This window comes from Pelophylax lessonae (assembly GCF_965119305.1).
Source record: "Pelophylax lessonae genome assembly, chromosome: 1".
Taxonomy (NCBI): domain Eukaryota; kingdom Metazoa; phylum Chordata; class Amphibia; order Anura; family Ranidae; genus Pelophylax; species Pelophylax lessonae.
Window position 1 is genome coordinate 739,017,609 of NC_138768.1, and position 144,179 is coordinate 739,161,787.

The following is a 144,179-nucleotide window of genomic DNA, read 5'->3' on the forward strand; positions in this document are numbered from 1 at the left end:
CAGTTAACTTTGGCAGCTCACGTCCCCTATCTAGTACTGTGATATGTCCTGTTCTCCGCTCTGCAGTGAGGAAAAGGGTGGGGGCAGTGGAGGCTAAGGGGGGAAGGACCTGCAATTCAGGGCGGTATTTCTGATCTATTTGTCAGCTGCCTGTGGTCAACTGGTAGAGCAGGATCGGCAGCTTGGTAACCGCCAATCTACTTGACCTAGTGCATGATTTGTCTGTGCCCCCAAAGTTTTTTCTACATTCTTCTGCATTGCTGATCATGAGATGCCTGGTCTTGTACATGCTCAAGCTGAGATTTGGCTACATGCCAGTTTTGCTGCTAGAGCAAAATATCACGGAATAATGGCTATGTGGAAATTCCTGCCTCCTAGGATATGTGATGTAGATATCCCAGGTCAGGAAAGAGGAAGTAGGAGAGAGCAATGCTAGAGAGTGGAAAAAATGTATATCTGAAAAAAAAAAATGAATGGTCATGACACAAACTTTAGTTGTGTTTGCTAGAAGATCTGCTTTAAATGTTTTTGCTGTTTTACCTTTAAATATATTCAGTTCCCTGCAGTTCTCACTGGTTTCTCCTGCTGATTTACATGTCACTACAGGAAACATTGGTGACCTGGAAGTCAATGATAGGAACTGGTAAGAGATGTGGGGGACCAAGCAGATCAACATTTCCAGAAGTATCAATTTCTCTGCAGAATTTTTTTTTTGTTTTCAAAAGATTTTTATTAGAAAGTCATGAAAACAGTACAGATCATTTACAACTTATTGTCAGAGAAACAAAAAAGAGTATTTTAGTGATATACAGTGGTTGCATCACATAATAAAGATATCACAGAACCGGAACTGCAAATCAGAGATAATCAAGAAAAATAAATATATTGGCAATGGCATCGAAAGAGATCAAACATTGGAGTCCCATGCAGACCATTTGGTTTGAAAAACTGTTGTCAAGTTATGTACAGAATGAAAAACCTTTTCTGACAGCCTAATATTCTCCATTCGGGATAAGACTTGAGTCCATATCAGAGTGTCTGATCTCCAGTTAAGCTATCATCCAGTGGATGGAGCACATTAGAGTGTGGATTAGTCTTCCTGTTTGGGTAGAAATCTCAGGGATTTTCATGAAAAGTAAACAGACTTTGGGTGAGAGGGAAATGTTGGATCCAACTATTTTTAAAATGAGCTTTTGAGCTTGATCCCAGATGGGACGGAGAACACAACAGTCCCAGAAGAGATGAAGCAGAGTCCCTTCTTCAGCGCAACCCCTAAAGCAAGAAGAAGGAACCGATTCATAGAAGAAGTGCATCAAAGAGGGGGTTAAATCTAGTAAAAAGTTTAAGGGGGGATTCCCTGCAGGTGCTAGAGCGGGAACACTTGCGTAGATTACTACACATGCTGTTCCATTCCAGAGGTGAAAAAACACAACTCAGATCTCTCTCCCATTTAATCATATACCCCTGTTTCTCAGGGAGAGAGACACCAACCAAATGTGAGTACAACGAGGATATAATACCCCTTCCTCTGGGAGAGGAGGAGCAAATATTCTCAAATACTGTAAATGGCGGGTTCAGTGTTATGGAGCCTTTTGAGCGAAAAAATTCAGTTATAGTTAAATAATGGTGCAGTTCGGAGCTGGGGATCTTGTGCAGTTGAGTGAGTTGGTCAAAAGAGCAAAGGGTATTACAAACTGAGATGGCTTTAAGAGAGACAAGATCTCTAGATATCCAAGGTTCCAGATCTGATTCGTCTAGTGGAAAAAAGGGAGAGCCCAAAAAGTTCATAAAGGAGGTTAGAGGTGAGGTTCGGGAAACCATGTCTAAGGGGGTTTTTAGCTTAAACCATAGTTGGAGTAAGTGGTTAATAATCTTGTTGGGAAAAGTTTTGTATCGAGGTGGTCTCGGGGTATCCCAAAGTATGGCCTCCAGCATGCATGGGGCAGCAGAAGCCCGTTCAAAGACCAACCGTGGCACACTATCATCCCTGGAACACCACTGTGCCATCTGTTGGAATCTGGCGGAGAGGTAATAAAGCCAAAGGTCGGGGAGACCCAGACCACCTTGAGATTGTGGGGCATGTAAAACCTGTTTATTATATCTAGATTTCTTTCCACATCAAACAAACTTAGAAATCTCTCTCTGAAATGACAAAATATGAGTCTTTGGAACATTAATAGGAAGGGCACGGAAAAGAAATAACAGCTTAGGGAGCACAATCATCTTTATCGCTAAAACTCTACCCAGAAGAGAGATATGGTACGAAGACCAGGTTTTTAATATTAATGTCAGTTTTTTGAACATATTAGGGAAATTCAGCAGGAACAAAGAGTCATAGTGTGGGGTAATATGCACTCCTAGGTATTTGAATGATCTCGGGCACCAAGCAAATGAAAATCGTTCTCTGATGGAAATCTGCATCCAGTTTGGGAGGTTGATTGGCATGAGAGAACATTTGGAGAGATTAACTCCCAAACCTGATAGTGAGCTAAATTGTTGTAGTTCCACTAGTAGTTGGGGAAGAGATATATGAGGGTGTGACAAAAAAAGAAGGACATCGTCAGCATAAAGGCTAAGTTTGAACTCCCTTCCCTCCTTGTAGTAGCCACTAATCTTGACATTGTTTCTAATAGAGATTGCTAAGGGCTCGATTGCCAGGGCAAACAAAAGAGGGGAAAGGGGGCACCCCTGTCTGGTGCCCCTTTTTAACGGAAAAAATTCGGAGTTGCATCCAGGAAAGCGTATCCTCGTCTGTGGGGATTCATACAGGGCCCTAAAGCCATGAACGAATCCATCTCCCAAGCCATATCTCGGGAGCAGATGATCTAGAAAGGCCCAACTGACGCTGTCAAACGCCTTATTGATATCTAGACTAACCAGGCAGGTAGGGGATTTGCTAATATTGGCATCATGAATTATATTAGAGACTAGCCTAATATTGTCTGTAAGTTGCCTACCCGGGATGAAGCCTGTTTGATCTGGGTTAATCAATTGGCAGATATACTTAGCCAATCTGTTAGCAAGTAGGCGACCAAACAATTTCAAGTCATTGTTAATGACCGAGATGGGCCTAAAGTTTTGTGGGAGAGAATGGTCTTTATCGGGTTTGGGGATGAGTGACATATTAGCGTAGAGCATTTCTTCTGGGAAATTCCCACCTTGTAAAATATAGTTAAATAATTTGGTTAATTTAGGAGATAAGATTGCGGCAAAACTTTTATAATACGAGGTGGAGAAACCATCTGGGCCCGGAGCTGTGGATGATTTCATGGATTTAATCAAGTGGAGGATCTCATCCACTGAACAGGGAGCTTCCAACTCCTCCCTCTGAGAGGCAGAGAGGGAGGGAATCTGTAATTTCCCCACCCACGAGTCAAACTCAGCTAGAGATACATCTGATGACACTGATAGCAGATTTTTATAAAAATTCGTAAAAATCTTCAAAACTTCGTCAGGATGAGAGACGATCTTACCATCCTGCCTTCTAAGCTTATAGATATGGGAGGGTTTGGAATCTTGCGTGAGTTTTTTAGCGAACATTGTAGACATGGTGTTGCTGTAAAGCATAAATTTTGCTTTGGACCACCTGAGGGCCTTTTCCGTATCACCAGATAAAATCTCGTCTAGGGCCCGTCTCTTAGTGGAGATCAAATCCATCAGGTTTGAGGAGGGGGACTGATTGTGTAAATTGTATAACCTATTTAGCTCCCTAGTAAGGGATTTTATGTCAGATAGTCTAGCTTTGTATTTGGCTGAAGCAAGGGCTATAATCCTACCCCTAATTACCGCTTTATGTGCTATCCAAACTGTTGATGTGGGGGTATCTTCATTTTCGTTTATACTAAAATATTCCTCCAAGGAGGATGCAATCTGAGAAGTAAAAGTGGGGTCATTCAGTAAAGAATCATTCAGTCTCCAATTAAATGTAGAGCTTTTTAAACCGACCCCAGAGGTCTCGAATGAGACAATTTTATGGTCCGACCAAGGGCAGATGTGTATCCTGGCATCTGAGGAGTTAGCCAGTAAAACTGGTGTGCAAAAAATATAGTCTAGTCTGGCCGCACTTTCATGGGGGTGGGAGTAAAAAGTAAACTCTTTAACCACTCTACAACCGCTCACAGTAATACTACTGCGGCAGAGTGGTTCGTTATCGTCCAGCCACGTAGTATTAACGTGACTGGACACTCCCCCTTCTGGGCGGCGCTTGCGCGCCGCCGGAGGCTCGCTCCCGCTGTTTTCATTCACAGCGGGAGTCGGGCCAGGGGAGGAGCAGCGGCGATCGCCGCTGCTCTTACCCGATCGTCGGGGATCGAGTCTGGAGATCCGCCCGCTGTGTGTAAACACAGCGGGCGGATCTCCATAGTGACAGGGAGTGACAGATCGGACTGTTCAGCATAGCTGGACATCCGATCTGTCCTTCTGTCACACAGTCACCTCCCCCCCCACACGTCAGTAAGCACCAGGCATACATTAACCCCTCCCTCTCCAATAAAATTAACCCCTTCCCTGCCAGTGTCATTTTTACAGTAACAGTGCATATTTATAGCACTGATTACTGCAGTAATGTCACTGGTACCCCCAAAAGTGTCAAAAATGTCAGTCAAGGGTCCGATCTGTCCGCCGCAATGTCGCAGTCCCGCAAAAAAAATCGCAGATCGCCGCCATTACGCGTTAAAAAAAAAACACCAAAAATGACAGAAATCTTTCCCTTTGTTAGTAAACGCAATAACTTTTGCGCAAACCAATCAAAATACGCTTATTGCGATTTTTTTTACCAAACATATGTAGCATAAAACAAATTGGCCAAAAATTTTTAAAAAAATTGGTTTTTACATCTTTTTTGGGGGGAATTTCATATAAAAAAATGTTAAAAATATTGTTATTTTTTCAAAATAAACGCTCTTTTTTTGTTTATAGCGCAAAAAGTAAAAATCGCACAGGTGATCAAATACCACCAAAAGAAAGCTCTGTTTGTGGGAAAAAAAGGACGTAAATTTCGTTTGGGTACGGCGTCGCACGACCGCGCAATTGTCAGTTGAAGTCGCACAGCGCCGAATCGCAAAAAGTGGCCTGGACGGAAGACAGCAAAATCCTCCGGTGGTAAAGTGGTTAATACCTACGTTATGTGCTCTCCAGGCATCAATCAATTGGAAGTCACAAAGAACCTTGGATAGTGTCTTGGGGAAGGCCTTGGAAGAGGGTGTCACTCTACTCCTATCAAGAGAAGGGTGAGCGGACAGGTTAAAGTCCCCTCCAACCACCATATGGGGTGATGTATATTTACCTAGAATCTCAAAGAAATGTTTAAAAAATGTGGCCTGAGCTTCATTGGGGACGTAAAGTGAGGCTACTGTCAATGATTTACCCGCTATATTACCTTTGAGGATCAAGAATCGACTGTCCGGATCGGTATATACAGAGGATACATCAAAAATAATGTTATTACGGATGAAAATAGCTACTCCTCTTGACTTGGTTTGAAAAGTGGAATAGTGAAATTGCCTGAATGACTTGTCAAAATATTTAGGATGTTTGTCCGTGGCAAAGTGCGTTTCCTGCAAGAGAATTATATCAGCACCTATTCTTTTATAATGTCTAAATGCTTTATGTCTTTTATTTGGGGAATTAATGCCCTGAACATTGTGTGAAATTATTTTAAGACCCATCATCAAAGAGGAGGAAAAAGCTATATAACCTGATATTCAATAGGAACAATAGTGGAGATTGGGCCCAATCACTGAAACACAACGTCAAGTGAGGTTGCAGCCAATCAACAAGCGATATCTTAAATACAACATTTTGAGGATAGCATAGTAAAAACATTCCCGAGACCAGAAATGGTGCAACCTTCAAGTAATAAAACTCAAATTGGTCGGCTGACTGAGAAGTCAGTAACCAGATTGTAATGATCTGAATGGATGACTTTCTATTTTTCAAAAAATAACATTTTAGTGGTATCAAAAAAAGGCAAATACCAACATGAGTCCTAGGGACTCTAAGATGTGAAAAACATCTCAGGGAGACGGGCAACACGTGTAAACCCATCAAAAAAACATCAAAACATTAGACAATTAAGTCCAAACGCCATCCGTAGGGTCCAGCGCCCCGAGGCCAGAGGAACCAGTGGTGGGACACCGAATACCTCCCGCCGAGGGCGCAAGCACCCAGGAAAAGGCACATGGGGGACAAACCAGTGAGGGGGGGGAGAGAAAGGCACTTGTTAATTGTAAACATAGAAATCTAAAGATTTCAACCATCAGTATAATATAACAAAGCTTTAACGTGTTGAGGAGTATCATAGGCACAATGGAACCCATCATCAGATGATTGATCTTATGTCTGCAATAAGCACCTACAATAGACCTCAGAGGCACCACAAGATTTTCCATTAAATCATATACATGTATGAAAATGAGAAAAAAAAAAGTAAAAAGCCTCATATTTGGGGATTTAGATGATCAAAAGGGACCGTCCCTAAAGGGGTTTCGCCATCTGCGTTGATCCCTTCTGGTAGCCGGGCTGGACCACACCGGTGAGGGTCTTGGAGTGGTTTGCGGTCGGGCTTCAGGTGCAGCGTTCATCAGGCCCAATTTGATAAGCAGTTCTTTTCCTTGTGTTAGGTTGTAAACCACATACACAGTGCCATTGTGGGGCACTGAAAGCTTAAAGGGGAATCCCCATCTGTAACGAATCCTGGCCGTCTGCAAAATGGTGGTAACCTCTTTCATACCCCACCATTTCTCAAGGGTGGCCTGTGATATATCAGGAAAAATTTGAATCCTAGTGCCCTCCATCATAATATTTGGGGTGTTCCTGGATATGCGCAGAATGTCTTCTTTGACCAAGAAGTCCTTAAGGCATAATACCACATCCCTTGGGGGCTTGTCAGGGGGGGGGGGGTTTAGGGCGTAGGGCTCTGTGGATTCTGTCACAAACGAAGGCATCTGCAGGTTTATCTGGGAGCAGTTCACTGAAAAGTTTGGATACTGCAGGGATTAGCTCAATTACTGTCTCCGGAATACCTCTAAAGCGCAGGTTATTCCTACGATTTCTATTGTCCAAGTCTTCAACTTGGGATTGCAATAAATCGTAATTGTCAGACAGGAGCTCACAATCCTTCCTGAGATCATTGTGTGCAATGGCCAGTTCGTCATGTTTAGCCTCAAGCAAATCAGTACGGCCCCCTAAGGCAGCTATTTCTTGTGACAGTGTATTAGTCGATTTATCGATCTCTGTCTGGAATTTGTCTGCCAGTTTGTTGTACATCACTGTGAGGCTAGCATCCAGGTCAGCTTTAGATATGCTGTTGGGGTACTCACGATCTGCTGCAGGAGATGTAGCTGATGGAAGCGGTGTAGTGGTGTCTGCATGCTGCTGAGAGCAGGCCTGGGCGCCATCTTTGGTCATCTTAGTGGTTTCCTTAGTGCGGAGGAGATATGTTGTCAGGGAGCGTCTTTGAGGGCGACCCCGATTGTTTTTTTTAGCTGAAGGCATGCACAGGATGTTCCCACGGGGGTGCTAGTACTTTGTGCTGTAAAATTTTTCGATCTGGCCCCGGGAAAGCCGCCGTTCTCTCCCCTTTCCGACGGAGCTGTGCCGCTAGTGACCTTCCAGCTCCGCGCCGCGCATGCGCCCCCTTCTCTGCAGAATTTGGGAATCAGTATCTACAAAATGGAGCCATGTTCATCAGAAAAGGTAAGTATATACTGTCTGCTTTAAAGCATAACTCAACTTTTTTTTTCTCAAAATATGTCTTTATTAAAGTTTTAAAGATAACATACATTTAGCCGTTAAAATTACAGCCTTAGACACTTTTTCCGTCTAGATAATGGAACATCCAATAAACATCATCTTAACAAATGAGAGGATATGAAAATGATTGAAATATTGCTGGTGGTAACATTAGTGAGATCAAAGTGAGATCTAGATGAGTGAGGTGAAGGGGGGGGGGGGGGAGTAAAGAGGGGGAGGGGGGAAAGGAAGGAAAGGAGAAACAAACATCAGCAGGTATCTTATAGAAAAGCATATAAACAGATATGAACATTAGTTCAATATCAGCGAACATTGCATTTAGGGTGACATAACCAAAGTGACCATTTATCTTTGAATTTTTCTAGACGTAGATTATTCCTGGCCACTATCCTTTCCATTTCACATTGGAGGATAAGAGTGGCGATAGTATTTGAAATGGAGGGAGTGTCACAGGTTTTCTATAACCTGGTAATGTTAAGTTTAGCCAGCGTGCAATAAATGAATGACTATAGTTCTAGATGAAGTTGGGAACTTTTCTATGCCTATATGAAGTATGGCTAAGGTAGGATTTGGAGACAAGGATTTGCAGAACCAGAGGGTGTGGGCAATGGTGCCCACACTTCCACAGTTTCTCCAACATGTGCGTGGATGGCCTGGGAACATTTTTGATAATCGCTAATGTGTTAGGTACTATCTGTGTATGGTTTTCTGGTATTATTCTCAATGATTAGTGCAGTGCGATGCTCTAAAGGTTTCCTTAAATGCTCGTAGCCACTGATCCTGAGGAATCGCGGAATTTAATTCCTCACTCCATTTGTTTACAGTGCCTATTTGAGAACAAGGTCGGGTGTCGCTTAGGCAGTTATAGATCAAGGAGATCCCTTTTTTTGGGCAAGGCGAGGAGGAATAGTATTGAAAAATTGGTGTAGGAACAGTCACTGAGGTGGGTAGTCTGGAGGTGGTTAGGAAATGAGACTCTTGTATATGTAAAGTGTGATATCACTCAGGTTGGAAATACCAACAGAGTGCCAGTTAGAAAGGTTCAAATCAGGGATACATGCAGACAAGGCCCTTAATGGTATTTGAAGCGATCTAGTGGGTGAATCGGGGGGTAAGTGGTTATTAGCTTTTTCCAAGCCAAAAGAGAAGCAGTAAATGCGGGGAAAGTGATTTTTTGGGTTGGAGAGTATCTCGCTGCAACCAATAAAAGCAGGTTTTTGTGGAAGGTAGGTTGTGAGTATGAAGCTTCCATAGTAGACCAGATCTTCTCTGGGTTGGGATGCCACCAAAAGTATAGTTGGTCTAGTATTGAGGCATAATAGTAGTTACTAATAAGGGGTAGTCCTGCCCCGCCATCTCTGTGAGATCTGGATAATATGTATCTGGCACACCTAGGCGGTCTAGAGTTCCATTCAAATTTGTTCATTTGCTTCTGAATTTAAGTTAAAAGAGAGGTGGGGATGGGTATAATTAGTGTGCGGAATAAGTACAGGAGCTTGGGTAGAACTATCATTTTGACGGTGGCGATACATCCGAGTGTGGAGAGGCCTATGCAGCGAAGTGATTTTAAAAGAGAGGGCAGGTTTTTGGAGAAAGCCTGGTAGTTTAAGCTTACAAGTTGTTCTAAATTTGAAGAGATCTGAATTCCCAGATATGGAATTGATGTGCTTTTCCATGTGTAGGGGAGAGTCGCTCTCAGTTGGGCTGATAGTTGGGAAGAGAGATGTACAGGTAGGACTAATGACTTGGTGATATTTGTAATAGAACACCTCACTAAAGTGAAGAAGGATGTCGTATTGCCTGCAGGGACTGGGTGGGATTTGTTAGCATCAAGATCACATCGTCAGCATACAGACTAATTCTATGATCAACACCATTACAGGAGATGCCCAATATTCGGTGGCTGATCTAATTTTTGAGGCCAAGGGTTCCATCAGGAGGGCAAATATCAGTGGGGATAGGGGGCATCCCTGTCTCATCCTGTTCGAAATTCCAAATGGGACGTATAGGGTTCCTTCAGTAAGTACTCTAGCAGATGGATTGGAGTATAGGGATAAAATTGCATCCTAGAACCAACCTGAGATACCAAATTTGGTAAGCACTGCTCGAAGGTATGTCCAGTGGACTCTGTCGAACGCCTTCTCAACATCCAGAGACAGAAGCAGAGAAGGTGTCCAAACCCTTGCAGACTGATAAGTGAGGTTAAGAAGCAAAGAAGGTGTCCAAACCCTCGCAGACTGATAAGTGAGGTTAAGTACTCTTCTAGTTGCATTTGGAGCTTGTCTACCTTGGATAAATCCTACTTGGTCTGAATGTACCAAAGCAGGGAGGAGTGTCTTCAGTCTATTTGCAATACATTTTGCCAGTAACTTGACATCTGTGTTCAAGAGCGATATTGGCCTATAATTAGAAGCTTCTAGGGTATCTTTGTCAGGCTTAGGGATAGTAGCTATAACAGAGTGCAATAAGTCTGTAGGTAAGGAGCCGGAAGAACCAGCAGCGTTGAAGGGGTCCTTTAGTTTGGGGGTCAGAATATCAGAAATTTTTTTTATAGAAAGTGTTGGTAAAACCATCCTCTCCAGGGGACTTGTGAAGGCGGAGTTCCTTAATCGCAAAATTAATTTCCTCAGTTGTGAATGGTTTGGAGATAATTTCTAGCTGGGTCTCAATAATAGATGGTAGGTATATTGGGGCCAAAACATTTCTGATTTGCTCTTCAGTTGGTTGTGGTGTATGGGGGTCATTTTGAGGTTATATAAAGTGGCGTAAAAGTCGCTAAACGCATTGGCGATTTCCTGCGCGTTGGTTAAGAGTCGCTAAGTAGTCGGATGGTGTAGGGATATGATCTTGGCTTTTGTGTGTTGGGCCTTAACTTGTTTAACCAAGAGTGACCCAGCTCTATTACCTAGGGCATAGAAATTTGCTTTGGAAATTTTTAGGTTAGTTTCAAATTTATGTAGGAGGAGGGTGCGTAATTGTTGTCTAAGTTCTAGAAGTTTGAAAGTAAGCAATGCGGAAGGAGAGCATTTGTTTAGTGTTTCCAGTTGACTTATTTGGGTTAGGACCTCGTCTATCTCCTGGGTCCTCCGGCATTTCCTTCTCTTGCTACATTTTATGAAGATTCCTCTAAGGTTGACCATAGCGTAAACCTGTTTGTTTCAGGCAGTTCGTTCAATTCAAAGAAAGAGTGATGTTCCATCTCTATTTCTCTGTGCAGTTCGTGGTCCGCTAGCAGAGAAGAGTCTTATCTCCACCTATGCGGTGGACCGGAGTGTTGGTCACCAAGTGTGATGGAGATAGGAGGTCCATCCATGGTCTGACCACGAGATGACACCGATATCTGATTACAGAACATTTGTAGGTTCGATCTGTCTACTAGGAAAGAGTCAATAAGTGAGTAGGATAGATAGTGGATGGGAGAAGAAGGTGTAATCACGCTCTGTACTATGTTGTGCTCTCCAGACATCATAGACATCCACATCACGGAGCAGGGGATTCAGGGCTGATCGGTGTTGTTTAGTGGATGTATCCAGGAGTGGGTCACCCACTATGTTGAGGTCCCCGCCAATAACGACATTCACTTGTTTTAAGCCTTCGATTTTCTTAAAAAGTCTTTTAAAAAGCGGATTTGTCTGGAATTGGGGCCATATACGTTGACCAGAGTGTAGTTGGTTTGGGCGGTGGTACATTGGAGTATTAAATATCGACCTTGTGGATCTTCATATGCAGTATGAAGTTGGAATTGAAGAGTGTTACGGAGTGCAATCATTATGCCATTCTTCGTTTTTGGTCCTTAGGCGAGGTAAATGGTGTCATAGCCCTTTAGTTTGAATTTCAGGATTTTAGAGGATGCAAAGAGTGTCTCCTGTATGAAGACAACGTTCGCATTTTGCTTGGACAGTTCCCTTTGTATATAAGCTCGCTTATGTGGGCTATTCAGTCTTTTGACATTGAGGGAAGTCAATTTCATCGGCATGTTGAGGTTGGCTAGAAATTTGCACTACGTCGGGTTAAAAGACACCAGGTGTGTGGAAAAAAAAAAAAAAAGGTCACCTTTCCAAAGGTGGTCAATCAGAGAAATGTAGACTATTGTGCCCGTGGGGGCATATCTTTATCAAGAAAAGGCAATACGGTGATACCTATGATAGAAAAAAGGGTTTGAGGCTGATGTAGAACAGGGGAGTGTGTAAAAAAATGAGAACCCGTAAACAATGAGGGTTCAATGTGCAGAAATACTGCTTGGTTTTTTAACTAGGGTGATTCCTTCCAGTGACATCTGAGGTCAATGCCAGTGGAAGAGGAAATTTGGCTTGATGAAAATTATGATCCGCATCAACCCGGATCAATGGTATGATAGGAACTTAAGTGAGGACGGGTGTTGTCAGTCAGTTTGAAGAGACCAGTCCGTTTCCATTTGGGAACAAGGAGGTGTGGATGGACTAGAGGTTTCATTAGGGATAATGCGCCATTGTCTCAGCAGTTGAAGACCAGCAGGAAGAGTGCGCACAGCATGCGTCTTACCCTGAAATGTTATCAGGAGCTTAGTTGGGAACCTCCATTTATATAGTATGCGATGGTTCTGCAGTGCTTTCGTTATTGTGGCCAATTGTCGACGATTCTCCATGGTTGTTTTTGAGAGGTCTGTGTATAGGGCGATGCCACCAAAGGGTTCAGGGAGATTTTGGGTGCACTTGGCGGCATGCATCACCTTTTCCTTTGCATTATAGAAGTGAAAATGAGCAAGTACATCTCGTTGTTTCTCTGCCGGAAGGAAAGAGGGTTTAGGGAGTCTATGAGCTCTGTCAATTTCCAGATCTCTATCCGTCATATCAGGTACCAATGCACGCATCAGGGATTGTATGAATCCTACTAGCTCAGGTTGCTGAACAGATTATGGGATATTTCGGAATTTTATATTGTTCCGGCGGGAAGGGTCTTCCAGGTCTGCTAATTTGAGGTGGATTGATTGTAGTTCCTCCTTGTGTTCTGTGTATACATCAATTATCTCATTGTGAGCAGTAAAGAGGTCAGACATTTTGGTCTCTACATGATGCAGTCTCTGTTCTTGGTGTTGCACCACATTTGCTAGAGATGTCACTTCTGATGAAAGGTCAATGTACAGTGTCTGCTTAAGGGAGATCAGCATGCTTTTCATAGTCTGCTCCGAGATGGGCTGGTCCGTGGCAGGAAAGTTGTTTATGGCTGAAGGCTGCTGGATGTCAGACTGTGGTAAGGTAAAGGGTACACTGTGGGGATGTCCAGGCATGTCTTTCTCTCTCCTGGGTTTGTGAGAGGGATCCTGGGCGTTGTGGTCTGCCATCGTCTGTGTGTGAGAAGAGCTGGACTGCGTGCCTCTGAGGGCCGCTGGCGCCATCTTGGATATGGCCTGCCATCCACGGTGCCGGCAAGCCACGCCCCTAAGCAACTCCACTTTTGTTGAGAACAAAACATTCCCTTCTGGGTGATCTCTGTACATTGCAGGGATTGTAAAACAATCTTTGTTGCAGATTCCTACCTTTTGTTATTCTGAAGAAATCATTGTTTGTTCCTCTGTGCTGGGTAAGTCTAATGGGAGTGCTTTCATAATTATCTATCAGCCGTGGCAGGTGCAGGGTTGTAATGAGGAAAGCTGCTTGGCCTGCATCCCTTTAGACGTGTTCCGATTGGGAATATCTCACCAAAAATGACATTTTTGTTGCAGGGGATGCCAGAAATCTGACTTGTATCTTAGGCAGACCTCTGGGAAAGATGGTGAGTCAATCAAACAAGCAGGAAATTATGTTTCTGGGGTGTGGTCAGTACACATTCTGTGTACAGAACAGCTCCAGGTAGCCATATTGCATTGCATTTTCAGAAAATTACAACAGCTGCAGATTAAAAAGGAAAGGTAATTTTTAACAACATTCAATTTGCAATATGATTTGTGTCACAATTGTATACGTTATATTATTTTTTCTTTATTTGCTGATTTATTTCCCCACAAAAGTGGAGTTACTCTTTAACAGGTGTACCTTGCTTGAGTACATTTAGTTTACCAGCAAAGTTGCTTTAGGTTTCCACGTTCTGTGGAATACAGGTATTCATGCTACACACTTAGTCTAACTAAACCTCCTTCAATGTTTAAATTACGTTTTTGTAAACTATACTTTTTTTTAAAAGTTTTTAACCAAATAATTTTAAATATCTATTTGAATACAAGTTGAATTTTACAAAAACATAATTGTAAAGCTCAACAGTAATAATCTATATAATGTATGGCATGTGGATGGGCAGGCAGTAGCATTTCTGATTTTAGTCCAAGGAATATGTACTGCTAAAAATCAGTGATCATTGAGTTATTGGTCCCACAAAAGGAATTTTCATGTGCCTTCTTTGTTGATTTCTTAATATATCTTTGGAAAGCTTGTGCAAAGGGAATCTGTTGGCAGCTTAAAGGTTATGACAAAATTTTATTATATGTTTTGTGATAAAGAAAAAAATGACCTGAAGGAGAGTCTTTTCTGCTTTAGGCTGGATTCTGTATATGTGAATTAGTTCCTTTTTTAACCCCATCCAATTCCCATGGCATGACGTAAAAGAACATTGCTTTCTACTGCGCCTGTTCGCAAATATCCAGTGCAGCCAGAGTATGGATTCAGTGCAAAACGAGTCCTGTCAGTTTTCTGAGCAGTGTGGACCAGTGTGGTCCAAATTCAGACCCATAGACTCCTATGGGAACACTTCTGAATCGCACATGTCATTTAGTTGTGAACAGTATAATCATGACCTGATCCTGATGTAAACCTGACCTGATATTGATGAAAACCTGACTTGATCCTGATTAAACACTGACCTAAAATGCTGAAAAACTACTTTAATTAGCTGTGAAAACGGAGCTACAATTCATGTATGAACCCAGCCTTAGGCCCCATACACACGCAACGATTATCGGCCGACCGATCGTCTGTCTTTTGTCCAGAGTTGTGTTTTGTTGGTTGGAATGTGCCTAGACTGCACACAAATTTTCTCGCCCAACAAAATTCTACTTCAGAAGTGATGTCATGTGTTGGGTTGCTTTCTTTGTGTTCTTTCTTCACTGAGCATGCCCAGACTTGCTCATCAGATTTTTCCCTGTCGAAATCTGTACTGACTGCACGAAAATAGGCCGTTGTGTTGATGGCCAACAAAAATTTTAGTCTGCACACCAGATTTTTTTCGGCCGAATAGTCGGAGTTGGTTGTTGGAAGCATCATACTAACAAGCCGAAAATCGGCAGATCGGATGTTGGCCGAAAATTCCCTGCCAATTTTTGACGCATGTGTACGGGGCATTAGAATTCCCTGTTTAAAAAGGAAAACAGACATTGCAGTCTGGAGCAAAATCACAGGCATGCTTGGAAGACAATGATGATTCAAAGTGTTGTAGATCAAATCTAACCATTTTCGAGCAATGCAGTTCAATCCAATTACCGATCCTCCCAAATCCACACAAAGGCTGCATATCTGGGCTCCTCTGTGGAAAGTACCTTTTGGAATTTTTGGTTCTGGAACTTCTGGATTACAAAGAAATACCAGGTAGTAAATAAGCAGGCGTTAGGACTTTACTGGTAATGTTAACCAGACTGCAATTCTCCTTTAAGAAGAGAAAGAAACTGGCTTCAAATGTAAATTAGATCTTTCAAAAGGGGAACACAGACTTATTGTTGTTTTATAAAATCTTGAGCAAGATTTTTGTTTGACAATCAATGAACTTGTTACGCTGTTAGATGTTTGTAGAAAAAAAAAAATGAACTCAATTCCTGAAAACTGTCCAAAGTTAGATTTTATGAAAGGCCATAAACTCTTTTAAGTACTTCACTCTTTTTCTGACCTGACCTAGCTTTGACTGCCTGGCAGACGAAATCCTAAGCTCTGCAACATTTCACTGTGGAGAAACTTCATTGTTCTAATGCAGGACTTTGGTCTTCAACATAATGGTGAGAAAAATTCATTGATTTTTCTAAGTTGTTTAAAATAGGATTTTTTTACCTGCTGTGAAATCTTCTTCCTGAAACCTATTGAGCGATAGGGATTGTAAAAATTCTTAAAACAATTGAGTTACACTGCGGTCTTTAGAAAGTTGGTAAACTGCCAAACAAAACCTTTAAACCAAACTGTATAAATTTCTCTATAACTGTCATGTCTCAGTTTTTTTAAAGCTGAGTTCCACTCAAAAGTGGAACTTCGCTGATCTGCTTCCTCCCCCCCCTCCGGTGCCCCATTTGGCACCTTTCAGGGGGTGAAGGGGGGGGGGGGAGTACCTATTTTTGACAGGTACCCTTTCCCACTTCCTGGGAGACAGTGCCGCGGCACTGTCCCTCGGAAGTTCAGCCCCTCCTTTTTCCTCCGCCGCCAATTACAAAGCGCAGCGCGCTTTGCGCATGCGTAGTAGAGATCCAGCAGTGAAGCTGAAAGCCGACATCGCAGGCTCCCTGGACAGGTAAGTTCTACTATTTAAAAGTACATTTTTATTTTTTTTTCAAGGCGGGTGGAACTCTGCTTTAACAAGTAGTACAAGAGCCAATGACAGACCTGCATCCTTCAGTGGACTTCAAGAAGGAGATTATGAGGGACAAAGGAATTTTTAGGTCAGGATGCACAAAAGCAGTCCATATCAGGGGTAGGCAAAAGCCATCAATAAATCCATAAATAATGGAAATCAAAATATCTGAAATATAAGCCCTAAGAAGGCTAGATGGAAAAGGGCCAATCAACTTGAAAATTGCCAGAAGCAAAAGGAGGGCAGTGGTGATAAACCTGGTGCTCCAAACCAGGACAGATAAACACCTCTAAGGGGAAGAAAGTGCAACCAGAAGGAGTAATGGGTCTCAATTAGGGAAAAGACCAACCAACCATCTACCAAAAAATGAATTAACATTCATTTTGGCATCTGCATGGAAAGCTAATGCATACCTAACTCTTGATTTCAGGGAAAAGAGGCTTGGGCAGATGGCGCATGTCCAGGAAAAAGAGCAACCAGGTAACAGCCATAGGTTAAGTTGAATACTTTCAGACCCTTGTTTTCAGGTAGAGGAAGGTCCAAGAAAAGACAGGATAGGATGATACATGACAGACAATTATTCTTTTTAAGAGGATATCAATGGAAGAGAGAGTCCTCTACAATAAAATGCAAAAATAGAGAAGAGCAAGAACCTTTTACTGGAAAAAAAAAAAAACTGTAGGGTGCTAACCCTGAATTTTTCTTATAGAGACGGTAGGGTGATCAACAACACGTATATAAAAAGGTTGGAATGAGAATATATTGTAACTCAAACTGGCATACAAGAATCAATAGGATGAGAAGGAGTAATTCCAGCCAACACCCATAGGTGTTTTAGGGGTGTGGTAACTATGCTCCAAGCCTGCCCAACCTGTTAGAACTAATATGTTGTGCTGGGCTTCTGGTGTGTCCCAGTGCCTTTAGGAAGGAATGGGCTGCCTCCAAGTCTCCAGGCTTATCTGTCTTTAATTTATTGATTGCAATAAATGATCCAACTTGGAGGCTCTCATAGACTAGTGTAAGAACCACGCTGTACAGGGGGACCACGTGAACACTTGGGAACTGTCTGTTCTGGAGAACCAGACTCAAGAGTAGGCAAGAGGATACATCTGTTAGGTAAGTCCTTCCAGGAGGGACCAGTCAAGCAAATAGCTTCCGGAACAGCATGAAGTAACCAACTTGGTGTCATGGCCAAATTCCGGACTCTCTATTTGAGTTAGAACTGAATAGGACCGTGGGACTGCACAAGAAAGGGGCACTATGCTAGATGGGAATTCCCCAAAAATTCTACAAAGGTGTGTGAAAGAAAAAACTACTACACACTAGGAAAGGGTCAAAGGTCCAAAGTTGGTGAGTTTATTAGCAAGGATTTGAATTGATCAGCTTCCTCGAGGATGGACCACAATTTTCTTCAATTAACCACTTCAATACTGGGCACTTTTACCCCCTTCCTGCCCAGGCCAATTTTCAGCTTTTAGCGCGGTCACACTTTGAATGACAATTGTGCAGTCATGCAACACTGTACACAAATTTAATTTTTATCATTTTTTTTAACAAATAGAGATTTCTTTTGGCAGCATTTAATCACCACTGTTTGTTTTATTTTTTGCTACATAAATGAAAAACGATGTAAAATCTTGGAAAAAAACATGTTTTCTTTGTGTCTATTATAACATTTTGCAAATAACTGGATTTTTGACTTACTGTAAAATCCTTTTCTCTGAATTTCATTGACAGACGCAGCTCCACATTCTTCTTAACCATTGGGTTATGCTGCCCCTTAGGACACTAGGCAGGATAAAACTTTACCACGCCTATGGGGCAGTCCCTGAATGCATACCTCCACTCACTCTGCTAAAGGAATTCAGTTTTGTTGCAAGCAGTGTCAGAAGAAAAAAACGCCAACCCACTCATAAATAGAGGGGAGGGTGCTGCGTCTGTCAATGAACTTCAGAGAAAAGGATTTTACTGAGAGAGCCAAGTAGAAATATTTTGTAATATTTTCTGCAGTACTAATATTCCAAACCAGGTCAGGAGTAAAAACTGACTGAAAGGTTTGAATTAATCTCTTTTAAAAAAAAAATGACCTGCCTTCCAGCTTACTAAACTGTCCTTTTTTAATGCATATTCTCTGAGAGGCAGGACTTATACACGTGGAGTCTGTGGTGTTCCCCAATGGAGGATACAGATAACTTTATTTTTGTATACAGATTGTAATTATTTATATACATGGGGTCAGCTATATATTTTTTTACACCTCAAAGAAGGTCTTTGGCAGGTTCAGTATTTTGCTGTTTACCCTTGTTTCCTCTAGTCCTAATTCAGAACTATACAAAATATAAAAATGATGTGCCTTCAGAGTAATTGTGTGTGAATATGCTAGATTCTAACAGCTGCTATTAGAATCTGTGTTTATTGCTTCACATGGGAATGCACATCCATGAAGCTGACAAAAATATAGACCTCTAGTAAATCATCCTTATGGCAATAAATTCTATGAGTATATAACATTGATTTTATATGGAGTTCGCCATTTTATGGACAGATGGGGCACTTCTATCTAAAAATGACATCAAGCAAGGCTCAGAGTCTTCACATAGGTGTGTCAAATGCAATATAGTCATGTGCTACCTCTTTGCTCACCTTGCAGTGAATATATGAACATACAGCTCTTTAGAAATCATTCCTAATTAATGCAGAACAAAGGTGCTCAGCTATACATACCTTCCATGATTCCTCCCCATGTATGAATTTATAACAAAATCTGCACTGGTCAGATTATTTCCTCCTAACAGACAGCTATCTCATGTCTTTGGATAATGCTGAAGTCAAACTGTATGCATGGACAAACATGGACAACTTGAGCCAGTGTTAAGGCCCGTACACACGATAGGAAAATCTGTAGGGAAAATTCGACGACCGATCTGACGATTTTCGGATTGTTAGCATGGTGCTTTCGACAGCCAACTCCGACTTTTCCGCTGACAAAATCCTGATGTGCAGGCTATAAAATTTTTGTCGTCCGTAATACAACGTCCGGTTTTCGTCTCATTAGTACAGATTTTTACGGAAAAAAATCTTAAGAGCAAGACTAGGCATGCTCAGAGACGAAAGAACACATACAAAACAATCCAACACATGACATCACTTCTGAATTAGAATTCTGTCGTACGGGAAAATTTGTATGAAAATAACCTCTTCACTTTCCACATCAGATTAGCATGCCCCAAAAAACGGACGACAGATCCTTCGATAATCTGATCATGTGTACGGGGTTTAAGTCTGTTCGATAGGAACTGGCCAACTTTTGACCCGTTTGACCCGTCAGCTGTCTGTTCTATGGCCATGCTGGAAAACTAGCCAATGGCTGCCAGTGGTGATCAATGTGTTCTGGTGGGGGCTAGGTCCCTATCAGAACCCAAAGGCACAGTGAGGGACATTGCCGCACTAACATCGCTTGTGTTAGTAGTACGGTGATCTTTCAGGGTTTTTTTTTTTTTTTTTCGTCCAGAACACTGGGTTAAACAAAAAAAACAAACCTTATAGTGTGTACTCAGCTTTAGGCTTGTAACATACTGTATGTATCTCTATTTACAGCCTATGGAGCAAAGACTTTTGTTAACAGGCACTGTAGCTCAAGCTGCAATTTACATACATAAGTGGATAACTCACCAGCAATAATTCATCCCTGAACCTAGGGATCATTCTGAATGGAAGGATCAGTCAAACAAATGGAAACACACGCAAAAGGGAAAAACCAATGTAACATCCACGGACTGTTTATTATTAACAACGGCTCTTAATAACTAGGCAATATATCTCAAATATTTTGGAAACTTGCGACACTACTTACATCTATTTACATAAATACAAAAATACTTTGGATATTTGTTTGGGAAAAAAAGAGGGGCAAAATGAACTTGCTGCTACATTCTTATATGTACAGAAACAAAATAACAAAAAAAAAAGGAATGTCAACACCCAGTCACATTAAATGCAAAAACTACAACACAAAAAAGAAAAAAAAGTACAAAAATATAGCATCTTGAAACCATTAAAATAAAAGTGTCTGACTAAGTGCCCCCAAAGTACCTTATATTTAATGGTCTGATTGCAAGGAAATGTTGCTTTAATTTGCCCGAGCTCTTCTTTTTAAGCCTTGGTCAAACCACTCAGTCATCTAACAGCAAGAGGTCAAAGCAATTTTTTTTTTTTTTTACAATTTTCAGAAAAGGCCAACATTTCAAAGGTGCAAAAACAGCAAAGATAAATGCAGTGCAAACAGGGGATGGTGCCTTATGCACCTTTTTATAGGGAACTGTAGGCGTTCTAATAAAGGGTTAACAATAGAACTCATAAGACCATTTATTTTGTGCTTTTTCGTTTGTTTGATAAAGATCTTTATCTGTAATGATGTAAAATGTATGGGGATCTTTATCTAAGTACCGGCTCTCATCTTAAACAACTAAAAACAGTAAAGTTATTATTTTGTTAGTACACCACAATAGTGCATTTTATGCCACTGGTGATTAGTCCATGAGCTCACAGTTTAGCATAATAGAAACAGGGCCAGTGTATATGCAACTTAATTTCAGCTAGAACATTGGCATCACTTGGCATGGTATCCCACCAGTACTAAAGGAGGCAAATTACCCAAATAATTTAACTCTAATAACTAAAACATTTGCCAAATCTCTCATATAGGAATAAGTGCACAAAAATCCTTAATAAAAATATGCAAAAACGAATTTGTATGTAGCCGACTCAATAGGAAGAAATGTGATCGGTATTCAAACCGCTGGATTCCACGGGCGTATTAACAGACAGTTTAAACTGTTGTTAGCAGCAGTGCAATGGCCAGCCGACTAGTAACTGAGTAACTGCATTACAGCAGCATGGGCAATCCTGAATTGTGCCTCCTTACCAGCATTTGTAAAGTGTTAAGAATCTGATAGGAACACTTTAACTCTTCACAAAGATTTTCTGAAAAAGGCTGAAAGTGTGTGAAAGTATTCAGTAGGATTCTACTTTTGCATTATTTTTGCAATTGAAAGACATCAAGACATTGGCATGCTTTCCTATGTTACAAGCAATGTCACATTTTGCGGTCCCGAACAACGCTCAGATATTTATCATGAGTGAGTTTGAAGCATGGATCTTAGAGTTTACATCCGATACTGTCACAGGACATTATGAAAGGCTGACCTTTCATCTGATGTGTCCATAGAAAGCCATCTTCATAAAGGAACAACACATGAAAGTAAGTGATTATAGGCAGAGGTCACTGTGTCTTCAGATATCACATTTCCTGCAGGGGATGTTGCTGATATAGCTTGTCATTCTGTAACATGTTTGGGCCCCCCTGGCAGTGACTGTTCATTCTTTAGACTCAGCAGCTACATTGTTTCTCATCTTCTACCCTCTGTGTTGCACAGCAGGATCACTGTATATAAAAGAGTGTGTGATGATGGAACATAAGAGGTCCCCAAGCAGCTTGAGGTGACATGAGTTGTCATTTAGCAATCCCTGTGTGCTAGTAAAGGCTGAGTTGACGAGGTGCTGCTTCCTACGGAATTGATCCTCACTGAATGATCCACTGGAGTGTGATTCGGACACACAGGAGACGTGTTTGAATATGTTTGTTTCTGAGAAAAGAAGAGGAATTGCGATTATTTCCTAGCTCCGAGAATCATATTTAATGCATTCTCTATATTAAACTATGGATTCCAGTGTGTCCACTAGACATATTTCTTAATTAGACTTGATGGTGCATGAAGACAAATAACACTAAGAAGGCTTGTTTGACTATAACTTGTGTGGATGAATCCAGAAACTATTCATCTCACTAAAAGTATAACTAAAGGCAACATTTTTCTTTTTTTTTTTTAAGTTTTTAGTTTAGTTTTAAGTTTTGTAGTTTTTTAGTAGAAGGGGGAATAGATCACCTGGTAAGGTCCTTTTGCTGTCTATGTCTTCAGTAGGGAGCTTCATCAGCTCTATCTGACCTATTTACCATTATCACAGAGACTTAACCACTTGCCGACCAGTCACTGGGACTGTACTGCGGCAAAGTGTCTCGATTCCGTCCAGCGGCGTAGATCTACGTCGCTGGACTCCTCCCCCTCTAGGTGGCGCTCACGCGCCGCCGGAGGCGCGCTCCCGCTCTTTTCAGTCACAGCGGGAGTCAGGCCAGGGGAGGAGCGGTGGCGATCGCCGTCGCTCTTCCCCGATCGTCGGGGAATCAAGTTTGGAGATCCGCCCACTTGTGTAAACAGAGCGGGCGGATCTCCTAAGTGACAAGGAGTGACAGATTGCAGTGTTCAGCATAGCTGAACATGCGATCTGTCCATGTGTCACTCAGTCACCTCCCCCCACACACGTTAGTAAGCACCAGGCATACATTAACCCCTCCCTCTCCAATAAAGTTAACCCCTTCCCTGCCAGTGTCATTTTTACAGTAACAGTGCATATTTATAGCACTGATTACTTTAGAAATGTCACTGGTACCCCCAAAAGTGTCAAAAATGTCATTCAAGGGTCCGATCTGTCCACCGCAATGTCGCAGTACCGCAAAAAAAAAAAAAATTGCAGATCGTCGCCATTACGCGTTAAAAAAAAAAACACCAAAAATGACAGAAATCTTTCCCTTAGTTAGTAAACGCAATAACTTTTGCGCAAACCAATCAAAATACGCTTATTGTGATTTTTTTTACCAAACATAGGTAGCAGAAAACAAATTGGCCAAAAATTTAAAAAAATTTCATATAAAAAAAATGTTAAAAATATTGTTATTTTTTCAAAATAAACGCTCTTTTTTTGTTTATAGCGCCAAAAGTAAAAATCGCACAGGTGATAAAATACCACCAAAAGAAAGCTCTGTTTGTGGGAAAAAAAGGACTTAAATTTTGTTTGGGTATGGCGTCGCACGGCCGCGCAATTGTCAGTTAAAGTCGCACAGTGCCGAATCGCAAAAAGTGGTCTGGACGTAAGACAGCAAAATCCTCTGGTGGTAAAGTGGTTAAAGTGAAAGAAAACCCCACATTTTGGGTTGTCAACAGAACAGGAACAGAGGAGACTAACCAGGGACTCTTTGAGGGATTTCCTTTTTTGGCTATGGGACAGGAAGAGAAGGAAAACCTCCCCAATAAAAACGCAGATGTCCACCCAGAAAAATATGAAAACAGTGCTGCCTTTAGTTTTGCTTTAAATAATAATATAGCCAAGTTTAGGTGAACTAATTAAGGCAGTATAAACACAAAGGACGATGTGAAAGAAGCAGTAACTGATAACAGCCTAGTTTCACCTGTTTAGAACAGTCAAGACAATAAAAAAAAGGACTGCTGATTGTATGCTATGGGTTACTCCATATATTGCTGATAACTGGACGAAAATATGAAAATTTCCACTTGCTGCACTACTTATGTCATTTGTTGTTTTTCAGTTCGCCTTTGTGTCACTCTGGCAAAAATAAGTGCGGGGTGTGGGCCAAATTATGCGGACAATCCATATAATTATGAAAGATAAATATATATATATATATACCTGCTTATAAGTTACTATTACCTAAAGAGCTTCTAATTTACCTGCAAATTTTACAAATAAAGATAAAAGCCATTTACTTTGCAAAGAAAATCGGCCTTAGCTTAGTGAATGAGGTCAAGCCATTCAATTATGTTTTTATTTTCAACACAAAAATATAGAAAAGATGGGGCTTTGCGGGCTAATGGGAGGAGAAGGATCAACATTGTTTTATTATACATATTAAAACAATGCATAGGAATGGTTACCCATGTCTAACATAATTAAAAATGACAAACATATAGAATCGCATTGTAGAAATACTTCCCAACAAGGGAGTGCTGATAACTTGTATCAGGAGATGACGTTAGGGTCTCAGATGGAGCATGGTCTAAGGGTCCCCAGCAAGCCTTGTTGTTGTTGGGAAGTATTTCTACAATGCGATTCTATGTTTGTCATTTTTAATTATGTTAGACATGGGTAACCATTCCTATGCATTGTTTTAATATGTATAATAAAACTATATTATATTTCATTTTGTGTTGTTGTTGATCCTTCTCCTCCCATTAGCCCGCAAAGCCCCATCTTTTCTATATTTTTGTGTTGTATATTACTCAGGGGTATGGGCCCCTCTACATGGTAATTTTTTGTCTATGTTTTTATTTTCTTTGCATGTGATTGGGTATTTTTTTTTTGCAAAATAAATTTTCACCATATTCACTAAGCTAAGAGAAAATTCCCCTTGCAAAGTAAACATTCCTTTGCAAAGTGAACACGCCTATTTGCTTTTAGGAAATCAACCCCAAACTCCTGAAACTGGGGCAACTGTTCCTTGACAATTTATTTACTTATGCCTGATGCCTTTATTTTATGGGTTGTCACCAGAACAGGAAGAGAGAGGAAATCTTCCATTGGAGACACTCGTTCTGGTGACCCTGGGGGATGTTTGGCTTTATTAATAGGCCACTCAGGCAGCTAAACCAGCCAAATGGAATACAGTAGCACAAAAAGGAGCTTTATAAAGTGTTTAGCTTAAAAAATATAATTAAGGTACAGCTTTTAACTATTTAAAAATTAATTATTTAATTACAACAATTTTTCTATTATCCAATCTAAAGCAATTTTGAAGAATTTCCTGTAACACTAAGCCTTAAATATCTTCTAGGAGCACAGTGTCATTAAAAGGGAAATTGAACTTACATGTCCTTTGCTGTCTGACATCTGCTGTTCTACCATCTGTACAATCTGTTTAAAGGTTGGTCTCTTCACTGGGTCTGCATTCCAGCAACTCTTCATTATTTCATAGCTTGAAAAAAGAAAGATATTTTCACTCGACCATGCAACGAACCAATATTTAAATAAAGCACACTGAAAGATTCGAAGATCTCAGACAAATTCCCTAAATATGCCTCACTGATTCCACACAGCACTAAAAGATCAATTAATGCCCACTGCGGTATAAATACTGTAGAGTATAATTAGTAAACCTGAATTATTCTGTACAATGCCAGCTTTTCTTGCTATATACCCATCTCTGCATGTCATTGTAAACCCAAACAGATCTTTCACACTTAGGCTGGCCATACATGGATTGAAATTTGGCTGGTTCAGCAGGAACTGACCAAATTTCAATCTGTGTGTAGCCCTCTCTCATTAGACCGGCTTCTGTCAAATGGTCCTGCTGGAAAACCAGCACCGGATCAGCGCATGCAGACAATGGGGTGCGGCACTGATTAATATATTCTGATGTCGGTGGGAGTCCCGCTGTCAGAATACAAAGACCATCCACCTCGAATGTGGATTGGGAAATCGGCTCAGTTTTTCTTTCAGCCAGCTGACTGAATGAAAAAAACAATGAGCTATGTATGGCTAGCTTTATTCAATAAGACAGCACAGATATCAATGATGGTTTGCAGGAATGTGCTATAGCCTATTGCAGGAGCTTATTCTCACATAATTTCAAAAGCTCGTGGGAGGCACAGGGATGTCACCTTTATCATAGGCCATGATGAGTTTTTTTTTTATTTATTTTTGTACAATCTTCATTTTTTTAATAGCCTTTTTAAGCCATGTGTATTTTAGGTGTAGGGATTGTGAGTAAAACCGGCCTTTTATACATCCATAACAATTTTTAACTGACGAGTATGGGGCTTCTTTTTCCCTGCAGAAGATGTCCCTTTTGAAATTTGCGTGTCTTTGCCTGCAAAGCCGCAACATTTATTCATGGCGATCTATATGTAAATGCTCTACAGGTCCCGTATTCCACTACAGCAGACGAACTTGTAGTTCACAATGGACAGATAACTGGAGGAAGGAGCCTAACATTATACCCGCACTCCACTGATTGAGGTTGCATTGAGGCAGATTTGAAAAGTAATAAGAAATGCACATTTTTTGCTGTAAATATATGAACATTTATTATTTTTTGTAAAGGTGGACTTAGTCTTCAAGTTTTGTCTAAATTATGTTTTTTTTTTTTTTCCAAAAACAGTTACAAAGTTCACATTTCTTATTCACATGCTCTAGAAAATAAAATGTTTTCTGTGGTTACTTACAGCTCAGCTGGTGCACACTCTGGGCTTAACATGCGGTAACCATCCTTTATCATTTTGTAGAACTTGGAGTCCACCGGCATGTGAGGGTAAGGGCTGCTTCCTGTACATTAATCAAACAGTGAAATGTTACAACACGGGCAGAACAGAATGAAAGAAACCATTCACCTATCTGGACAGGAAATATATAAACATAACACTTTTCAGAGCCTTTACTTAAAAACTCATTATTAAAAACAATTGTAAAAACTTTACAAAACGTAGCATATTGAAGTAAAGTGAGTAATAAAGCTAACAAAATAAAAATAAGTAATTGAAGCAGAAAATGATTTTAATCATAAAATGTATAGTAGTAACTTAAAAATAAAGTATACAAAATCCCTATTTATAGAAAATGCCTAATATACTGTATATATAAAGTTAACACATAGGGAAAATGGCTAATTGGGCCCAGTTTGGACATTTTCACTTAGGGGTGTGCTCTCTTTTGTTGCCAGCGATTTAGACATTAATGGCTGTGTGCTGAGTTATTTTTGAGGGGACAGCAAATTTACACTGTTATTCAAGCTGTACACTCACTACTTTACATTGTAGCAAAGTGTCATTTCTTCAGCGTTGTCACTGAGAGCCGGTTCACACTACCACGACCAGAAAGTCGCCCCGTGACTTGAAGAGACTTGTTTAGAGACTTGGAAGAGACTTGGAAGAGACTTGTGCACTACTTTGAAGAGACAGGCGACTTTGTCTGTGGGGAATGCCTGGCTAATCTCTTTCTTCTTCCTGGAAAGTCTGATAACAAGTCGTGTCAATTAAGATAAGGAGGCAACTCCCATTGAAGTATATGGGACAGTCGGATCACAGGTCTCCTCAAAGTAGTACAGGACCCTTTTCTGAAGTCGGAGCGACTTCAGTAGTGCCAATTAAGACGGCACTGATTGATTAACATTGCTTTTGTTATGTCAAGCGACCTGGTGGCGACCTGGGGCAACACAAGTCGCCTCACAAGTCATGCTAGTGTGAATGGGCTCTGAAGGTGCCTTTAGCCAATCGTGGCTCAGGGGCTAAGTCCACACACCACACTATATAAGGCTGCTGCTTACACGGCAGCCGTGTATAGTGTATTACAATTGAGATTATGTAGTAAGTAGATAGTGATTTGAGTCAGTTTAGTGCAGTCAGTGTAATGTACAAGCATGCACCACTTTTAAAATGTATGGATATGTTGTAGTCTGGGGTCCCCTCTCGGCGCCCCCCAAGTATTGTGCCCCTGTCACTTATAGTTCCAGAGCAGTGCCATGCCAAGCTGACCAAGATTTTCCCTAGACACCAACGTTAGACAGTGAGCAGTGTCATGCCAAGCTGACCAAGATTTCCGATAGACGCCAATATTAAAGACAGGGATCGGTGCCATGTCAAGCTTACCAAGATTTCCCATAGATGCCAATGAGCACTGAAAGCTGAAAATTGGTCTCCGCACAGACCTCATCAGAGCAATATCCTCTGATGATGTCTGTGCGGACGATACGCGCCAGGAGCTCGCAGTAGAACTTCATTTTAATACATTGCCTGTTACCATGCGATTCTTGTAAGTGCGATTCCTTTTATTTCATTAAAAGTTTTTAGCAATATTAGGCTATCTGCACTCCTTTTTCTGGTTTTCAGGTCATCTGGTCTTGAGAGACTTCCATCCCTATGCCTACCACCTTATGAGCTGAAAACTACTTCCATGGTAATGATCGTAGGAGGAATCAGGATCACCTTGTAAAGCCTGAACAGCTCTGTTTGCTATATGGCAATTCAGACCCATTTGATCTGGTGAGAGCCCACTTTTACTGTTCACTTGGTGTTGGGATTCTTTTCATCATGTTTGGATATATATATATATATATATATATATACACACACCAACAAGATGGATCACTTCTTTGGGACTTTTATTTAAGCCCTATTTCAGTATTGGACTTTATTTCACAATATTATAGAGCCTCCTCCTCCTGCTGCAAAAAGTGGAGCTTCACTCCTCTTGCTTACTTTCCACAATATAAATGAATGAAAGATCCACCAATCGTGAGATCTCTAGTAATGGCCATGGCATGTGGGTGTATCTAGGACCTCATGATCAGAGATCCTAACACTGGAATGCCTGAATAACAAGCCAACGGGTAATTCAGCTTGCCTGCATAAAATGTCTGATAATTTTTTTCTGTAGTCACCTCTTTTCCCTGGATTTAATATACACTGCATAACATATATTAACTGTAATGTATTATTTACCTGATTGTTACTATTGCAAATAAAACATTAGCAACGTACCTAAAGAAAAGATCTCCCAAAGAAGTATTCCATAGGACCAGACGTCACTTTCGAAAGTATATACACAATGAAATATGCTTTCAGGAGCCATCCATTTGACTGGGAGCCGAGCCTGGGAAAATGGAATGGAGAGCTCTAGTTAATCAGTAGTGATGATGATAATGGCTTCATACTGAGATAAATGACAAAAGGAATGTTGCTTTAAGGTAGCTAGGTAAATATTTTCTGACCTAGAAAACCTCTTATACCACAGTTACACTAACCCAGATAAAGGAGAGGCCAGGCCACAATGGTTGCTCTCCTTATACAAATCACGTTATAACGGCACTTTCGAATTCTGAAATGTCTGTTGTGACAGATTGTTCTTCAGATACTCTGAGCAATTTACTTCAATATTTGCTGATATTACAAGTCAGATCAAACCACTTTGTTGTTCAAACATAAACATTTCTGTCAGTATTACAATTTTGGTTTCATCTGCTACATCTCTGCCTAACACAGACGGCGTTTAATGACATTTTTATACGGTCTCTGCCTGTATTGTGTTTTGCATCTTAACGCAATCTATTTCAGGAGATAAAACAGAAGAATTGTTCTGCTTTTTGTAAATAGACTTGTTCTGGGAAGAAAGAAACATTCAAACAGAATTAAACTAATATAAATCCGACTTTCTAAGACATGCTATAAAGTTTTCTTTTAGCAGTTAGGGAACCTTTTTCTACAAAATCCACCTACAGAACCTCCAAGTTGTTACACAATATAATGACATTTAACCTCACAATTTAGTAATATACAAATTAAGTTGGTTTTGTACATGACAATATCTAGTAAAGGTCAAGCTTTGCTTCCTGTCTGCACCAAAAAAATTAAAGCTCTTGTTGCATTTGGCAGGCAGTACCACGATAGACCCAGTATATTTAATGGGGCCGCACCTCAACTGCTCAGCAACTGTGTGCAACACGGTGCTTTGGCTTTTTTAGGATTAGAACAAGTGCTGAAGAGGCGACATACTGTATTGTCTCTCAGCCTACTGTCAACCACTCCTAAAAAGGATCCACCATAGATAGCGTTAGAGGGTTGCACATAAGAACAAGCCTTTATTGTGTCTAACAGTTCTGACAACAAATCTTACATTTTAAATAACTAAAATACTAAGGTCTCTATTCCTTAAAGCGGAGCTCCACCCAAAAGGGGAAGTTTCACTTTAAGCACTCCTCCCTCCCCTCCTATGCCACATTTGGCATGTAACTTTTTTTGGGGGGAGCGGGTACCTAATTTTGACAGGTACTTAATTCCACTTTCGCTCTGACCGCCTAGGCGATTCAAGCAGAAGTTCTCCCCCACCCCCCTCTCTCCCTGCAATCTTCTAGGACACATCATTCAGGAGGCACAGCGAGACTCTTGCATGCACACTGCACACCCAGCTGTAAAGCTGCAAGCTGTCACAGCTGGGCACCCACAGTTGTAATCCCAGCAAGAGGACAGGGAGAGAGTTGAGGGTTTGGGTGGCCACATCGCTGGATCCTGGGACAGGCGAGTGTATGTTTATTAAAAGTCAGCAGCTACACATTTTGTAGCTGATGACTTTTAACCTTCCTAGCGGTATTCCCGAGTGTGGCTCGGGGTTAAATTTCAATGCCAAAAGCGGTAACCCAGAGCCACACTCGGGGTACCGCTAGGAAGATCGCTGGATCCTGGTAGAGGGATTACTTACCTTGTCACCAGGATCCAGCGATGTATCCCGGTGGTGTGCGTCGGCGGCTCTTCCTCCTGATGCTCTGTGTGCCCCGGCTTCCGTCTCCTGCGATGTGGCGTTCGCAGGGGGGCGGAACCGGAGGCAAATTCAAAAGTAAAACACACTGATACATACATATATATATATATATACAGGGTTCAAAATTTCAAGTCCTGAGCTACTAGCCAGGCCTTAAGGGTTACTCGCCACTACTTGCCCCACCTAACCCCTACCCTGCCCCGCCCCTAAATGCGCCCTCAAAAAATTATTTTATAAAATTACACTGTTAAATGTTTTTGCATGACTGCAGAAGTTGCACAAATAAATATTAATAACAACAGTGTGATTGTATGTGCGTTTTACCTGGATTTTAGGTGCACTTCTATTGAATTCTATTACACAGTGCATTTTCTGAAGCCGCATCAAAGATGCAGCATGCAGGACTTTAAAGCGCTTTCATGAAAACGCACTTTGTAATAGAAATTCAATAGAAATGCACCTAAAATCCAAAATCCAGGTAAAACGCACATACAATCACACTGGCCAAACCCCAGTTCACCAGTTATTAGGGATAAGAGAGTGAATAGGGGGGTCTGGGGGGTCTGGGTTGTAATAATATATGTTAATGAAGAGCAGAGTGAAGGGCTGTAGAGAAAGTGCTAAGGCTGTATTTTGGGACAGGACAGGGTCAGCTAAATGGCTGCTTGGAATGCTCAGAGCTGGGACCAGAGGCTGCAGGACATTCAGTACAGATTTATGGAGAGGACAGCTGAAAGATAGAAGTATATGAAGGGTTAATGTGAACAGAGGAGTACAAGAATCGCTGCTGACTTACTATTGTGCAGGGAAGATAAAGACAAGTGCGAGGAGATGGACAAAGTGAAAGTAACCTGGCCGAGTAGAACAAACCAACAGAGGAGGGGAGCTTGGAAGGAGAGAAGTGATTAACGGCTGCAGGAGAGAAAAGTGGCTGGAACGGAGGAGTCCAGAAATCATTCATTGTGCTGCTGCAATAACAGGAGGGAGAATGACATTCACTCCTGTCAGGCAGGTGAAGGCAGAAGCTCCTAGTGCGCCCCCCCCCCCCCCCTCATCACAGATATGGACACTGCCCACCCCTGCACGTCCAGACAGCGTTCTGTTTCTTCCTCTCCTTGCTAGCATTCAATCATTTTTCACTCGCAAAATGCGAGCAGGCGAGTGAAAAATTTGAGGGCTGTATATATATATATATATATATATATATATATATATGTATATATATGTGTATAAAATACATACATACATACATACTTTAACTTATTTATAGTTATTTATTATTTTATAATTTATGATTTTGTGTTTCAAACTTTATCATTCCCGAGATGTTATAAAGAAGAACGCACAGTAAAAAAAAAAAATCATATGTAAATAGTTGGTTTGGGCTGCTCATTCTTAAGAATTACATTATAAAATATTGGTATCGCTTTCAGCACCTAAAATCCGAAAGAATCATACCGCCAGGGAGGTTAATAAAACACAAAAATGACTGGAGCCCCTCTTTAAAATTAATTTATTTCTAAAACTTTTAAACTGAAATTCATTATTTTTAAATTTTTAAACTGAAATTCCTAATTTACATTAACAGGCAAAAGCACTCCGTGAACCTGTCTTCAGTACTCCTTAGAGTTCATCGATGACAAATCAGATTACAGATGTTATCTGAAAATACTGATTCAGTTATTGACTTAAATTAGGGAGCTGTAGGCTCAAAAGTATCTGTGATTTCTATTTTCAATTTTTTACAACTGTGCTCATTTTACACAGCAAAGGATATTGATGCAAAGTTCATTAAAACTATCAAAGGATCACAGCGTTATAATACTTGCTTCCATCACACATCTACTACTGAATATTAGGGCTTTCTTTTATCAGTAAGGGATATCAAAGGAAACAACATTTTAAACAAAATATATGCTCACCTATATTGCTATCCTCCATAGCAATTGTACTACCTTTTCTGTCAACTGTAAATCAGTTTAAGACGATCAATAGATTTTATATTTTTCACTGAAAAGTACATTATGTACAATCCTTCCATTACGAACATCAAAAATGTGTCTCACAGGTCTACTAAAGTGTCATTTTTACATGAAATGCTAAATTATATCACTAAATCATTGCGCAGTCTTCAAGCGAGAGAGTGCCCTGATGTAATTTACTATCATCTCTGTGTTTTCTAAGTCAATTTGAGAATGCTGAGTGACGCTAACTGAATTACACCTGCTTTGACTTACATTTCCTTTAACCACATAATTTGAGTCATTCTTGATGTCTCGGGCAAGGCCAAAGTCACAGATTTTTGTTATTCGACCATGAGTGAGGAGAATATTTCTTGCTGCAAGATCTCGATGAATGCACTGTGAAATAATAAAAAAAAAAAGTTTTTAGAACACCCACTAGAAAATACCTACTTCATAGAAGAATAACAGATTTTAGAAGAGGAGGGAGTTAATTTACTAAAGTTCTTTACAAATATGCAGTAAGGTTCAGGGGAACTTTAGAAACAGAAATTTAATCTGAACTTGGCTGGGAATCTAAAGTGAAACCAGATCAGTATAAAATTCATCTTTACTAAATCGTCCTCTTATGTGGTCCTAATGCAACACCCAAAAAACACTTCTAAAAAGGGATAAAATACAAATTTTTAACCAATGGAATTGCTCAGGATCACAAACTGAAATGTTCCAGGTTGCTGGACAAAACCACTATGTAATGGGTTCATTGATTGCTTTATCTACAGCAAGAGGGTAAGAAAGTAACTGAATGAGCCAATACATAACACTGACCAAGTAACATCTCCTTGTCAAGAGATCGGCTAATCTATAACATCTGTATGGTCTATCTTTTTCTATACAACAATAAAAAAGCTAAGCTCCAGGCAGATTAAAAAAAATATATATTTAACTGAGTTATATATGCATGCCTTTATAACAGGCTATCTAAATTCAGCTGAAAATGTTGGTTATTGGTCGAAAATTCCTTTAATACATAGACAATTTATTTTCAAACCATGTAGAATTTGATGTAAGAATGTTAGGACTAAGGCACTTATGGGGTATATTTAGGGGTCAGTTGTCATAAATAATCCCCATAAGTTTTTTTAATATGTTTTTTATCTATAAATATCAGCTCCATCTAGAGCATGGGTGTCCAACCTTTAGGCTTCTCTGTATAAAATATAATACTATAGTTAAGGTATATACTGTAAGTAATAAAACAGCGCCACATCCTTCTCGCACAGCGCTCCCCCTCCCCTCCGAGGCAGCCTCTGCCTACAGTTAGTTGGAAGCCGATGTGGCAGTGCCCCCGACTCAACTTCCTTCCTCCCCAGCAAATAAATAAAAATTGTCAGGGGGCAGTGGGCCGCATTGCCTGCCGTTCCGGGCCACGTGCGGCCCTTGGGCCGCAGGTTGGACATGCCTGATCTAGAGGTTATAATGCATTTTTATCCTTACTTAACTTTTTCAGGAAAATACTGCATTATGGCCACTAGATGAAGCTGGCATTCATAGGAAATATGAATTGCAAAAATATGAACTGGCATGATTTGTAATAGCTGTGCACATGTTCAGACATTACCACAGCAAATTTCTAATAAACAGACCCCTAAATCTGGTGTAATAATTGGATCAAATGTATGCTTATATAAATACATATTAAAGGGATAGATAATAACCCGTGCCAGGAAACAAATAAATATATTAGGTATTATATACTAAAAATTAAAGGTGTTTTTTTTTTGGAGTGTGAATGAAAAATTGAATGAAACTAGTATTAAAATATTTAAATAAAAAATTCTATAAATAAATGACGTAAATATGAGCAGCTGGTGTGGCCCAGCCTGCTAAGGCCAATTAGTAAACAGAGAATGGGAGGGAAGTAACAACGCACCTTCTCCCGCAACACAGCGCTTGCTAAAGATGGAAAAAATAAGAGTGCTTAAACACAATGGTAGTGAGTGCAAAGTAAAACTCAAAGTAACCCCCAAAGTGAAGTAAAAATTACAGTAACTAGATTATAGATAATGTGTTGGGTGCACACATGAATAAATAAATAGATAAATAAAGTGCAAAGGCTATACTATAAATATTGCATAATACATATAAATTGATATATATACACCTTGATGAAATTAATGAATAACATAAAATTGCCAATAGGCAATATATAAGTAGGCTGTATTATAAATATTGCATAATACATATAAATTGATATATATATATATATATATATATATATATATATATATATATATATATATACACCTTGATGAAATTAATGAATAAAATAAAATTGCAAATAGGCAATATATAAATAGGCTGTACTATAAATATTGCATAATACATATAAGTAGATACATACACACCTTGATGAAAATTATTTAAAAAAAGAAATTGCCAACAGGGCCAAACAACAAGTGCAATAACAAATAGACACTTTCCAAAGGATTTAGGTGAAATAGGAAAACAATACTAAATAAAAATGTCCAATAACATATGGTAGTCCAAGACTTAGTGATTTCATAGGAAGGAAGGGGTGATGTTGGTCCAAGAAGAAATACTGGACACTATATCATGCAGGGAGTGAAAGCCAGGGTCACACGGGTGCACAGGGGACGTAGGAAAACTCACAAGATAAAATGGATCCTCTCTTGTTTGGCTGATCCCCTTGTCGTTATACACATTATCTATAATCTAGTTACTGTAATTTTTACCTCACTTTGGGGGTTACTTTGAGTTTAACCCTGCACTCACTACCATTGTGTTTAAGCACTCTTATTTTGTCCGTCTTTAGCAAGCGCTGTGTTGCGGGAGAAGGCGCGTTGTTACTTCCCTCCCATTCTCTGTTTATATAAATACATAGTAGAAAGGTAGCAATTCCTGACCTAGTTACTTGCCTTTCACACTGATCTCCTGCTCTAATACTTAATTGTCTCTTCTGGTCTCTTTTCTGAGGCCAACAAGCAGTAAGTGAGAGTCAGAGACAAGTTGAAACACCTGGTGTACATACTCGATACCAAGACAGTGAACAGAAAGTAGTGAAGCCAAAAGGATTAATATGATAGCCAGGGCATGAACGGTAGGGCCCATATTTCTATCAGTACCTGTAAAATTGCTCTAACAACCGCTTATTACCCCCCACAAAGTTTAAATACTCATTTTCAAGTGTGACAGTTTGTATAGAATTCAACATGGAGCAAAGCAACTGCATAAACGACTTTCTTTGTGCTAAGTGATACATTTAGTCCACAGAATGGATTTTAATGGAAATGTTTGAGAGATTCCCAGTAATAATTTCTCCAGAAGGGATTGACTGTCCTTAAACTATCTTGTATGAGGACCTTTACATGTCATTACAGAGGGTTTGCTGGTCCTAGTATTATGGTAATGATATCCCGACGACAAGTACAAATGTGGGCATTGTCTCAGTGTATTAACTCACATTTTTCGACGCCAGGAAGTTCATGCCCTGTGCAACTTGATATGAAAAGCTAATCAGATCATCTGTATCTAGAGCTAAATCATCTTCTTCAGGCATTGCAATATCTTGACCAACATAGGATCCTGTTCAAAATAAACCATAAAAACAGTTATATAAAAATTTCAAACAAACACGACTCTGATCTAAGCAATCATCACTTAATCTGTCCATACAAGCAAACAAGGACTTTGCTACTGAGATGTCTGCCTAGTTAAACTATGTGAAACATAAACCAAAAAATGTTCAGTCTGAATACATACTCATAAATGTAATTTTTTTAGCCTTCGTGTTGGAATAAATTGTGTTGCTTTCAAACAATATTATGTTTAAATGCCAGCCAAAGCTTACTTAAAAGGAAACTGACATTTATTTGGGTAGCAAAATAGCTAAGGGGTTAGCACATCCAGCTTGCCATTTTTAGTCCTTGGTTATTCTGCCCAAAGACACTATCTGCATTGAAAATATATGTTCTCCCAGTACTGAGAGGTCCTATTTACCCCATCATTCCATAAACATACTGACAATTTAACTTAAAGTATATGTAAATCCAATGGATGTATTTACAAAAGTATTGTAAATGCATTTAAATCTGTAGCTTTCGCTAAAATATTTGCTGATGACCTGTCATGAAGGTACAGACACTTCCAGTTATAGGGTGTCCCTGTTTCCCAATTATACTCCTACATTGTCACCCTGCCACATGGGCTTTCAGCTATAGACTATAAATGGCCATTTTAACACATATTACTCAGGCATGTCGTCAACATCACGAAACTCGCTCTGAGAAATACCATGAGGTCATCGCTGGAGTGCACGTAGGCAGGAAGTGGTTGGAAACAGGTTTGAGGAGACCAGCAGCACTGAGATTCATCATAAGATAAAAAAATATGATATGCAGTGTTTAAAAAAACGAAATGCAATTTAAGTAAGCTGGCCATAGATGCATCATTTTTTCTTTGATCAGCCAGCAGCAGTCTAGACAAAAAAAAGTGAACAGATCCCCCCCATCCACACAAAGGGACTCCTCTACTGTCAGAATATACTGATCAGAGCTGCAGCCAATTGGCTGCATAGGCTGATTGAGTGAAAGTTTTCCAGTATTCCCATTTGAGAAAAGCTCATCCACTTCCCTCCAGCAGGAACGGCTATAAAGTCCTTGCTGAAGAGGCTGATTTTTAATCTATCTAAGAGTCGGTTCACACTCATGCGGCTGCGGCGTTCGCATGTAATGTCGGAGCGCACTGCTCCTTCATTACATGCGATCGGTTGTGCGGTGCGAGTTTAGCCATACACTTTGTATGGCTAAATTCGCACCGCACCCGCAGCAAACATACACAGGACCCTTTTTTGCAGCCGCATCAGGATCGGATCGCACAGCGGTTCACACTTGTGCGATCCGATCCTGTGCGAACTGCACGATCGCACTGCGATATGCGATCAAACTGGGGGTGTCGTTAAGATTACATTGACACCCCCAGCGTATCGCATATGGCAGTGTGAACTGCCGGGGGTGCGTTTGCGATGCGGGAACAGGCTGCGAATTCGCAGCCTTCCCGCATCGCATAAGGGTGAACCGGGGCTCAGGCCAGCATTAGGGTTTACATGCGATTTAAATTTACACTAAACTGTTCCTACGATGGTAGGACTGAAATCGATTTCAGAGGCAGGGACAGATACCCTGTTTCCCCAAAAATAAGCCCTAGCCTAAAAATACGACCTAGCGTGATTTTTGGGAAAAAAATCCGAAAATAAGCCCAAGTTAAAATCCTTGTAAAAACATGTAATCTGTTTTGTAAAAAGATTATATAATGTGCAGTGTCTCCTTTTGTAACTTTATTGTGGAAAATACCTTATTTACAGCGCTGCTTACAAATGGAGACTCACTGGATTTTATATAATCTTTTTACAAAACAGATTATATACTTTTACAATGACTTTAATCAAGGTTTATTTTTGGGATTACAGAATGTCATAATGCTGACTCCGGAGCTGACAGGGGGAGAGGAGAAGAGAAGACAGGGGACACAAAAACTTTTAAAAAAAAATATTTTATTGTTTTATTTTTTTTTACCTGGAGAGAGGGGTAAATGAAACAGCACAAAGACTGTGCGGTCTATCATGCTTTAAAGGGTCAGGATATATATATATATATATATATATATATATATATATATATATATATATATACTTTAGGGTTACAACCACTTTAGGATCGTCCTTGTACATACCGTGAATAAATAAGACATCCCCTGAAAATAAGCCCTAGTGTGTTTTTTGTACCCAAAATTAATATAAGACCCGGTCTTATTTTCGGGGAAACATGGTATTTTAGTTACTTCAATAAAAAGGTAAATTGTTTGGAAATATTAATGAAAGGCTGATAATGAAGTGTGTTGGTGTACACATTAAGGAATGATGAACTATTTGTTGATAGATGTGTTTATTTTATATGATCCTTTGCTCAAAAACAAATCAATTTGGGGGGGGGGGGTTAACTGAGTTGTGGACCAAGTAAGAAGTTTGACTACACTCCTATACTTATCTAAACATAGTCTCCAAATGGTTTTATAGGCTTTTTGAGGATGGTAACTGTTGTGTTGCTAGAAATTCCATTTTCCACATGGACCGACTGCTCATTTTAATGAACATTACTTTTTACTGATCAAATGGTCCATTTAGTGTAACACTTTCCAGGCTTCATTCTTTTATCAAACCAGATATCAGTCTTTTTAGAGAATTAAAAAGATAAAAGTTGATTGGGTCCTATCATGATCTATAAAGGCCCGTACACACTTGACAGAAATCGTACGAAATATCCTCCGATTTTTCTTTCTCTTGCTCGGCGGTCATAACCGTTTTTAGTTGACAGTGCAAAAATGTTCACGAAATTTCTCATCCGATTTTTTTTTTTTTTTTTTTTGGGACATTTGTTCCCAGACTTCCGGGTCGTCAGCAACTGCAGATCATGCGCGGTCTTTCGTATCCAATTTTTCGCGGACGTACTGCATACACATTAAATGAAAATTAATTGTCTAGGGACGGACAATAAAAATTTTGGTGTTTGTCCCTCTGTTTTTTTTCGTTTGAAAATGTCGGCATCGGCTGCTGAAAGTTGTGTACACACTAGCCGAAAATCGGACGATTTCACATCGGGCGGGAATTTTCGGCAGATTTTCTACTAGTGTGTACCCCACTTAACTCTCACACATTCTTAACATTTTTGATACACACAGATTGCAAGTTGGAATAGGACTCACCTGACTTCCGCTTGTCGGTTTTAGTTGGCACTACGTAAGGTACTCCTGGCTTCATGTCCATGTATTCACTCATCCCATCACTGTAAAACAAGAGAAAGAATAGGAATGAAAACATTGTCCTTGTTTACAACTGCGTAAATGAATATTCTAAGAACAAAGACAAGGATATGTGCTGTTTGATTTGGCAGAAGAACAAGCATAACAAAAGCCTTCCATCCATATTCTTCAGCTCTAGCAGCACAGGATGAATGTCTAATTACTGATTGCCGAAGCTAACCGAGGCACCAGCGCTGCTATCAATAATAAGCCCATAAAAGCAGTTATTCTTTCATATGTGACGTCCTATCACACCTGCGCTTTCTACACTCTTATGTACCATATGGTATTTATATAATGTTGCCTTATAAAGTCTGCAGATGGCAGGAGCAGAAGTTTTAACAATTAGGTTGTATCAGGAGGAGAAGACAGCAAGTGATGAACAATAGATCAGTCCCTAGAGAAATGTTACACCAATGTGGCTGACACGAAACCTGACCCACTACAGAAGCCTTCATAGGTCAAAGAGAAGGCAATGCTTTCCTTTTATTCTTTAGACTGCTGATATGGCTCTAAGAGTACAACTATTACTGGATACTGTGCAAAGAGCAAGCGTGTACAGTATCCTGGACCACCTTTCTTTGCTGTGACCACATTAAACTCCTGAAATCAGACTTCAAAAAGGACACTGTTCTTCATAGTCTGCCGCCTTAAGAAAAGCAATAACGTAGAACTTTGGGCAAACTTTTTTTTTTTTTTGGATACAGTAAGGGAGAGTTATAACCCCTGTCAGATTTTTTTTCACCATCTGTGTCCCATTGCAGAGATCTGGTTCACTTCCTGCCCCATAGCTAAACAGGAAGTGAGAGGAAATCCCTGCAAATGAAAGGAATTATTAGGGGACCCTAGGTAACCAGAACTAGCGTCCCCATTGGAAGATTTCCCTTCTATTACCTTATGGGGACAACCCAAAATGTGGGGATTTTCTTTTACTTCCACTTTTAATGATAAGTGTAAACTGGAAAAATAGAGAGGGTAAATGTCCTTAGCGGGGGCACAGACAGCAATAAATACCTGACAAGTGTTTTAATCCCTCTCCACTCTATCCAAAACGTAAAAAAAAAAGTTTTGCCTTTAGTCCCGGTTCACATTTCTGTGATATGGGAACGCTGCGATTATACAGCGTGTTCCCGCATCGCATCCGCACCCCTGATAGTTTACACTGCCATATGCAATACGCTGGAGGTGTCAATTAAAAGTTAACGACATCCCCCAGATCAGATCGCATATCGCAGTGCGATCTGTAAGCTCGCACAGAATCGGATCGCACTGGTGTGAACCACCATGCGATCCGATTCTGCTGCGGACCAAAAAAAAGCGTCCTGTGCGCGTTTTAGTGCGATTGTGGTGCGAATTCAGCCGTACAAACTGTATGGCTGAATTTGCACCGCACAGAGATCGCATGTAATTTTAGGAGCATTGCGCTCTGAATTACAAACAATCTCTGTGATCGCACAAATGTGAACCGGCACTTAGTTATACTTTATGGTTTTTTGTTTTTTTTTCATCTAAGCAGGCCATATATTGTAAGATCAAAAGGTGACTGTGCGTGGCTTTCCCATGGTCCAAGCAGTCATTGGGATATGGAAAATTTGATAAAAGTACCACATTGTGTAGCCACTCACAGTCATGCATAGTTTATCATAGCAGACATTTTCATGTGTATGTATAGTCAAATGTTTTTGGATAGAGTAGGGAATTGTTAAAAACTCCTTGTCAGTTTTTATATTGTTGACAGTGTCTTTTTGGAAAGATTTCCCTTCTCTCCCTGTCCTAAAGATTCAACAGGAAGTAAGAAGAAAAAACTCAAGAGGAGAAACCCGCTCTTAGAGAGTTTCACTGCAGAAGGTGTCCTCATTTGGGAGATGTCTCCTCACTTTCTGTTCCATTGACCATTGTTACACCAGAGCATGTGTCCCTGGGGCATAAAACCTGACATAGGGTCTTATCTGTCCCCAACGTACAAATACAGTTTACATTTTTGTCTGTCTCTGTTTGAGAGATTTCCAGAAAAATCTCAAAGGACAAAAAAAATCTGAGGCACAGAGCTATAAAGACCCGACAAGTGTTCTAAGCCCTTCCTTCTCTATGTAAAAGGCAAAAAAAAAAAAAAAACTTTTTGGCTCGAGTAAGACTTTGATTTTAGCTAAAAATTGTAACGTTGAACTCCAGACACAAGAAAAATGCACCTTTTTATTGTTAATACTCTATTACATGCATTTAAAGGTACTTGAATTTGAGCTGATATCAGGCTAGTGAAGTCTTTAGCACAATAGGGTTCAAGCTGGAAGAAGGAAGCAGCACAAGGAGCCAGTAATTATGCTGCAGTGCTTATATGCTAAGGAACATGCTGATAGGAGGAGAGAGCAGAGTGAGAGAGGTGAGCTCATCTGTCTGCTGCTTCTCATTTTTATTCTCCATTTGCAGGCTGAGGGAGGGACAATACCTATAAGTGCTACTTAAATGGGTCTGAGGGAGAGTCAGGTCTCCTTTCCTGCTGTGTGGCAATCATGTGTAAACCTCAAAACTAGATGGATGGATATACAAATCCTATGTCAGGCAATACAGCTCCCATATATATGTGTCATCTGTGTATTTAGCTGTTTGTCAGGAGTTCAGCTTTCAATGCATGTTCTTGCTCACCAGACATTGATCCGTGAATTGAGAAGATTCTTATACAGTGCTGTTTCAGAATGATCCTCAAATTTCGGGCAAATGAAGGAATCACGCTTTCTTCTCAAGTAATTCAGAAGGTCTCCATAGCAGCAATATTCAGTGATGACAAGAGTTGGGCCTGGTGAATAAATAATGGTACACACTCTTAATAAATGTGAACAAACGATGCACACAGAAGTGTGACACTTCAGTACACTTCGAATATTGCCATATCAAATCTGGTAACAGAAACACAAATGGATTTTCACAGCTCAGACTCAATGCCCTTTAGAACAATGAGCAGGCAGGGGATAAACCATGAGAGGGTCACAAGATCCGTGTGGTATATGTTACATATAAAACTACAAGCCTAAGACGAATTAATATTCCCGCTGAATGCTCAGCTCATTTATGCTGGCCAATCTGCCTGAATTTCACACTTTTATAAATGGAAGTTCTATATGCCTAAATTATAAACATGCCTTTTATAATGATTTAGGATGAGTAATAAAGCAAAAACACAAAATGAATGGGCTTTCTTGGCTATGATGACATAACACTTCATATTTCATGTAGTTTGAAAGAAAGGTCAGTAGGAGCAGCCAATCAAATTCCAGCTCAGTTTTTCAATAGATGGTTTTACAGTTTCAAACTGGAAGCTAATATATGATTGGTTGTTAAAGAAATACTGGATGATTTACTAAGAGAGTTGAGACTCAATTCGTTGCAGCTGTATTCACTTTAATACACAATTGTGTGCAGATAAAAATAAATTTGAATCACATGATTGGATATCTGAAGGAATCTTCATTCATTTGCCCTTACTTTTACACACTGGTCACTAAAGCCGTGTAAGCACTAGTAGTTTCTTCTTTTTTTTTTTTTTTTTTGCTTTACCCAGTGGGCTGAACATAAAAATAAAAACGAAAGAACTCAGGAGGAGTCGTACTAACATTGGATTGTTAGTACAGCGGCTCCTCCTGAGCTCTTCAGTTTTTTTTCGCTCAGCCCGCTGGGTTGAACTGAAAAAAACGACTAGTGTGTACCAAGCTTAGGATCTCCCCTTCTGAGATATTGTATTTTGATAGGGGGACAGCCCCCCCAACAGAACACATGGGTCAGTGTTCTCAGCCATTGGCTGAGAGCACTGAATGGGTGCCAATCTGCAGACCTTTTTTGGTCATGCCCCATCAACAGAAGGCCAGCTGAATGGCTGCTGTACACATGGCCTGAATGTCGTCCAGTTTCTATTGAACTGGCCGATGCCACTAGATATTAAGCCCTTTAGTATACATTGTGAACCTTACAAGACTTACCGTATATACTCGAGTATAAGTCGACCCGAATATAAGCCGAGGCCCCTAATTTTACCACAAAAAAGTGGGAAAACTTATTGACTCAAGTATAAGCCTAGGGTGGGTAATGCAGCAGCTACTGGACCCAACTGGACCACCACGAGACACAAAACAGGGGCTGCGGGCATGGTACAGGAGATGGCACAGGTCATGGTATAGGTATGGCATTATTTCATGGTAAGGGCATGGCACAGGTCATGGTACAGGCATGGCCCAGGTCATGGTACAGGCATGGCCCAGGTCATGGTACAGGCATGGCACAGGTCATAGTACAGGAGATGGTATAGGCATAACACAGGTGATGGTATAGGCATGGCAAAGAAGGTACAGACATGGCACAGTATGTACAGGCATGGCACAGTAGGTATAGGCATGGCACAGTATGTACAGGCATGGCACAGGAGATGCAGTGCTGCGGGCATGGTACAGGAGAATGTCCTGCACCATGCCCGCAGCACTGCATGAGGATATGCAGGGGCTGCGGAGGAGTCTCACTTACCTTTCGGTGAGGCGCCTTCGATTTACAAATCGCACTGCCCGGCGCTAAAACGCCACCGCGAATGCGCTGCCGATGCTCGGGAAAGCCCGTACACGTTCGGCTATTCCTGGGCATGCGGCACATGCACGGTGACACGTCGGCGCCATTTTTAAAAAGACAGTGACTCGAGTATAAGTCGAGGGGGGAATTTTCAGCATGAAAAAACATGCTGAAAATCTAGGCTTATACTCGAGTATATACGGTACTTATTAATGAGCAAACAGCAATGAGCAAACAGTGATCCACAATTTAAATAATAATAAAATTTAACAATTTTCAACCAATTTTAGAATAATAAAGTCAGCCAAATAAGATATATCTGTTTTAGAGGTGCTGTTAAGGGTTACTGCAACTGCTATGACATTGATATGATATTCAAAGACTAAAAAGTCAGGGCAGAAAAAAATATTTGAATATATTATTTTGTAATACATTGTTTGGCTCCCTGACATTTAATCTGTTTCTTTATGGTTCACAAGCTGAACCAGCCATAGACTTTGAATACAAGTCATTGATGTTAAGTGGTTTGGGTCAGGAGAATCCAAGATAAAAAGGACACAGAAAGGTCAATAGATAGGATTCTTAGAAAAAACAATTCATACCAGAACGGCATAGGTACTACAGAGGAATGGAATGATTAAGGTGTAAAGAATGCCAATTACAGCGTGTTCTAGGCACTGCAGCCCAGCTGTAGGAGATGAGAACGTGTTCAAGCCGCATTACTAAAAAAGTGGCCATACAGATAAAGACGCTGACAGAACATTGTTACAGCATTACTTTACTAATTTTCCTGGTGTGCTAAAGCTACACAAGAATAGCGTGAGAATACGCGATCCATGGTTGCATACATGTTATCAAGTGGTTATAAAAAGAGGAAAGGGAAGTGGGGAATGGTTAGAACAGAACTCCACTCCGGTTTCTTTGCAGTCTTGGTTTACATTGGGGGAGATTACAAATTCATGTTCTGAGGAATCAGAGGGACAGGAAATGATGGGAAATCTCTCCAAAAAGGACAGACACACAAAAAATAAAAGGAAAATGTTAGAATTGTATGTTTTTCTGTCTGTGGCTCTTGTCCAGGTGACTTCCATTCCCTACATTTCTTACCTGCTGCCACTGAGACAAACACATGGAGAGGAAATCTCCCCAACAGTCACATACCACTAATAAAACCTGATAGAATGCCTAACCTGTCGCCATTCCATTTAAAAGTAAATAAAGCAAATCTAGCTGGACTTTATTATATAGAAAAACTCCGAACTTCCATATTTGCATATAATTAAATTATCACAGTTATGTTTAGCCCATAAAATGCTAGTATGATCATCAAAAATCTTTTCTTAAAAAAAAAAAAAAAAAAGTTAAATACCAAAAATTGATTGGTTATGGCTAAATGATCCTGGATAATGATTAACAAAAGCCTTTCAGCTATATTGAATGATAAAATGACAGGGTTTGAAAAAACATGGGACCCATAGATCAAATATCTCATGGAGAACACCTAGTGTCCTTTTGGCTCTACAACATCTTTGGTAGCGTGGTGTGGTTGCACAGTCACTTTTCCTTTTCTTTTTTCCTACTCTTTTTCTTCCTTTTCCTATCTGGAGATAAATGTTTTTGTTTACACTGAAATTTCTAAGGCCTTCTAGCCAAGGATTTGCACGAGATGACGTACTCTGAATTTCGTTTACGCAATCTGTTTTTTGTATTGTGTTTTGGAGGTACTTAACCACTTGCAAACCGCCGCAAGTATATATACTGCGGCGGCCGGCCCCGTGAAGGCAAAGTGACGCTCCGGTACGTCACTAGCCTGTGAGCCAATAGGGGGCGAGCGCGCGCCAGCCGGAGGCGCGCTCCCGCCCCCGCTCGTTCATGGACACCTCCGTGCAAGTGATCGGCGGACCCGATGTCCGCCGGTCACTTGCGATCGTCAGTTACAGAGGGAGAAAGGCAGGCGGCTAGTGTAAACAAAGCCGCCTGTCATTCTCCCTTGTGTAACAGCAGAGATCAAACGGTCCTGCTATGTAGGACTGTTGATCTGTGCTGTTACACACACAGCCACATCCAATCACAGTTAGAATCATGCTCCTAGGGACACACTTAACCCCTCCTTCTCTAATAAAGTTAACCCCTTCCCTGCCAGTGGCATTTTTACAGTAACAGTGCATATGTATAGCACTGATTACTGTAGTAATGTCACTGGTACCCCCAAAAGTGTCAAAAATGTCAGTCAAGGGTCCAATCTGTCCGCCGCAATGTCGCAGTCCCGCAAAAAAAAAAAAAAAAATCGCAGATCGCCGCCATTACGCGTTAAAAAAAAAACAACAAAAATGACAAAAATCTTTTCCGTAGTTAGTAAACGCAATAACTTTTGCGCAAACCAATCAAAATACGCTTATTGCGATTTTTTTTTACCAAACATAGGTAGCAGAAAACAAATTGGCCAAAAATGTTAAAAAATTTTGATTTTTACATTTTTTTGGGGAATTTCATATAAAAAAAATGTGAAAAATATTGTTATTTTTTCAAAATGTACGCTTTTTTTTTGTTTATAGCGCATGATCAAAAAAAATTGCACAGGTGATCAAATACCACCAAAAGAAAGCTCTGTTGGTGGGGAAAAAAAGGACATCAAATTAGTTTAGGTACAGCGTCGCACGACCGCGCAATTGTCCGTTAAAGTCACGCAGTGCCGAATCGCAAAATACCCCCTGGTCAGAAAGGGGGTAAAATCTTCCGGGGCTTAAGTGGTTAATGTGTACTCTACAATGTTATACATCAGTTTCAGATGAGCAAACTGACTTTTGCTCTGCTATGGAAATATTCACAGCTATGTTTTAAAGTGCGTTTGTAACTTTGTTACATGTCTTTGAAAAAGATTAAAAATTATTGGAAATCAAAATATCAAAAATGTAAAATTATTTTTCAATTGCTCAAAATTACACACAGCAACCCGTACAAAAGTCCTGTCCCTTCCCCCACCTAAACGAATAGTTTCGGCATCAGCTACATGTCTGAGGTAAATAGCATGTGACTGAGACACTTGTCTGGAGAGCAAATAAACAAAGGTGACAGGTAAAGAGCTGAGCACAGACAATGCTGTGATCGTAGCTCTCTTCAGTCACAGTACAATGCTAATTGCCTGGCAGAACCGCACTGACACTGTATCTACCTCATAAAGAAAAACAGAGAAAGTTCAAGGATGGAGATGTCTTGTTATCTGCCCTGGTGCATGTTTCCGGGCCAAAGATACCAATTAAAGATGATCAATTTTATAGCTGTACTAACTAGGATATGTGTCTCCATCTGAATATGAAGGACGACGCATTTATTATGCTCCACACTGAACAGCACAAGCCCACATAACAGCGTTTTACTTGCTGCTGGCTCCACACAGGCTTAGTCACACTGTAAGGCTTAAGCCATTCTTGCAATTAAGTGATTATCATTAACCCCTTAGGCATCCAGGTGGCTAATGTACTATATGTTTGCGTAAGTCTATGACAGCATTGTTTAATCCTTTTTACGAGCCCAAAAAAAACAAAACATGACCAACTTATTTAAATATACCCAATATGCAGGCTGACTTATATAGTAGAGGCAGAAGCAACAACAGAGATTTCTGAATATGTTTAGTAAGCTAATTTAGATGCTATATGGTGTAAGGTGGATGGATAAGATAATTGTAGACCTAAGGCTAGCCATACAGGGCTCTATTTTCAGCAAACTCCCACTTAGGGTCCTTTCACACGGGCGGTCGAATGTCTGTTTTTCCTCCCATCCGTTTGCGGATGAAAAAAGGACATAATGTATGTCTATGGGATTGCGGACGTTAGCTGATGACCATCCGCTGACATCCGTTTTGCGTCCATTCTGTTCAGTTCCATTTTTTGAGACGGAAGAGAACCCTATTTTTCTTCAGTTTAAAAAACGGAACGGACGCAAAAACAGATGTCAGCGGTGTCATCCGCTAACATCGGCAATCCTATAGACATACAATATGTCCGCTTTTCATCCACAAACGGATGGATGAAAAACGGACATACGGAACGGACCCTACAAAAGTGTCATCCGTGCCTGAGCGGAAAAAAAAACTGACCGTGCCGTGTGAAAGGACCCCAAATCGGCTGAAATTTGAATTGTGGGGTACCTTGTTGGCACTACATGACTCAACAAACTTCAATTTGTAAAAATCTTAGAGGCAAAGTGAAAAATTCCTGCCCGAACGGTGATTGCAGCCAGTCAGATGCTGACTGCTCGAATATTCTGACAGCCATGGAGGCATAAGCTGTCAAAAAACAATAGGAGACAGAGAGATTCCTGCAACCACACTGCTTATGGATGGGTGTATTGAGTGATTTCTCTCATTCAGCCGGTAAGAATGAGAAATCTTTTAGGCTAGCCTAAAAGGACAGCAAGTCAAACGTTGGCATCTGAACAGTGAATGGTCTTTTCTTACCCTGATGTTCATCAACATATGCATAATTCTATTCTATGGACAGGCATGTAATGTGATCCAAGTCACTGGCATTTATCAACTGTCAAAATGGCACAGGGCATTTCTTGTCTACGGATACTCAAAATGTGGCAAGAGATAGCTATTTAGGGTCGAGCCACCACTAAGGCCGGCCATACACTGTTCAAATCTCAGCTGGTTCAACAGTAACCGGACAAGATTCAAACCATTAATGGGCATACTGAATGTACCAAGTTAATCGATCGATCAACTTGGGTAGAACCAGTTGGATTCCCCTACAATTATAGCTAGCCGCTGCTATAGCTGCTAGTGAAAATCACTGTCTTCTCCGGTAGGGACGGCTTCCCACCTCCAGCTGGGAGCAGTGCTGTATCCTGGCCTAGGCCGACAAGGCCCAGACCTAGGGTGGCACTTTGCAGGGGGGGCAGCAAAAAAGCTGCCCCCCCCCCACACGAAAAAAAAAAAACAGCCTTATCCCGGCTCTCACACGAAAAGGGTCCCTAGCTTGTGCTACACTTTTAGTATAGTGCCAGTCTTAAGGGGTGAATTGGGCAGGAGGACCGGGTCCAGGATGCAAATCAGTCTGGTCGCCCCATAAAGCGGTCACGCTGGTATGCTGGACTGATGGGCAGTAATGAGGCTGCACTGATGGGCACTGGTAAGGCTGCACTGATGGGCACTGATGAGGCTGAACCTATGGGAACTGATGAGGCTGTAATGATGGGCACTGATAGACTGTGGCTGTGGTCCGTGGTTTACAGATGAAAAGGCAGATCATAAACAGGAAGGGGTGTGGTCTTTACAGGAAGGGGTGGGCCATATTTAAATTAGGGGGTGCCTAAGTTTAGTTCAGGCCTAGGGCAGCACAAAACCTAAATACACCACTGGCTGGGAGCAGACAATGGCCCAGCAACAGGGATTTCCCTCTTAGCACTGTTGTGTGTTGATGGGGGAACCAGTGGTTGCTGAAAACAAATGTGCACAGTGTATAGCCTGCCTAAGTGCAATTCTTGAGCTAGGATTGTTCTTTAAATATTAAACCAAATGGTAAATCAATGCAAGGCTACCTGCTGACATCCACTAAAATACCAACCCATTTCATAAACCATCACCATTGGGTCCGCCAGGCATTTATGTTTATGGGGAAGGACTGCTAGATAGCCCTGCCAAGGAATGTCTAGAGAAGTTGGGAGTGTATAGAGACATACAGCTCTCATGTCTGCATGCCCCTTAAAGTAATGTAATGAAGCCACTTCTTTCTAAGAGTTTAACCTTGGATACTGTTGTTTGTGTCCAGCTTCCTCCATTGTTACCATGAGGAAAGCCAAGTTTATAGCTGATGTAATATAAATATAATGACACAATGCTTTGCCTCATACAGGAAGTCGTGTACAGTGTTTGATGGAACTCAGTACTACTGATATCTTTATCTTGTTGTTTACTAAAATAGGGAAGTCCCATCAGCCAATATATGCTGACCACAGCTTCCCACTGAAAAAGTAGCAAGTATGGCCGGAACTCCGATAACGTTGGTGTGAATACAAGTAAACATTATAAAGGTAAAGGAATGCCTTAGTTTCTGATGGAAAATATTATTTGTGTCTATATTACTAGCTTTAATGTGTTCTATTTTAGAATACTGTAATTTAAAATCTATAAGAAAAAAAAAATATTTGTGGTTAGATATAAGTTCACTGTAACATACTGTTATTTATTAGAAACTGAAAGAATATATTCATTTACCTCCCACAGTGCATGCGCCAAGCAGGTTCACAATGTTTTTGTGGTGACCAAGATAGCTCAGTACTTTCAGCTCCGACATGAGAGCTTCCCTCTCTGTGGCATGGGCACTTGCTGCAATGACAGAGAGAGATATTTTTTTATACACCATTAGACAAAGTCCAAAAAAATAAATAAAAACAACTAAAAAAACAATACAAATGAATATGAAATACCCAAAAGACTTACGCTTTAGCATTTTAACAGCAACAGTCAATGCATTGTCAGTCTTAAGGAGTCCGTAGGCAGTGGCTTCAACCACTTTACCGAAAGCACCAGCACCCAGAATCTTCCCTATTAAAAATAAAATAAAAATACCTATTACTACTGTAATATTTAATACAATGTCAAATAGCATTTTCTTACATACAGAATTAAAGTACAGAAAAGGCAAAACATAAAACATTGAATACGCAATCTACTACTGTATGTGGATTATTTGTCTAGATACTTTTGTAAAGTTCTCCGAAAACAAATGCTTACATTTAAAAGATAAGCCATAACAGGAACAAGGAAGAATTTTCACCAAAGTGAGGTGAAATCCCCCTTTAGATGTCACTACAATAGGCGTTCTTCATGGAAGATTTCTACTATATCCCTGTCCCAGAGACAACTGTAAAATTTGGAAAATTCTGACACACTGGGTTTGATTTACTAAAGGCAAATAGCTGCAAGGGACTTTGATCCAGAGCTTAGTAAATGAGGGGAAGCTGTGCTCACTGCTATCATGCAATCATGTGCAAGCAAAAATGCAGTTTTTTCATTTTCCTTGCATATGATTGGGTATTCTTTGTAAAGTGAAGCTTCACCTAATTTACTAAGCTCTGGGGCAAATGTTTTCGCAAAGTGCAACTGCACTTGCAAAGCGCACAGTCTATTCGCCTTTAGTAAATCTACACCTGTCTGTCCAAGTGAAAATGGTGATCAGGAGAGAGGTAAATCTTTCCAGTGGGTACACAGCCTGCAGAAGTTCTGACCTTCCTTCCTCATCCAAAAAAATGTGACAAAGATATATTTATTTATATTAAATAGAAAAATGGGGATACAGCTGTAGACAATATGGTATTTTTTTCCATGAAATGTTTTTGTCCTGAAACGGAGGAAAATGAAATACTGTCATAATAACATACAGTAACTTTGTAGTGTAGCATACTTACCAAAGCACAGTCTGTCCCTCGGGAATTCCCATTTGTTGTCATAGGGAAGTTGTGTTGGGTCAATATAAACGTAATTATTGCCATTGATTTCTTCCACTACTTTCCACTGTATCTCGTACTTTGGTTTCTTTAATAAAGAGCAAGAACAACTGTTGATTTTTTTTCACACTAACAGACACAGGATGATCATGATTAGTGCCGTACCTGCATGTATTTGTACATGAGAATCACCATCCCGAGGCACAATACTGCCGCAGCCACTATAAAGCCAATCAACAGCGGAGTGAATAATTTGTGGGAAATTCGTTCTTCTGAAAAATAAAATGAAAGCCCAATTTAGTATTTTAATGTATTTAAAAAAATAAACACACTGTTTTAAAATATTCCCCCCTCACCACAAATGTATATACCTAAGGGCTCTTTCACACGGTCTGCCTCTGTAGGCGGATCCGTGCTGCTCAGAGGGGATCGATCCGCCAGATGAGAGCGGACTGTCTGTCCGCTCTCATCCGATCCGATCCCTGAACTAATGGAAAAATAGGGTTTCCATCCGTCCAGATTTCACGGACAGGATCGGATACGGATGGCAGCGGGTGTCAGCGGAGGTATCTCCGCTGACCCATAGAGCTGCATGGAGGATCCGATCAGATCCGCCTAAAAAACTTACAGGCGGATCTGATCGGATCGCCCGTGTGAAAGAGCCCTGAATGTCCTAATCATCTTGCCAGCTTTCAGGCACAAGCAATCACAAATACTTCAGACTAATAAACTGAACTCCAGATGTAATAAAAAAATTGCCTGTATATTATGGATCTAATGCTCACTCAACCTAAAGGGTATGTAATAGAAGGAAATTGACCCTCAAGGCCTCCTCCCCACTGGTTCCAGGAAGGTTGATCAGTCCCATGAAGCTGCTCCTCTTCATTGGTTGTTTTGCCCCCTTTCTCGCCAATGTCATCACCTACAATACATTTCAGCAGCCAACACTGGTCCTGCATTGTATATGATGTGGTTTAGTGCCTGCCCACATTCCAGGGCTTCAGCGAGATGCAGAAATGTTCCAGCTGCAACAGAACTGAGTATTTCTTTGTATAACGGGCTATTAGACTAAACAAGCATAGATATATACTAGGGGAGAGATGCCTATTGGCTCTTTATTTTTCTCAAGGCAGTGCGGACAAGAACACCGAAAGATCTGAGTAAACCTGGTGTAAAAAAATAAAAATAAATTACCATTAATCGCAAAGCTGAAGATGGATGAGATGCTCTCCACATCATTGGATGCGATACAATGGACGGTACCATTCTTCCTGATGGAGCTTACATCTATGGTGCTTTCTACCACCATACGACCCAGAGTTGAATTTTCCTGGCTGAACTTTACATCAGAGGGGGGGATTCTTGGAGAATCTGTACACCTGTAATAACAATGCGTGGTCAATTTTCCTTCACAGGGTCCTAACGTCACAGAGTACATGGAAACATTTCCAGGTGTGGAAAATAAAACACCAACCCTGTGACACTGTGCCTTCATTTATATAGTCAAATAGGTCACAGATGAGACAATACCATTTGAACTGAGAACTGCAAAACAGCTTATTGTGTCTCCATCAAGGTAGGATGACACATTAGTAATTGTGCTAATGAACACAGTATCTCAATGCTGTACTTAAAAGATCCTTTGTCAATAATGCATGGATACGTAGGCATAGAGAAAGACTGCCTGTCAATCAAAAAGGAGCCAGGAACCCTGACTGTCTGCTTCTATAAATAGAACATTTCATTTGATACGTTTGGAGGTATTTAGCCTTAAGTGGGGTACACACTAGTAGAAAATCTGCTGAAAATTCCCGTCCGAGGTAAAATCGTATGATTTTCAGCTAGTGTGTACACACCTTTCAGCAGCCAATGCCGACATTTTCAATGAAAAAAAAAAACGGAGGGACAAACACCAAAATTGTTATCGTCCGTCCCCAGAAAACCAATTTTCGTTTAATGTGTATGCAGTACGTCCGTGAAAAATCAGATACGAAAGACCGCGCATGATCTGAAGTTGCTGACGACCCGGAAGTCTAGGAACAAATTGCGTCTGCAATCGCTTGATTTATTCTCCGTGGAGAAGAGACGCCTGAGAGGGGACATGATAGCAATTTATAAATATCTCAATGGTGATCTCAGCATAGAAAAAAAGCTATTCAGTCTAAAGGATTGCATGAGGACTCGAGGGCATACAATGCAATTAGAGGAGAATCGTTTTAACCTCAGGCAACGTGGGGGGTTCTTTACTGTTAGGGCTACAAGATTGTGGAATTCTCTACCACAAGAGGTGGTTTCTGCGGGAAGTATGGTGGCTTACAAAAGACTCTTAGACGTACATCTCAAGGATCGGAACATTCAGGGGTATGAGAGATGATTACGGCCACACACACCTACACAGGTTGAACTAGATGGACTATTGCCTTTATTCAACCTCACCTACTATGTAACTATGTAAATGTCCCGAAAAAAAAAAAAAATCGGACGAGAAATTTCGTGAACATTATGCACTGTCAACTAAAAACGGTTACGACCGCTGAGCATGAGAGAGAACAATGGGAGGATATTTCGTCCGATTTTCGTTAAGTGTGTACGAGCCTTTAGACTGAAACTCACTAATATGTGACAACTCTGGTTATAGACTGCACTTTTTTCTATATATTGCTATACCAATTTTGCATCAGCTGTTATATGTTCATTATTGCATACCGCTGCTCAGATCCTGGACAGAAAACCCATTCAATGGAGGGCACAGGGAACCCAGCCGCCACACACTGGAGCATGCCATTGCTAAGCTTCTCAGCAATTAGGATTTCAGGTTTTGCTGTGAAAATAAAGGAAAACCGGGGATTAAAACCTGTCAGTTAAAACTACACAATGGGTGGACACTGTGAGGGAGTTAAAAGAAACTTACTTTTGACAAATATGTTGAAACTGACAGAAGCGTTGGCATCAGAATTGGAGGCATAAAACGTATAAACTCCTTTCTCATTGCCTTTCAGTCGAATCAGGTGTAGCTCACTAACATAACTAAAGTGAAGAGAGATGGACATTCACAAATCAGAGATAGAATTAGTGGAACACATGCAGTTAGGGCAACTCTCAGTGAGACAATGGGGTCAGTCAGTTTTTGCAATAAGCTGTAGCCACAATAATAAAAGCTGATGTATGATTGTCTACTATGCTTTTCCCCACGATACTGTGAGGGTTATTTTCTAAAACTGGAGAGTGCAAAATCTGGTACAACTCTGTGTATAAAACAATCAGCTTCCAGGTTTTATTGCCAAAGCTTAATTGAACAAGCTGAAGTTAGAAGCTGATTGGTTACCATGCACTGCTGCACCAGATTCTGAGTGCACCAGTTTTAGTAAATCCCCCCCCCCCCCCCGGTCCTTTTAGGTTACCGAACAAAGCTCTAGGGGCAGTAATATATGGCCTATTTCTATTCCAACGACCTGACCTGTGATAAACAAGAGAAGGCTGGGACTTGTAGGGCCTCCCAGGGAAGTGAGGACACATTTTTCGAGTGCATTTTAATACAGAATGCAATGATTTTGCAGCTTTTTCAAAAATGTCTGTGACAGAGCCAATAAAGGTATTTTCTCAATTAGAAAATAAAAAGAAGGGTTCAACCACTCAAATTACCACTTAAGTGCCAAGATGCAAGCTGCACTGCAATGGTTACCAGTGGGTTGAAGAAAAAACATTTCACTAGCCATCTAAGATCAGTGGAGGACCTGTGTCTATGGGCTTTGGGCTCATGTCCCTGGGGATCTTGCTTTCAGGAGCATTTGCCTTTCATTTAACATCAGTTTGAGATGCTACGTAAAATGTTCAGAATTAATTTACTGGTCAATTTGACCTACAGATCACTTCTTTCTGATCTGCATCTGACCTCCTTCTACATACAAAAACCTGCCTCAAGCCGCATTTGTGTCCCCGTTATATGGGGAAAGAAAAATGAATCAACAAAAGCCTTAAAGCACCGTACACAAGGGCTAAATGTTGGAAGACATGGGCCGGTTAAAAAAAAAACGGCCGATAATCGGCCCGTGTGTATGCCACCCTTTCCAACAGAAGCCGGCTTCTGTCAGAAGAGCATGCTGGAAATCCAGCAGCTGACCAAAAAAAATTCAGCAGCCAACCCACTCCCGATCAGTGCTCTCAGCCAATGATGGAGAGCGCTGATTGGAGTGTTCTTGCGGGAGGGCTGTCCCCCTGTCAGAACACAACAGCTCAGCCAGGGAAGATCGCTCTACTAACTTCAAATAGTACAGAGGCTCTGACCGGAGCTTACAGTTTTTTTTTGTTTAGCCCGCAAGGTTGAATTAAAAAAATAAAAATTCATAGTGTGTACCAGGCTTAAGGCTCTGCCCTACTCAATAAGGGTGTCAGATTGGAGGACTTTGGTTCTCCAGCCCAGAAATTTACCATGATAAGGTTTCATATGATTCCTGCAAGATAAGAATATCCAGTAACTATTATTACTTTACCTGTTATCGCCCTTATTTTGTGACTCTACAAAGTGGTCTGAAGTGTTCAGAAGGGTTTCGTTCATGTGAGTCCAGTACTCCTCATCAGGACGGGGGTAGGCATGAATATAAACCTGCAATATGATGTTCTCTCCAGCATTTATATCAATTGTAGTGTTGTTCGTGATGGTCAAGTTAACAAAGCCAAATTCTATAAAAGAAACAAAATTAGATATAATTATAATCACCTTAGAGAAAAGACAGTTCATAAAAAAACATGGGGAAAAAAAAAAGAAACATATTTGATACAGAGTTATTTTTTAATGCAGGAAGCCATGACAATAAACAAGAATCCACCATGTAGTAATCTGGAGAACTCTGATTTGCTGCTATGTTTTCTATATAAGAAATATAGGAAATTTCTGCACTAAACGAAATAATCGAACGTGAAAAGCTGCATACACAAGACCCACAAACAAAGATCCAGAAATAGAAAACAGAAAAAAGTGTAGCGCTAATCATAGATATAAAAAACCATTGATAAATACATAAACCAAAAGTGAAAATTTAAATCACATGGCATAAAAAACGTGCAATGACTTGTATAAAATACCGTATATTGTTGAAGCAAAGGAAAAGTCCCAAAAAGTAATTATAAGGGTTCAAAACCATAGGTGAATGGTGAATAGTCCAAATAAATTCTTCAAATCCAACACCACCAGGGAAGTGCAGGTAAAAGGACACCACAAAGTGCAACTGATGGAAGGCAGCTTACCAGAACACTATGGTCATTCAAATTAATGAAATGACCTCGCCAAGCTTTTGAATCAGTATGATGTACTCCAGCCCAAACAGGGAAAGCAGGCAGTGAAAAGGAAGCTCCGGTCTCCACAGTAAGCATGTTCATTAGTGGTCACATCAATCTATGGAATGATCGGGAATGCTCGGAGATGATCGGAGAGCCGAGCTGTCACCTTTCCCGATCATCTCTGAGCATTCCCAATCATTCCATAGATTGATGTGACCACTAATGAACATACTTACTGTGGAGACCGGAGCTTCCTTTTCACTGCCTGCTTTCCCTGTTTGGGCTGGTGTACATCATACTGATTCAAAAGCTTGGCGAATGTCATTTCATTAATTTGAATGACCATAGTGTTCTGGTAAGCTGCCTTCCATCAGTTGCACTTTGTGGTGTCCTTTTACCGATTACAGCTGTAAGTCGCTTGGGGTATGTCTCTATCAGTTTTGCACATCGAGAGACTGAAATTTTTGCCCATTCCTCCTTGCAAAACAGCTCGAGTTCAGTGAGGTTGGATGGAGAGCGTTTGTGAACAGCAGTTTTCAGTTCTTTCCACAGATTCTCGATTGGATTCAGGTCAGGACTTTGACTTGGCCATTCTAACACCTGGATATGTTTATTTGTGAACCATTCCATTGTAGATTTTGCTTTATGTTTTGGATCATTGTCTTGTTGGAAGACAAATCTCCGTCCCAGTCTCAGGTCTTTTGCAGACTCCATCAGGTTTTCTTCCAGAATGGTCCTGTATGTGGCTCCATCCATCTTCCCATCAATTTTAACCATCTTCCCTGTCCCTGCTGAAGAAAAGCAGGCCCAAACCATGATGCTGCCACCGCCATGTTTGACAGTGGGGATGGTGTGTTCAGGGTGATGAGCTGTGTTGCTTTTACGCCAAACATAACGTTTTGCATTGTTGCCAAAAAGTTCGATTTTGGTTTCATCTGACCAGAGAACCTTCTTCCACATGTTTGGTGTGTCTCCCAGGTCGCTTGTGGCAAACTTTAAACAACACTTTTTATGGATATCTTTAAGAAATGGCTTTCTTCTTGCCACTCTTCCATAAATGCCAGATTTGTGCAGTATACGACTGATTGTTGTCCTATGGACAAAGTCTCCCACCTCAGCTGTAGATCTCTGCAGTTCATCCAGAGTGATCATGGGCCTCTTGGCTGCATCTCTGATCAGTCTTCTCCTTGTATGAGCTGAAAGTTTAGAGGGACGGCCAGGTCTTCGTAGATTTTCAGTTGTCTGATACTCCTTCCATTTCAATATTATCGCTTGCATAGTGCTCCTTGAGATGTTTAAAGCTTGGGAAATGTTTTTGTATCCAAATCCGGCTTTAAACTTCTCCACAACAGTATCTCGGACCTGCCTGGTGTGTTCCTTGTTCTTCATGATGCTCTCTGCGCTTTAAACGGACCTCTGAGGCTATCACAGCGCAGGAGACATGATTACACACAAGTGGATTCTATTTATCATCATTAGTCATTTCAGGTCAACATTGGATCATTCAATGATCCTCACTGAACTTCTGGAGAGAGTTTGCTGCACTGAAAGTAAAGGGGCTGAATAATTTTGCACGCCCAATTTTTTAGTTTTTTATTTGTTAACAAAGTTTGAAATATCCAATAAATTTCGTTCCACTTCATGATTATGTCCCACTTGTTGTTGATTCTTCACAAAAAATTACAGTTTTATATCTTTAGGTTTGAAGCCTGAAATGTGGCAAATGTTCAAAAAGTTCAAGGTGGCCGAATACTTTCGCAAGGCACTGTAAATTGAAGCAAAACTCTAGCTAATACTTCATAAGCAGTTACAGCAAACCAGATCACCAGAGGAAAATAAAGCAAAGAAAGCCTAAAAAAGAAAACAAATGCAGCCAACACATCTAAGAATTACTAAGCTCCAATATAATAAATGTTAGCTTTTGAGTTTACTACCGCTTTAACATTTTATTGAACAAGGCAGTGAAAAGAACAATTTTATGATGTCAACACCTGGCAACCAATAAGATTCAGAGTAAATGTCAATGAGCGCCATTTTCCTGCGCTTGATGTGCGTTTCAAAAATCTATTGACTTTTATGGGTTATGCAACTGGAAGCTCAGGGGGTACGGTTACCCTTTGTGATGTGTTTCTGTAGACGCAGCATGCCCTATTAATGCAAGTCTAAATTGCACACAAATATGCCAAACACAGACTTTTCATGTCAAACAAATGCAGCTAGTTGTCATTCAATGGAAAAAGAAGCATTTGACTGGAACACCCATCAACTATTAACTGTAACTGCTCTTTGCACTCCCTTAATAAACCTTCCTGTAAATGTCTGATTTAAATACATCTGCATTAGGCTCCTATGCTGTTCCTGCCTCTTGTACAATTTTCCTTTAAATTTACCAAAACCATATAATATGAGGTCAAACCTAAATACTTTCAATTTTTATGCAATCAGACAGGCCCTTGCACTACATAGTTGAAGATAAATGTAAAGGAAATTGAACAAGAAAATTGTATAATGTATGGGCAGCTTAACCACTTGCCGACCGCCGCCCAACTATATGCGGCGGCGGTCAGCCCCTCCTAGGGCAAAGTGACGTACCGGTACGTCACTAGCCTGGGAGCGAATAGGGGGTGAGCGTGCACCGCCGGAGGCGCGCTCCCGCCCCCGCTCGTACCAGAAGAAGCCGGGGCGTGTGACCGGCGGACCCGATGTCCGCCGGTCACTCGCGATCGGCGGGTGGAGAGGGAGAAAGGCAGGCGGCTAATGTAAACAAAGCTGCCTGTCACTCTGCCCTGTGTAAAAGCACAGATCACTCTGTCCTGCTATGTAGGACCGTTGATCTGTGCTGTTACACACAAAGCCACAGCCAATCACAGTAAGAAACACGCCCCTAGGGACAAACTTAACCCCTCCCTCTCCAATAAAGTTAACCCCTTTTTTTTTTACAGTAACAGTGCATATGTATAGCACTGATTACTGTAGTAATGTCACTGGTAACCCCAAAAGTGTCAAAAATGTCAGTCACGGGTCCGATCTGTCCACCGCAATGTCGCAGTCCCGCAAAAAAAAAAAAAAAAAAAAAAAAATCGCAGATCGCCGCCATTACTCGTTAAAAAAAAACAACTAAAAATGACAAAAATCTTTCCCTTAGTAAACGCAATAACTTTTGCGCAAACCAATCAAAATACGCTTATTGTGATTTTATTTACCAAACATATGTAGCAGAAAACAAATTGGCCAAAAATTTTAAAAAATTTAGATTTTTACATTTTTTGGGGGGGGAATTTCATATAAAAAAATGTGAAAAATATTGTTATTTTTGCAAAATTGTTGCTCTTTTTGTGTTTATAGCGCATGATCAAAAAAAATAAATAAATAAATAAAAAATCGCACAGGTGATCAAATACCACCAAAAGAAAGCTCTGTTTGTGGGGAAAAAAGGACGTCAATTTCATTTGGGTACAGCGTCGCGCGACTGCGCAATTGTCCATTAAAGTCACGCAGTGCTGAATCGCAAAATAGGCCCTGGTCAGGAAGGGGGTAAAATCTTCCGGGGCTTAAGTGGTTAAGAAGCTGTACTGATGTGCCTGGATGTTTTGCAATGAAAAGCATCTGTGAAGGAACATATCTCAGCAATACAGCCAAGTATGAATTGTAGGCACACTGCTCACAGTTTTCAAAAAACCCTATAAGAAGACACGAAGGGTCACTTTATTTATGCTCCACTCAGCCTGATAAAGATGTGATTGAGGAAGCCCCTAAAGAGGACATCTGCACAAACCCTAAGGAGGCACATTGTTGCAGGCTGGCCTTATGACTAACAATGTGTAAAGGAAGAGGTTCCTTTTTACCCCACATACTGGACACCGTAAAGGAATACAATGAATGGTTGCTATGGGCTGCAAGATGAAAGATAGCAAAACTGTCCATAAACCGTAAACAGCTATAAGAATACAGCAACCAGACGTGTGACTGATGTCCACATCAGGGAATGGTAATAAACTAAAAGTGAGAAAAAAAAAAAAATGGAGGTGGGTGGTAAACGTGGGTCTTCAATTTAGATACAGATAAAAAAGAAGCTTGTTGGATTATGTCAGTGATTCCACTAATAATACATTGCAAATATTCAACTAACAGTTACCTACCGAGAACTTCCAATGTGAATGCAGCATTCGCTACGCCCAAGCTGTTCTTGGCTTCACAGATGTATGTACCAGACTCATTATACTGAATGGCTGGGCTGCTCAGAGTGATGCTGCGCTCAAAATTAGAAGAGTTAAGAAACTTGCTATTTTCATTGGTTCTCTGCAATGAAATCACAAAATTAGCTATTATTATGAAAAGAAATAAAAAAAGATTCATTATGTAAAAACAGAAGTCTCTGAAGAAAGGCCTTGACAAGCTGTCTGCTGCAAGTAGCTTTTCATACAATTGGATAATGACAGATTAAACGATAATGACAACAATGCAGGTACTTCCGCGATGGAGAAGAGTTCATTACTGAGATATGGCTGATTATTAAATCACCTTTGCAGCTTCATTAAAATATGTTAATTACACATGACTGGGCCATCATATCTTTACATGCGGACAAAAGGAAAGGAACAACATGAAAAATAGGAAATGGAGGATGATCATGCCGGAGGGAATATGGAGAGAGAGGAAGGAAGGAAAAGGGGGGCTAAGAATATTGTGAAGGTTCTTCAAGATGTTAGTGCTAATTATGGCAGGGAATGTGAAAGGCACAGTTATAGACAGAATACCATTCAAGGTATGGCAGATGGTAATGAAAGTGTCCTCATCATTTAGAGAGTGACAGTCATTGGAGAGAGGATCTACTAAAACTAGAACACCCAGAATTTGGTACAGCTGTACATAGTAACCAATCAGCTTCTAACTTCAGATGGTTCAATTATGCTTTGACAATAAGCCCCCGTACACATTGACAGATCAAATCAAAAGTCATATCGCAGCCTATTGCTGGCAATGGGAGCGTCCCCAATCCGTGCAATGCTGACTTTGAAGCACCGCATCAATTTCCAAAAGTAGTTCCAGCACTACTTTTGGCGACTTCGGGGGCGACTTCAATAGACATCTGTGCAAGAGCCGGCACAGATGTCTTTCAAGTCGCCCCTGAAGTCGGACTGAAATGCGGCTTTGTAAATCGTGCAAGTTCAGATGAAGTCGCACGATTTCAGTGTAAACGAGGGCTAAAACCTAGAAGCTGATTGGTTACTATGCACACCTGCACCAGATTCTGAATGCTCCAGTAAATCCCCTTCCCCTACATTGTCTCAGTATCAACAAATAAAAATTACTATGTGACTAGGAATCAGCTGTTAGCTCTAATACACACACATATATATATATTACTCATATCCACTGTTAATCTAATTAACCTCATACACTAACCACAATCTGGGTGGTTCTTTCCGTTGTATACTACTATGATGCTATGAGTATGTATACTACTATAATAGACATTTAAATATCTGCTCTATTCTCTTATTTTCTAATATATATATATATATATATATATATATATATATATATATATATATATATATATATATATAATGTTCCAATTACATTTACAGTCAGTTAAAAATTTTTTGTGTTTAACATCTGTTGCATGCTTAAGGAGAGCCTGTACTTTGCTGGATTGGGCAAACTGTGGGAAGACTCCACAACTCCTCTACTACTTCAAAGGTTTATTTTACGTATCTATAGCCCAGAAGACAAATTAAGCCCTGCACTGACAAGGGCAAATACTTGTCCAACTATTTACAAACACATAAGTAGCTGACCTTCAGGCACTATAGGTTAGGGTGGCCATACATTTTTTAATCATTCCTTTGTTACTGAGGAAACAAGTGGTAGCAAATTACAGCCGTAACCTCCGTCAGCCCAGACAGAGATACGTTAAGATAGGTTAGAGGCAGGTAGTGCAGCAATGAGACTGAGGACAGGCAGATGCCCCACCATCCATCATTTCCTATGAACCCTCTACCTATCTTCAGCCAGTTTTGAATGCATTCTGGACAGATTGGTAGAACAATGGAATTATAAGTTCTGCATTTAAGAGCACAACCTTTCAACTCTGTTACCATGATGCTGTAAACGGAGATGGCCATAGTAACCGACACATGAGAACACAAAACATGCTTGCAGGCTTTTCCTGAAATACAGTACCTATATCATATGTAACAACAGCAAGTTCCCTAGACAGCTGGGCCAGAGTGTTAAAGCTAACTTACAAATTAAAGAACCTCCTGTTTATAAATCCTGTTGCATAATTTTTGCATACGTTATTTGTTAGCACAAACATAATCCTAAGTGTGTGGTGTGTGAGTATATATTATATTTCTCCAACATTGATGTTACACAATTGTCTCCCTATTGCTTAGTAGGAACAGGTAGCAAACAGAACCCTGTTTGGTTGGTTCCCGAGTCCGGATTCAAGACCTTGTCGGGCGGTTTCGTAGCAGGCCACCAAGGTACAGCATAGTCTCCCAGACAATTTGTCCACTGGCGCCTGAGACGAAGGCATGATCCAAGGGGCCGGTCCTGGACCGATCCTCACGAGTCGTGGTAGAACAGCCACCCGTCTCAAGGTTCCACCTGGTTTCCCTGTGAAACTACTCAACAATCTGAAGCAAGGACCCTCTACTCAATTACATTTAAAAACAGCATCTTCTGTTAAAGTGGAGTTCCACCCAAAAGTTTCTCCTCCCCCCCACCAGTGCCACATTTGGCACCTTTTGGGGGGGGCAGGTACCTGTGTTTGACAGGTATACGTCCTCACTTCTGTCGGACCCCGCCACGGCGAGGTATGTCAGAGGTTTGGCCCCCCCCTCCTTCCCCGCCGGCGGGCCATTCAGAAAGGGCAGTGTGCTTCGCACATGCACAGTAGGGAAATCGGCTGTAGAGGCTATGGCGGCGGCAGCACCCGAGAGCCGATGCAAACATTGGCTGTGGTGCCGACATCTCTAGATTCCAGGACAGGTAAGGGTCCTAATATTAAAAGTCAGCAGCTACAGTATGTTTTCTGTGGGGGGACTGGAGCACCGCTTTAACCGGAAGAAAAACCCCAATGCGGCTCACCAACTCTTTTGGCTTCTACATTAAAGGGAGATAAAATTAAACAAACAAAATTCCCATTAGACTGATTTTACCTGCCTTTGAAGCAAACCATAGGTGTGCGCACAGGGTGTGCCAGATGTCTGGGCACACCCTAATTACCATGGATTCCCCCTGTTTAGACCTCTGATATTTCACCAAAGCCCCCTAAAGGGGCTCCTAAAAAAAATGTAAAAGAAATAAAAACTACTGACGCCGTCCACTGCCCTACTGACACCAATCGTTACCCTACTGACACCGCCAGAATACATACACATGCACACACATGCAAATATGTTTGAGCTAATGCAATAGGCTGTGTAAACCAACAAAGCTTTGCACTTTTGATTAGACTTTAATGTTAATACTTATAGGCAAAAAACAACCCACTAAGCTTAGCTCAGCATTAACATAGCAGAGACCAATGTAAAACAAAGTCAGTCAACCGCTTTGTAAGTGATTTTAAACATAAACGTAAAGTCTAACCTCAGAACAAAAATCTAAAAAAACAAAAACAACACCCTCAACCTCACAAAAAAAGTACCACTGAGTCTTTTTTTTTTTGCCATGACATTTCTATGCAGATAAGTTTCAAAACAACTCAAACAGTCTGTATTTAGAGAATAAGTACAGGTCCAGATTTCTTGCTCAGCAAATATTACCCTTGCCTGGATCAATTGCATATTACTGTAAAATGACTTGTGTACAATCTTGCATTTCTTCTGAAAAATCCTTTCTCCCAAGGTTGGCTGACAATATGCAGACCTGACAAAAGTGAGTGTTGTTTTCACATGTAAATACACTCCGGGGCGCCCAGCTCTAAATCTACAGACTTGTGTTTATAGTGCACTGAGAATTTGAGACACCCACCAGCTGTTACCACACTGTCGTCCTTCCCTCCATTACAGGAGCCTTTCAAATCACAAAAGCTTTTATGTGGCCAAAACAGCAAATTAATACGTAAGCGGCACAACCACGTTTTAATAATTTAGCGCTATTTGCAGGCCATTATTCAAAGAAGTGTTTTCATTTGAGACAGAGTACGAGATGTTGTTGAAGATACAACGTGACTGATATGTTGTGTGAAAATGTCATATTCAATTTGATCCAAGGCACTGTAGGTATTTAAGGCAAGCTACGACTTACCAGGGTTGCTGCATTGATCCAACGGACCTCTACGACATTAACATCCTTCACCATGCAAGTAACCTCAAACGGCTCCCCAGTCTTGATAACTTGCGTGGATTTTGTTAATGTAACTCTGGGTACTCTTTTTGGAACTGGGAAAGAAATAATAAAAACATTAGCCATTACCGGCATTCCATCAAAGAGAAACAATATGACTGGAAATTTATATTTCTTACAGATCACAGCTTACCCTTTTTAATCCAAAATCAGCTAAACATTTTTCTTTTATTGTATTCTATACCATTTTCTTGCACAAAATAAATCGTGAATAAAGGGAGTGACCTCCTAAGAAGGCTAGCTGCCTATCTCTGAGTTACTGACCGGGAACAAGAACGTAAATTAGAAAATAAAAACTCTTGCTACAGGTCAGCAAACGTACTTAAGAAATGTAAACAGCATGACAGCCAGAGATTTAGCATTTTCAGAGGGAAATGTCAATGTTGCCAGCCTGAATATTCTTTACTTTGGGTTTCCTTGAAAAGTGTCGGTTAGGCGCTCCAACCACAAATACAAGGATGTTCACCCTCAATGAGTAAGTGGTAATAACCCTTCAAGTGATTAAGTTCATCCAGACAGCCAAAATTAACTTTCAGGACTGGTGGAATTGAGATTGAACCATGTTGGACCTCCTGATAGTATAATGGGAACAAAGTCAATGCAGAGGATTTAATTATTTACATACTTAAAATATAACTAAAGGCAAGACTTTCTTTTTTCCTTTTGATAGAGTGGAAAGAGAAAAGAGCCCCTGACAATTTTTATTTCTGTCTGTGCCCCCACCCTCTCTATTTGTTGTATTTACCATTATAATTTAAAGTGAAAGGAAAAGAAAATCCTAAATTTTGGGTTGTCCTCAGAAAAGTAATGGGAGGGGAAATCTTACAATAGGTACACTAGTTCTGGTAACCTGGGAGTTCCCAGGGAATTCCTTTAATTTATAGGGATTTCCTCACTTCCTGTTTGGCTATAGGACAGGAAGTGAAGGGAAGTCTCTGCAATGGGACACAAATGGCAAAAATGTTGAGGATTATAAAACAAATCTGTTTTTTAAGTGGCAATCCAAATTGGAAAGCCCCAATGTGGACAAACCAGTAATGTTGACCACACCAGCACCCAAACCCAGATTTATACCATCTAGGGATGCTTTGCCATTAGTACATTATGTTCCTCTTCCTCCACCCAGACGTGGGTGGTCTGGTCGTGGTAGGAGAGGCAGAGGGCGAGCTCCTCATAGGAATCATCCAGAACCTTCAAACCGCTATGAGGTATTGAGGGGATATGAGCAATTTCCGGATGATAGGTATATAACTCAACATCCAAATGCCAGTTGGGGCAGACAGGGTGATCATTTTGGGGAAATTAACAACTATGGACAGTCTGAAACCCCTTTTTATGGCAGAACTCATGAACCCTACAGACCACATAAGTGGAATGACAGGGATTATCGACCCATCAGTGGTAATGCCGTATACAGCTCTCACAATAAAGGGCAATGTTTTTTTTCCGGAAGGAAAAACAGATTCAAAAGAGGAATAGAGCAAAATGAGGTTCTAGAGTAGGTAGACGGCTCAGGTCAAAAAAGAAGACGATTGTAACAGATCAGGGTCTTTTTAACCTGAGCAGTACCATCCTGAGCGATGAGGTTTAAAAGCTTGTGTTAAATGCAGGTATCAAATTTTTGCCGCCCCGTAATGTGAATAAATGTGAAGTCTTTGTAGACATTCAAAAATACGTTAGAAAGTTGAATGTACAAAGATATTTAACTTACAATCCAGTGAGGAATGTAATTCCAAACTCAGAGGGCATCAAGCATTCATCATTAGCTAATGCATCGTTATTTAACCCGCCTGGTAATCTTCGCCCTTCCCTGAACATTTTCAGGGATGTTGTTCTGGCAGATTTGGATAAAACCAACTGTAGGAAGATCTATACAGATCAACGATTTAAAATAGGGATGGAATCTCTAAAGGGGCATAATGACATAGTGGTCCGCCCTGCCGATAAGCTGTAATGCACCTCCACAACCTCTCCAGGTTTAAGGCTGCCACAATGAACCAACTTTAATTAACTACCTTGGCTGGATCTGCATTTGCTGTACATTTAAATCACAAAATTTACAATTGTCAAATTCTTACATTAACAGATTACTATTTGCATTTTACCGTATTTCAGATAACAAGAAAACTGCTTTAAAACAAAGGAAAATTTAAAAAGAGACATGTTTTGTTCACATGAGTGCCTGGAAAGATAACTTGGTCTCCATATGCCTATTACTAGAGAGAAGAGACTGCTCTATACTCTTGGGAAAAATTTAGGATCATTAGTAGATGGGGGTCACGTGTTAATGGATAAGACAGTGCTACAGCTTGAGCACAGCATCATGACTTCATTTAGTCAATTGTAAGAAAAGTCATTTTTGCTGGTGGCTTGGGAGTAGAGACAATTATTATATTTAGAAATGTGCACAGATATCTACTGAATAACATTAAACTCAAATAGAAAAGAAGCCCAATGAACAGGGAAATAATATGCAACATTCACATTTCCATTGCTCCTAAGATGTGACTGATTTAAAGTAAAATTTTCTGCTCTAGCTAACTTCTCTGAAGAGTTGCACCTTTTCAGGTTAGGGATAACCTCATAGGTTAATATGAGTGAAATTGACAAATACAACCAAAAAAAAAACATTAGCAGGAGGTTTCATTCCGATTTTGAGAGCTATTGGATTGGAAATATAAAAATATTTCTGTAAAAAAATGAGGCTTTAGTACTACTTGAAGAACAAGTCTTGCAACTGGAAGCAACCAAGTTGCCAAATGCAACCATTCAACCTATCCCTTTCATTTTCCTGCCATACCTAAAATATAAAAGGGTGAAGATGTTTGGCTCCCATAGGAAACACAGAAGATTCTTTTAAACAATTTGGGGTTGATTTACTAAAACTGGGGAGTGCAAAATCTGGTGTAGCTCTGCACAGAAGCCAATTAGCTTGGTTTTATTGTCAAAGCTTAAAGTGGTATTAGTCTCCATTCACACTAATACGACTTGTCAGGCGACTTGTCAGCCTGACAAGGCGCGGTCCGTCGCGGTCCGTTGTGTGGTACAGGAACCATTCTCATAGGAGCGACGCAAGTCGCTCCGACTTAGAAAAAGGTTTCTGTAATACTTCGGGGTGACCTGGAGCGACTTGCATAGACATTCATTCTGTGAAGTCTGTGCAAGTCGTGCCAAAGTCGCGCTGCACGCGACTTCACAGGTCACCCCCGAAGTCGTGCCACTTCAGTGTGAATGCGGTCTTAATGTCTTGTTTTTTGTTGTTTAAAAATAACAAACATGTTACACTTACCTTCTCTGTGCATTGGTTTTTCACAGCAATCCTTGTAATGTAGGAGCGCTGAACCTTATGCGGATGGGTTTCAACGGGATAGGTGGTTTGTGGTCCTAGAGGCTGTTCACCAGCAGCTGTAGGGTCTTGGTGGACCCTGGAGGGGTTCGTTGAAGCTTTGAAAGGATGCAAGCGCCACACCAGCTTGTACAAACTTTTAAAAGATTTTTATTTTTATTTAAATTTTTATTTAAAATCTTCGCATTTTGGGGGCTCAGCACTCCCCCTTTATCAGGGCTAAAACAGGATGATGCAAGCACTTGGATTGGAAAGGCCAGTTTAATTTTTCACAGAGAAACCCAGATCCTCCTCTTCTCAGGTCCCTCACCAGCGCTCCTGGCCCCTCCCTCCTGCTGAGTACCCCCACAGCAAGCAGCTTACTATGGAGGCACCTGAGCGAAGCCACTGCTCTGTGTGTCCATTCAGACACAGAGCCACGACTAGGCCCCGTCCCCTCTCTCTCCTCATTGGCTCACTGACTTTGAATGACAGCAGCGAGAGCCAATGGTGCCCGTTGCTGTGTCTCAGCCAATCAGGAGGAAGAGTCCTGGACAGCCGAAGCTCTCGTGCAACATCACTGGATCAAGATGGGGCTCAGGTAAGTATAAAGGAGGCTGCTACACACTGAAGGTTTTTGTTTTTATCATAATGCATGGAATGCATTAGGATAAAAAAAAGCCTACTGCCTTTAGAACCACTGAACTTCGACGCTGATTTGCTATCATACACAGCTGCACCAGATTTTTCACTCTCCTATTTTAGTAAATCAACCCCTTTAAGTCCGGATTTAATATAGGGCTGATGTGCCCTCTTTCATCCTTATTGTTGGCTATATCAGGAGATGCCTTTTTTCTCAAGAGGCGAACATTTTTTTTGCGAAGGTCTAACTACAACCACTCTTTGCAGATAATCTGCATATGTATGGGTACCTTTATCAAGCATAACAAATCTTTTCTACTCACCCGCTCTGACCATCAGTTTCCTGTTTTCGGTATTCTTCAACACCCCATTATGCATTACAGTGCAGACGTAGCAACCATCAAAATTAGTCTGCACATTTTTTATGGTGATGCCATTCCTAATATCCTTCTCATAGACAAAACCTTCAGGTAGTTTAGAATTGTCACACTTCCTAATATCAAAGTCGGTGACATCCGAATCAATCAGGCGACAGAAACCAGATGCATCCTCGCCTTCTGTTGCATCAACAAAACTTCGAGCTTGGTAGAAAGGGTTCTGGGTAACTAAAAAACAAACACATTATATTTCTTATATCTTATTTCTTATATTTCATATAGTAATCTATATTCTTTAGAGCATGTATCTACTCAGTAGTTTTTTTCAAATGGAATGGCAGATACATATATAATTGCTTACTTTGTTGATAAAGAATTAGGCTAGTTCAGGTGATATCCTATTCATATTCTTATTCATTTCTCCACCTGTTCATAAAATGACTACAGATGGAACATGTAGCTTGAACATACATACACGACCCTCCATTACAGCAGGACAGGATATCTGATAGCACATCAGCAACAGCAATAGCACAGATCTGTGGAAGTTCACCAAGGGTACCAAACGACTGCATTTGGCCATAGGCCTGTATAGGCATGGCTGTTCAGGATAACTTTACGTACGAGCAAAAATGTAATATCTTGCACCTTACCAGGACTTAGATGTACAAGCTGCGTTAGTTTTCATTTTTCAAGAACATTTGTGGCTCAATTAATGTTATCTTCCTTCTATAAACTACTAATTCCCCCCAACCACTGTAACTAAGATGAAGAGAAGAAGACATGTTTGAAGTGGAGCCCGGGTGACAACCATGGCTCCCTCCATAGATACAGTAGAGTGAGTAAGTGTAGCCAACCAGGGACAGACACTGCTATTTGCAGGAAGGTAAAAATACAAGTTCAATTTTAATGCATTAAATTTTTAGTTTCAGATATGCTTTAGGATTTTTTTTGTATAAAATATTTGGAATTTACTCACTGCTAACCAAAGATGACTATACACTGCTTGAAATGTGGCCAATTCCTGCTAGCTCTGCTAAAATTTGATCAGTGTATGGTCCTGCCAGCATCGCTCAATTTGAGAAAAGTTGAGGGAATTGTCAGCCAAACAGCACCTGCACCCAATCAGATGTAAGCACTGTTTGGGTATTCTGATATATGGCTGTGAAGGATTAATCCACTAGGTTTCTTTTGTTCAGCTTGCAGACTGAATGAAAGAAATCTGTAACTGTATGACCAGCTAAAAGGGGAACTAAACTGCTGAATGAATGGCCTCCCCCCTCCCCCTTCTTCCACGTCACCATCCTAATAACTTATAGCCCATGCACACATGATCTGCTGGGGACTTCCAGGTATGTAGGACCTGGCAGAGACTGACGATGCACACTTGGGGCAGGATTTCTAAATGTGTGCACAAACGCCTACAGCTTTTTGGCAAACTGCCACTGTGTGTAAGGGAAGGGAGAGGAATAAAATAAAAAAGGGTAGACCTCCACCATGCCACATCCATATAAATACAAATAAATACATACAAAGATAATAGGAAGCCTACTATCAAAACAATGGACTTTATAGGCACAATATGAGGTAGTAGATTAAAAGTATATATCAAGAGTGATTGGTAAAAATGTTCCTGGGGCGGACATAGAAGCCTCCTATATCCGCCCCGGGAACATTTTTAGCAATCACTCTTGATACATGTCCTAACAAGCAACACCAACCTAACCAGCCCCGAGGAAGCGAGTAAACCTCACGAAACGTGTTGGATTTCCAGAATGGAACAGTTATGAAAATCGACTTGAGCATTGATATTACTTACTCTCTATGAAGTACTCTGGTGTAATTGCATACTGGATGTTAGGTTCCATTTCCATGTATAATAGAGTGTGTTGCTTTATGTGTTTTATGTCTTAGCTTTTTAAGTATATTTGAATAAATAAAAGAATCCATTTTTAAATCTACTGCCTCATATTGTGCTGATAAAGTCCGCTGTTTTGATAGTAGGCCTCCTATTATCTTTGTATGTATTACAGTGAGTTTAGTTCATCTTTACCTCTAAAAGTCTATATGGGTCTGTGTGCGCTAGCAGAGAGAGAGGGATAGCGTCTCCTTACTCTGACTCATTCAACTGTACATGATCACATTCCGCAGGCTATTGATAGCTTAGCAGAGAATTGCCACTGAAAGCCTGGAGTCAGCAGCCATGACAAATAAAGAAAATATGTATAAAAACACTTCATTTCTCTACATAATGTTCCACAACACATTGCAAAGGTTTTCCACAAGCCTAAGCCTAATAAAATGCCAAGATATGAGCTTCTGATTGGGTGCTGTTATTATTTTCTGCTTGTACCCAATATTTTTGAAATCCACAGCAAAGCAACAGGATCACTAAACTTTGATAAAATTAGGACAAACAATAAAACAGGGGGTGTTTCTTGCACTTATTTGTATGGATTTTGTAAGAATATTATCTATATTGCCCTAGTTTACAAGCCCTGCCTATCTGGTAGTTACAGTAACTACATAAATGCAATGGAAAGTAGCTTACCTTTAATGAACAGGTAAAAAGAAGAGTAGATGCTGCCTGTCTCTTTATCCGCACATGTGTACTTTCCAACATTTTTAACGTCCACATTCTTAAGAGTGAGAACCAACTGATTGTCCTTCTGAATCGGATTACGGTTCACCAGTTTCCAAGTCTTACTTCCTGGTCTTTGGTGCTTCCACTCCAGCTGTGTAGAACCGGTGCAAGTTTCCTCCAAAGAGTCTCCAGGTCTCAGCAATTTGTTTGTCATATCACCAGATATAACTGGAAATGAAGCCGCTACAAAGGCAAAAAAGAATGAAACTTTGATACTGGTATATCACCCAACAATCTGTTTATATAACACCTTAAAGAGGTTGTAAACCTGAAAAAAAAAAATTCTCTTATTTTTGCAACCTGTAAGAGAAACACATAATGAGCTAGTATGCACCGCATAGTAGCTCATTATGAAATACTTACCTTAGAACGAGCCCCCGCCGTGCCATCCGCTTACCTGTATGACGGGCGACATGTCCAGTCGCGGTCTTCCGGGATCGCGGCATCCGGCCATCTGATTGGCCGAGCCGCGGTGAGGTCACTCCTGCGGGGGCCGACAGTCACGGCACGGGTTTCTGAAGGAACGGCACGAGCGGCTGTTCCTTCAGAGCGCATGCGCCAGTGACGTCACTGGCTGCATGTAAGGTAAATATCTCCTAAACGGTACATGTTTAGGAGATATTTACAGTACCTATAGGTAAGCCTTATCATAGGCTTACCTATAGGTAAAAGTGTCAGAGGAGGGTTTACTTCCTCTTTAAAACCACTTGTGATTTTCACAATGCACAGCCAAGGCACCAAGAGTATTGCTAAAAGTTCACTTCCAAGGCACTATTCATTAAGTTCTGAACACCAAACATTTTTGTAAGTGTTAAATTAGATTATTCTACAAGTTTTTCCTCATATGCCATATGACTTTTTAGGTTAAAATGGTTCATATTCTATAGTTGGCCCTACTCCGACAGATCCCTGAAGGAGCAAAACTTGCCTAAAAACAGCCCAATTTGCACAATCTTTCCAACTGACTGACTCCTTCATACTTGTGGTATTGTATGAAAATCAATTTGATCGTCTTTTTTGTCATCAAAGGAAAAAAAAGACGACATGGCATATAGCAATGATATCTAAAAAAGCTTATAAAATTGTAAATCAAAATATATGTACTAGATTTATTTGTAACCATTATGTAGACTGGCCTGTTAGGCCCCGTTCACACTGGGGCGATCCGACTTGCCGGGGCGACCTCATAGGTCGCGGCGCGCTGCTCGCACCGCCACCTCGGAGCGGCCGGCACGGACTTCATAACATTGAAGTCTATGCAGATCGCTCCAGGTCGCCCCAAAGAAGCTCCGGACCATTTTTCTAAGTCGGAGTGACTTGTGTCGCTCCTATTAGAACAGGTCCACAGCTTCTCTATGGCAGGTGACCTACGGCGACCTGTCAGGCGACCAGGTCGCCTGACAGGTCGCCCCAGTGTGAACGGGGGCTAAGTCTGAATAAGGATGCAACAATGTCTGCAAACTAGAGTTTCAGTATCAGGTTTGTCATAAAAAGAAGCTTAGCAATGAACTAGAGAATACAGTGTGTGAAAATGCCATCAACTATATATTTGTTTTTTATTACAACAGGTTGATTTTCCAAATTCGCATATACCTCAAGAGGTGTCATACCTAGACAATTCTGAATATCAGCATTTAAAAATGACTTCCTAAATCACATGTGTCAAACACAAGGCCCGCGGGCCGAATTCGGCCCTCCAGGCCATTTCATGTGGCCCTCACACCTCTCCTGCAGCTGCAGGAGTGCTCAAGCCCCTGTACTTTTTGCTTTCCAGCAATGCCTACACCTTCTTCCCAGCAACTACACAAGATAAGGGGGGTTCACTGTGATGTAAGGAAGGGTGAGGGACTCAACTTCTGATGGTGGTGAGGCTCTTAACATCTTATGTAAGGGTAGGGAATGCTCTGGACATCTAGTCTTACAGATACTACCGGCCCCTTTGAGGGCAATCATAATGCTGACGCGGCCCGCAATTTTAATTGAGTTTGACACCCCTGACCTAAATAATAGAAGAAACAATAGAAGAAATGGCTAGTACAAATAACAGCTATAACTTGTTTGGATCAGTCCAAAATACGTACATGTTTATCACACCATTGCATAATGGCATTAACACAATACTAACAAGAAACATGGCTGAACTAGAAGAAAAGGCTGACCATTTATCAAAACACTTCCATAGATAGAACTATCACTTAACAAGTCATATATCAGTTTTCATAACAGTACTACACCTGCACTTCTAAACTGCACGTTGTGCTGTTACTTTTAAAAGGAATTTTCATTTTGAAAGCTAAATAAAATAAAATGTATTGGCAAAAAGAATCCCATTGTCTGTGGTTGTAAACTTATTCTGCAATTCATCTGACTTCCTCAAATATTCGTCATGAAATATGATGCACTAAAATGATATGAAATAAAGAAGTGGCCCGGCCCCGCTCGAACATGAATTCAGTAGCAATAAACGTATACTTTTAAGTACCCTAAACAGTTGTTCTCTCTAGATGAGATATTTGAGTCTCCGAATCCTAGAAGTAATTCTCTTTTACGATAAACACAATAAACTTCTTCTCAGAGGCTGACATCTCTAATGATTTACGTATAACAAAACAATATTTTATATATTATAATTAAGGGTTATTATAATTACCCTAATTAAAACATAAACAATATGTTTATAGCACTAACAATGTAATCAATCCATATATTTACCTATAACTGTTAGAAAGGAACAGGCCCTTTTCAATTTAAGTGGCGTACACACTAGTAGAAAATCTTTTGAAAATTCCCGTCCGAGGTAAAATCGTACGATTTTCGGTTAGTGTGTACACAACTTTCAGCAGCCGATACCGAAATCTAACGAAAAAAAAAAACCGGAGGGACAAACACCAAAATTTTTATCGTCCGTCCCCAGACAACCAATTTTTGTTTAATGTGTATGCAGTACGTTCGCGAAAAATCGGATACGAAAGACCGCGCATGATCTGAAGTTGATGATGACCCGGAAGTCTAAGAACAAATGTCCCAAAAAAAATTGGACGAGAAATTTCATGAACATTATGCACTGTCAACTAAAAACGGTTATGACCGCTGAGCATGAGAGAGAAAAAGGTGTCAAGTGTGTACGAGCCTTTACTTTATATCCGACTATTAGGCCTCACGCACAATGGACGTTTTTACAGCAGCTGTTTTTGGCATCAGACGGTTTTTTCTGCTGCCAGTATACTCCCCAGAATGTTATGTGGCAAATGAGGTTTAATGTTGATGAATGTAAAGTTATGCACTTGGGGTCTAAGAATATGCATGTATCATACATACTAGGGGGGAGTAGAACTGGGGGAATCCATAGCGGAGAAGGATCTGGGTGTTCTGGTAGATCATAAGCTTAATAATGGCATGCAATGCCAAGCTGCTGTTACCAAAGCAAGCAAAGTCCTTTCTTGTATTAACAGAGGCATGGACTCCAGAGAGAGAGAGATATAATTTTGCCCCTATACAAATCATTAGTAAGACCTCATCTGGAATATGCAGTTCAGTTTTGGTCACCAGTTCTTAAAAAGGATATTGGGGAACTGGAGAAAGTGCAGAGAAGGGCAACCAAACTGATAAGAGGCATGGAGGACCTCAGCCATGAGAAAAGATTAGAGGAACTGAATGTATTCTCTCTTGAGAAGAGGAGATTAAGGGGGGATATGATCAACATGTATAAATACTAGGGGGTCAATATAGTGAACTTGGTGTTGAGTTGTTCACTTTAAGGTCACCACAGAGGACAAGGGGGCACTCTTTACGTCTAGAGAAAAACAGATTTTGTCTCAAAATACGGAAAGGTTTCTTCACCATAAGATCTGTGAAAATGTGGAATAGACTCCCTCCAGAGGTGGTTCTGGCTAGCTCACTAGATTGCTTTAAAAAAGGCCTGGATTCTTTCCTAGGTGTACATAATATAAGTGGGTACTAACAATTTTTTTAGGTAAAGTTGATCCAGGTAACATCCGATTGCCTCTCGGGGGATCAGGAAGGAATTTTTTTCCCCTGCTGTAGCAAAGTGGATCATGCTTAGCTGGGGTTTATTTTCGCCTTCCTCTGGATCAACAGCGGGTATAGGATTGTGTATATGGGATTGTATGGTAGGGTTTTCAAGAAGTTTTTTTTTTTTTTTATAGTTGAACTGGATAGTCTTTTTTCAACCTGACTAACTATGTAACTATGTTATACTTTGTGTCCATGCACACACAGGCTGTTATCAGCAGTTCTTGACAGGGGCGTAAAGAACTAGTGGGATTTAGGAGGCGTTTTTCAGCTGTAAAAACGCTCTAACTCCGATAAAAGCAAAAAAATGCTGAAAAACGCAAAAAAACTCAGCTTTTAAGTGTTTATTAACATTTTTGAGCCATAAGCTTTTGTGGGAGTATAGTTTTGCTAAAAAAAAAAAAAAAAAAAGCTAAAAAAATACTACAGCTGAAAACAGCTAAAAAACGCTGAAAAACGCTACAGCTTTCTACCGACGTTTTGATAACATCCAGTGTGCATGAGGCCTTACAGCAAACCCCACTGATGGACCTGGAAGATGAGGGTATATGTAAAAAGAGCGAGAACTTATTTAAATGGAAAGTTTAATTTGGCTTTTGCTTGTTTGTAATTAGTACATAAAAACAGATTCTGATCCAGAGTATTTTAATACATACATTCAAATACCATTACATTCCAAAGCAAGAGGTATTTCACCCCCTATCTGCGAAGAGCAAGGAGACAAACTTTATTCTTTGCATACGACTAAGATTAATGTAAAAACACTTCTACCTGTCACTCGCTTAGTTTTAAAGTGTGAATTCTCATTCAGGATCTTCAGACTGCCTTCACAATGGCCTTAAAAACCTGGAAAGACCTGAAAAGCTCAATACGTTGATTTGGCATTCAGCCCGCTCGTCAAACATTCAAACAATGGAATAAGGATGGGTAGAAAGCCAGCAAGCGATAGGGATGTTGCTAAAACTACAACAGGAAATGTATTTGCCGTTTAAATTAATATATTTTCAGTTCCGGGACATTATAATGGTACCAGGCGTCTGAAACACCCATTTATAAACTGTAAGCAAACAAATGATATTGCAAGTTAAATAAATGAACATTGTACATTTACCTAATTTCTGAATGTGAAAGACGCAAACACAATATTTAAAAAAAACAAAAGTAACTAATATATAGAACTGCTAAGTGCTAGGAACTATGAGCAATGAATACTTTAACCGCTTGCCGACTGCCGCACGACTATTTACGTCGGCAGTCAGCCCCTCACAGGCAGAGCGACGTAGTACTACGTCGCTAGCCTATGAGGCTCTAGGGAGCGCGCGCCCCCGGAGGTGCGCTCCCGGACCCCCCCCCCCCCTCGCTCGTGTGACCGGCGGACCCGAAGTCCGCCGGTCACTCGGCGATCATCGGTGGAGAGGGAGAAAGGCAGGAGGCTGATGTAAACAAGCCGCCTGTCATTTTCCCCTGTGTAGGAATAGTGATCATACGGTTCTACTATGTAGGACCGTTGATCACTGTTCCTACACCTCAAGCCACAGCCAATAACAGTTAGAATCACGCCCCTAGGGACACACATAACCCCTCCCTCTCAAAAAAAAGTTAACCCCTTCACTGCCAGTGTATTTTTACAGTAACAGTGCATATGTATAGCACTGATTACTGTAGAAATGTCACTGGTAACCCCAAAAGTGTCAAAAATGTCAGTCGAGGGCCCGATCTGTCCGCCGCAATGTCGCAGTACCGCAAAAAAAATCGCAGATCGCCGCCATTACGCGTTAAAAAGAAAACAACAAAAATGACAAAAATCTTTCCCTTTGTTAGTAAACGCGATAACTTTTGCGCAAACCAATCAAAATACGCTTTTTGCGATTTTTTTTTACCAAACATAGGTAGCATAAAACAAATTGGCCGAAAATGTTAAAAAAATTTTCATTTTTACATTTTTTTGGGGGGAATTTCATATAAAAAAATGAACAATATTGTTATTTTTGCAAAATTGACGCTCTTTTTTTGTTTATAGCGCATGATCAAAAAAAAATCACACAGGTGATCAAATACCCCCAAAAGAAAGTCTGTTTGTGGGGAAAAAAAGGACATCAATTTCATTTGGGTACAGCATTGCACGACCGCGCAATTGTCCGTTAAAATCACGCAGTGCCGAATCGCAAAATAGTTAACTTACAAATTGCACTCACCTAACTTACTCCTCTTCCATGGATTCCTAAATCTGGCCATAGATGTTCAAATCTCAGCCGATTCAGCAGGGACCAGCCATAATTAGAACCATCTATGGGCAGGCCGACTGTACCCAAGTTGATCCATTGGTCGACTTGGTTACAACCCACTGGGAGAACAATACCGCTCCCGTGGTTGCAGGAAAGAAAGTCACATCATCTGTGGCCTGCATAAGTTAAAAGTCCTGGTCTAAGTAACTATAAGGTCATGATAACGTTGTCTGTACACAGCCCAACTTTTGCCTGATTCCTGCTGAACTGGCCAAAACTGGAGCTGTGGGGGCCCTGTTGGCAATACCCTGCTTGACAAACCGTGGGTTGAAAGCCCAAGGAACCAAGTGGAAAATCCTCAGCCAAACAGTGACTGCAGCCATTTAGATGCAGTCGCTGTTCTGTAGTCTGACAGTCGCAGGAGCAGCAGCTAACAGAATAAAATAGCCAGTAGCAGCAACGGAAAAAAAGCATCGATGGAGTAATTGGGTGATTTGTCTTGTTCAGCTGCTGGACTGAATGAGAGAAATCTATGTGTGTATGGCTAGCCTAGCTGCATCTTCTATTACAAGGTGTCAAGTCCATAGAAATCTATAAGAAAAATTCTGGCAGATGGGGAAATGAAAAGATATTAGAGGTTGAAACATTGGGGATGATTTACTAAAGTCAAATAGATGCAATCTGCAAGAGCAGTTGCTCCATGGCTTAGTAAATGAGCAAAAGCTCTGCTGACTTCCAACATCCAATCATTTCCAAGTAAAAATGCAATTTTTTTTTTCCTTGCATGTGATTGGGTATTCCTTGCAAATGGGATCTTCACCTCATTTACTAAGCTCTGGAGCAACTGCACTTGCATAGTGTAACTGCACTTTGCAAAGTGCACAGTCTATTAGCCTTTAGTAAACCAACCCCATAACCTTTTCAGGGTCTGTGCTGATGGGCTTTTCTTTTGTTTCCAATGGATTTTGCATTCCCATACAAGTCTTCGGGAATGCAAACTGATGTCATCAACACAAGCCTAAGGCCCCTTTCACACTCTCGGACCGTTCAGACCCACCTGTCAGTTTTTCAGGAAGATCTGAAGGGATGCTCCATGCATCTCTATGGGGCAGCGGATGTCAGCAGAGACATGTCCCCTGACATCCGATCCGATCCTTTCCGTCAAATCCGAATGGATGGAAACCCTATTTTCCATCCGTCTGGCGGATCGGATGAGAAAGGACAGGCTGTCCGTTCTCATCCAAATCCCCCATAGAGAAGAGCGGGGACCTGACAGCTCCGTCTCCGCACACAGAGCGGAGACAGAGCTGCCATCCACCTGCTCAGTGGGGAATCGTCGGATCGATCCCCCGCTGAGAATAACGGAGTCCGCCAACGGAGCGGCAAGTGTGAAAGGGGCCTAAAACCTGTCAACACAGGCCCTTACTCTGTCTACCAGGTGTAATGTTCAGGCACCCAGAATTGTCTACAGATATATGCAGTAGATCTTCCTGCCCCTGATATGGAGAATTTTGAATTGACAAAGCTTCGACACCGCCACCACAGTTCTTCTGGATAATAGGGCAGCCCTCACATAGTGATGAGGGGGCAATATGAGAAAGAAGGGCTACTTCAGCCCCCACTTTATTATGGGATGGCGGAAGAAGGCAATGTTAAGTTTTATTAGTTAGATTTCAGCCATTTATCAATACTACTGATACAGAGGGATTGACCTTTTGACTTCTAGCTTCCCTGGGACCCCTTTCCCGCTCAAATATCCCACTCTTTTTGGTATCTGGGGAGCTTAGGCTGAGTATCTGGGCAGTTTCTGGCCACCTCTATAATTATTAATGAATGGGGTGCCTTCCCGCTTTTATTCCCGCTCTTAGTGCCCGCCAAAACCTAATTTGGGGGCCATTTAAGCAGGGCTTGGTGACTACAGAGCTCAATCTTCAGGATATCTCATCCCAGCGTTCCCCCTCCCTCCATCCCCTTTGGTTTGTCGCGGCTACAATTATTATCTGGTTGGGTCACCTCTGCATTGCAGAGGAGGACAAGGCGTGATATGTTTTAACCACTTAAGCCCGGAAGATTTTAGCCCCTTTCTGACCAGGGGGTATTTTGCGATTCGGCACTGCGAGACTTTAACGGACAATTGCGCGGTTGTGCAACGCTGTACCGAAACGAATTTGACGTCCTTTTTTCCCCACAAACAGAGCTTTCTTTTGGTGGTATTTGATCACCTGTGCGATTTTTTGATCATGCGCTATAATCAAAAAAAGAGCGACAATTTTGCAAAAATAACAATATTTTTCACATTTTTTATATGAAATTCCCCAAAAAAAATGTAAAAATCAAAAATTTTTAAAATTTTTGGCCAATTTGTTTTCTGCTACATATGTTTGGTAAAAAAAAATCACAATAAGCGTATTTTGATTGGTTTGCGCAAAAGTTATTGGGTTTACTAACTAAGGGAAAGATTTTTGTTGTTTTTTTTTTTTAACGAGTAATGGCGGCGATCTGCGATTTTTTTTGCGGGACTGCGACATTGCGGCGGACAGATCGGACCCTTGACTGACATTTTTGACACTTTTGGGGGTACCAGTGACATTACTACAGTAATCAGTGCTATACATATGCACTGTTACTGTAAAAATGACACTGGCAGGGAAGGGGTTAACTTTATTAGAGATGCAGTGACTATGTGTGTCCCTAGGGGCGTGCTTCTTACTGTGCAGGGATGTGGCTGTGTGTGTAACAGCACAGATCAACGGTCCTACATAGCAGGACCGTTAGATCAGTGCTGTTACACAGGGAAGAATGACAGGCAGCTTTGTTTACATCAGCCGCCTGCCTTTCTCCCTTCACAGCGGACGATCGCGAGTGACCGGTGGACATCGGGTCCGCCGGTCACACGCACGGAGGTGTCCGTGAACGAGCTGAGGTGGGAGCGCGCCTCCGGGGGCGCGCTCGCCCGCTATTGGCTCCCAGGCTAGTGACGTACCGGTACGTCACTTTGCCTGGCCGAGGCTGACCGCCGCAGTATATGTACTTGCGGCGGTCGGCAACCGGTTAAAGGATGGTTTTATTTATCTTATTATATTTATTGTACAACCTGAGTTGTTCATGACTGGGTTGTGGTTTGTAATGTTATGTATTATTTTGGTATTTTTATTAGTATTTTGTTAAACCAGTAATAAACGGCCACGGCCTTATTATTTCCAAACTATTTGTCTGTGTTGCCTTATTTATTAGTTAAAGGTATTATTTAAGCTGGGTAGGCAAGTCACTCCTTCCTGCCATTCCATAGAAATGGGGGGGATTGCCAGGACGCAGTTAACAAGTGGACAAGGTCTGACACTATCCAGAGGTGTCAGAGCTCTGCCTATTCAAAATGGCCTGATATTCTGGTATATGATACACAAGAGGAGATCCTGCAGGGGTGTACAGGCATCTCTGGATACCTACCGGTTAGGCCCCATTCACACTAGTGCGACTTGTCCCGCGATTTTGGACCGCAAAATCGCATGACAAGTCGTTTTCCATTATTTTCAATGAGCCCCATTCATATCAGTGCGTTTTGAAGTCGCACCGACTTCAAAGTAGTTCCTGTACTACTTTGCCACGATTTTAATGCGTTTTGAGGCATATAGCCTTGCCATTGCTTTCAAAATTGCGGCAAAATTGCACGGCGAATACGTGGCAAAATTGCGTCGCATAAGTGTGAAAGGGGCCTTATACCTACTAGCAGGTTTTTTTTTTTTTTAAAGACAGAGTTACTTTTTCAGCACATAACAAACACCAAGGATACCATTGTTGAATTAAACGTACAAACTAAGCTATGGTAATTATCTTGATAGGAAACAACACTACAGATATTATTTTTCTAACTTTAGCTGACTATAAATGTAAAAATTTGGAAACACACAGACAAGAAAAAGAAGATAAAAACGCACACGCATTTAGACAGTGTAAAATTGCCGATTATTGAAAATGTCACACTCAACAGGTGTTCTAAGCCAGCAATAAACCTACAGCCTTACATAGAATAATCTCTTGGTATTCACTATTGTGTAATTCTATCCCAAGTGACAAAGCCCTTCAAACTTACAACTAAAAATCAGTGTTTTAAGAGAGAATATCCCGCACATGTGCAAAAATACTTTTTTTTTTTGTATTTCAAAGTGGGAGGTTAGTTGAGCTTGTGTTTTTCTGAGTGCGATCTATTTATTTATATACACTAGAACTCAGAAGTGGTATTTTTAGGAAAGAGCTATACGTGAAGATGATTGGTGTTGTGTGGTTTAAACTGTTTACTCAGCATAATAGTAGCAAGTCCTATGTTACAGTCAAATCTCTGCAGATACATTAGGTTCTAAAATAGAACTTGTAGTGTGTGTCGGGACCTCTGTCCTCTTTTTTTTTTGTTTTTGTGTTTCAGTTTCTAATGTTGTCACGGGGATAGGAAGTTAGGACAGGTCCCCAAAACCTCAAAGAGGCTCCAACCTACCTGACACTAAAAAATGATAATTTGCCAACCTCCTTGCAATATATGTATAGGACCCAGGTGTGGGCTTTCTACCCAAAATATACCGTATTTATCGGCGTATAACACGCACCGGATATATAGAGGAGGGAAATTTTAGGAAAAAGGCTTAAATTTGAAATAAACAGCATTGAACTCAGAACTTTTTTAATCAAATGCAGCCTTACTGGAGCCTGTGAATGCAGCCTCATCAGCGCAGTGTTCATAAATGCAGCCTCGCCAGGGCAGTGTCCATCAATGAAGTCTCGCCAGCGCAGTGTCCACCAATGCAGCCTCGCCAGCGCAGTGTCCACCAATGCAGCCTCGCCAGCGCAGTGTCCACCAATGCAGCCTCGCCAGCGCAGTGTCCACCAATGCAGCCTCACCAGCGCAGTGTCCATCAATGCAGCCTCGCCAGCGCAGTGTCCACCAATGCAGCCTCGCCAGCGCAGTGTCCATCAATGCAGCCTCGCCAGCGCAGTGTCCATCAATGCAGCCTCGCCAGCGCAGTGTCCATCAATGCAGTCCCGCCAGCGCAGTGTCCACCAATGAAGTCTCGCCAGCGCAGTGTCCACCAATGCAGCCTCGCCAACGCAGTGTCCACCAATGCAGCCTCGCCAGCGCAGTGTCCATCAATGCAGTCTCGCCAGGGCAGTGTCCATCAATGAAGTCTCGCCAGCGCAGTGTCCACCAATGCAGCCTCGCCAGCGCAGTGTCCTTCAATGCAGCCTCGCCATCGCAGTGTCCATCAATGCAGCCTCGCCAGCGCAGTGTCCATCAATGCAGCCTCACCAGCGCAGTGTCCATCAATGCAGTCCCGCCAGCGTAGTGTCCATCAATGAAGTCTCGCCAGCACAGTGTCCACCAATGGAGCCTCGCCAGCGCAGTGTCCACCAATGCAGCCTCGCCAGCGCAGTGTCCATTAATGCAGCCTCGCCAGCGCAGTGTCCATCAATGCAGCCTCGCCAGTGCAGTGTCCACCAATGCAGTTTTGCCAGCGCAGTGTCCATCAATGCAGTCTCGCCAGTGTAGTGTCCACCAATGCAGCCTCCCCAGCACAGTGTCCACCAATGTAGCCTCCCCAGCACAGTGTCCACCAATGCAGCCTCGCCAGTGCAGTGTCCACCAATGCAGTCTCGCCAGCGCAGTGTCGATCAATGCAGTCTCGCCAGTGCAGTGTCCACCAATGCAGCCTCCCCAGCACAGTGACCAGCAATGCAGCCTCCCCAGCACAGTGTCCAGCAATGCAGCCTCACCAGCGCCATTGCACAGAGCGGCGATATATTTTAAAAAAAAAAGCCCAAGCAGCGCTGAGAGGCAGAGAGGGGGGGGGGGAGCGGCCGCTGTCATCTGAAGTCCCGGCGCCTATGATAGACGTCACAGGTCCCGTGTCCCGGCATTGGGCCACTGTGCTGTCTATCATAGGAGGCGGGACTTCCTATGACAGCAACCGCTCGTCCTTCCTTCTGCTCGGCTCGGCCGTATCGGCGTATAACATGCACTGGTGTTTTGCCCATTTTTAGGAGGAAAAAGTGTGTGTTATACGCCGATAAATACGGTATTTCAATTTTTGGTAGGTGCTGGAAAATGTAACCACCTTGCAGTTTCTTACATCTCACAGGCACACCACGGGTGATATTTATGTACTTAAATGCCTAGGTGTGTACAGTACACCTGTGTCCACTATGAGGGTTCCCAATGTCTTGGAAACAAGAGGTGATGGAACACACAAAACTACCGAACAGAAGCAATTATAGCAGGGATGTCTACTGCCTGGATATTATACCATAGAAAAAGCCCAAAGCTGGTGCACCCCAGCAATTTTCATCTATAGCTAAAATATAACCTATGGGTGTACAGACTCATTGATGTTCACTCAATCATTTATTATTAACCCTATCTAAATGAGAAATCCCTGATGCATTCAAAGCTAAGGTATCACAATCGACTGCTTAGTTCTACAATGCATATCCATTTCACTGAAGTGTCAACAGATCATTTCCGTTATTGATTATTACTTTCCATCATTTCAAACTCTTAAGAGTATCAAAAAAAGTATCCATCTTCCCAGAGCAGATGATATTTATCTGACAAACTCACATATATATGCTAGCCTTCATAAGTACTCTTGTCAACCCAGCTGTCTACTGAAAGGGGAAGGTAGCCTTCGAAAGTAACACCAATAATTTTAATAGGTTTACAACCACAAAGTCCAAACTTAGGGAGACTAGACGTATCCCAATGTCTACTCTCCAATGTAAATGATTTTTATCTGATTGAGTTATAGTCTTTTGACAATGTTGTGTCAGTATACATAGGATACACATCGCCAAACAATCATATGAAAAACACACATCAGACATGAGTAAACTGCTGCTAGGGATCTATCATGTTTAATTTGGGAACAGGAATCAGTGCTCAAATTTGCACCTTTCCTATGGAACAGTCAATAAAACACTGGAACGTCAATAATGCCCCAAATGGTGTTGACTTCAAGGGTGAACTAAATTAATTTTCAGTCCATGGAAATTGTGAAAGGAAGTTAGAGAATGACCCAAGAAAGTTTTTTTTCTTTGCCCACAATTCAACTTTAAGATTTCATTTATTAGGATTCAAATATACTTTAAAGTGCTTTTTTGCTGATCTCTCGCCAGACTTACTTACATGTAGCCTATGATGGTGACTGCTGAAGTTCCAGTGGTGAAATTGACATTAAATCACTGCAGCACGACAAACGAAGTAGTTTATTCGCTGTGAAGCTCCTCCATTCAGAGAAAATAAAAGGCTTTCTGTGATTAGATCTTACTGCATCGTATTGTTGATCACATGACTTGATCATTTTTACCACCTCTCACTACGTTGGTTACAGTACACCACAAGTGTTATTCTATATATACCCTTATTTGCACTAACCACACCTCTGTACTCCTCTGCTTGAACCATAGTCTAGAAATTTGTATTATTTACACCAATAAAACACATTCTATTTGACCAACTCGTGACCATGTGGTTTCATTATCCATCCTCAAAAGGCTCTCTTTTTGTTGACGGGTCCTTTCCAGTATAGCTTTTTTCCCCAGACTCACACTATAGCGATCCCAGACATCCCATGTAATTCACACGATGTTTGTGCGATGCAAATTCAGCCATTTAGAAATTGCTTGGCTGAATTCACATTGCTTTCGGGCCAAACTCATGCAGGACCCTTTTTTTCGTCCGCATCAGAATCAGAGCGCATGGGTGTTCACACCCATGCACTGATTCCTGTCCAAATTGTCAGTTCGCACAGCGATATATGAACTGATCTGGGGGGTCATTAAATTTGTATTGACACTCCCAGCAGTTCGCATATGGCAGTGTGAACTGCCTGCGAGTTGGGTGTGATGCCGGAACCCGCAGTGGATTTGCAGGGTTTTCCGCATCGCTCCAATGTGAACCGAGCCTATAAGTCAAATAAAAGCATAACTGTTTACTTAAAACTTACACCAGATCACAAGCTCCCTTTCCGGAGATAAGCAACAGCAACAGTTAATCTAGCTTTATGAAGATGCTTTTTGTTCTACCCTTGACTGTCTCTTTCATGAACTTTCATACAGAATTCCATTTCAATCAATTTCTAGGATGAGCTGCAGCTACCATGTAAGTAACACAAGCTCCATTTTGTAAACTTCTTTGGACAAGGCTGAAAATTGTTTCCTTTGCGTGATAATCAGACAGTGCAATATGAACATGTCATGAGACGAAGGTATATACTAGTGAATGGGGCTAAAAACTAGGACAAAGCTTGTCTTCATTTAATCTTAGCTAAATGCCACCTTGTATGATGTTTCTACTAGACAGCCTAGAATTCTTTTTCTGGTTGCACATTGCGAGTGTGGCTGATCCGTAAAACCTTAATAAGCTTTGTACGGTCTTACACCTGAACATCTTGTTCTCAGATTCTTACACCTTTTCAAGTTAACAAACCCTGACTGCTGCGTCCTACACATACCCCACCTCTTGTTTATTTTCTGCAAGTTGTCTATGAAGTTCTTCCCAGCCTTACACAGTTATGCATTGTTGTCCTACACGAGGATTATCTAGTGTCCTGAGTATCATCAAGATGTAGAATAGTGCTTAACGAAAAGGGTGTGTGAAGCGGATCTTTTTAAAAACTGTTCATGAGTTAACCATTTTTCTTTTTGTTGACTTTTTCTGTAATTATTACACAGGTCACAGTGTTTACGTGAATCACAACTCATTCATTAAGGGGCATTTAGGTATTTTCATTGTTTGGTTTTGCACTACAACATTTTACATATTTCTCCTATTTGCACTTCAAAATTCTCAGATTAAGGAACTTGAAGATGCTTTGACTGCATCAGACAGGTTCAATGGGCACTATTTTGTATGTATCATAAATTAAAATGGAATAAAATTCTTTGGAATAGGGTACAGAAGATGTTACTTTGGTTTTATAGGGTACCAAAAGGTACAACAGAAGTTGCAGCTGAGCATGGGTCCATAAAGCCTCTTGCAGAGTCAACCCCTACCAAACTTTGTTCTTCTCTGGTGACGGAATTTAATTTTATTGAAGTGTATATCACACTTTGGAAGAGTATTTAAAGCAGGGGTCTTCAAACTGTCCAAACAAAGGGCTATTTTACTGCCCTGCAGACTTTGAGGGGGCCGGACTGTAGCCAATGTAAGTAGAAAATGCCTTGGCTTCAATTGGAGTAATAATGCCCCATCATTGTTATTGGGAAAGGAATAGTGTCCCATCATTGATGTCAGTATGGAGGAATGGTGCTCCATCATTGGTTTCAGTGGGATGAATAGTTCCCCATTATTGGTGTCAGTGGAAGGAATAGTAATCTATTGTTGGTGTCAGTATTAGGAAAAGTACAAAGAAAAGGGCCTCTGCCCCCACCTATAACTGGCCTTTTTAGCAAAGAACACATGGAAGGGCAACGCACATGAGACAAACAAAAATAAAAATTCCCAGTTCAATTTGCTAACCAGTTTGCTTACCAACCAAATTAACCTGTCTAACAATTTGCATCAAAACAGGGGTTTAGTTAGCACACATTTGCAAACGCGTGTGTAAGCTACAGGGCCACTCCACGGCACCCTGTATTACCTGAAGGTACCACTGGCTGGGCTTCCATTATGCCCCCAAGTACCTTCAGGAGGGATGGGCCACCTCCAGGCTCACCTGCCCCCTATCTATCCATTAGCTTGCATGTGCTTCCACTGTGAAGACTCTCATAAATTTACTAGAGTAAGGACTGCAGTAATACAGGGTGCCGTGGAGTGGCCCTGCAGCTTACACATGTGTTTGCAAATGTGTGCTAACTAAACCCCTGTTTTGACGCAAACTGTTAGACAGGTTAATTTGGTTGGTAAGCAAACTGGTTAGCAAATTGAACTGGGAATTTTTATTTTTGTTTGTCTCACATTAGGAAAAGTACCCCTCTGTTGGTGTCAATGGGAGTAATAGTGCACCAAGGGCCGAACAGAGATAAACAAAGGGCCGGATCTGGCATCAGGCCGCAGTTTGAAGACCACTGATTTAAAGCATGGACTCTGATCTGAACAGGTAAATTATGCATCTTTTGCATTGTGCATGACGAATGCGTCCTCTACCTACATACGTTGTTCTACATCTCTTCCCAGAAAGTATGTGTGTTTTGGAGGGTATGCTTTATATCCCATTCTATTCCTTAAGGCCCCGTTCACACTTGAGCATTTTGGATTTGCAAGCACAATTGCACGATTCTGCCTGCGATCCCAAAATTGCAGCAAAACGTGGGACCCGGTTGCAGTGCAATTATTTCCTAATGGCACCCAAGCGTGGTGCAATTTTGTTGCAATTATTGTGTGACAAAACGCACGAAAATCATGGCAAATATGCAATGCCTAATGTGCCTGGCTAGGGTTGCCACCTCATCCCTTTAAACCAGGACACATACGAATTACACAGGTTCTGAGGCTAATATAATGCAGATAAGACACTGAGTTTAATTACCACCTTAATCAGCCACAGAACCTGTGTAATTAATGTGTGCCCTGGTTTAAAGGGATGATGTGGCAACCCTACGCCTGGCTCAGTGCCAAAATTAGGTACATATGTTTTTTGTTGCATTTTTGGAGCAGAGGGTGGCCCATTCAAAATGATAGGTACTGCTCCAAAAGCGCACCACAAAATCACACGTAGAAAAAAAAAAAAATAGCGGCGCTGCAGCATCTCACCCTGTCGCTCAGGTGTGAATGGGGCCTTAACAAAAAATAGTATGTATGAAAGTTGTGTACAACTGTTTTTGTCCAGGGGTGTGAGCATCTTTAACTATCTAGACCCCTATTTTAGGATAAGAACCTCTTGAAAAATAAATTGACTAATCAAGGTACTACTTGCCACTACTAAAATATGTCTAATTCAGAAACACCAATGTGATTGTAATACTAATTAGTGTCTTCACAATCAGCTAAAATCTAGAAAGCGCTGACTGCACATAGGACAGGAAGTCAAAAGAACTCACAATTTTACAAATAAAACACAATTTATTTATCTTTCCTACTAATTTAAAGTCTGTGCACAATCAGACACATTATTTGCAATGAAAGATTAGCCACTGAACATGTTACTTTTTTCTGTCTCCCAAAATGATCATGGTATAGCACAAGTAGAACAGACTTCTAATGAAACAAACTGAAAGACATTTCCCGGCTAATGCGTACCAGTACCATGCAGCAATAAAGCGAGGAACGAGCATCCAGGATGTTATGAATGTTGTTTCCTAATGTCTTTTCTATAAAATAAAGTTTAAGGAAATGAGTCACATTCCTGAAAATTGTCATGTGTCCAAAAGGAATGATACAAGGTGTAAAAATAAAAGGACAAACAAACAAATGTGCCCGATGGGGTTTGTGGTGTAACGTTAAAAAACCATACCCCGTGAAGAAACCATACCCTCGTCACTTCCGGTCTGAAACAGCTGAGCAGCGCAGTAGTGCGCATGCTCAGAGCCCCGGATACGTGATTGAAGAAGAAAGAATTTGAGAAGTGCGCATGCTCGGTGGGCATGAAATTATCACGGCACTGTCTCTAATGTTATACTTGCGGCGGGTACATTAAAACACTTCGGGTGTAACATAAATCATGTTCTCTCCTATCGCTGTAACTTCCCTCATCTCCGGGAATAAATATAAAAGCGGCGGCGGGTGTATGAGACGTAAATGTGACGGCGATCGCGGCTCCGAGATCCGCTTTTATATTTATTACCGGAGATGAGGGATGTTACAGCGATAGGAGAGGACATGATTTATGTTGCACCCGAAGTGTTTTAATGTACCCGCCGCAAGTTTAACTACCGTGAGAAATCCATACCCTCCGTAGCGGAACCGGAAGTGACGAGGGTATGGTTTTCTCACGGGTATGGTTTTTTCACGGAACAGTGGCACTGCTGAGTTTCTGTGCAGGTGGGTAATGTTGACAGTACCAGCAATCAATGTTGTTTGCCACTCAAAAGGCAATAAAACTGTGGTTTTGCCACACATCTCTGATATCTCCAAACATCAAAATGAGGCAATATTTGCCATCTCTGATCCATAGGCAACTTACACCCTAGCCTTTGGCAACGCTGACATGAGATTCCTGTTTTTAGTGATAAAGTCTACAAAACAAAAACTTGTCCATCAATGAAAAATGTAGGACATAAGGTGGGCATAAGCAGTGGAAGGATACCAAGAGTTCCCAAAGGTCCAGAAATTGGAGAAACCTCAAAACATCTGCTATGACTAATGTATCCATTGTAAGCAAGAAGGTTTATTTGAGAAAGAGCTGTGCCTAGCACGAAACATGTCAGAATAGGGTTTGTTCCTGCTGGATATTTTAATAAAGATTATTTTTCATCTCGATGTGCGGCAGTCCTGTTGTTGATACAAATGTTTGCTTTGATGGAGCCGAGCCAGCACTGGAGATGTGATTGTGGAGTATGGAGCCCGATGTTGCCTGGAGTGACACGTGAAATATTTGCAAGAGGTTTACTTTGCTGGAACACACAGGTAAAAGTTTGAGAACCCGTGCTTGGAAAACGCAGGGTGGAGAAACATTTAAAGTGAAAGAAAAGGCTAACTAACTAATCTTAAAAAATGTTCCCTCCCGAGCCTCCTTCTGCCTATCTTGCACACCCTGTATGTAAAAGATCTGTGTACTTACCTATTTTTATTCCAGTCTGGTCATGTGATCCAGTCGGTCCAGCGCCCCTGTGTGTGTGAGTGAGCAGCTACTCCAGGGTAGATGGAGGAGCGCCAATAATGGTTGGACCATGGGACCCTATGGGTGATGTCACAGCTCCCGGAATTACCTTTTACAGGGGAGCCAGAGCTGCTGAATCATGTGACTGGAACAGATTAAAAAAGGTCATAAAAAGGGTATAAAAAAAAGGTAGGAGAAGGTGAAGGGAACATTTTTAGGAATAGTTAAACTTAGCCTTTACTACCACTTTAAAGTGATATTTAAGACATTTTTTTTTTTTTAAATAAACTATACTTACCTGCCCCTTCCGACGCTCCTTGCCCCTCCTTCCTGCCAAACCATTTGTTGTGGGGACACCTGAGCAAGGATCACTCACGAGCCGCTGCTCTTTATGTCCATTTACACACAGTATGTGGCCTGGCCCCACACCTGCTCTTTCCTCATTGGCTCACTGGCTGTGACTGACAGTAGCGGTAGCCAATGGCTTCCACTGCTGTCTCAGCCAATGAGGAAGAAGAGACCCGGGGTAGCTGAAGCTCAGGTAAGTATTAGGCAAGGCTGCTGCACACTAAAGGTTTTTTACCTTGAGCATTCACAACCACTTTGAAGCCGGCTCAGCAGCAACTCATGTCCAACCTCTTTTCACTGTCCCACTGCTGCATTTGCCTGCAAAAAGCAAAGTAAAATACCCGGTAGATCCAGGTGTAGAGGAGCATCTGGCTCACTAATTTCCTCCCAAATGACTGTACATATGCTTGGCATTTGGTTGTTCATGCATCTGCAGCCAACTGATTGCAGCGCTGATCAGTGTTTAATGAATAGTGGAGGAGTAACAATGGGGAGGATTCCTCCATCCCCCTGTGTGGATGGGGGAATCGGTTTCTTTTTTTCTTTTTTTTTGATCAGTCCACTAAATCAGCGGTCGCCAAGCAGTGATCCATGAAAAATTTGGTGGTCTCCAGAGGTTCTGCCATAAATCAACCTTGTGGTTGTCAATAATGTCAGCACGCATTGATACCCAATGCCTACTCTGTAGTTCCGGCTCCTGTGAACTCAGAGGGAGGCGCTGGGAGTAGTGCAGAGAGTGAAGAAGGAGGAGACTTCCAATGCCAGTGCTGATCACAGACTGTGTGAGAGGGAGCACAGAGCTCGAGCACATGGCTGGATAAGGAGGTGAGATCCAATGATGAGTCTGTGTAAGGCAGCAGTGTGAGGCAGAGTGCGGGGGGGGGGGCATTGTGCATATACAGCATGTAAAATTCATGTTAGTGGTCTGCAGGGTTCAAAATTGTGAATTTAGTGGTCCGTGAGGTCCAAAAGGTTGGAGACCACTGCACTAAATGACTGAAATAACCGATCTATGCATGGCCAGACTATGCTTCAACTAGGACTGAGCTGCAGCTTGCACAGGGCTTCCTCTACTTCAGATTGAGAATACTTTAATAATCCCAAAGGGTATCATTTCTTTCTGTATAGTTGGGTAGCTGATACATTTCTGCTCTCAGGGTTTCTCTTTACATGTATGCAGCACATAATTATACTTACTATACCTTCCCCTATGTAGAGATTTTTAAACCTCTTTTTTGAAAGCTGATGCACCAAACCATCAATACCATCCTTTATTTAAACATTGGAGAGTTAGCAGCCTTAGTGAAGTTGATTTACCATACCAGTCTGACATTTTATGCCCATGTACATTTCTATCATTTACAGCTTTCCTACATGTTTTAAGTATTTTCATTAACATCCACAGCCTTTATGCAAAGACTTCTAGCTTACAAATATAAAACCTGATTACCTTCCCCTGGATGAATTCCACATTGCACACATCGTTGGAAAACAGACAAGGCTTACACATAAAATGTTAGTATAGGTATATGGTCAGTGCAGGCATTTCTAATAACAAAGAGATTTCATGGACCAATTACATTTACTGTCCACTTAAACTTCTCTTGATTGCACAGCAGAGATGCTTAGTGGTTTCAGGCTGAGGCCAGCTCCCCTAAAGTCAAATTGTACCATTAAACCGATATTCAATTACTACTCAATTACCACCCATAATAGCATCCGAGAGACTGAACTGCACAACTCACTTGTGGTATTAAAAATAAAACAGCATTATTTTTGACCCAAAGATCATGATTCGTGCACTTAACAAGGGTCATGATTCCAGAAATACCAATAAAGTAGAAGTAACCATTTACGCCAGCACTGCCTGTGATTACAAGTAAACTATAAATCAAGTCTCTTGTCTTACTTGCTGTCAAAATACTTCCATAAATACACACCTGCAATCTGCATTAGACAACAGAAATCATGCAATCAGCTTCTATACAAAAATAACAGGGATATGCAAATAATCAGTTCCTGCTGAGACGGGTGGGAAGGAGTGGCTGGAAAGCAGCAGATCTCTTGCACCGTTGTCTAGGAAGGCAGCACTACCCGTAAAGGTGTGAACACGGAGGAATGATTTAGCCCATTATAATAGAATACAATTTAAAGTGCCTTAGGTACAACAGTCATGGGCATTTTATCAACGTGCAATTAAAGCTGAACAGGTACGAAAAAAATATATATATCTATATCTAAGTACAGAAAGTAATATTGCCTAAACAGTAGTCAGGGCTCTAGTACTCTGTACAGTGCTATCAGCCTACAACTGTAAACAGGAAGGCTGAGCACAGGGATTTAGAAGGAGCCATCTCCAAATAGACCATAACCAAAACCATACTCAAATGCAAAGTATTCAGGGAAGAACTGACTGACTCCAGGGAGGTGTCACCTTGTAAATGATACTACTACTACATGCTAGAAGACCGGTAAGAAACCATTAGCTCCATGTTTTGGTATACTACTTGGTGGTAGAGGATCAGTAAGAAATCATTAGCCCCATGTATTCTTATACTACTTGGTGGTAGAGGACCAGTAAGAAATCATTAGCCCCATGTTCTCTTATGCTACTTGGTGGATGAGAACCAGTACGAAACCATTAGTTCCATATATTCTTATGCTACTTGGTAGTAGAGAACAAGTAGGAAACCATTATTCTCATGTTTTCCTATACTACTTGGTGGTAAAGGACCAGTAAGAAACCAATAGCCCCCCGTTTTCTTATACTACTTGGTGGTAAAGGACCAGTAAGAAACCAATAGCCCCCCGTTTTCTTATACTACTTGGTGGTAGAGGACCAAAAAGAAGCCAATAGCCCCATGTTTTCTTACACTATTTAGTGGTAGAGGATCAGTAAGAAACCATTAGCCCCATGTTTTTTTATATTACTTGGTGGTAGAAGACCAGTAAGAAACCATTTGTCCCATGTTTCTTATACTACTTGGTGGTAGAGGACCAGTTAGAATCCTTTACCACCGAGTAGTATAGGAAAACATGGGGCTAGAGAACCAGTAAGAAACCATTAATCCCTTGTTTTGCTAAACTGCTTGGTGGTAGAGGACCAGTAAGAAGCCATTAGTCCCATGTTTTCTTATACTACCTGGTGGTAGATAAGCAGTAAGAAGCCATTAGTCCCGTGTTTTCTTATACTACTTGGTGGTGGAGGACCAGTAAGAAACCAATAGCCCCATGTTTTCTTATACTACTTGGTGGTAGAGGACAGGTAAGAAACCTTTAGTCCCTTATTTTCTTATACTACCTGGTGGTAGAGAAGCAGTAAGAAGCCATTAGTCCCATGTTTTCTTATACTACCTGGTGGTAGAGAAGCAGTAAGAAGCCATTAGTCCCATGTTTTCTTATACTACCTGGTGGTAGAGGACCAGTAAGAAGCCATTAGTCCCATGTTTTCTTATACTACCTGGTGGTAGAGAAGCAGTAAGAAGCCATTAGTCCCATGTTTTCTTATACTACTTGGTGGTAGAGGACAGGTAAGAAACCTTTAGTCCCTTATTTTCGTATAGTACTCGGTGGTAGAGAACCAGTAAGAAACCATTAGTCCCTTGTTTTGTTATACTGCTCGGTGGTAGAGGACCAGTAAAAAAACAATAGCCCCATGTTTTCTTATACTACTTGGTGGTAGACGACGAGGAAGAAATCATTAGCCCCGTGTTTTCCTATACTACCTGGTGGATCAGAATCCAACAATGGAGTGCAGTTGTTCCAATAGACAGCCAGTAAGTGCTGCTGAAAATAAAATATGTCATTCCAGTACTCTATGTCAAGAAAACCCAGAAACTAAATGGGGAGGACATTTGCCTGTTACTACACAGGAGTAAAATTTCCACACAGGGGATTTTTAGCTTTACAGGGATTACACTTCAACAGCATTCAACACTTAATTGGTATTTCAAAGAGCTGTTCAAGAAGAAGTCCAGGCATAGTATATTTTACATAGTTACATTGTTCAAGCTTGGACTATGTATATATCATATCTGGCCAATGCCCCTGGAAGCTGGAAATCACTAAAGTAGGCACTGCGACTCTAGTGATCTCCACTTGTTTCTGGGTCCTCTGCTGAGAGGCCAGACTGATGCATTCTGAACATAGGTCAGTTTCTCAGCATGGGCACCATTCATATAATGAATAAACACAAAGCTTTCCCTGACTGAATGAGGTGCCACGTTCTCCACCCTATCCAATCAGAGAATGCTTTGCATTCATTCAGATAATGCAAAACGTTCTCTAAAGAAAACCCATGCTGAGTGGCCAACCTCCTGTTTTCAGAATGCATCAGGCCAGCCAATCATCACAGGACCCAGAAACAAGTGGAGATCACTGGTGTCTACTTCATTGATTCCTAGCTTCCAGGGACATTGGTTAGGTATGTTCCATGCCAGACCAATGTAACTATGTACAAATATACCATACATGGATTTCATCTTCATTAAAAAAAAGATGGAGAATCATTGTAGAGAAGCAGATAAAAAAAGACTGTACATAAGAATGGACATTTGTAGGAAAAAGACTAAATAGGGAAGGTAACCTGTGGCTTTCTAACTGTTAAAGACAGAAGTAGCCCATGGCTATAATAAAACTTGACAGAAACACACCTGTTTTGTTATTAGAGATTATGGAATATGTTTTACCTTCTAATAGCTTACAAACAGGTCATTAGTGAGCTATGAAGATTTCCAGTGAAGGCATTTATTACAGTTAGACCCCGTTCAAGCTGGGGCGACTTGTCAGGCGACCTGGTCGCCTGACAAGTCGCCGTGGGTCGCCTGCCATAGAGTAGCACAGGACCCGTTCTAATAGGAGCGACACAAGTCCCAGCAGATATCCCATCTGTCTGTGTCAGTCGTGACAGAATGAAGCCAATGCTTCCTGTATAGCTCCCCCTCCGTCCTGTCACAGGCAGAGTGATAATAAATACACTCCGCCTGTGAGGAGAGATACAGGAAGCATCGGCTCTGCATGCCAGCAGTACTCACCAGCAGTACCCACAGCAGTACCAGCCAGCAGTACCTACAGTAGTACCAGCCAGCAGTACCCACAGCAGTACTAGCCAGCAGTACCCACCAACAGTAACCACCAGCAGTATCCACCAAAAGTAACCGTCAGCAGTACCTACAGCAGTACCCAAAGCAGTGCTAGCCAGCAGTACCCGCCAGCAGTACCCACCAACAGTACCCGCCAGCAGTACCCAATAGCAGTACCCACAGCAGTACTAGCCAGCAGTACCAGCCAGCAGTACACACAGCAGTACCCGCCAGAAGGAACCACCAGCAGTACCCACCAGCAGTAAGTCACATGTGCTAGGGGTGCAACTAGCCCCCAGCACATAAATGTAAATATCCCAGTATGTGCAGTGTTTCTGACTCCTACCACCATGACCACTGTTCCTTTAATATCTCTCAGAAGAAGTAAACCAAGTACACGCGGGTCAAATGCCGGGCAACATCAGCCGGTTCATTAAAAACTGGCCTCCATTGGACCCGTGTGTATGGAAGTCGGTCAGATAAGAGCCGGCCATCCGGCATGCACAAAATAAAACTGACTCCCCACTTTTTAGCTGGCTCCTAGATGTCAAGCAAATTTGTCAAGCCCTGCTATAAGCAATGCCTGCTTTCACTTTTGTCAGGGCTCAACCTTGATTGACGCATGGCCAAAAGTGATAGCTGGTACATCGATATTGCAAGTAGATCTTCCCATCTATGGGCAAACTCTGTCTAAACCATCACAACCAATTACACCACCGCAATATGCGCTTAATAAACCACATTATTAAACATCTGTATTTGAGCAATTGCTGACTTGTCATGTGGTTCCTGTTTACATTTACTACCTTCATTACGCACAGGAAGAAAAAAAAAATCTAAAGTCCTAATAACAACAAGCCATCTTAGTACGTATTTAATCCATGTGTGCAACAAATAAACGTTACCTGAATGAGCACCAGGTATGTGGATTTTAGGTCTAGACTTTAAAAAATGTGCAGAGGTTGCTTGTAAATTCCTATCCATATTTGCTTTCCAAAGATTATAACAAGCAAACGGCAGCTCAGCAGCTATTATAACTCTTTGAAGCCTCCTTTAGCTGGCCATATACACAGGATTTGACTTGTGTTTTACATCTTTATTAACTTGGGCACCACAAAGGAAATGGGAAATGGCAAAGACACCTTCTGACATTGCGTAAACTTTTGTGGTGACAGGCTATAGAAGGCATTGTTACCAAAGTCACACACATAGGGGGGATGGAGGGTAGTTTAACTCGTTCATGACCTTATTTTAGATTTTAGATCATGAGCCAAAAAGACAGAAAGAGGTGAGGGTCAATGAAGTGTATGACAGTGCAAAATAAAAAAAAAATAGGCATACCAAGTACATCTATTTAATACATGCAAAATTCTCCATGCGTTATCCCTTTAAAGATTGTGCATGAACAGAAGGATACCAGTTGATCTGCCAGAAATGCACTGTGGACTGGGCCTTGTCCAGTTCCCTCTTGTCAAATACCTTAAACTCACTAAAACAGAGCATGGAATACTCAATTTTTGACCAACTCTTGATGAACTGGCCTAAATAGGAACTGTGGTGCAAAATTGTCATCCAAACAGTAAATGCATCCCATCAGATTTCTAGATTGTAAGCTCCAACGAGCAGGGCCCTCTAGTTCCTCCTGTTTTGAACTGTATTGTAACTGTATTGTCTTCCCTCACATTGTAAAACGCTGCGCAAACTGTTGGCGCTATATAAATCCTGTATAATAATGATAATAATAATCAGATGCAGTCACTGTTTGGGTATTCAGGCAGCTGCGGGTGCTGCGATTGTCTGAATACAATACCCAGCTTCGGAGATTTCTCCATCTATTCCTCCATGGGGGGAATCAAAACTGAGCCATGCGTGGCTAGCATGACTCTCCCATCTTTACAACATAAAGGCAAATTATTCTGTAACCCCAAGGTTAGAACTTGGAGGGATAGTTTTTCTACTTGAGACAACAACACAACACAGGACAGCTCTAAATTTCGGACATGATCAACAGGCAATTTTGAACAGTTATAACAAAATGCTTTCAATTATATTTTTAACAGCAAAAGGGAGCAAATATATGAAGTTTATAGCTAGGGTTTACACTTTAAATTAAATGCATGTGTACCACTGATAGTCATAACACATAGTGTTTAGGAAGAAGATCAGCACACTGATGCTTGGTGGAACTGTCAGAGCCCACAAGTCAATGCACGGAACTGAGAAGACGTCCTTGTGCTGCTTTTAACCCGGCTCTGAAAAATCCATCTATCTTAGAACATTTATTCTCTCATGATGACTGGCAGGTTATGTCACATACTGGTTGTAGTCTTTTGCAGTCACGTTCGAAACCACAAACATCTAAATTCTACTAGTAGGAGATCTACTAAGAAATTAGCATTCCCTAAATATGAGGGATCATATGCAGGATGAGCAGGCACAATTTGGTCTACTTCGAGACAGCACAGCTTACAGAGAAGCTTGCATGTGTAAGTTATAACAAGGGAGTGGTGCTGGAGCCTCATATAACATAATGATCTGGATAGTCGTCATAGTTTGTATGACTGATGTCACCACTGAGACCTGTCTGTCTGCCACCACAGATAAGATATTGTTATCCTCTTATTTGTTGAGCTGCTTATACCTTTATGCCTCGTACACACGTTCAGATAATCGTACCAAAAAAAAAAAAAAATCGCTTTTGACTTGATCGCACGATAATTTGATCGTTAGTACACAGCTTTCGACAGCCGATTATGACAATTCGTCCAACAAAATCCGAAGGGACAAACACGAAAACTTATGTCGTACGATAGCCTAGCGAAAGACAATCGTTTAATCAGAACAGTATGCATCCGCTAAAAATCGATAGCCAAAGACCACGCATGATCAGAAACACAAAAATAACCCAGAAACACCTGGCAGCCATGGTTTTGTTTTGCACTATCTGATACCTAGCTATGCAACTAGGAAGCTTTTCCAGAATCGTACGAAAAAAAAATCATACGCTAAGTACGCATTGTTGAATTCGATATCGGTATCATGCAACAAAATGCGAACGATAAGTCGTACGATTATCTGAACGTGTGTACGAGGCATAAATCTATAAATGAAAATAAAACATACTTTCAAATACTTTTTAACTCCTCTGAATACACTCAAATGCAATATTAATTTTACTTGCAGACATTTTAATTTCGTTTTTCATCACATAGGATCCACTGGCCACAAACACCTGTTTACTTATTGGAGTTGGCACGCACTCCCAGCACAGCCTGAATAGCTCGCTCACTCTGTTATGTCTCTTCAGCGTGCCAAATATCTGCACATTCCCAACCTTGACATGAGCACCAGACTTGCACTTTATTCCTATAGTATGTGTGGTCCGGTTGGTTGAAATGCATTGGACCAATAACAAAGTGAACTAACCAACAACAGTCACTACTGGTAATTCTAATTCTTCGCGGATAACTTTCCTCTTCAAAACACAATAATCTTTGTTAGCATTAAGTCAGAAACACTATACTAAATTCTCACAGCTGCAGCATCATTGGCTGAAAGGTACATCAGCAATTATTAACCAGGGTTCTGTGGAACCCAGATGTTCCTCCAGAGATTGCAACAGTTTCAAGCAGGTGATTGGTCTCCAAACTGATGGTTATTGCATAGTTCTGTGGCCAATTGTACTTGGCAGAGCCAAAATCAAAATACAAATCAAGGGCAGACTGGCAACTTTCGGCCCAGGGGGCAAGTACAAACCAGAGGCTCATGGTGCAGCGACTCGGCTCCCCTCCCACTCTCCGTCTTCCCGTTCTATTCCTGATCGCCATTCCAAGCTAAAGCCCTGTTCTGGATACTCTCTACTTACCGGCTGAATCCAGGTTCCCGACCTGGCCAGTGGGGGACAGTTGGGGGGGAGCGGGGACAGCTTGGTTGGGGCTGGCCTTTTTACGGGGCATCAGAGTGGCCCAGGGGGCAATTGCCCCCCTGCCCCCTGGCCCAGTTCTCCCCTGATACAAATTATCTTTTTAGCGGTCTGCAAAGGGGGCATTCTTCCCACTGACCACCAATTAGATTTTTCTGAGGGTCCCTGAAACTTAAAAATGGTTTTAAGGGTTCCACTGTGGTAAAAAGTTTGGAAAAGGCTAGGGTACATCAACTTCCTAAGGAAAGGGAAATATGTTATTGCCTCTGGACTTAACAGAATAAAACTAGAATTGATACTAAACAGCGGTCATGCATTACAAAGTTATCCAAAGTTTGTGCCTGGGCTGGGGGGATTCTGATGCCATGCTTGGTGGACTTCTTACTACTTGTCATTGTTAGTGGAGAACTGCCAGTATGTGTGGAAGCCCTGATATAAAGAACTGTAGCACTTTCCGACTTGTCACTAAAGCACTTTCCTAAACATGTTCACACCCTCGTCTAGTGTCTGTTCTAGAAGGTCAACTCCTAAGGATAGTAGAGGCAATCTGTGTTGTCTCAGGCTCTCTTATCTCTAGTCTTGTAACCGTAACAACAACTTAAGGCACTCATTTTCTACTATCCTCTACAAAGACATGGCTAAGGTTTCAGCAAAGTTTTCACTGAGTGCCACGGCAACCGTTCAAAGACACAAAACTGACACAGCAAGAAAAAAAGAACTAGCTTGTCCAACTGACTGATTAGCTAGCTACTGCAGGCATTCTTTCAGATGAAAGTCACAATCACTTCTAAAATAAGTTAAGACTGGAACAATAAGTTCAAAGATTGACAGCGACACTATATTCAAAATACGCAAAAACACCAACACACAAGCTAAGAATTCATGCAAACGTCAAACATAAAACGCAATCATGACCATCCTAGAAATCTCATGTTTATTGATCTTCGCAAACAAAAATTGTGCTTTGTCGAAACTTTTACTTCAGACTCGAATTTATCCATTCTCAACCAGGGTTCTGTGGAAGCCTAAGGTTACTCCAGAGGTTGTTAGGAGTTTTTTCCAGCAGTGGCTGATTGACTTCCAATCTGATGGTGCCCGTTTAGTTCCAGAGCCAATACCACTTGGCAGAGCTTGCAACGTGCCACCAACGATTGCTGTCTGAAAGGGCATTCTGCCTCACACTGAAAGAGGGACATTCTTCCAACTGACCACCAATGTAAGCTGCATTTCTCTCACTGATCTCTGATAACTTGGTTTTAGAAAGGTTTCCCCAAAATCTAAAAATTCTAGGAGTTCCTCTCGGGTAAAAAGGTTAACAAAGGCTGCTCTTGTCCAATGCTTCTCAACAATGTTGAGACAAATCAAGAAGTACTTACCCCCCAATAAAAGTCAGTGTTTACCGAATGCCCCTTGATAGGTATAATTTATGATGGAACCACACTTGTGCATTTTGGGATAAATGTGCTTTTTATTCAAATAAAAGGAAAACACATCTTGCCAAGACACAACACATACCTGGCTAAACCCCATTCTAAAAGCAATCTACTGGCTTTTAAAATACCTAAAAGAATAATCGATGGGTTACCATTAAATATTTATTAATATTAATACTTATAAATTAATTTCTAAGAAGCAGAAGTGATCACCCTACTAATACCCCCTCTTCATATCAATTCATTAGTAAGAAGACGACGTGATCCCACCACTATCACCCCTCTTCTTATCTATTAATTTCTAAGAGAAGTGACCCAAACACTATCACCCCTCTTCATACCAATCCATTTCTAAGAGAAGTGACCCCACCACTATCACCTCTTCTTCATAACAATTCATTTCTAAGAGAAGTGACCCCTCCACTATCACCCCTTCTTCATAACAATTCATTTCTAAGAGAAGTGACCCCACCACTATCACCCCCTCTTCATACCAATTCATTTTTAAGAGAAGTGACCCCACCACTATCACCCCTCTTCATATATCAATTCATTAGTAAGAAGACAACGTGATCACACCACTATTGCCCCCTCTTCTTATCAATTCATTTCTAAGAGAAGTGACCCCACCACTATCACCCCCTCTTCATAACAATTCATTTCTAAGAGAAGTGACCCCACCACTATCACCCCTTCTTCATAACAATTCATTTCTAAGAGAAGTGACCCCACCACTATCACCCCCTCTTCATAACAATTCATTTCTAAGAGAAGTGACCCCACCACTATCACCCCCTCTTCATAACAATTCATTTCTAAGAGAAGTGACCCCACCACTATCACCCCTTCTTCATACCAATTCATTTCTAAGAGAAGTGACCCCACCGCTATCACCCCCTCTTTATAACAATTCATTTCTAAGAGAAGTGACCCCACCACTATCACCCCTTCTTCATAACAATTCATTTCTAAGAGAAGTGACCCCACCACTATCACCCCTTCTTCATACCAATTCATTTCTAAGAGAAGTGACCCCACCACTATCACCCCCTCTTCATACCAATTCATTTCTAAGAGAAGTGACCCCACCACTATCACCCCTTCTTCATAACAATTCATTTCTAAGAGAAGTGACCCCACCGCTATCACCCCCTCTTTATAACAATTCATTTCTAAGAGAAGTGACCCCACCACTATCACCCCTTCTTCATAACAATTCATTTCTAAGAGAAGTGACCCCACCACTATCACCCCTTCTTCATACCAATTCATTTCTAAGAGAAGTGACCCCACCACTATCACCCCCTCTTCATACCAATTCATTTCTAAGAGAAGTGACCCCACCACTATCACCCCTTCTTCATAACAATTCATTTCTAAGAGAAGTGACCCCACCACTATCACCCCCTCTTCATACCAATTCATTTCTAAGAGAAGTGACCCCACCACTATCACCCCCTCTTCATAACAATTCATTTCTAAGAGAAGTGACCCCACCACTATCACCCCCTCTTCATAACAATTCATTTCTAAGAGAAGTGACCCCACCGCTATCACCCCCTCTTTATAACAATTCATTTCTAAGAGAAGTGACCCCACCACTATCACCCCCTCTTCATACCAATTCATTTCTAAGAGAAGTGACCCCACCGCTATCACCCCCTCTTTATAACAATTCATTTCTAAGAGAAGTGACCCCACCACTATCACCCCTTCTTCATACCAATTCATTTTTACGAGAAGTGACCCCACCACTATCACCCCCTCTTCATACCAATTACATTTCTAAGAGAAGTGACCCCACCACTATCACCCCCTCTTTATAACAATTACATTTCTAAGAGAAGTGACCCCACCACTATCACCCCCTCTTTATAACAATTACATTTCTAAGAGAAGTGACCCCACCACTATCACCCCCTCTTCACAACAATTCATTTCTAAACAGAAATGTTCCCACTACTAGTATCCCCTCTTCTTATCAATGCATTTCTAAGAGAAGTGACCCCACCACTAGAGTCCCCTCTTCTTATCAATTCATTTCTAAGAAGAAGTGACCTCACTACTAGTACTGTCACTTCTTATCGATTAATTTTAAAAAAGAGAAGTGATGTCACCACTACTACCCCCTTCTTCGCATCAATACATTTCTAAGAAAGAGAAGTGATCCCACCGCTAGTACACTCTCTTCTCATCAATATATTTAAAGGAAAGAGAAGTGATCCCACCGCTAGTACACTCTTTTCTCATCAATACATTGCTAAGAAGCAGAGGTGATCCCACCACTAGTCCCCCTTGGTTAAGGAACAAGGCTTCAATCATGTCAGTGTTAGTTCAGTTCTCTGCAGGCACTGATGCTGAGATAGTGAATTCAGAGCTTTCCCTGGAACATAATGTGAAGTCGTTATAACATGCAAATGACATAAACCCAGGTCTGAGCCCCTGGCAACACCTTGGCACAGAGAAGCTGGCTGCCCTGGCATCAGTTAGCTATGTGTACAATCCACTCCTCTGATTGGTCACCTGCCAGTACAATGTATCCAAACCTGACCATAACCCCTGTACAATGTGTCCAAACCGGACCATGTCACCTGACCATGACCAATGTACAATGTGTCCAAACCTGACTATGGCCCCTGTACAATGTATCCAAACCTGACTATGGCCCCTGTACAATGTATCCAAACCTGACTATGGCCCCTGTACAATGTATCCAAACCTGACCATGACCCCTATACAATGTGTCCAAACCTGACTATGACCCCTGTACAATGTGTCCAAACCTGACTATGACCCCTGTACAATGTGTCCAAACCTGACTATGACCCCTGTACAATGTATCCAAACCTGACCATGACCCCTATACAATGTGTCCAAACCTGACTATGACCCCTGTACAATGTATCCAAACCTGACCATGACCCCTATACAATGTGTCCAAACCTGACTATGACCCCTGTACAATGTATCCAAACCTGACCATGACCCCTGTACAATGTATCCAAACCTGACCATGACCCCTGTACAATGTGTCCAAACCTGACTATGGCCCCTGTACAATGTATCCAAACCTGACTATGGCCCCTGTACAATGTATCCAAACCTGACCATGACCCCTATACAATGTGTCCAAACCTGACTATGACCCCTGTACAATGTGTCCAAACCTGACTATGACCCCTGTACAATGTGTCCAAACCTGACTATGACCCCTGTACAATGTGTCCAAACCTGACTATGACCCCTGTACAATGTATCCAAACCTGACCATAAAGCATGGATCCTGTACAAGGATACTAGTAGTACTGCAGTCATCACATCCCATGGACTACAAGACCTTTCTATAGAACTACAAGTGTCAGCACCTCTAGAGCTGTAAAGACACGCTGTGATTTGTAGTGCCACAAGCAGCTGACGTGCCAGAGGTGGCCTGATGGAAAATAAGTGCTCCCCCAGCACCTGCATCATGGGAATCATTACATAGAGAAGTATACAAGCAGCCCAGATAGTGCGATCCCTGCAATCATAGTGCGATCCCTGCAATGATAGTGCGATCCCTGCAATCATAGTGCGATCCCTGCAATCATAGTGCGATCCCTGCAATCATAGTGCGATCCCTGCAATGATAGTGCGATCCCTGCAATCATAGTGCGATCCCTGCAATCATAGTGCGATCCCTGCAATCATAGTGCGATCCCCACACACCACTACAATCCTCCCAATATTTCCCCGATCTCTTATCGAACACACGTGTGCCAAGCCAATTGTATGATAACAGAAGAAGACGTGGCAGGACGTCCAGAGGGATCACATCCCACAACACTGACATACTGCTACATGGCAGCAGCCGGGAAAACTTCTCCGCATACAGAGAAGCAGAGATCGGATCACACAATGTAGAAGGATGGATGCTCACTAATAGAAAGGATAAAGAAAGATCCAAGCTGACCTGCAAAAAGCAGCAAGCAGATAAAATCCCAGCCCATGGTAAGAGGAGGGTGGGCGGCTGCGAGCACCCTGGACAGTCCCGATACAACTCTGTGTGTCCCCAATCCACAGGCTTCACTTCTTCAACTGACCTCCTGAACAGGAGCAGCCAAGGTATAGAGCAGTCACTGTCCCAGACACGCCCCTGACTCCGCCCATATACACACAGCGCTGCATGGTGCTGCTACACAGTGCGGGGACTCGGGGAGAGCTCAGCATCTGATCACAGCTCAGCAGGGTCAGTCTATGCACAGTTCAGCAGGGTCAGTCCATGCACAGCTCAGCAGGGTCAGTCCATGCACAGCTCAGCAGGGTCAGTCCATGCACAGCTCAGCAGGGTCAGTCCATGCACAGCTCAGCAGGGTCAGTCCATGCACAAATCAGCAGGGTCAGTCTATGCACAGCTCAGCAGGGTCAGTCCATGCACAGCTCAGCAGGGTCAGTCTATGCACAGCTCAGCAGGGTCAGTCTATGCACAGCTCAGCAGGGTCAGTCCATGCACAGCTCAGCAGGGTCAGTACATGCACAGCTCAGCAGGGTCAGTCCATGCACAGATCAGCAGGGTCAGTCCATGCACAGCTCAGCAGGGTCAGTCCATGCACAGCTCAGCAGGGTCAGTCCATGCTCAGCAGGGTCAGTCCATGCACAGCTCAGCAGGGTCAGTCCATGCACAAATCAGCAGGGTCAGTCCATGCACAGCTCAGCAGGGTCAGTCTATGCACAGCTCAGCAGGGTCAGTCCATGCACAGCTCAGCAGGGTCAGTACAAGCACAGCTCAGCAGGGTCAGTCCATGCACAGCTCAGCAGGGTCAGTCCATGCACAGCTCAGCAGGGTCAGTCCATGCTCAGCAGGGTCAGTCCATGCACAGCTCAGCAGGGTCAGTCCATGCACAAATCAGCAGGGTCAGTCCATGCACAGCTCAGCAGGGTCAGTCCATGCACAGCTCAGCAGGGTCAGTCTATGCACAGCTCAGCAGGGTCAGTCCATGCACAGCTCAGCAGGGTCAGTACAAGCACAGCTCAGCAGGGTCAGTCCATGCACAGCTCAGCAGGGCCAGTCCATGGACAGCTTAGCAGGGTCAGCCCATGCACAGCATACACTTCATAGGCAGATGAAGACAAGTGCTGAGCTGAGTCCTTCACATCTCCCCAGTATAGTTTTGTGGGTGCTCCTGACACTTTTGAGGAAGCCCACTTCTCATTTTCCAGTATATGAAAGCGGGAAGGCTATTAGCAGCTAGCACAACAAAGTACACACACTTGGCAGCCCTGCTGGTTATGCTGACCAGGATCTAGGGCTCATTGCCAACGACTTTGGTCCAACTTTGATGCGAATTGAGGTCCATAGACCCCAAGATTACACAGGCATTGCTTCAAGTCCAGTCAAAGTCGCTGCAAAATATTCTCAGGTCACGGAAATGTGAAAGGGGCCTAAACCCTAACTCCAGGCTGCCTTTAAATGTATCCATACAGTGCCCCCCCCCCCCCACATGGGTTAAATTTTCTTTGGCGAGGGGGGGGGGGGGATAAGCACTTATAACTTATTATTTGCTCCTCCGAGGCTGGGTTTACACTCATGTGAATTGGATGCGGGTTTCCCCACATCCAATCCGCATGACAGGAGAGTGTGACCGGCCCTCACCTCTCCAAGGCGTCCACGATCCACAATGGGAAAAGGGTCCTGTGTGTCTTTCCTTCCATTTTTCGGTCCGAATTCAGGCAAAAATTCCAACCTTATTCACACCTGAAACAGAGAACAGGAACGCACCGGACCCCTGCTGTGAGCTGCAGCTAGTATGAACCCGCCCTCACAGTTGGCATTCTTCTCTGCTTTCTGATATCCTGGGTTGTGGCTGGGTCTTTACCATCCTTCTCTACAACGCAGGGTTGCTGGCCTTGCATTGTACATGATGATGTCAGAATGTTGCAATTGGCCTGAGGCGGCTTCCTGGGAACGGATACACAAAGAGGAGGAAGTCTGGTTGATCAAGGAATAAAGTAGATATCTTTCCTTATTCCTACCCCACCCTTACCAAATGGCCATTTAACCCATGCAGTGCATAGAAGATCCCACTGCACTGGATCCCCCAGGCACATTTGCTTATCCCCCCGCAGCCAAATGAGCCAGCAAATGCTTGTTAGGCTGGGAAAGGGGGTTGGGGTGATAAGCATTAAAGGAGTTTTAAAGTCTCAAGGTTTTCCACCCTAATGTATTCTATGCATTAAGGTGAAAACCTTTTTGGTTGCAGCTGTCCCCCAGACTCCCCGTTATTCTTACCTGAACCCGAACATTCCAGCGATGAGCACGAGCCCATTGGCTGCCGCTGCTGTCAATCAAAATCAGTGACATGGGAGTGGGTGGCGGGGGCCCGCACGGGTTCCCCCACTGAAAGCGTCTCTCTGTGGGGGCACTCAATGAAGAGGAGGAGCCAGGAGCGCCACCGGGGCATCCCAGAAAAGGAGGATTGGGGTGCTCTGTGCAAAACCCTTGCACAGAGCAGGTAAAAAAAAAAAACGAACCTTTACAATCACTTTTAACCACTTGCCGACCGCCGCAAGTACATATACTGCGGCGGTCAGCCCCTCACAGGCAAAGTGACGTATGGGTACGTCACTAGCCTGTGAGGCTCTGGGGAGCGAGCGCGCGCCGCCGGAGGCGCGCTCCCGCGCGGTCACGGACTCCCCGCACGTGTGACCAGCGGACCCGATGTCCGCCGGTCACTCACGATCGTCGGGTGGAGAGGGAGAAAGGCAGGCGGCTGATGTAAACAAAGCCGCCTGTCATTCTCCCCTGAGTAGAAACACTGATCATACGGTTCTACTATGTAGGACCGTTGATCACTGTTCCTACAGCTCAAGCCACAGCCAATCACAGTTAGAATCACGCCCCTAGGGACACACACAACCCCTCCCTCTCAAAAAAAAGGTAACCCCTTCACTACCAGTGTCATTTTACAGTAACAGTGCATATGTATAGCACTGATTACTGTAGAAATGTCACTGGTAAACCCAAAAGTGTCAAAAATGTCAGTCAAGGGTCCGATCTGTCCGCCCCGATGTCACAGTACCGCAAAAAAAAACGCAGATCGCCGCCATTACGCGTTAAAAAAAAAAACAACAAAAATGACAAAAATCTTTCCCTTTGTTAGTAAACGCGATAACTTTTGCGCAAACCAATCAAAATACGCTTTTTGCGATTTTTTTTACTAAACATATGTAGCATAAAACAAATTGGCCCGAAAATGTTAAAAAATTTAGATTTTTACATTTTTTGGGGGGAATTTCATATAAAAAAATGTGAAAAATATTGTTATTTTTGCAAAATTGTCGCTTTTTTTGTTTATAGCGCATGATCAAAAATCGCACAGGTGATCAAATACCACCAAAAGAAAGCTCTGTTTGTGGGAAAAAAGGACGTCAAATTCGTTTAGGTACAGCGTCGCACGACCGCGCAATTGTCCGTTAAAGTCACACAGTGCCGAATCGCAAAATACCCCCTGGTCAGGAAGGGGGTAAAATCTTCCGGGGCTTAAGTGGTTAAATGTACCTCGTTCTTTCCTCTCCCAGCAGCCAACGCTGTTCTCGGCTGTCCAATGTCCTGATTCCTAGGTTTTGGGTGGGCCCTCACTTTCCTCCTGTGTGGGTACATTAAATAGCAGCATGGAGTTGGGATATGATATTTACCTATTGGCAGGTGCTTACTCAGCTCTTTGCTCTTTTGAAGAACAACAAGTCATGATAAATCTTCTGCATCTGACACACTTCCAGGAATGACACACACCCGGCCCAACGACAACTGATATGGTTCCATCGGCTAATCTCTATGTCACTAGTGCGTTCATTTATTTCCATGGGAAGCCCAATTGTCAGCCTGCCAGACTCCATTGTCATACATGCACACTGTCACTTTTTATCATCACTTTTTTTTAGAATTGCATTTTATTGTATTCGCAGAACTTTAGAAATGCAGAGCAATTGCTGAATCACAAAAAATAATGAACCTATTTATGATCACACCATTCACATTACAATTACATTGAAACAAAAAAATTTTCCACAACATCCGATCCAACTGGAAATTCCCATGGCAGATTCAATCAAACGGAGTCATTTGGCCAGGGTGGAAAATAATAATCGTTTTGCATCTATCGTCGGCTCTGAAATACTTTGCTTATGATCACATTATGAGAATGTATGGGTAAAAACAGATATGTGATCGATAACAAGTTATTATTATATAGTATTTATATAGCGCCGACAATTTACGCAGCGCTTTACAACTTGAGGGCAGACAGTACAAACACAATACACTTTAATACAGTAGGAATCAGAGGGCTCTGCTCGTCAGAGCTTACAATCTAAGAGGGACGGTCAAGAGATACAAGAGGTGATAACTGTGGGGGATGGGCTGATGGAGAAAATAAAAGTACAGTTGTTAGGTGGATTACAATCATATGCTAATTATCGGTTTAAATCCACTTCTCTGTGTAGGGCATATAGATTTTATAGGTTGTCAACTATTGTTCGAATATTCCTATCAGAAGAGATCCATCAGAAAAGAAATCAATCATTTTTTGAAGCATGTATGGCCACAGTTTGAGTAAAAATCAATAAAAATAGGGAAGCTTACAATCATATAGATTTCCAGGCTTAGCAAATCCTTTGACTCTATGACTTGCTTCCCATGCCTGCAAACACTCATGTTTTTTTTTCTCAAGTGTTAAATGGATTGTTAACCTTCATTTCTTCTTAACCACCTCAGCCCCAGAGGATTTGGCTGCTAAAAGACCAGGGGGTATTTTGCGATTCGGCACTGCGTGACTTTAACGGACAATTGCGCGGTCGTGCCACGCTGTACCTAAACGAATTTGACGTCCTTTTTTTCCCACAAACAGAGCTTTCTTTTGGTGGTATTTGATCACCTGTGCGATTTTTTGATCATGCGCTATAAACAAAAAAATAGCGTCAATTTTGCAAAAATAACAATATTTTTCACATTTTTTATATGAAATTCCCCCCCAAATAAATGTAAAAATCAAAATTGTTTAACATTTTCGGCCAATTTGTTTTCTGCTACATATGTTTGGTAAAAAAAATCGCAAAAAGCGTATTTTGATTGGTTTGCGCAAAAGTTATCGCGTTTACTAACAAAGGGAAAGATTTTTGTAATTTTTGGTGTTTTTTTTTTTAACGAGTAATGGCGGCGATCTGCGATTTTTTTCGGTACTGCGACATTGCGGCGGACAGATCGGACCCTTGACTGACATTTTTGACACTTTTGGGGGTACCAGTGACATTACTACAGTAATCAGTGCTATACATATGCACTGTTACTGCAAAAATGACACTGGCAGGGAAGGGGTTAACTGTATTGGAGAGGGAGGGGTTAAGTGTGTCCTAGGGGCGTGATTCTAACTGTATAGGGACATTGCTATTGGTGTAAAAACAAAGATCAACGGTCCTACATAGTAGAACCGTCTGATCTTCATTTTTACACCAGGGAGAATGACAGACGGCTTGTTTACATTAACTGCCTGCCTTTCTCCCTTCACTGGAGCGATCGTGAGTGACCCGCGGACGATCGGGTCCGCCTGTCACACGCACTGACTTGTCAGTGAACGACCCGGGGCGGGCGGGCACACGCCTCGGCGGGCGCGCGCCCGCCCGCAATTGGCTCACAAGTCAGTGACAGGCGACTGACGTACCCCTACGTCACTCTGCCTGGCCGGGGCTGACCCCCGCAGTATATAGTCGTGTGGCGGTCGGCAACCGGTTAAATAACAAATATGTCATACTTACCTGCTCTGTGTAATGGTTTTGCACAGAACAGCCCCAATCCTTCTCTTTTGGAGTCTAGGCTTAATCTTGTGCCGCGCTGCCTGTGTCCATAGACACGCAGTGTCTTTTAGCCCTGCCCCACCTCAGGATTTTATGGACAGCAGCTGGAGCTATGGTTTCTGCTGCTGCCTCTATGTCCTGTGAGGAGGGAGAGAGCAACTGCTCTCAGGCACAGTGGTGGATCGAGATCAGGCTCAGGTAAGTATTTAGGGGGGGGGGGTGCAACTTTTGACAGTTTTTTTTTCACCTAATATAGAAAATGCATTAAAGTAAAAAAAAAAAAAAAAAACCTTTAGAACCACTTTACGGACTTGTCTCCCCTGGTAGCAAACAGGGTGGTTTATTGATGTTCCCTTTGTCCTTAAAACACCCAAAAAACACCTGCAATGCAATAGAGAGTCAGAGGTGCTGCAAATTAAAAAAAAAATGCAAGAAAAAAAAAGCACTAAGAATATGAAAAAACTTTATCAGTTTATAAAAGTACAGTATTTCAAAAAAGTGAGTACACCGCTCACATTTTTAAAAATATTTTATATATTTTCATGTGACAACACTGAAGAAATTACACTTTGCTACAAAGTAAAGTAGCAAGTGTACAGTTTGTATAAGTGCCGGTTCACACTCGTGCGATGTGGGAAGGCTGCGAATATGCAGTGTGTTCCCGCATCGCATCCGCACATCTGGCAGTTCACACTGCCATATGCGATACGCAAGGGGTGTCAATTAAAAGTTAACGACACCCCCAGTTGCGATCGCATATCACAGTGCAATCTGCAAGTTCGCACAGAATCGGATCGCACAAGTGTGAACCAATCCAATTCTGATGCAGCTCAAAAAAAGCCTCCTATGCGAATTTGCTGCGGATGCGCAAATGCACAAAGTGTATGGCTGAACTCGCATCCGCATAGGAGGTCGCATGTAATGAAGGAGCAGTGCGCTAAAGTGAGTACACCCCTAAGGCCCCTTTCACACACTCCGTCCATCAGACGGAGTCCGTTTTTCTCAGCGGGGGATCGATCCGCCGATCCCCCACTGAGCAGGAGGATGACAGCTGGCGCGGAGACACAGCTGTCAGTTCCCCATGCATCTCTATGGGGAAATCGGATGGGAACGGACCATCGGTCCATTCACATCCGATCCATCCGATCCGATCCGCTAGACGGATGGAAAATAGGGCTTCCATCCGTCAAGATTTGACGGATCGGATGTCAGGGGACATGTCTCCGCTGACATCCGATGCACCATAGGGATGCATGGGGGGACCGTATTTGTTTGATCAATCAGAAGGCCGATTGAATTGGACCCAGAGCTCACTACACCAGAGCTTTTCAATGGAGGCTCTTTTGGTTTTTGATTAAATTTGATCAGTTTAGTCACATTGAATGATCGATTGATTGAATGATCACAGTGATACATGTGTGATTGCCGTAAAGCAGAACTATACTCACCGTATCTCCAGCGCTCCTGTGTCCCATTGGCCGGGCCCGGGTGATGAATGTGTGGGAGTTCAGTCATCTCAGCATTGCCAAAATTATACAGTTTTGTTTGATTTTTTTTTTTATTTATTTTTTGTTTAAGTTCCACTTCAGGATGTTTTTTTCATAGAAGAGGATGGAAGGTGTGAGGGTCATTTTGCAATTTGCTTAAATATGATTATAACTTATCCAATCACATACAAACTCATTAACAACAAAAAAATGATAAATGTATTTTTATTTTTTTTTATTTGTTTACCATTTTCATTTGGGATTTCAGGTTTGTGTAGTCAGTCAGTGTATATGTGTGTACACTTCCAATGAATGTATACAGAGAGTGCACCCTCACTTTTCCCTTCCCCAGCCGTATTCATGAAGTCCAGTACATCGCTTTACATTTGTATGGTGAAGTTTTCCCTCTCATCGGCCTCATCTCCCTCCTGTGCAGTCTATGAGGAGGACTCCATTGTATCGCTGTGTAGATATCATCATCTTATCCCCTCAGGGCTCTCACCTTGTGCCGCTCTCCGGCTCTATTTCCCACTAGTGAGCGCTGCCTGTGTACTGTAATCCCGCTCTATGGAGAGCCCGGACACCCGGGGGGAGCCTCCTCCATTCACACAGTCCTCCTCCTCATACACTGACTGACATATCATCACCCCGACATATCACTTCTCATACATAGAGCACTCACACCGCACAGAGCACCTCTCCTCACCTCATATTGTTAGATAAAGATATGCACTAAGTCAATACTTTTAAGGAGATGTAATGTATATGTATCATTATTCATATTGTGTATGCTAGCACTTTACTCTTTATATTTCAAGAAATCTCCCCCTCTTTCCCCATCTATCTCTATCCCCCCTCTTTCCCCATCTATCTCTATCCCCCCTCTTTCCTCATCTATCTCTATCCCCCCTCTTTCCCCATCTGTCTCTATCCCCCCTATTTCCCCATCTGTCTCTATCCCCCCTATTTCCCCATCTATCTCTATCCCCCCTCTTTCCCCATCTATCTCTATCCCCCCTCTTTCCCCTTCTATCTCTACCCCCCCTCTTTCCTCATCTATCTCTATCCCCCCTCTTTCCCCATCTGTCTCTATCCCCCTCTTTCCTCATCTATCTCTACCCCCCCTCTTTCCTCATCTATCTCTATCCCCCCTCTTTCCCCTTCTATCTCTACCCCCCCTCTTTCCTCATCTATCTCTATCCCCCCTCTTTCCCCATCTGTCTCTATCCCCCTCTTTCCTCATCTATCTCTACCCCCCCTCTTTCCTCATCTGTCTCTACCCCCCCTCTTTCCTCATCTGTCTCTATCCCCCCTCTTTCCTCATCTGTCTCTATCCCCCCTCTTTCCCCATCTATCTCTATCCCCCCTCTTTCCTCATCTATCTCTATCCCCCCTCTTTCCTCATCTATCTCTATCCCCCCTCTTTCCCCATCTGTCTCTATCCCCCCTCTTTCCCCATCTATCTCTATCCCCCCTCTTTCCTCATCTATCTCTATCCCCCCTCTTTCCTCATCTATCTCTATCCCCCCTCTTTCCCCATCTGTCTCTATCCCCCCTCTATCCCCATCTATCTCTATCCCCCCCTCTTTCCCCATCTATCTCTACCCCCCTCTTTCCTCATCTATCTCTATCCCCCCTCTTTCCCCATCTGTCTCTATCCCCCCTCTTTCCCCATCTATCTCTACCCCCCCCTCTTTCCCCTTCTATCTCTATCCCCTCTCTTTCCTCATCTATCTCTACCCCCCCTCTTTCCTCATCTATCTCTATCCCCCCTCTTTCCCCATCTATCTCTATCCCCCCTCTTTCCCCATCTATCTCTATCCCCCCTCTTTCCTCATCTATCTCTACCCCCCCTCTTTCCTCATCTATCTCTATCCCCCCTCTTTCCCCATCTGTCTCTATCCCCCCTCTTTCCCCATCTATCTCTATCCCCCCTCTTTCCCCATCTATCTCTATCCCCCTTCTTTCCCCATCTATCTCTATCCCCCCTCTTTCCCCATCTATCTCTATCCCCCCTCTTTCCTCATCTATCTCTACCCCCCTCTTTCCTCATCTATCTCTTTCCCCATCTATCTCTATCCCCCCTCTTTCCCCATCTGTCTCTATCCCCCCTCTTTCCCCATCTGTCTCTATCCCCCCTCTTTCCCCATCTATCTCTATCCCCCCTCTTTCCTCATCTGTCTCTATCCCCCCTCTTTCCTCACCTGTCTCTATCCCCCCTCTTTCCTCATCTGTCTCTATCCCCCCTCTTTCCTCATCTATCTCTATCCCCCCTCTTTCCTCATCTATCTGTATCCCCCCTCTTTCCTCATCTGTCTCTATCCCCCCTCTTTACCCATCTATCTCTATCCCCCCTCTTTCCTCATCTGTCTCTATCCCCCCTCTTTCCTCATCTGTCTCTAACCCCCCTCTTTCCTCATCTGTCTCTATCCCCCCTCTTTCCTCATCTATCTCTATCCCCCCCTCTTTCCTCATCTATCTCTTTCCCCCTCTTTCCTCATCTGTCTCTATCCCCCCTCTTTCCCCATCTATCTCTATCCCCCCTCTTTCCTCATCTATCTCTATCCCCCCTCTTTCCTCATCTGTCTCTACCCCCCCTCTTTCCTCATCTATCTCTATCCCCCCTCTTTCCTCATCTGTCTCTATCCCCCCTCTTTCCCCATCTATCTCTATCCCCCCCTCTTTCCTCATCTATCTCTACCCCCCCTCTTTCCTCATCTATCTCTATCCCCCCTCTTTCCCCATCTATCTCTATCCCCCCTCTTTCCCCATATATCTGTATCCCCCCTCTTTCCCCATCTGTCTCTATCCCCCCTCTTTCCCCATCTATCTCTATCCCCCCTCTTTCCCCATCTATCTCTATCCCCCCTCTTTCCCCATCTATCTCTATCCCCCCTCTTTCCCCATCTATCTCAATCCCCCCTCTTTCCCCATCTATCTCTATCCCCCTTCTTTCCCCATCTATCTCTATCCCCCCTCTTTCCCCATCTATCTCTATCCCCCCTCTTTCCCTATCTATCTCTACCCCCCTCTTTCCCCATCTATCTCTACCCCCCTCTTTCCTCATCTATCTCTTTCCCCATCTATCTCTATCCCCCCTCTTTCCCCATCTGTCTCTATCCCCCCTCTTTCCCCATCTGTCTCTATCCCCCCTCTTTCCCCATCTATCTCTATCCCCCCTCTTTCCTCATCTGTCTCTATCCCCCCTCTTTCCTCACCTGTCTCTATCCCCCCTCTTTCCTCATCTGTCTCTATCCCCCCTCTTTCCTCATCTATCTCTATCCCCCCTCTTTCCTCATCTATCTGTATCCCCCCTCTTTCCTCATCTGTCTCTATCCCCCCTCTTTACCCATCTATCTCTATCCCCCCTCTTTCCTCATCTGTCTCTATCCCCCCTCTTTCCTCATCTGTCTCTAACCCCCCTCTTTCCTCATCTGTCTCTATCCCCCCTCTTTCCTCATCTATCTCTATCCCCCCCTCTTTCCTCATCTATCTCTTTCCCCCTCTTTCCTCATCTGTCTCTATCCCCCCTCTTTCCCCATCTATCTCTATCCCCCCTCTTTCCTCATCTATCTCTATCCCCCCTCTTTCCTCATCTGTCTCTACCCCCCCTCTTTCCTCATCTATCTCTATCCCCCCTCTTTCCTCATCTGTCTCTATCCCCCCTCTTTCCCCATCTATCTCTATCCCCCCCTCTTTCCTCATCTATCTCTACCCCCCCTCTTTCCTCATCTATCTCTATCCCCCCTCTTTCCCCATCTATCTCTATCCCCCCTCTTTCCCCATATATCTGTATCCCCCCTCTTTCCCCATCTGTCTCTATCCCCCCTCTTTCCCCATCTATCTCTATCCCCCCCTCTTTCCCCATCTATCTCTATCCCCCCTCTTTCCCCATCTATCTCTATCCCCCCTCTTTCCCCATCTATCTCAATCCCCCCTCTTTCCCCATCTATCTCTATCCCCTTCTTTCCCCATCTATCTCTATCCCCCCTCTTTCCCCATCTATCTCTATCCCCCCTCTTTCCCTATCTATCTCTACCCCCCTCTTTCCCCATCTATCTCTATCCCCCATCTTTCCCCATCTATCTCTATCCCCCCTCTTTCCCTATCTATCTCTATCCCCCCTCTTTCCCCATCTATCTCTATCCCCCCTCTTTCCCCATCTGTCTCTATCCCCCCTCTTTCCCCATCTATCTCTACCCCCCTCTTTCCTCATCTATCTCTACCCCCTCTCTTTCCTCATCTATCTCTACCCCCCCCCCTCTTTCCTCATCTGTCTCTATCCCCCCTCTTTCCTCATCTGTCTCTATCCCCCCTCTTTCCTCATCTGTCTCTATCCCCCCTCTTTCCTCATCTGTCTCTACCACCCCTCTTTCCCCATCTATCTCTATCCCCCCCTCTTTCCCTATCTATCTCTATCCCCCCTCTTTCCCCATCTATCTCTATCCCCCCTCTTTCCCCATCTATCTCTATCCCCCCTCTTTCCCCATCTATCTCTATCCCCCCTCTTTCTCCATCTGTCTCTATCCCCCCTCTTTCCCCATCTATCTCTATCCCCCCCTCATTCCCCATCTGTCTCTATCCCCCCTCTTTCCTCATCTGTCTCTATCCCCCCTCTTTCCCCATCTATCTCTATCACCCCTCTTTCCCCATCTATCTCTATCCCCCCTCTTTCCCCATCTATCTCTAACCCCCCTCTTTCCCCATCTGTCTCTATCCCCCCTCTTTCCCCATCTATCTCTATCCCCTCTTTCCCCATCTATCTCTATCCCCCCTCTTTCCCCATCTATCTCTATCCCCCCTCTTTCCCCATCTGTCTCTATCCCCCCTCTTTCCCCATCTATCTCTATCCCCCCTCTTTCCCCATCTATCTCTATCCCCCCTCTTTCCCCATCTATCTCTATCCCCCCTCTTTCCCCATCTCTCTCTACCCCCCCTTCCCCTCTTCTGCCCCCTCCTCTCTCTCTATCCCCCTTCCCCACTTCTGCCCCCTCCTCTCTCTCTACCCCCCCTTCCCCACCTCTGCCCCCTCCTCTCTCTCTACCCTCTTCCCCACTTCTGCCCCCCTCTCTCTCTCTCTCTCTCTCTCTCTCTATCCCCTATCCTCACTTCTGCCCCTCCTCTCTCTCTCTCTCTCTATCCCCCTTCCTCACTTCTTCCCCTCCTCTCTCTCTCTATCCCCCTTTCCACTTCTGCCCCTCCTCTCTCTATATCCCCCTTCCCCACTTCTGCCCCCTCCTCTCTCTCTCTCTCTAACCCCCCTTCCCCACTTCTGCCCCCTCATCTCTCTTTCTCTATCCCCTATCCTCACTACTGCCCCTCCTCTCTTTCTCTATCCCCCTTCCTCACTTCTGCCCCCTCCTCTCTCTCTCTCTTCCCCCCTTCTGCATTCTGCAAATCTCTCTCTCTATCCCCCGTCCCCACTTTTGCCCCCCTTTCTTTCTCTATCCCCCTTCTGCATTCTGCACATTTCTCTCTCTATCCCCCTTCCCCACTTCTGCCCCCTCCTCTCTCTCTATATACCCCCTTCCCCACTTCTGCCCAATCCTCTCTCTCTCTATCCCCCTTTCCCACTACTGCCCCTTCCCCTCTCTCTACCACCTTCCCCACTTCTGCCCCTCCTCTCTCTCTCTCTCTATCCCCCTTCCCCACTTTTGCCCCCCTCTATCCCCCTGCCACATTCTGCAAATCTCTCTATCCCCCTATCACACTTCTGCCCCCTCCTCTCTCTCTATCCCCCTTCCCCACGTCTGCCCCCTCTCTATCCCCCCTTCTCCACTTCTGCCCCCTCCCCTCCTCTCTCTCTATCCCCCTTCCCCACTTCTGCCCCCCCTCTATCCCCCTTCCACATTCTGCAAATCTCTCTATCCCCCTTCCCCACTTCTGCCCCCCCTTTTTCTCTCTACTACCCTTCGCCACTTCTGCCCCCTCCTCTCTCTCTTTATCCCCCTTTCCCTCTTCTGCCCCCTCCTCTCTCTCTCTCTCTCTCTATCCCCCTTCCCCACTTTTGCCCCCCTCTATCCCCCTTCCACATTCTGCAAATCTCTCTATTCCCCTTCCACACTTCAGCCCCCTCCTCTCTCTCTCTCTACCCCCCTTCCCCACCTCTGCCCCCTCCTCTCTCTCTCTCTAACCCCTTCCCCACTTCTGCCCCCTCCTCTCTCTCTATCCCCCTTCCTCACTTCTGCCCCCTCCTCTCTCTCTCTATCCCCCTTCCCCACTTCTGCCCCCCCTATCTCTCTCTCTCTTTCTCTCTATCCACCTTCCCCACTTCTGCCTCCTCTCTCTCTCTCTCCCTCTCTCTCTCTACCCCCCTTCTGCATTCTGCAAATCTCTCTCTCTATCTCCCGTCCCCACTTTTGCCCCCCCTTCTTTCTCTATCCCTCTTCTGCAAATTTCTCTCTCCATCCCCCTTCCCCACTTCTGCCCCCTCCTCTCTATCCTCTTTCCCCACTTCTGCCCCTCCCCTCTCTCTCTCTCTCTCTCTCTCTCTCTCTCTCTCTATCCCCCTTCCCCACTTCTGCCCCCTCCTCTCTCTCTCTCTCTCTCTCTCTCTCTTTCTCTCCCCCTTCCCCACTTCTGCCACCCTCTATCCCCCTTCCACATTCTGCAAATCTCTCTCTCTATCCCCCCTCCCCACTTCCGCCCCCCTTTTTCTCTCTACCACCCTTCGCCACTTCTTCCCCCTCCTCTCTCTCTCTATCCCCCTTTCCCACTTCTGCCCCCTCCTCTCTCTCTCTATCCCCCATTCCCACTTCTGCCCCTCCTCTCTCTCTCTCTCTCTCTATCCCCCTTCCCCACTTCTGCCCCCTCCTCTCTCCCTCTCTATCCCTCTTCCCCACTTTTGCCCCCCTCTATCCCCTTCTACATTCTGCAAATCTCTCTATCCCCCTTCCCCACTTCTTCCCCCTCCTCTCTCTCTATCCCCCTTCCCCACTTCTGCCACCTCCTCTCTCTCTCTACCCCCCTTCCCCACCTCTGCCCCTCCTCTCTCTCTCTCTACCTCTTCCCCACTCCTGCCCCCTCCTCTCTCTCTCTCTACCCCCCCTTCTCCACTTCTGCCCCCTCATCTCTCTCTCTATCCCCTATCCTCACTTCTGCCCCCTCCTCTCTTTCTCTATCCCCCTTCCTCACTTCTGCCCCCTCCTCTCTCTCTCTCAACCCCCCCCCCCTTCTGCATTCTTCAAATCTCTCTCTCTATCCCCTGTCCCCACTTTTGCCCCCCTTTCTTTTTCCATCCCCCTTCTGCATTCTGCAAATTTCTCTCTCTATCCCCCTTCCCCACTTCTGCCCCCTCCTCTCTCTCTCTATCCCCCTTCCCCACTTCTGCCCAATCCTCTCTCTCTCTATCCCCCTTTCCCACTTCTGCCCCCTCCTCTCTCTCTCTACCCCCCTTCCCCACTTCTGCCCCCTCCTCTCTCTCTCTATCCCCCTTCCCCACTTTTGCCCCCCTCTATCCCCCTTCCACATTCTGCAAATCTCTCTATCCCCCTTCCACACTTCTGCCCCCTCCTCTCTCACTATCCCCCTTCCCCACTTCTGCCACCTCCTCTCTCTCTCTCTCTCTACCCCCCCCCCTTCCCCACCTCTGCCCCTCCTCTCTCTCTCTCTACCCCTTCCCCACTCCTGCCCCTCCCCTCTCTCTCTCTATCCCCTATCCTCACTTCTGCCCCCTCCTCTCTCTCTCTCTCTCTCTCTCTCTCTCTCTCTCTCTCTATCCCCCTTCCTCACTTCTGCCCCCTCCTCTCTCTCTATCCCCCTTCACCATTTCTGCCCCTCCTCTCTCTCTCTCTATCCCCCTTCCCCACTTCTGCCCCCTCCTCTGCCCCCTCTCTCTCTCTCTATCCCCCTTCCTCACTTCTGCCCCCTCCTCTCTCTCTATCCCCCTTCACCATTTCTGCCCCTCCTCTCTCTCTCTCTATCCCCCTTCCCCACTTCTGCCCCCTCCTCTCTCTCTCTCTACCCCCCTTCCCCACTTCTGCCCCCTCATCTCTCTCTCTCTATCCCCTATCCTCACTTCTGCCCCCTCCTCTCTTTCTCTATCCCCTTCCTTACTTCTGCCCCCTCCTCTCTCTCTCTATCCCCCTTCCCCACTTCTGCCCAATCCTCTCTCTCTCTCTCCATCCCCCTTTCCCACTTCTGCCCCCTCCTCTCTCTCTCTACCCCTTCCCCACTTCTGCCCCCTCCTCTCTCTCTCTATCCCCCTTCCCCACTTTTTCCCCCCTCTATCCCCCTTCCACATTCTGCAAATCTCTCTATCCCCCTTCCACACTTCTGCCCCCTCCTCTCTCTCTATCCCCCTCCCCCACTTCTGCCCCCTCCTCTCTCTCTCTACCCCCTTCCCCACCTCTGCCCCCTCCTCTCTCTCTCTCTCTCTCTCCACCCCCTTCCCCACTTCTGCCCCCTCCTCTCTCTCTCTATCCCCTATCCTCACTTCTGCCCCCTCCCCTCTCTCTCTCTCTCTCTTTCGCTCTCTCTATCCCCCTTCCTCACTTCTGCCCCCTCCTCTCTCTCTCTCTCTCTCTCTCTATCCCCCTTCCCCACTTCTGCCCCCTCCCCCCTCTCTCTCTCTCTCTCTCTCTCTATCCCCCTTCCCCACTTCTGCCTCCCCTCTCTCTCTACCCCCCTTCTGCATTCTTCAAATCTCTCTCTCTCTATCCCCCGTCCCCACTTCTGCCCCCTCCTCTGTCTATCTCTCTCTCTATCCCCCTTTCACACTTCTGCCCCCTCCTCTCTCTCTATCCCCCTTCCCCACTTCTGCCCCTTCTCTCTCTCTCTCTCTACCCCCCTTCCCCACCTCTGCCCCCTCCTCTCTCTCTCTCTCTCTCTCTCTCTCTCTCTCCACCCCTTCCCCACTTCTGCCCCCTCCTCTCTCTCTCTATCCCCTATCCTCACTTCTGCCCCCTCCCCTCTCTCTCTCTTTCGCTCTCTCTATCCCCCTTCCTCACTTCTGCCCCCTCCTCTCTCTCTCTCTCTCTCTCTCTCTCTCTCTCTCTCTCTCTATCCCCCTTCCCCACTTCTGCCCCCTCCTCTCTCTCTATCCCCCTTCCCCACTTCTGCCTCCTCTCTCTCTCTCTCTCTCTACCCCCCTTCTGTATTCTGCAAATCTCTCTCTCTATCCCCCGTCCCCACTTCTGCCCCCTCCTCTCTCTATCTCTCTCTCTATCCCCCTTCCACACTTCTGCCCCCTCCTCTCTCTCTATCCCCCTTCCACACTTCTGCCCCCTCCTCTCTCTCTATCCCCCTTCCCCACTTCTGCCCCCTCCTCTCTCTCTCTCTACCCCCCTTCCCCACCTCTGCCCCCTCCTCTCTCTCTATACCCTATCCTCAGTTCTGCCCCCTCCTCTCTCTCTCTCTTCCTCTCTCTCTATCCCCCTTCCTCACTTCATCCCCCTCCTCTCTCTCTCTCTCTCTCTCTCTCTCTCTCTCTCTATCCCCCTTCCCCACTTCTGCCTCTCTCTCTCTCTGTCCCCTTCTGCAAATCTCTCTCTCTATCCCCCATCCCCACTTTTGCCCCCCCTTCTTTCTCTATCCCCCTTCTGCAAATTTCTCTCTCCATCCCCCTTCCCCACTTCTGCCCCCTCCTCTCTCTCTCCCCCTTCCCCACTTCTGCCCCTCCTCTCTCTCTCTCTCTACCCCCCTTCCCCACTTCTGCCCCCTCCTCTCTCTCTCTATCCCCCTTCCCCACTTTTGCCCCCCTCTATCCCCCTTCCACATTCTGCAAATCTTTCTATCCCCCTTCCACACTTCTGCCCCCTCCTCTCTCTCTATCCCCCTTCCCCACTTCTACCCCCTCCTCTCTCTCTACCCCCCTTCCCCACCTCTGCCCCCTCCTCTCTCTCTCTCTCTCTGCACCCCCTTCCCCACTTCTGCCCCCTCCTCTCTCTCTCTATCCCCTATCCTCACTTCTGACCCCTCCTCTCTCTCTCTCTCTTTCTCTTTCTCTATCCCCCTTCCTCACTTCTGCCCCCTCCTCTCTCTCTCTCTCTCTCTCTCTCTCTCTCTCTCTCTCTCTCTATCCCCCTTCACCACTTCTGCACCCTCCTCTCTCTCTCTCTCTCTCTCTCTCTCTCTCTCTCTATCCCCCTTCCCCACTTCTGCCTCCTCTCTCTCTCTCTCTCTCTCTCTCTCTACCCCCCTTCTGCATTCTGCAAATCTCTCTCTCTATCCCCCGTCCCCACTTCTGCCCCCTCCTCTCTCTCTCTATCCTCTTTCCCCACTTCTGCCCATTCCTCTCTCTCTATCCCCCTTCCCCACTTCTGCCCCATCCTCTCTCCCTATCCTCTTTCCCCACTTCTTCCCCCTCCTCTCACTCTCCCCTTTCCCCACTTCTGCCCCTTCCTCTCTCTCTCTCTATCCCCCTTCCCCACTTATGCCCCCTCCTCTCTCACTATCCCCCTTCCCCACTTATGCCCCCTCCTCTCTCTCTTTCCCCCTTCCCCACTTCTGCCCCCTCCTATCTCTATCCCCTTTCCCCACTTCTGCCTTCTCCTCTCTCTTTCTATCCCCCTTCCCCACTTCTGTCCCCCCTTCTCTCAATCCTTCTTCCCCACTTTTGCCCCCCCCCCTCTCCTTCCCTATACCCCTTCCCCGCTTTTCCTCCCTCCCTTTTCTCTCTATCCCCCTTGTCCACTTCTGCCCCTCCTCTCTCTTTCTATACCTCTTCCCCACTTCTTCCCCCCTCTCTCTTTCTATCCCCCTCCTTCATTCTTCAAATCTCTCTCTCTATCCCCCTTAAGAATTTGAACTTGGGAGGGGGAATTCGGGGAGAGAATTTGTGTTGGGGAGGGTGAGAAGATTTGTGTTGGGGGCATTTGGAGGAGGAGAGGCTTCCTATTGGGGATGGGGATTTTAAGTACAGGAGAGGATTTGTGCTAGGTGAAAAAAAATGTTGCTTAGGAGGGGTGATTTGAGGGGGCTGTGGTGGGGCAGGGGACGGTAGAGGATTAGTTCTGAGAGTGGGATATGGGGTGGTAGGTTTTATGCTGGAGAGGTAAAATGGGGGGGGGGGGGGGTTGTGCTAAGAGGACGAATTTGGAGAGGGGAATTAGAGAGATGTTTGCTGGGATGGGGTATTTGGAGGGGATGATTTGTTGCTGGGGGAAGTTTGTGCTAAGATGTGGAATTTAGGGTGGAGGATTTGTACGAAGGGAATGGGGGGAGGGGTTGTATTATGAGAAGGAATTTGGGGGGAAGATTATTTGTGCTTGGAGGTGGGATTGGGGGGCATTTGTGCTAAGGGGTGATTTTGCTTGGAGGCAGGATTTAGAGGAAATAGAGGATTTGTCTTGAGGGAAAAGAATTTGTGCTGAGGGGGAGGGGGGTTGGAGGAGAGAACTTGTGCTAGGGGGTAAGAGGCTTTGTGCTAGGGGCAGCTTTACAGAGAAGATGATTACTGCTGAGGGAAATTTAGGCAAAGGAGAGGAGTTGTGCTGGGGGTGAATAATTTGTGCTTAGAATTAAGCTTTGGGGGTGGGGGCTGGGAGAGAATTTGGGCTAGCGGATGTGAAGTTATGGGTTTTAAGATGATTCGTGGCTGGGGGGGGGGGGGTTTGGGGAAGGTGGAATTTGAGGGGAGTTTATTTGTGCTAATTGGGGAAATATTGGTGGGGAGAGAGGACTCGGGCTCAGGGGGGAAATTGGAGGGGGAAAAATTATTATTTGTGCTGGCAGATGGAATTTCTGTGGGGTGGAGTATAAGTTCTGAGGGGGAAGGATTTGTGCTGTGGAGAAGGAGGGGGAGACGATTTTTGTAGGGGGGGGGGGAGATTAGTGCTGGCAGAGAAGATGGGGGGGGGGGGGATTTGTGCTAGGAGGTGGAATGTGGGGGAAAGATGATTTGTGCTCGGAGGTTATCCTTATCCCTGCACTCTGTATGTTACATATTCCTGGCACCTGCACTGTGTGTGTTACATATTTCTGGCCCCTGCACTGTGTATGTTACATATTCCTGGCACTAGCATTGTGTGTGTTACATATTCCTGGCACCAGCACTGTGTGTGTTACATATTCCTGGCCCCTGGACTGTGTGTGTTACATATTCCTGGCCCCTGCACTGTGTGTGTTACATATTCCTGGCCCCTGCACTGTGTGTGTTACATATTCCTGGCACCAGCACTGTGTGTGTTACATATTCCTGGCCCCTGCACTGTGCGTGTTACATATTCCTGGCACCAGCACTGTGTGTGTTACATATTCCTGGCACCAGCACTGTGTGTGTTACATATTCCTGGCACCAGCACTGTGTGTGTTACATATTCCTAGCCCCTGCACTGTGGGTGTTACATATTCCTGGCCCCTGCACTGTGTGTGTTACACATTCCTGGCCCCTGCACTGTGTGTGTTACATATTCCTGGCACCTGCATTGTGTGTGTTACATATTCCTGACACCAGCACTGTGTGTGTTACATATTCCTGGCCCCTGCACTGTGTGTGTTACATATTCCTGGCACCTGCATTGTGTGTGTTACATATTCCTGGCCCCTGCACTGTGTGTGTTACATATTCCTGGCTCCTGCACTGTGTGTGTTACATATTCCTGGCTCCTGCACTGTGTGTGTTACATATTCCTGGCCCCTGCACTGTGTGTGTTACATATTCCTGACACCAGCACTGTGTGTGTTACATATTCCTGGCCCCTGCACTGTGTGTGTTACATATTCCTGGCACCTGCATTGTGTGTGTTACATATTCCTGGCCCCTGCACTGTGTGTGTTACATATTCCTGGCCCCTGCACTGTGTGTGTTACATATTCCTGACACCAGCACTGTGTGTGTTACATATTCCTGGCACCAGCACTGTGTGTGTTACATATTCCTGACACCAGCACTGTGTGTGTTACATATTCCTGGCCCCTGCACTGTGTGTGTTACATATTCCTGGCACCTGCATTGTGTGTGTTACATATTCCTGGCACCTGCATTGTGTGTGTTACATATTCCTGGCCCCTGCACTGTGTGTGTTACATATTCCTGGCCCCTGCACTGTGTGTGTTACATATTCCTGACACCAGCACTGTGTGTGTTACATATTCCTGACACCAGCACTGTGTGTGTTACATATTCCTGGCCCCTGCACTGTGTGTGTTACATATTCCTGGCACCTGCATTGTGTGTGTTACATATTCCTGGCACCTGCATTATGTGTGTTACATATTCCTGGCACCTGCATTGTGTGTGTTACATATTCCTGGCACCTGCACTGTGTGTGTTACATATTCCTGACACCAGCACTGTGTGTGTTACATATTCCTGGCCCCTGCACTGTGTGTGTTACATATTCCTGGCACCTGCATTGTGTGTGTTACATATTCCTGGCACCTGCACTGTGTGTGTTACATATTCCTGACACCAGCACTGTGTGTGTTACATATTCCTGGCCCCTGCACTGTGTATGTTACATATTCCTGGCACCTGCACTGTGTGTGTTACATATTCCTGGCACCTGCACTGTGTGTGTTACACACTCCTGCACTATAGACACCATACTGTACATTACATACTTTTGACCAAAGTGTTTATTGTCTCAACAGTTTTAATTGAAGAAATGGATTGGAAAATAGCAATGGAAAATATGAGTGCGCTAAGGTTCATAAATGTCTGCGAGACCCTTACCTAAAGTAAAGCAATCAAAGCATATTTTATGGGTACAAGAAGACTTTTATTTTATTTAACCATGCCTCTTTAGTTGTCTCTCACTGTTAACCCAATATAGCCACAATCACTATTTGCCGTAGTTATAAATTTATGGGTCTATATATACAGTATCTCACAAAAGTGAGTACACCCCTCACATTTTTGTAAATATTTTATTATATATTTTCATGTTACAACACTGAAGAAATGACACTTTGCTACAATGTAAAGTAGTGAGTGTACAGCTTGTATAACACTAAGTTTGCTGTCCCCTCAAAATAACTCAACACACAGCCATTAATGTCTAAACCGCTGGCAACAAAAGTGAGTACACCCCTAAGTGAAAATGTCCAAATTGGACCCAATTAGAAAAAAAGCCAAAAGGCAAAATGTTGGGACTTTATATGAGAGAGAGATAAGAAGGTGAGAATGTGAAAACCAAGGGAATGAGTACAAAAGTAAAGAGAGGAGAGAAGGTGAAGTTGAGAAACCCCAGTTAACCAGGAACCAGAGGATAAACCAACAGTGTGAATAATGATGAAGAAATATTATATGATCCAAAGCAAGTGGTGAAGGTGCAAAAGGTGAGGAGGTGAGTACCCAGGAATGAAGTTTGAAGGAGTGTGCCTTGCTTCCGCCAAAGACCGCCGATCCAATGACATCCAGCGTCACGTCGGTGCATATATGTGATGGGAGGACCCGCGGGAATGGCTGGCTGTGCCGACCGTCTGGCAGGCTCCCTCTTATGCACTGAGATGTGAAACAGTCGTCGGCGTGTCGGCGCCAAAAGTGACGTCACACGTCGGCGCAGGACGTGGCGCCGATGCGTGGTGGCACCGCCCCCCCGATCCCCTGTACTCAAAGAGCCTAGGGAGAGGGGGAGGGCATACAGCACACATCGCAGCTCCCGGGAAAGACAGGGGAAAAAGCCACACCAGCCAGCCAGCAATGTCGGAGCATCCATGCCAAACACCAAAAGTAAATCACTAAACAGCAATTAATGACAGTCATATATCCAACTACTACATATATCTCAGACATAATAAAGATTGTATAAATCAGCCTGTCCGTGTGACTCAAGTACGTAAAGCCCCCAACTGGTCCAGAGAAAATCTGTGATGACACAGTATATGAGGTTAAGGGACATAAGCCATCGCACACAGTCACTGCACAATGAGCAGAGGTGTGTGTGTACCTGTCAATTAGAGTCATGTCTCTCCATCCCTAATTCGTTGGGAAAGGGGGGGGAGGAGGGCGGGACTTTAATTGAGGCGCATGGTGGGATAAACCGTGCATCTCCATCCCTAATTTCATTTAGAAAAAAAGCCAAAAGGCAAAATGTTGGGACTTTATATGAGAGACATGACAGTGACAAGGCTGGTAGGTAAAAATATAACATTTATCGTTTGTATACATATATCATATAATCATAGTGTACAGGATAAACATAATGTATGGTATATATAAAAAACTGGAATAGTACAAATGATGAATGGTCCCCAAGCCAGCTTGAAAGAACCAGCATAGCAATAGACAATAATAAAAGTAAATTTGAGTACAATCATAACATCCGTAACTGACGCGTTTCGTGGCCTAATATCGCCACTTCTTCAAGAGTAGGTATATGATCCATATCTATAAACAAAAAATAATACGTATAAAAATATTTTGCATAGCATGATGGTCGTTAGAAGCTGAAAAGGGAGGGGAGAGGGAGGGAGAAACCCCCACAGTCTCACAACTTACATGGTGGCCCCGGCAGTAGCTGGCAATGACGGTGGGACACAAACCCAGATGCTATCCTGTACACTATGATTATACTACGTGTGACGTCACTTTTGGCGCTGACGCGCCGACGCGCCGACGACTGTTTCACATCTCAGTGCATAAGAGGGAGCCCGCCGGACGGTCGGCACAGCCAGCCGTTCCCGCGGGTCCTCCCATCACATATATGCACCGACGTGATGCTGGATGTCATTGGATCGGCGGTCTTTGGCGGAAGCAAGGCACACTCCATCAAACTTCATTCCTGGGTACTCATCCTCCTCATCTTTTGCACCTTCACCACTTGCTTTGGATCATATAATATTTCTTCATCATTATTCACACTGTTGGTTTATCCTCTGGTTCCTGGTTAACTGGGGTTTCTCAACTTCACCTTCTCTCCTCTCTTTACTTTTGTACTCATTCCCTTGGTTTTCACATTCTCACCTTCTTATCCACACACACACTTTTTACACTTTTATTTAGTGTTTTTCCTTCCAAATTTCATGCATAATTTTCTTCACCCATTTCACAGTCATGTCCACACTTTTTCCAATTTTTTACTACATATTATTTCATATACCATTATAGTTCTCACTGACATTATATAAATTATACCATGTGATTTCATATACTACATACTTCCTTACCCAACCGGGGCCACCATGTAAGTTGTGAGACTGTGGGGGTTTCTCCCTCCCTCTCCCCTCCCTTTTCAGCTTCTAACGACCATCATGCTATGCAAAATATTTTTATACGTATTATTTTTTGTTTATAGATATGGATCATATACCTACTCTTGAAGAAGTGGCGATATTAGGCCACGAAACGCGTCAGTTACGGATGTTATGATTGTACTCAAATTTACTTTTATAATTGTCTATTGCTATGCTGGTTCTTTCAAGCTGGCTTGGGGACCATTCATCATTTGTACTATTCCAGTTTTTTTATATATACCATACATTATGTTTATCCTGTACACTATGATTATATGATATATGTATACAAACAATAAATGTTATATTTTTACCTACCAGCCTTGTCACTGTCATGTCTCTCATATAAAGTCCCAACATTTTGCCCTTTGGCTTTTTTTCTAAATGAAATTAGGGATGGAGACGCACGGTTTATCCCACCATGCGCCTCAATTAAAGTCCCGCCCTCCTCCCCCCCTTTCCCAATTGGACCCAATTAGCCATTTTTTTCCCCTATGTCATGTGATTTATTAGTGTTACAAGGTGTCAGGTATAAATGGGGAGCAGGTTTGCTAATTTTGGTGTTATCGCTCTCACTCTCTCATACTGGTCACTGGAAGTTTAACATGGCACCTCATGGCAAAGAACTCTCTAAGGATCTAAAAAAATGAATTGTTGCTCTACTTAAAGATGGCCTAGGCTATACGAAGATTGCCAAGATCCTGAAACTGAGCTGCAGCATGGTGGCCAAGACCATACAGTGGTTTAACAGAACATGTTCCACTTAGAACGGGCCTCTCTGTGTTCGACCAAAGAAGTTGAGTGCACATGCTCAGCGTCATATCCAGAGCTTGTCTTTGGGAAATAGATGTATGAGTGCTGCCAGCATTGCTGCAGAGGCTGAAGGGGAGGGGGGGGGGGGTCAGCCTGTCAGTGCTCAGACCATACGCTGCACACTTCATCAAATTGGTCTGCATGGCTGTCATCCCAGAAGGAAGCCTCTTCTAAAGATGATGCACAAGAAACCCACAAACAGTTTGCTGAAGACAAGCAGACTAAGGACATGGATTACTGGAACCATGTCCTGTGGTCTAATGAGACCAAGATAAACGTATTTGGTTCAGATGGTGTTCAGCATGTGTGGCGTAAATCAGATGAGGGGTACAAAGACAAGTGTGTCTTGCCTACAGTCAAGCATGGTGGTGGGAGTGTCATGGTCTGGGGCTGCATGAGTGCTGCCAGCACTGGGGAGCTACAGTTCATTGAGGGAGCCATAAATGCCAACATGCACTGTGACATACTGAAGCAGAGCATGAGCCCTCTCTTCAGAGACTGGGCCGCAGGGCAATATTCCAACATAATAACGACTCCAAACACACCTCCAAGACGACCACTGCCTTGCTAAAGAAGCTGAGGGTAAAGGTGATGGACTGGCCAAGCTGTTCTCTAGACCTAAACCCTATTGAGCATCTGTGGGGCATCCTGAAACAGAAGGTGGAGGAGTGCAAGGTCTCTTACATCTACCAGCTCCGTGATGTCATCATGGAGGAGTGGAAGAAAACTCCAGTGGCAACCTGTGAAGCTCTGGTCAGCTCTTGGCATCAAGAGGGTTAAGGCAGTGCTGGAAAATAATGATGGCCACACAAAATATTGGCACTTTGGGCCCAATTTGGACCTTTTCTCTTAGGGGTTTACTCTCTTTTGTTGCCAACGGTTTAGACATTAATGGCTGTGTGTTGAGTCATTTTGAGGGGACAGAAAATTTACACTGTTATACAAGCTGTACACTCCCTACTTTACATTGTAGCAAAGTGTAATTTCTTCAGTGTTGTCACAAGAAAAGATATAATAAAATATTTACAAAAATTTGAGGGGTTTACTTTTTTTTGTGAGATACTGTAGGTAGCATCTCCAGGTATGGGGACAGTTTATGGTCTCTCTTCGAGGGGGAACAGCTCCTAGGACATTATTAGAGGTAAATGATAATATAGAGGGTATAGGAGTCTAGGAATGCCACCATCCCTGTAAGGGATATTACAAAAAGAATAAGATGTGAGTCCAGGCAGGGGATGTATATGTCCACACTTTTCCATATCCCTCTCAGTCTATATGACATGCTGTAACATATTGTGCAGCTATTTTCACCATTGGTCTCACCTCTCGAAGTAGAACGTGGAGTTTCTTCTTTTCTTCTAAAGAAGTGGGCTTCATCCTCCAGGACCCCCTGGGAACACCGCTGGCACAGTCTACTTTCCTTGGGCTTGTAGGTCTGTCTCTGCCACCCTGATTCAATTTTCTGGCTGTGGATGCTTAGTCTGTACAGGTTCAGAATATGTCTATCTGTCTTTGGGTTCACATAATATCTCCAGGTTTGGGGCCAGTTTGTAGTTTCTCTGCATTGACTGGTAAGTAATTAGTATCTGGGAGTTTGATTTAATTTCTCCATGCTTAGACATATTTTTCTTTGGAATCATTGATTATGTTTTTTATTTTTAGACTTTGTCAGGCTGCACTGCTGGGAGTTTTGGATAAACAAGGTCATGTTGTTGCAGGCCACAGTTTTAGCCTGGTCTTTGTTGGTCAATAAGGGTTTAAGGTGCTATGATTTTTTTCAGGGCTGATACCAATACCCAGGGCTTTTGTTTTCGGAAAATAGGTGCAGGAACTCCCTCCTTCTGAGTCACCCCTTGTCTCCACTACCCACCTCTGAGCACTGTCCCTTGGTTCCACCCCCTACCCACCTCCCACGCACAACAAAATATCTCACCCAGCAACAAAAGTTTCACCCCAGCAACATTAGACCCCCTCCAGTAGCAACAACGGCTCTCCCAGCAACGAGTATCAATATATCAGCCAACAATAGACCTCTACCTCATGAGGAGATCCCTACCAATAACATAAGACCCCCCCAGCAACAATAGACCCTCACACTATAATCGATCCCTACCAGTGACAATAGATCCTCAAGCAGCCAGCATCCAGAGTCCCTCCAGCACACCCCACACCCCTTGCTATTACATACATTCAGTGCTGGAGGTGCCGGAACTGCATTCCCCTGCGTTCCTGCTGAAAAAAAGCCCTGCCGATACCAATATTTTGGTCACAAAGTATCGGTATCGGCTGATATGGGCCGATATTTTGTCAGGAATCCCGTGTGAACCTAGTTTAGTGTAATTAAAGTCCTAGAATCCACTTTATTAGTGTTTTATATATTGTCCAGTGTGTATTTTTGTAATAGAATAGTGGGAAATACCTTCATTACATCTCTGCTCTGGGCTCAGCTAATCTCCTGCTCTGCTGTTTTCTCCTCTCATAGCTGACAGAGGAGGAACTTAGCCCCTCCCATCTGCAGTGTACACAGAAGGTATTAGATTAGAATAGTGTGAAATACCATTTGTTACATCGACGCTCCAGGCTCAGCTAGTCTCCCGCTCTGCGGTCCTTCTCTTCTCCCCCACTGACAGGTGGGGTCACGGAAGGTATTTCACACTATTAGATTACAAAAACACACACTGGACATTATACAAAACACGAATAAAGTGGACGCTAGGATTTTACATACACTAATATTACAGTGGGTACGGAAAGTATTCAGACCCCCTTAAATTTTTCACTCTTTGTTATATTGCAGCCATTTGCTAAAATCATTTAAGTTCATTCTTCTTCCTCATGAATGTACACATAGCACCCCATACTGACAGAAAAACACAGAATTGTTGACATTGTTGCAGATTTATTAAAAAAGAAAAACTGAAATATCACATGGTCCTAAGTATTCAGACCGTTTGCTCAGTATTTAGTAGAAGCCCCCTTTTGATCTAATACAGCCAGGAGTCTTTTTGGGAAAGATGCAACAAGTCTTTCACACCTGGATTTGGGGATCCTCTGCCATTCCTCCTTGCAGATCCTCTCCAGTTCTGTCAGGTTGGATGGTAAACGTTGGTGGACAGCCATTTTTAGGTCTCTCTAGAGATGCTCAATTGGGTTTAAGTCAGGGCTCTGGCTGGGCCATTCAAGAACAGTCATGGAGTTGTTGTGAAGCCACTCCTTCGTTATTTTAGCTGTGTGCTTAGGGTCATTGTCTTATTGGAAGGTAAACCTTCGGCCCAGTCTGAGGTCCCGAGCACTCTGGAGAAGGTTTTTGTCCAGGATATCCCTGTACTTGGCCGCATTCATCTTTCCCTCGATTGCAACCAGTCGTCCTGTCCCTGCAGCTGAAAAACACCCCCACAGCATGATGCTGCCACCACCATGCTTCACTGTTGGGACTGTATTGGACAGGTGATGAGCAGTGCCTGGTTTTCTCCACACATACCGCTTAGAATTAAGGCCAAAAAGTTCTATTTTGGTCTCATCAGACCAGAGAATCTTATTTCTCACCATCTTGGAGTCCTTCAGGTGTTTTTTAGCAAACTCCATGCAGGCTTTCATGTGTCTTACACTGAGGAGAGGCTTCCGTCGGGCCACTCTGCCATAAAGCCCCGACTGGTGGAGGGCTGCAGTGATGGTTGACTTTCTACAACTTTCTCCCATCTCCTGACTGCATCTCTGGAGCTCAGTCACAGTGATCTTTGGGTTCTTCTTTACCTCTCTCACCAAGGCTCTTCTCCCCCGATAGCTCAGTTTGGCCGGACGGCCAGCTCTAGGAAGGGTTCTGGTCGTCCCAAACGTCTTCCATTTGAGGATTATGGAGGCCACTGTGCTCTTAGGAACCTTAAGTGCAGCAGAAATCTTTTTGTAACCTTGGCCAGATCTGTGCCTTGCCACAGTTCTGTCTCTGAGCTCTTCAGGCAGTTCCTTTGACCTCATGATTCTCATTTGCTCTGACATGCATTGTGATCTGGAAGGTCTTATATAGACAGGTGTGTGGCTTTCCTAATCAAGTCCAATCAGTATAATCAAACACAGCTGGACTCAAATGAAGGTGTAGAACCATCTCAAGGATGATCAGAAGAAATGGAAAGCACCTGAGTTAAATATATGAGTGTCACAGCAAAGGGTCTGAATACTTAGGACCATGTGATATTTCAGTTTTTCTTTTTTAATAAATCTGCAACAATGTCAACAATTCTGTGTTTTTCTGTCAGTATGGGGTGCTATGTGTACATTCATGAGGAAGAAGAATGAACTTAAATGATTTTAGCAAATGGCTGCAATATAACAAAGAGTGAAAAATTTAAGGGGGTCTGAATACTTTCCGTACCCACTGTACATACACTAATATTGGTAATATCAGAAAGTTCCAGGGCCGATACCGATATATCTGTAAAAGTGAATATCGGCCATCCAATAATCAGCTTTGCCGATAATCGGTCAATCCCTAATAGTTAGTCCTGGTATGATGGTGGACTCTTCTGTTCTGCAAACGGTAAAGAAAATCTGTTGAGCTCAGCTGAACATCATTTTTGCTGGAGGCAGAAGGTACTTGCAGAATTCCAAATGGCACTAGGAGAAATAGTGGCTGTCCCTGTGACCGTTTCAAATGGTACCTGGGACTCAAATGGCTATCCAATGCCTTTCCTATTTACAAAATATTAGTGTCAAGCATCCTGTAGTTTACTTAAACACGTTGAAAATAAGTCTAATAAAGCAGAGATTTCACTTTACACATATTGGAAAGTGACCATAAAAGGCTTGCAATATCTGTTTTAAAAAAACGAACTTTGAAATCCGGTCTTAGTGGCTAAAACATCAATTCTTTTTAAGCTTTTCACATTTTTATTTGCAGAACTACTATTGGTGAAAAATGGTATATCAGCTTTAGCATTCAAGTTCATATCAATAGGATGCAGGAGATTTAGATGTTTTTGATGGTTAAGTCTGCTTTGAGAATAGGATTGGTGAAAGAACCTTTTTTTAGCGTGCAGTAAACTTAACTGAGAATAATTCATTTTAACTTCTTGCCGCCCGCGCTATACCCGAAAGACGGCTACAGCGCGGGCTCTAATTTCCGGGAGGCCGTCTTTAAACGGCCTCCCAGTAACATGCTCCCCGTGCGCTCCCACGAGCGCGCATCGGGGAAAATCTGTGTCGGCCGTGTCCCTTGGACACAGCCAATCACAGATCATAGTAAATGGCCAATCACAGCGGCCATTTACCACGTGATCGGACCATGCAATGAGAGATGATCTCATATGTAAACATATGAGATCTTCTCTCATCGCCAGCTCTCCTTCCTCACACAGAGACTGCGTGTGAGGAAGGAGCAGAGCCGATCAGCGCTTAGGGGACAAAGAAAAATGTAATCAGGGCACTGATCACCAGTGCCCTGATTACAAAAGAGGTAAATAAAATAACACAAGAGCCCACCGTCAGTGCCCACAGTGCCCGCCATCAGTGCCCCAGATCAGTGCCCACAATCAGTGCCCATAGTGCTGCCAGTCAGTGCCTGCTCATCTAGGCACTGATGGGCACTGACTAGCAGCACTATGGGCACTGAGTGTGGGCACTGATGGTGCTGCCCGTCAGTGCTCATCAGTGCCGCCCATCAGTGCTCATCAGTGCCACCCGTCAGTGTCCATCAGTGCCACCCATCAGTGTCCAGCAGTGCCGCCTCTCAGTGCCCATCAGTCCCGCCCGTCAGTGCCGCCTCTCAGTGCCCAGCAGTTCCACCTCTCAGTGCCCAGCAGTGCCCCCTCTCAGTGCCCAGTAGTGCCACCTATCAGTGCTCATCAGTGCCGCCTATCAGTGCTCATCAGTGCCGCCTATCAGTGCCACCTATCAGTGCTCATCAGTGCGGCATATTAGTACCTCCTCATCAGTGCCACCTCATCAGTGCCCATAAGTGCCACCTCATCAGTGCCCATAAGTGCCACCTCATCAGTGCCCATCAGTGCAGCCTATCAGTGCCCATCAGTGCCGCCTCATCAGCGCACATCAGTGAAGGAGAAAAATGTATTTATTTTCAAAATTTACTCGCAGAAATTTTTTTTTCTTTTTTTGTAAGAAATAAAAAACCCAGAGATGATTAAAAAGAAATCTCTATTTGTGTGAAAAAAATGATAAAAATGTCATATGGGTACAGTGTAGCATGACCGCGCAATTGTCATTCAAAGCATGAGAGCGCTGAAAGCTGAAAATTGGCCTGGGCAGGAAGGGGGTGAAAGTGCCTGGTAGGCAAGTGGTTAAACAGATACAATGAACACACTAATGCAATGAGCTGGGAGCCATGGTCCCCACAAGTACTGGCATACAGTGATTATCTCAAGGACAGGCCAATCTTGATCCTTTTTTAAATGTTTTTCTGTTTACAAATGCAAAAAACTTTCTTTACACAAGTAACTAGAACTGTATGCTTTACCTAGCTACCAATAAGATACTTTTTCCATCCTATTATGTTTCAATGAAAAATAAAAGGGAGAATCATAATTGCAACACAAACTACTGGAAGTTCGGGTTATTTGATAAATGAGGTCCTTGCCATGTTTTCTGATAGCATGGCATAAATGCTGTGCAAATATTAATATAACATGAATCTTATTTATTGTGCAGCCATTTAAAGTTACTAGAAGGCATTCTGTATCTACAAGTCATACAACAAAAAATTAATTAAAAAATATGATTGCATGTACTCACTGTCCATCTATGCATTAAGCCCCTAGGTAATCGCATAACGCATTGCTTCCCCTGGATAGGTCGTATTAGAAATTGGTGATGGTAACCTGAATATTGCCTTAGGGCGATTGAAATGCCACTCAAAAATACACACTGTATTGCCTTTTTTCCCCCCTCCTAAAATGGTGATCTCATTAAAACTCTATTACTTGGCTTGACATAATCTTTATTTCAAAGCAAGTAATTTATGCAAAGGTCAAAAAATGGCTTACACGGTACAAAACAGTTTCTCTTAGCAATAATTTTAAGGATTTATTTTCCAGCAAAGATTTTACTTGGCAAAAGTTTTATTTTACTTCCCCATATTTTCTAGTTATGCATCGATTTTCCATAAATCACCCTTTAAAGTGGACATTTCATTTTGTTTTATTATCCTATACAGGCATATGCTTGTAAAACAACTGAATGCTTTAGGAAGGGTGTGAAAATGTTTGTTAAAACCCAAGCCAGCCCGGAATTCTACTAAAATATGAGCATTAGCTAAAATCAGGAAGAGTTAATAAAAATGAAACAACAAACTCCCAGAAACTAGCTACTTACCAGTGACTGCAGAGAAACTGCAAACTGGTCCCTAAAGCCCCGTACACACGTACCGATCGTCGGCCGAAGGATCGGCCGTCTTTTGTCCAGGGCTGTCGTGTCTGTTGAAAACTGCAAAAGACTGCACACAAATTTTGTCGGCCAACAACAGCCGACTGCAGAAGTGATGTCATGTGATGGTTTACTTTCGGTGTCTTTTTTCTTTTCTGAGCATGCCCAGTCTTGCAAATCTGCTGTCTGTCGGCCGAATTCTGTACTGACTGGTGAACAATCAGCCGTTCTGGTGTTGGCCAACAAAAATTTGAATGCCTGCACGACAGATTCTGTTCGGCCAAAATATTTGCAGCCGACAATCGGTACGTGTGTACGGGGTTTTACCTGCAAATGCTACAAGAAACCAAAGACAGACAGACCCTGAGACTGTACCCATTGATAGGGGACATTTATCAAGCAAATTAGATGCACAATTAGTCCCTAAACAGGCTGCATCTTCTTCAGCAAAGCATCTGCAACAGAATACAAACCTGTATATCTGTAATCCTGGGTAGCCAACTGGGACAGTTTGAAAAGTTCAAAATTCCACTCTAAACAGACACATCATTAAAACCTCACTCCGGGATAATCTTTACCTCCGCTCTCCCCTTCCTCCAACTCCCTCTACCTGATCACTGGATTAAAAAAAATCTCTATCTAAATGCCTTTTTGCACTTACCTTAATGTAGTTGTAAACCTCTGTTATGAAATATGAACAAAGCATATCCTTCTATAATGTGTACTTGTCTCTGTTAAGAGCACTAAGTGTAATTTCTGTCTGCTGCCTTGTTCCTCTGTTATTAGCATGAGTCACCTCTGACAAGTTTTCTCGATACCAAGAGAAAAATGGTGACAGGGGAGGGAGCTCCAGGACACAGCCTGTAAATGACAGCCTCAGATCTGTTCCCATATGATGTGTGAAGGAGAGCGTGTCCCTTCCCTCCAGTCAGCACTCACTGAGCTCTGCAGAGAGTAACTTTAGCACTCACCCCCCTACTTTCCAAGAGCTCAGACAAACTGTATAAATTCTGCACTTTAAATGGCCGTAGAGAAGAGAAGACTGCAGATAAACAGGTACAGCTTTTGTAAGAGGATTTTTTAAATCTTTATGTATAACCTGAGGCCACTCACTTCACTGGGTATATGTAAGAGCTTACAACCACTTTAGGCTGCAGCCACGTGATGCTCAATTTCTTCCTCTTCTGCTTACTTGGGTCCTTCTTCAAGTGTCCACGTCAGTGACTGCATGATGGGGACACTTCTATTGGATGTCCAGTGGCAGGGGCCTATTAGAATTTAGAATAGTACAATATCATCACAAGGGAACAGTAGGGGATCAGCGATATTAGGAGGACATCTCAGTGCTGAATCAGTGGTCCCCCCACTTGAAACCAGCAGTGGTGAGGGACACGGTGGGAGACTCGGGCTAGTATATCTGGCTTCACAATGTAAGAAGAAATAAATTCCTAGTAGTACGGGTTAGAGGACCGTGGAAGGGATGGTAAAAATGATGTCAGCCTGGAAGTGGTCAGGTTCAGGCCCAACTCGGTTGCAAGAGTGAATTTTACAGCAGCCGAAAAAGGCTGTAACCTTACTAATACTAAACTTATTAACAATGCATTTCACTGCTCCTGTTTAGCATAGCTTTGCCTTGCGACTGAATTGATAAATGTACTTCTGAGCCTGAAAATGAAATCAGGGCAACACAAACAGACCTACAAGCCCAAGGGACATGGATTGTGCCAGTGATGTGTCCAGTGAGGCCTTCACTTCCTGCTATGGTGGTCCAAATACCCAGCAGTGAAAGACACTCACTTCCAAAGACTCTCAGCTATCTTCCTAGGCTTAAAGAGGTTGTAAACCGATAATTTTTTTTTTCTTTTCTTTACATCCTGAAAGATAAAGACATAATGAGCTAGTATGCATCGCACACTAGCTCATTATCAAATACTTACCTTAGAACGAGCCCTCGCCGCGCCGCTCTCTTACCTCTATGACGGGCGACATGTACAGTCGCCCGTCTTCCGGGATCGCGGCATCCGGCCATCTGATTGGCCGGAGCCGCGGTGACGTCACTCCCGCGCACGCGCGCGGGAGCCGACGGTCACGGCACAGGGCTCTGACGGAACGGCACGATCTGCCGTTCCTTCAGAGCGCATGCGCCAGTGACGTCACTGGCTGCATCAAATGTAAATATCTCCTAAACGGTACATGTTTAGGAGATATTTACAGTACCTATAGGTAAGCCTTAACATAGGCTTACCTATAGGTACAACTTCCTGAGGAGGGTTTACTTCCTCTTTAACTTCTATACAAGAGAAGAGAAAATTCCACATTCTATTGGGAGAAGGTGAAAATAGCTGCACGAAATGTCACAGACTGATAAGGTGAAAGGTTGCAGACTTATAAACCCCTTATCAGTACTCACTTCTTACCCCCTTTATATTATCCTTTTCCCCCCATATTGTCTGAAAATTTCCAAAAAGTTGATCAAATGGCTGTTCAAGGGACTATGAGGTTGGTTTATTAAAACTTGAGAATGCAGAATCTGGTGCAGCTCTGCATGGAAACCAATCAGCTTCCAGGTTTTATTTTCAAAGCTTAGATGAACAAACTGAAGTTAGAAGCTGATCATGCACAGCTGCACTAGATGTTGCACTCTCCAGTTTTAGTAAATCAACCCCATGTCCTCTTTATTCCCTGAAGTCCTCCTTATATTCTAAGTCTTTTTTCCATAATTTCATACTATTCACTTGAGAGCATTTACCTGGGCTTCTGGTAAAGATGTACTTGATATTAGCGGTAATACTAGGTTTACTCCTATATGGTTCAGTGATTCACTTTCTGAGCTTAGGAAATTACAGGGATTTCATAGTTGAACTAAGGCAGGCAATCTAACATTTTCTCATTTGTGTGTTAATCAATCATTTAAGTCATTTCAACAATTGCAGGTGGAGATATCTTTAGATAGGAGGTCTTTCTACTAACATCTTAAACTCAGACATGCCTTCTTGGCCCAAAATGGCTCTTTCAGTTTCTCAATTACCAATACCCCGTCATTTTATGTACATTAAATACTTTTATCTAAATTTCTGTTGAGACATCCAGTTTCTGTACACAGGAATTGGAACAAAAGCGAGGTCCTATTCTCGACAATGTTTGGGAAGGGGGGCTTTAATTCTTGTATCTCTTTCTCCCTTGTATCAGCCTACACAATTACTGTAGTTATATAATACATAGAGCTTATCGTACTCCACATGCTCTTTACAATATAGGCTTACGTCAATACTCTTGTTGCCGTAAGTGCAGTCAACCTCATGGAGACTTGTTACATTTACTGTGGCGTTGTCCCAAACTTGAACGATTCTGGACTGTTGTAATTTACTTTGCTGCTGGTAGAATGGTCCTCAACTTCTGCCCCTACGATATCAAAATGGCTACCTGAACTGAACAAAAATATTGCATTGGATCGCATATAAATGCTGCTTAGATAATACACATTCAGATATTCTATCACTTCTATGTATCACCTGTATTATGGGTTTTTCTCATATATTTGTAATAGATTGGGCTGGGTAGGCTGTTCAGTACAATCTTTAATTAGGTTTATTGTCTAGCATGTTGTTGGGGGTACTACTAACGCTGTATTGGATTAAATCTGAGGGGCTTTTTTATTTTTCTTCTTTTCCTTTTTTTATTTTGGTTGATATGTTATGTTTAAATGTATGGTTGTGTTCAAAAGTTTGCATACCCTGGCAGAAATCGTGATTGATCGTGCCGAAACGCTATATTTTATTTAAGGATAGTGGTCATATGAAGCCATTTTTTTTATCACATAGTTGTTTGGCTCCCTTTTAAATCATAACAATAACAGCCCTGATCAAAAGTTTACATACCCTGAAATGTTTGGCCTTGGTACGGACACACAAGGTGACACACACAGGTTTAAATGGCAATTAAAAGGTTAATTTCCCACATCTGTGGCTTTTTAAATTGTAATTAGTGTATGTGTATAAATAGTCAATGAGTTTGTTAGCTCTTTCGTGAATGCAGTGAGCAGGATAGATACAGAGCAAAAAAAAAAAGATACAGAGCTATGGGGAGCAGAAAAGAACTGTCAAAAGACCTGTGTAACAAGGTAATGGAACTTTCAAAGGATGGAACAGGATATAAAAAGAATACAAAGGAAAAATTCCCCTGGATTTGGGATTTTTTAGGCACACAAATGTAATTGATTCAAAGATCTATGCAAAAATTATATTATTTATTAAAGTGAAAAAACATATGAGTGTATAAACAATAAAAGCATTACAGGCGTTATATAACCATCAAGAAAAAAACCATGACCATAAGATGACAGGAACCAATACCCAATATATTTCGGAAAGTCAATTTCCTTCTTCAGGGGAGGTTCAAATTGGAAAGTGTTCTGACAACAAAAAACAACAGCAATATAATTATGTCTTTATACATTGTGAAGGTATAATACACAGCACAAATATTAGCATAGCATCATATACATACATTGTTATATGTTTATTTTGAAATAGCTTGTATATCTGTCTATGTTGAAACAGAAAAACACTTACATGGTTAATCATGCGATGGGTGTAAAGCCTGTAGGGTAGCTAAAAACAAAGCTGGTTCACCGCAAATGTGGATTCACTGTCATGAACAGATATGTCCCATAGGTCAGACAAGACCACTATATTGGAATAAACCGTGGGATGATTTCAAATGTAGACCCCCTGTCTCCAGGTCAGTGTGGCCACCTGAAGTCCCAAAAGGAAGGCCGTAACGCCAGAAGACTGACAATGTGGACCAACTAAAAAGGGAAATATATAGTAAATAGGGGATATATTAATTGTAAAGTGAGTTTCAAAGCTCCAAAGTCAGACACCTGGGTCCTCAAAAAGATGGAGTCCAGTGTGTCCCATAGGGAAATGTAGGGGATAAAGGTTACCTGTGCGACAATGACAAAGCGGACACCACACCTGGGGATCAGCCAGCGCAATCCAAGGAGTATGGAAATGAAGGGAAAATGAATGTGTTTATATAGTACCTTTTTCTTGGCCGGATTGTCATCAGCTGGCGCTCAGCCTACGGGGCTTCCCGGACCGTGGACGCCAGGACAGCCCCGCTGTGAGGAGTGCGCATGACTGGCGTCATAGCGCTGGCGGAACCGGAAATGGCGTCCGCGCTCCACCGGCACGGGTCACGGAACCGGAAGCAGAGACCTGCATCCGGTTTCCGCTTGGCTGGCTCAACCCATGTCTTCAGTGATGTGCAGTGGGCAGGACCAGCCAAAGACAACGAGCGCCAATGGGTGCTCTGTCTCCCCGTGCCGGGGTGGTCACAGAGGAGGAGAGAGAAGGGGGTGCACATATAAAAATCATCCAATAATGGTTAATTGTAACTTTGGCATTAAATTAGATTCATACCGAATATCTTGGCAAAATACAATCCCAAAAATATCCGGAAGATAAGATTAACAAAAAATGAGTAAGAATAAGTGGATACTTCAGTGGAATCTAGATATTAATTGTCTGACAGTGGATGTTCCTATGCAGTGAAACACAGCCTGGAATTAACTACTCCTTTGACAAGTATATACATAGAGAAAGATACATATGGTGAATGTAGTAGACACTTAATACTGAAAAGATGGTATATATAGAAATATAGAAATGATGAAATACTGATGATGACATAAAGTACAGATGATATAAAAAGACACCCAAAACCTTAAATATGCCAGTCTGTACTGTTCAATCAGGTATTAAAAAGTGGAAAATTGGGGAATCTCTTGATACCAAGCCAAGGTCAGGTAGGAAGCAACCAACCATGGGATATGTAGTCTTTAGGAATTGAAAGTAAACCACAGAGGAGAAGCTGCAAAGCATGCAGGGAATCCAGAAAGTTGTAGAAAGAGATCACCAGCAGACATGTCTGACAGAACTCACAAGATGAAAGGAGAGTTTTTATTGGATTGTTAACTATAACAACTGTTTGTATTGCTATCACAATGCTGATGTTAAAAAATGAAATTGTATGCTGTAACCATAGATTTCCTTTAAGTTGGTTGTAAACCACTGACGTAAAATATGAACAAAGCATATCCTTCTATACTGTGAACTTGTCTCAAACACTAATTTACTAATGAAAAATAGACTGAGCACTTTGCAAAGTGCAGTTGTACTCTGAAAGTGCAATTGCTCCTGAGCTTAGTAAATGAGCAGAAGCTCTGCTGACTTCCATTATCCAATCAGGTGCAAGCAAAATGCTGTTTTTTTGTTTTCTTTGTATGTGATTGGGTATTGTTAGCAAAGTGAAACTTTACCTTATTTACTAAGCTCCCCTAAGTGTCATTTCTGTCTGCTGCCACATTCACCTGCTTTCTGCATTAGTCACTTCAAACAAGTTTTCTTGACACCATAAACTGCCTGTGATTGGCAGCCTCATATTTGTTCCTGTGTGCTGTGTGAAGGGGTTTGTGTCCCTTCCCTCCAATCAACTCCCCTCGCTGAGCTCTGCAGAGTGGAGTTTTAGCTCCCTGCCTCCTGCTGTATCTGGATATGTAGAGAAGAGAAGACTGCAGATGAACATGTACAACCCATGTAGGAGGATCTGTTTAATCTCTGTGTATAACCTGAGGATAGTCATTTTACTGGATATATGTGTAGCACCCCTGTGTACATAGTGTAGGTAAATTTAGTTAGACTCCACTGTAGCCAGGGTTAATTGTGTTGTTTATGGTTTCTGGTAGGCTCTGGGGGCTGAGTCTGTGCTGCCTCCCCCTGGCTTCTGGAAACTTTCTAAAGCTTCTAGAACTTAAAGGGCAGAGGGACAGAGATCAAGGACTGATTATTTATGGGATCCCTAGCAATCTCTGGGTGAGGACTGCCCAGAAGGTGGAGA

At 42.8% G+C, this 144,179-nt stretch overlaps 1 protein-coding gene across 1 annotated transcript; it reads right to left on the reverse strand.

Annotated features, from left to right (window-relative positions):
• Positions 1-20,703: 20,703 nt before the first annotated feature.
• KIT (KIT proto-oncogene, receptor tyrosine kinase) lies at positions 20,704-105,749 on the reverse strand. Its single transcript, XM_082272999.1, has 21 exons — positions 105,617-105,749; positions 71,794-72,069; positions 69,189-69,470; positions 64,800-64,933; positions 60,680-60,839; positions 55,754-55,943; positions 54,175-54,290; positions 53,970-54,084; positions 52,458-52,642; positions 51,429-51,535; positions 51,225-51,351; positions 50,257-50,361; positions 50,032-50,142; positions 41,907-42,057; positions 39,168-39,247; positions 35,872-35,993; positions 32,664-32,786; positions 28,653-28,764; positions 26,343-26,442; positions 24,988-25,093; positions 20,704-21,914 (listed from the first exon to the last, which is right to left on the reverse strand). The coding sequence occupies exons 1-21, from the start codon at positions 105,651-105,653 to the stop codon at positions 21,786-21,788; spliced, it is 2,868 nt and encodes a 955-aa protein (XP_082129125.1). The 5' UTR covers positions 105,654-105,749; the 3' UTR covers positions 20,704-21,785.
• Between the last annotated feature and the right edge of the window lie 38,430 nt (positions 105,750-144,179).

Coding starts and splice junctions, on each gene's coding strand:
- KIT (XM_082272999.1), bottom strand. CDS start 105,653: ATGGGCTGGGATTTTATCTGCTTGCTGCTTTTTGCAG. Junction 51,536..52,457: donor CTTCAGCTTTGCGATTAATG/GTAATTTATTTT, acceptor TTTATTTTTCAG/AAGAACGAATTTCCCACAAA. Junction 21,915..24,987: donor TGTCAGACAGCAAAGGACAT/GTAAGTTCAATT, acceptor TTCTTTTCTCAG/AAACAAACATATTCAAACAC.